This window comes from Salmo salar, chromosome ssa26 (genome assembly GCF_905237065.1).
Source record: "Salmo salar chromosome ssa26, Ssal_v3.1, whole genome shotgun sequence".
NCBI classification, from domain to species: Eukaryota; Metazoa; Chordata; class Actinopteri; order Salmoniformes; family Salmonidae; genus Salmo; species Salmo salar.
This window is the reverse complement of record NC_059467.1, coordinates 11541884-11686062: the sequence shown is the minus strand read 5'-3', so window position 1 is coordinate 11686062 and position 144179 is coordinate 11541884. Positions and strand designations below refer to the sequence as shown.

The 144179-nt window shown below is 43.9% G+C and overlaps 1 protein-coding gene across 6 annotated transcripts; it reads right to left on the bottom strand.

The window, feature by feature from the left end:
- Nucleotides 1-34353: 34353 nt before the first annotated feature.
- LOC106587150 (protein MTSS 2) lies at nucleotides 34354-125828 on the bottom strand. Of its 6 annotated transcripts, none has more exons than XM_014175219.2 (16): nucleotides 125216-125827; nucleotides 114723-114784; nucleotides 114440-114513; nucleotides 53241-53325; nucleotides 51005-51096; nucleotides 50559-50633; nucleotides 49615-49623; nucleotides 48607-48764; nucleotides 48000-48107; nucleotides 44334-44431; nucleotides 42573-42705; nucleotides 42353-42427; nucleotides 41775-41924; nucleotides 41104-41280; nucleotides 40552-40717; nucleotides 34354-40353 (listed from the first exon to the last, which is right to left on the bottom strand). In XM_014175219.2, exons 1-16 carry the CDS (start codon nucleotides 125282-125284, stop codon nucleotides 39578-39580), a joined length of 2307 nt encoding a protein of 768 aa, XP_014030694.1. In that variant the 5' UTR covers nucleotides 125285-125827; the 3' UTR covers nucleotides 34354-39577. The 6 variants fall into 6 exon arrangements, with proteins under 6 accessions (XP_014030694.1, XP_014030692.1, XP_014030695.1 ...); XM_014175217.2 differs by having other exon boundaries at nucleotides 42573-42792; nucleotides 125216-125823; XM_014175220.2 differs by lacking the exon at nucleotides 49615-49623 and having other exon boundaries at nucleotides 125216-125828.
- Between the last annotated feature and the right edge of the window lie 18351 nt (nucleotides 125829-144179).

The following is a 144179-nucleotide window of genomic DNA, read 5'->3' as shown; positions in this document are numbered from 1 at the left end:
AGTAGTTCATGACCCTAGGGTGGCAACACATACGTTGTAAGTGATTTCAATGGGTATATCTCCATTCTGATTGTTTTATACTGTTCAATCCAACTTAAAACAATTGCACCTTTGTTATCATTTCCACACTGTGCCACGCAGGGCTGCATGATATGGGCAAACATCTAGACCTAGCTAATTGTTGAACTGTAGGAATCATGGAAATAGTATGATTATTCTAATTATATAGTTAGAATATAGTGGCATCACCTTGAATACATTGTTGTTTGACATGAAAATTAATGAAAAAGCCAGGGAGGAATTATTGACAGGGTTAGGAACCAAAGTTCACCGATAACTGTGTGGCCGCGCACGACTCCAACACCATCATCAAGTTTCCTAATGACACAACAGTGGTATGACTGATCACCGAAGATGATGAGGCAGCCTATAGGGAGGAGGTCAGAGACCTGGCAGTGTGGTTCCAGGTCAACAACCTCTCCATCAACGTCAGCAAGACAAAGGAGCTGATAGTGGACTACAGGAAACGGAGGGGCGAACACACCACCCATATCGATGGGGCTGTAAGGGAGAGGGTCAAGAGCATGAAGTTCCTCTGTGTCCACATCACTAAGGAATTAACATGGTCCACACACACCCACATAGTTGTGAATAGAGCATGGCAAAATATTTGGCATGGGCCCTCGGATCGTCACAAGTTCTACAGCTGCACCCTTGAGATCATCTTGACTAGCTGCATCACCACTTGGTATGGCAATCGCAAGGCGCTACAGAGGGTGGTGAGTACGGCCTAGTACATCACTGGGGCCGAACTACCTGCCATCCAGGACCTCTAACCAGGCGGGGTCAGAGGAAGTCCCAAAAAATACAGAATCCAGCCACCTAAGCTATAGACTGTTCTATCTGCTATCACATGGTAAGTGGTACCAGTACACCCAAGTCTGGAACCAACAGAAGCCATAAGACTGCTAAACAAGACGGCTAAATAGCTATTCAAAAGTCTACCTGGATTACCTGCATTGGCCGTTTTGTTTTACTAACTATCTTGCACTGACTCTATGCATACTGACGCCACACACACACTTTCACAGTCACCACGCTCATTCTAGTTTGGACACACCTACTCATTCCAGGGTTTTTCTTTATTTTTACTATTTGCTACATTGTAGAATAACATTGAAGACATCAAAAGTATGAAATAACAGATATGGAATCATGTAGTAACCAAAAAAAGTGTTAAACAAATCTAAATATATTTTATATTTGAGATTCTTCAAAGTAGCCACCCTCTGCCTTGATGACAGCTATGTATAGTATTTTACGTATCGTAGACTCGTCAACAGAGATGTTACCATGTTCCAGAGATTTCTGTAAGTCTTTAGCTGACACTCTAGGATTCTTCTTAACCTCATTGAGCAATCTGCGCTGTGCTCTTGCAGTCATCTTTGCAGGGCGGACACTCCTATGGAGAGTAGCAACAGTGCTGAACTTTCTCCATTTACAGACCATTTTTCTTACCGTGGACTGATGAACATCAAGGCATTTAGAGATACTTTTGTAACCCTTTCCAGCTATATGCAGTCAACAATTCTTAATCTTAGGTCTTCTGAGATTACATTTTTACATTTACATTTAAGTCATTTAGCAGACGCTCTTATCCAGAGCGACTTACAAAATGGTGCATTCACCTTATGATATCCAGTGGAACAACCACTTTACAATAGTGCATCTAAATCTTTTAAGGGGGGGGGGGGTTAGAAGGATTATTTTATCCTATCCAAGGTATTCCTTAAAGAGGTGGGGTTTCAGGTGTCTCCGGAAGGTGGTGATTGACTCCGCTGTCCTGGCGTCGTGAGGGAGCTTGTTCCACCATTGGGGTGCCAGAGCAGCGAACAGTTTTGACTGGGCTGAGCGGGAACTGTGCTTCCTCAGAGGTAGGGGGGCCAGCAGGCCAGTGGTGGATGAACGCAGTGCCCTTGTTTGGGTGTAGGGCCTGATCAGAGCCCGAAGGTATACATGTGCCGTTCCCTTCACAGCTCCGTAGGCAATCACCATGGTCTTGTAGCGGATGCGAGCTTCAACTGGAAGCCAGTGGAGAGAGCGGAGGAGCGGGGTGACGTGAGAGAACTTGGGAAGGTTGAACACCAGACGGGCTGCGGCGTTCTGGATGAGTTGTAGGGGTTTAATGGCACAGGCAGGGAGCCCAGCCAACAGCGAGTTGCAGTAATCCAGACGGGAGATGACAAGTGCCTGGATTAGGACCTGCGCCGCTTCCTGTAACGACCGATACAGCAGGGCTTTTGTGGACAGGGTAGCAACACCCTCATGTGGCTGTCAAAGAACATGACCACAGAGAACATGACCCACAGACAGCAAATAGATGCCAATCACTATGCGTCATACACTTATGCAACATGATTGGTCGTTGGTGTAGGGGTAAACCCATGTTTCATCATGTGACGTTGGTCGTATAAATACTTAGAACCTCGCGACATTAACGCAGCCATATTATTATTTTGACGGAAAATGTATCTTCTTCGCACACAGTCTTTCTCCAGAATCGCTTTTAATTCCTTTATCTCTACCGTGCCACGGAAAGATTGTCAATTTATGAGACAGTTTAATAAAAACTGGTCGTGTGTCGGCTGATTTATTTTAGCTCATATTTTCATATATCTGCACGAAAATGCCAAGGTCCAAGAAGAGGAGTTCCAGGGGTAAGTAAATCGCTACAGACCGGGTTGTTTTTGGCCTACTCTCGTGGTTTGAGTTTTATGCATTGTAGGAGTTGTAGTTATGTGCGTTCTTAAAGCGTGTTGAGGTCAACGACAAGTAATGTCTGACAGGACTACAAAAGTGGCATCATTGCCTATGTTGACATCAGGCCAAGAGCTTTCAGACAAAGAACTATCGCTTTCTCTTAAAATAATTGTAATTAACTTCAACGATCAATATCATATTGTTTTCCGACATTATTGTGATTATAGAAATTACACCCGATACCGCGATTACGTTATTTTTAGATGGACTTTTGTTTTTTTTTACTTTTGAGATCTCTTTTGTTTGAGGCATGGTTCACATCAGGCAATGCTTCTTGTGAAGTCATTGGCCTAAGGGTTCACATCCTTTTTCCAACCTACACTGTGAATGTTTAAATGATGTATTCAATATAGACAAGAAAATACAATAATTTGTGTGTTATTAGTTTAAGCACACTATGTTTGTCTATTGTTGTGACTTAGATGAAGATCAGATCAAATTTGATGACCAATCTATACAGAAATCTAGGTAATTCCAAAGGGTTCACATACTTTTTCTTGCCACTGTATATACACTACCGATCAAAAGTTTGTGGTAACTTAGAAATGTCCTTGTTATCCATGAAAACATACCTGAAATGAGTTGCAAAATGAATAGGAAATATAGTCAAGATGTTGAAAAGGTTATAAATAATTATTTTTTATTTAAATAATAACTGTGTCCTTTAAACTTTGCTTTCGTCAAAAAATCCTCCATTTGCAGCAATTACAGCCTTGCAGACCTTTGGCATTCTAGTTTTCAATTTGTTGAGGTAATATGAAGAGATTTCACCCCATGCCTCCTGAAGCATCTCGCACAAGTTGGGTTGGCTTGATGGGAACTTCTTACGTACCATACGGTCAAGCTGCTCCCACAACAGCTCAAAAGGGTTGAGAGCCGGTGACTGTGCTGGCCACTCTATTATAGACAGAATACCAGCTGACTGCTTCTTCCCTAAATAGTTATTGCGTAGTTTGGAGCTGTGCTTTGGGTCATTGTCCTGTTGTAGGAGGAAATTGGCTCCAATTAAGTGCCGTCCACAGGGTATGGCATGGCGTTGCAAAATGGAGTGATGGCCTTCCTTCTTCAAGATCCCTTTCACCCTGCACAAATCTCCCACTTTACCACCACCAAAGCACCCCCAGACGATCACATTGCCTCCACCATGCTTGACAGATGGCATCAAGCACTCCTCCAGCAACTTTTCATTTTTTCTGCATCTCACAAATGTTCTTCTTTGTGATCCAAACACCTAAAACTTAGATTCGTCTGTCCATAACACTTTTTTCCAATCTTCCTTTGTCCAGTGTCTGTGTTCTTTTGCCCATCTTAATCTTTTCTTTTTGTTGGTCAGTCTGAGATATGGCTTTTTCTTTGCAACTCTGCCTAGAAGGCCAGCATCCCGGAGTTGCCTCTTCACTGTTGACGTTGAGACTGGTGATTTGCAGGTACTATTTAATGAAGCTGCCAGATGAGGACTTGTGAGGTGTCTGTTTCTCAAACTAGACACTCTAATGTACTTGTCCTCTGGCTCAGTTGTGAACCGGGGCCTCCCACTCCTCTTTTTATTCTGGTTAGAGACAGTTTGATCTGTTCTGTGAAGGGAGTAGTACACAGAGTTGTAGTAGATCTTCAGTTTCTTGGCAATTTCTCGCATGGGATAACCTTCATTTATCAGGACAAGAATAGACTGACGAGTTTCAGAAGAAAATTCTTTGTTTCTGGCCATTTTGAGCCTGTAATCAAATCCACAAATGCTGATGCTCCAGATACTCAACTAGTCTATAGAAGGCCAGTTTTATTGCTTCTTTAATCAAAACAACAGTTTTCAGCTGTGCTAACATAATTGCAAAAGGGTTTTCTAATGATCAATTAGCCTTTTAAAATGATAAACTTGGACTAGCTAACAAAAGGTGCCATTGGAACATAGGAGTGATGGTTGCTGATAATGGGCCTCTGTACGCATTTGTAGTTATTCCATAAAAAATTGTCCAGCTACAATAGTCATTTACAACATTAACAATGTCTACACTGTCTTTCTGATCAATTTTATGTTATTTTAATGGAACAAAAATGTGCTTTTCTTTCAAAAAGAAGGACATTTCTAAGTGATCCCAAACTTTGAACGATAGTGTAGATAGAGTTATTAAAGTGACTATGCATAGATAATAACAGAGAGTAGCAACAGCGTAGAAGGGGGGAAATGCAAATAGTCTGGGTAGCCATTTGATTAGATGTTCAGGAATCTTATGGCTTGGGGGTAAAAGCTGTTTAGAAGCCTTTTGGACCTAGACTTGGCACTCCAATACCGCTTGCCGTGCGGCAGCAGAGAGAACAGTTTATGACTAGAGTAGCTGGACTCTTTGACAATTTTTAGGGCCTTCCTCTGACACTGCCTGGTATAGAGGTCCTGGGTGGCAGGAAGCTTGGCCCCGGTGATGTACTGGGCCTTAAGCACTACCCTCTGTAGTACCTTGCGGTCAGAGGCCGATCAGTTGCCATACCAGGCAGTGATGCAACCAGTCAAGATGCTCTCAATGGTGCAGCTGTAAAACCTTGTGAGGATCTGAGGACCCAAGCCAAATCTTTTCAGTCTCCTGAGGGGGAATGTCTACACACTGTACTTCTGATCAATTTTATGTTATTTTAATGGACAAACTATTTGCTTTTCTTAAAAAAAACAGGAGATTTCTAAGTGACCCAAAACTTTTGAACGATAGTGTGTATATATATATATATATGTATATATATATATATATATATATATATATATATATATATATATATATATATATACATATACACACACACACACACACACACACACACACACACACACACACACAACACAGGTAAATCATGTTTTTTACAGCGCTGGCCTGTAAAAATGACTGTCAAAAACCAAACACAGAATTGAATTTGATTCATCATAAATAAACTAAAAGCAGCACGCAATATCTTCATAAATAAAATTTAAAAATCATACATAACCTCTCATAATGTACAATGCTGATGAGAAATGGCTACGACACGCAGAACATCAGTACCACAGAATTTGGCTAAACACACATGCATCAAACGTGAGCAAAACTGGGTTCAGTCCTATTAGCGTTATTGTACCCATTTCAACAATTTAGTTTATAATTGATGGTAGTGTACTGCTGTCCAAGTATCTGTAGCCTTTCATGCACTTACAGCATTAGTGGCAAAATTGGTTAATTCAGCCAGGTGTGTCTAACACCTGCAGTATGTCTGATTTTAGAATAAACACACAAACAGATCAGGGAGATTTGAGATATGTAATGAAATGAATGTGATGTCAGCGCTTCAGCAAGCTTGTGTCTGTGTGTGAGTGTGACGGGGGGTGGAGATGGGGGCAGGGGCTTGTGTGTGTAGAATTTGACTTATTGTGATTTACGTGAGTACCAACCCTATCCACGTAATGCTGAATCTCCACTTTTCTCTAATCTTCACTCCTAGTTTCTGCTGAGGTGGTGCGTATGCACATCAATCATCAAACACAAAACACACACGTACGTCTGTGACGCATAGACTCAAAAATAAACAGCTTAAATTAATTATCTCAGTAGAAGGCAGTAGAAGGCACAACTCTCTGTAAACACCCAATGTATTGTATTTTGTATTACAAACCATACTCAATGGAATACATCCAATCCAATATCAATCAGAGGCAAGATAACAAAACCATAATGGAGTATTTGAACTTTATTAACCCAGAGAAAAGCTTTGGCTCGGTTTTTGATTCCTCATTTGACTTCCATCAAAGAGAAATCTCTTTGAACACAGACACGCTTAACTCAAGGGGAGATTTGCACATTTCAAAATTTGCATATTTGAGGTCAGTCTGTTTTTACGTATTTTTCTATAATATTACATTTTTACTTTTCTTTATTTTTTTACATTCCAAAAGCAAAAAATAAAATGTATACTGTACCTGTTAAACAAATTACATATATTTTATATTTGAGATTCTTCGAAGTAGCCACCTTTGCCTTGATGACAGCTTTGCACATTCTTGGCATTCTCTCAACTAGCTTATGAGGTAGTCACCTGGATTGTATTTCAATTAACAGGTGTGCCTTGTTAAAAGTAAATTTTTTGAATTTCTTTCCTTCTTAATGTGTTTGAGGCAATCAGTTGTGTTGTGAAAAGGTAGGGGTGGTGTACAGAAGTTAGCCTTTGAAAGTTACCTCAAGTGCAGTCGTAAAAACCATCAAGCGCTATGATGAAACTGGCTCTCATGAGGACCGCCACAGGAAAGGAAGACCCAGAGTTACCTCTGCTGTAGAGGGTAAGTTCATTAGAGTTACCAGCCTCAGAAATTGCAGCCCAAATAAATGCTTCAAGTAACAGACACATCTCAACATCAATTGTTCAGAGGGGACTATGTGAATCAGGCCTTAATGGTCGAATTGCTGCAAAGAAACCACTACTAAAGGACACCAATAATAAGAAGAGACTTGCTTGGTCCAAGAAACACGAGCAATGGTCATTAGACCGGTGGAAATCTTTCCTTTGGTCTGATGAGTCCAAATTTGAGATTTATGGTTCCAACTACCGTGTCTTTATGAGACGCAAAGTAGGTGAACAGATGATCTCTGCATGTGTGGTTCTCAACGTAAAGCATGGAGGAGGAGGGGTGATGGTGTGGGAGTGCTTTGCTCGTGACACTGTCAGTGATTTATTTAGGATTCAAGGCACACTTAACCAGCATGGCTATCACAGCATTCTGCAGCGATACACCATCCCATCTGGTTTGCGCTTAGTGGACTATCACTTGCTTTTCAACAGGACAACGACCCAACACACCTCCAGGCTGTGTTGGGAGTGAGAGGGAGAAGGAGAGGGATGGAGTGCTGCATCAGATGACCTGGCATCCACAATCACCCGACCCCAACCTAATTGAGATGGTTTGGGATGAGTTTGACCGCAGAGTGAAGGAAAAGCAGCCAACAATTTCTCAGCATATGTGGGAACTCCTTCAAGACTGTTGGAAAAGCATTCCTCATGAAGCTGGTTGAGAGAATGCCAAAACTGTACAAAGCTGTCATCAAGGCAAAGGGTGGCTACTTTGAAGAATCAAATTTGTTTAACAGATTCCATATGTTTTATTTCATAGTTTTGATGTCTTCACTATTATTCTACAAAGTAGAAAATAGAAAAATTAAGAAAAACCCTTGAATGAGTAGGTGTGTCCAAAGTTTTGACTGGTACTGTACATACGAACGACAACTTACAGACACATACAAACAATGTCTACATCTCATCTGCCCAGACCCACATGCTCACAGCCCCATCCCTAGCGCCTGCATTATTGTTTGCCACTTGGTCTTAAATTGTACCAATTTGTTTTTCTCAGTCGCCCATGCTATTTCAACATTCAAATAATAAATAATTTGATTTTTCCATTGTGTCAATGATGGCGTATTGATTAACTTCCAAGTTTTTGGTATAAGTCAGTCTGTTTAATTGGGAAAAACTGTGGAATGTGGTGCTGAGTCTGCTGACAAATGGAAACAGATTCTAAACTTCTGATGAATTGAACATTTTGAATAAATAGACAATTCACAATCTTCTTTTCAATGTCATCCGTGGAACCGTTTCCACTTGATCACGATTTTTTGTTGTTGCATGGATGTAACAGTACTTACTATTTACAGTCGAGGCCGATGTAGCTGAGAGGAGAGTAGACTGGGAAGGAGAAGAAGAGAGCTATTTAGTGGGTATTTTGTTCTCATTGTGTGCCCTGTCAGAAAGAAACCTCATAGACACATCCAATTAAACCCAAGGACGAGGGGACACAGTGAGCCACCGTGATAAAAAGGTCTAGACAAGGTCACCTACCTCAGCTCTGCATAGCAAACTACAGGCATAAACACCAGTGGAGGCTGCTGACGGGAGGACAGCTCATAATAATGGCTGGAATGGAGTCAATGCAAGGGAATCAAATGCATTTTTTGTGTTTGATACCATTCCTTGGACTTTATTCCAGCCGTTATTATGAGCCGTCCTCCTGTCAGCAGCCTCCACTGATAAACACCCATCCCAAATACAGAGGAGAGAGTAAGAGAGATGCACACATCGTGATCTGTGATAAATTGGGGTATTGGGGTGGAGAGTTGGACTGGATGGCTGGATGGCGGTTGAGTATGGGGGTTACTATGGCCAAGGAAGCAACTGGGACCTTTAGTTGGGGTCTCCAGCTCTGGGGAGCATCTGTTCTCTAATTAGCCCAGTTAGGCAGGCCCATGGACCATTAGCATGCTGCCGCTGTAGAGCCTGCCGGAGCCTGCCTGCCGGTTGGAACGGCAAACACACTCAGAGTTCTCCCTCCCTCTAACCTCTTTACCGCTGCTGCCTCCAGTGAGGTTCTGATCCACCGCCGGAGGTCATCATTATCAACCCGGCTCAAACACTGCCAGTAAGCCAGCAAGCAACCACCCTGCATGTCTATTTATCATAGTCATCTATCTCTCTCTGTACCTCTCTCTCTCTCTATCCCTCACTACCCCCCCTCTGTCTCTCTCTTTATCTCTCTTTCTTTCCCTCCCTCCCTCCCTCGCTCTCTCTCTCTCTCTATCCCCTCTCTCTCTCTCTCTCTCGCTCTCTCTCTCTATCCATCTCACTCTCTCCCTCGCTCTGTCTATCTCCCTCACTATAAACAGATTCCCTATTTGCTGACGAGACTATGAGTGAGCATCACATCTGTGCACTGAACATCAAAGCGCACTTGTGATATGTAAATAGTGCAGAACTAAACGTCAGAAGTATTGTTGAATTATTTATTTCATCCATAGGTCTCTCTGAAGATGAGTCTGTATGGATCAAAAGGGAACATAAATAGAGCCGATAAACATACTGTCATATTAATTACTATTATGATAATGCACAGCCTGCTCCTTTATGCAACTTACCACCGACACCTTTAATAACACTCTTTGAAGGAACAAAGTGGGGCATTAGTGCGCTGGACACACACACACACACACACAGTATGTACAAGATTTAGATGTGAGCTGGCGTGTGTTGTGGCTGATGAAGCGTGCTGAGTTAGTGTACTCGCATGGTCTTTGAGACCGACACACACTGACTCACTCTGGAAATGAGCACTGGAATGGCTTCACACGTGTGTGCCTTCAGCCCCTCAGCTCTGTGATCAAGTATAGCCCCGCTCACAGTCCCCATGGTTCCCTTTTAAAGATAGTGTGTGTGTGTGTACAATCTAAAACACACAATAATATGAAACGCAGTATCTGAACTCATCATGAGGGGCTGCAGTGGCTCGCGGGTCTACGTAACCACATCCATACCCACGTATGCAGTCAGAGCCGACCCTAGCCTTCTGGGGGCCCTAAGTGAAACATTTTATTGGTCTCCCCTTGACAGCATAGAGAAAACATTGACATTTTAGAGTTCATTTCCTGCAATTTTTGTATCTGATATCTGAGTGAGAATTAATGGGGGCCACCCAGTCGGTAATTCGACCATGATTGCTATAAATTTAGATAGCTGGCTAGATGAACTTACCAATCTAAAAAATGTTAGCTGACACGGACTAATTGAGTGACTGTCAGTGACTGACCACATTTTGAAATTGCACCTTGTGTATTCTACTATTCTAACTCTCAACTGTAAGTTGAGACCCCGACTGAGTTCTTAAATTGTTTTTAAATAACCAGAGACCTAAAACGGGGGGGGCATGCTTTAAAGGATTATATACACAACACAGCATAAGACAAACAACACAGCCTGCAGGCACACACACACAGATGCCCGTGAGCACACAGACACAGCCCCCCCCCCACTGTTCTCAGTGCTACACTGACTAGTCGACTGCTCCTTTGTGTGACACAATGTCAAATCAGAGAGATTAGACTGTTTAAAAAATGTCCAAGCACTGAGGCATGCTGGAGCCAAACCTCAGAGCTTCACAAAAGCTCTCATACAAATAGAAATACACACAGATGCGGGCTCACACACACACACACACACACACACACACACACACACACACACACACACACACACACACACACACACACACACACACACACACACACACACACACACACACACACACACACAACACAACACACAAGCATAACATTTTCATTCTTCGACATCTGTGTTGAATCCCCCTGTCACCAGGAGTGAAGGAAGCTCTGCCTATAATAACCCAACAATCAAACAGTCTCAGATAGAATGAGGCTACAGAATGAGGCGTTGAATTCCATTTCATCACATCTGACAGAAAATATACCCCCCCTTCCCGCCCTCCCCATCTCTACCATCCTCCCTCCATCCTCACTCCTCCCTCCGCCATTCCATACATCTGTCCTTACTCACTACACTTCCACATTTTGTACTGTCTCTTCTTGCATCTTTCAACCCACCCCATGCTTTGTCGTACCTTTCATATCAGTAGTCTCTCCTTGGTCTTCCTTCCCAGTCTTTCTCCTTGGATTCCCATGTCCCTCTAGTGTGCAGGCTCTGGGAATTGGGCTGCTCTTCCTGCTGTTGAAATTCAAACAGCCTGAAATCCCTTTGGTCAGTACGTATAGAAAGGAAAGAGGAGAATCCCCCCCACCAGGTATTCTCCTCTCTCCAGATCTCTCTTTCATAATGCAGTGTCTCAACCACCAACTCCTCCAGACTACATTCTCAAACCCCTGAGGTCCATATAACACCATAGCTTCAAGTGTTCACGATCAAACATGCAAGACTGAAGCAACAGCAAGTGTAATAATGTATCTTTTTAAATGAATATGTCCATACAGGCACTTTCCTCAAAACCTTGCACATTTCATCATTATCCCATGGCACCATAACTGCAGGCCACAGAATAAAGTAGAGAGTCAATTATCATGCCAATTGGGGTGCACAGCATAGTGAGTTGTGGATGAGCTTCTTCTATTTCTCCAGCCAGTTTGTCATAGGTCTTTGACCTGAACCTTGGCATCACTGTGGATCCAGCTCTGTGTGAATCTGCATGATGTTTCCGCACCACTATACTGTGAGCAGCTAACGGCAGAGGAACGGGGTCCACTGGCTGTGTGACCGAGGCCCGTGTACTTTAAGGGTCACTGGCGTATCAAGGCTCTGTAATCGCCCTCTCATGTGTGTTACGTTCCAGCAGTCTGACTGACCAACATCTGCCAGCAGTAGTGATGTAGTAGTAATAATCCCATGCCTATCTGACTGGGGTGTCCGCTGAGCAGAGGGGAGACAGGAAATGGCTTCTGTCATGTTATCCCTGGGTAATCTCTACATTACAGATTTGACAGGTTATCCCTGTACCATTAACAACAGAGTAATTTGCACTTTAACTGTACAGACTAAGTGTGGCCAGCAGGAAACTTCAATCCTCTTCCCCATAGCATATTCACCATGTTATAAAGTAGTCACTGCAGACCACAGGCTTACTGGTCAGCTACTACACCTACATGAACAAATACTACAGTGAGGGAAAAAAGTACATTATGCTTTGGGGGTGTTTTTCTGCTAAGGGGACAGGACAACTTCACCGCATCAAAGGGACGATGGACGGGGCCATGTACCGTCAAATCTTGGGTGAGAACCTCCTTCCCTCAGCCAGGGCATTAAAAATGGGTCGTGGATGGGTATTCCAGCATGACAATGACCCAAAACACACGGCCAAGGCAACAAAGGAGTGGCTCAAGAAGAAGCACAGGTTAAGGTCCTGGAGTGGCCTAGCCAGTCTCCAGACCTTAATCCCATAGAAAATCTGTGGAGGGAGCTGAAGGTTTGAGTTGCCAAACATCAGCCTCGAAACCTTAATGACTTGGAGAAGATCTGCAAAGAGGAGTGGGACAAAATCCCTCCTGAGATGTGTGCAAACCTGGTGGCCAACTACAAGAAACGTCTGACCTCTGTGATTGCCAACAAGGGTTTTGCCACCAAGTACTAAGTCATGTTTTGCAGAGGGGTCAAATACTTATTTCCCTCATTAAAATGCAAATCATTTTATAACATTTTTGACTTGCGTTTTTATGGATTTTTTTGTTGTTATTCTGTCTCTCACTGTTCAAATAAACCTACCATTAAAATTATAGACTGATAATTTCTTTGTCAGTGGGCAAACGTAAAAAATCAGCAGGGGATCAAATACTTATTTCCCTCACCGTCTATTACTCACAGTAGTGTTTTTGCAGACAGTATTCACTGAAGTCTGCAAAAACACTGCAGTGAATACTGTAGTATTTACTGTAGTATACTGTAATATTTACAGTTAACTATAGTATAAATATTGTAGTAAAAGAAAACTGTATATACATTAGTAATTAATGTAGTGTTTTGCGGACTGTACTATACTGTAATATTTACTGTTGTGTTATTGCGGGCATTACTGTACTATTTACTAAAGTGTTTTCTTTTCTTGTCTTTGACATAGAAGTGGAGGCTTTCTACTTCAGGAAACCTACTGGAGAGATACTAAAAGAGCACATTTTCCATAACCTGTAGGTAGGTAGGTAGCAGGGGAGGCTCCTCAGAGGAGGAAGAGGAGGACCATCCACCTCAGTGAATTTCATAAAATAAAAATTGTAAAACATTTTAAAGTTATTATTTTTAGATAAAACTATACTAAATATAATCACATCACAAAATAATAGATCAAAACACATTATTTTGCAATGAAGGTCTACAGTAGCCTCAACAGCACTCTGTAGGGTAGCACCATGGTGTAGTGGGCTCCCGAGTGGTGCAGCGGTCTAAGCCTCTGCATCTCAGCGCTAGTGGAGTCACTACAGACCCTGGTTTGATTCCAGGCTGTATCACAACCGGCCGTGATTGAGAGTCCCATAGGGCGGTGCACAATTGTCCCAGCGTCGTCCGGGTTAGGGTTTGGCCTGGGTAGGTCGTCATTGTAAATAAGAATTTGTTCTTAACTGACTTGCGTAGTTAAATAAAGGTTCAATAAAAAATACAAAAATACAGCTTTTTTCTGTCCTCCTTTGGGTACATTGACTTCAGTACAAATCTAGGAGGCTCGTGGTTCTCACCCCCTTCCATAGACTTACACAGAAATTATGACAACTGCCGGAGGACATCTTCCAACCTTGCTCTTGCAGCTTGAACTTACATGTTGTCCACCCAATCAAAGGATCAGAGAATAAATCTAGTACTGAAAGCATAAGCTACAGCTAGCTAGCACTGCAGTGCATAAAATGTGGTGAGTAGTTGAATCAAAGGGGGTGAAAGACAATAGTTTAACAGTTTTTTTATTTATTCCAAAAGGAAGGAGAAGCAAGAGAGAGAGTCATTTGTTTTCACTTAGCTAGCAAATGCAGCTAGCTAGTTTAGCCTACTCAAACACCTTGCTCAAACAGAGGGATGCTATGTTAACTAGCTGGCTATGACTATCCAACACAACACTGGAACTCTTCCAAGTCAAGGTAAGCTTTTGGTTTTACTAATGTATTCACACCGGGGCCCATCCGTGTAACTGCTTACTGACTGAACACTGTAACGTTACTGCATGATTGTAGTGGGTTTACTAATGTGTTAGTTCTATTGAGCTATGTTGACTATGACGTTACTTTAGCTAATATGGTGACAGCGGTGTAGGCTGTGTGTTGCAGTTATGGTATGGTTTGTCTTGGAAAGGTTTTTTCTCCTGGTCACATACAGCGAAGGGACAAGGTGAGAGGAGGAATACAATGTGGCTGCTATAAAAGTGAAGTGTTTAAGTGTGATTAGTGGTGTATTCATTCCGCTGATTCTGTTGAAAAATGTTTCTTAAACGAAAGCAAATGGAACAAAACGGGGATGAACATACCTGAGTGCTAGATGCAGGCAAGAGTATGCAAGGCGGTATTGAATGTGTCACTGTCTGTCCATGTGTCTCTGTCTGTCACTTCAAATTTTTCTCTCGACCTGTGTGCACCTATGTAGTAAACTTTCATTCATAGACTAGGTTGTAGCAACCTCATGATGGGTATAGGGAAAATTTGAGTATCATGTAGTAGCCTAAACCTATCGCTGTTACATTGAACTGGGTAAATGGAATATGAATGACAGTCATCCAGTATGTTGTAACAGAAATAATGCCATACTCATGAAAAAAATATTGTCCTCCCTCATCTTAAATGGCACTGACCGCCATTGGTAGGTAGGACTTGGGTCTGAACGGATAGTTCAGAGCTTCTGCTCTTTTTTATAACCAGTAGGGAACACAATATGGGAACTTCCATTTTTAGGTTGCAGGGAGGTTCTGAAAATGTTTTACTATGGTTGCCTAAAGGTTTTCCTGGGAGGTTTTAATAAAACTCTGATAATAAAAATTATAGGTTGTTTTGAGGTTTTTGTATAGCATCCTTAAAAATTTCACTGAATGTTACAAGAATACTTTTAATAACACTGCTAGCTTATTATATTTTTTTCACTCCAAACACAGATAGGACACATGGAAATGTAGTGGGGTAATATTTAAAGTATAAGGGGGCGTTGGTAAATTCAGAGCGTTTCGCTGTCGGAATGTTCAGAGCGCACACTAGACGCTCTGGCCGAGGAGTAGGGTTGATCCATGTGTTCTGGCCTCACAACGGTAGTCAAGCACCCAAGCTAACTGGTTCAAATTAAAATGTTATCTGACTCCATAAAGATAATGAAAATATGCACGCAAGCATTAGACAATGAGTTGACATTGACTAGTAAGAATTGGTCTGAGAATTGTTTATATCAACGGCAGATATTTAATTACATTGTAAAATTTATGAAATCACATACACTGCATAACGTTACAAGACAATGCTGACATTAACAAAGCATCATTCTAGGCATATTCAATGAGTGTACAAAACACTGTGGTGCAAGGACCAAAACCTCTCCCTCAACATGATCAAGACAAAGGAGATGATTGTGGACTGAAGGAAAAGGAGGACCCCGCACATCCCCATTCTCATTGACGGGGCTGTAGTGGAGCAGGTTGAGAGCTTCAAGTTCCTTGGCGGAGACATCACCAACAAACAAACATGGTCCAAGCACACCAAGTCAGTTGTGAAGAGGGCACGACAAAACCTGTTCCCCCTCAGGAGACTGAAAAGATTTGGCATGGGTCCTCAGATCCTCAAAAGGTTTTACAGCTGCACCATCAGAGCATCCTGACGGGTTGCATCACTGCTTGGGATGACGTGCTCTGTCACCTAGAGATGAACGTACTTTGTTGCGAAAAGTGCAAATCAATCCCAGAACAACAGCAAAGGACCTTGTGAAGATGCTGGAGGAAACAGGTACTGACTCAGTTACACCAGTTCTGTCAGGAGGAATGGGCCAAAATTCACCCAACTTATTGTGGGAAGCTTGTGCAAGGCTACCCGAAAAATTTGACCCAAGTTAAACAATATAAAGGCAATGCTACCAAATACTAATTGAGTCTATGTAAACTTCTGACCCACTGGGAATGTGATGAAAGAGATAATAATTCTCTACTGTTATTCTGACATTTCACATTCTTAAAATAAAGTGGTGATCCTAACTGACCTAAGACAGGGAATCTTTACTCAGATTAAATGTAAGGAATTGTGAAAAACTGAGTTTAAATGTATTTGGCTAAGGTGTAGGCAAACATCCGACTTCAACTGTATACCACTTGGATCCTGTTTCAGTAATAATGAAATCAGACCTTCTTGTTGCGTGTCCGATAATCTACCGTTTATTGTGGTTAAAACATGCTAATAATGATCCTCTGAGTATATCAAAAAAAGTTTGGTATACTTCCACTGGTATGACCTCTAAGCCCTGGAGTTTACCTGGACATAAAGGCTTTAATTGCATCAAGAAGTTCCTCCTCTGTAATTCGGCCTTCACATGAGTCTTTCTGTACAGATGTTAATTTTACATTATTAATAGGAAAGAAATCCATACATTTAGCATCGGTTAGTGGAGATGGAGGAGACTGAAATGAAAACATATTCTTAAAGTACTTTACTTCCTCTTTCAAAATATCGTTCTGTGAATCATGCGTGAATCCATAATTTGTAACAAGTTTCAAAACTTTCTTTGGTAGCATTTCTATGTTGAAGATTGAAAAATAATTTTGTGCATTTTTCCCAATATTCCATCCAGTTCGCTTTATTTTTGATAATATACTGCTCAAAAAAATAAAGGGATTAAACAACACAATGTAACTCCAAGTCAATCACACTTCTGTGAAATCAAACTCTCCACTTGGGAAGCAACACTGATTGACAATAAATTTCACATGCTGTTGTGCAAATGGAATAGACAACTGTTGGAAATTATAGGCAATTAGCAAGACACCCCAATAAAGGAGTGGTTCTGCAGGTGGTAACCACAGACCACTTCTCAGTTCCTATGCTTCCTGGCTGATGTTTTGGTCACTTTTGAATGCTGGCGGTGCTTTCACTCTAGTGGTAGCATGAGACGGAGTCTACAACCCACACAAGTGGCTCAGGTAGTGCAGCTCATCCAGGATGGCACATCAATGCGAGCTGTGGCAAGAAGGTTTGCTGTGTCTGTCAGCGAAGTGTCCAGAGCATGGAGGCGCTACCAGGAGACAGGCCAGTACATCAGGAGACGTGGAGGAGGCCGTAGGAGGGCAACAACCCAGCAGCAGGACCGCTACCTCCGCCTTTGTGCAAGGAGGAGCAGGAGGAGCACTGCCAGAGCCCTGCAAAATGACCTCCAGCAGGTCACAAATGTGCATGTGTCTGCTAAAACGGTCAGAAACAGACTCCATGAGGGTGGTATGAGGGCCCGACGTCCACAGGTGGGGGTTGTGCTTACAGCCCAACACCGTGCAGGACGTTTGGCATTTGCCAGAGAACACCAAGATTGGCAAATTCGCCACTGGCGCCCTGTGCTCTTCACAGATGAAAGCAGGTTCACACTGAGCACATGTGACAGACGTGACAGTCTGGAGACGCCGTGGAGAACGTTCTGTTGCCTGCAACATCCTCCAGCATGACCGGTTTAGCAGTGGGTCAGTCATGGTGTGGGGTGGCATTTCTTTGGGGGGCCGCACAGCCCTCCATGTGCTCACCAGAGGTAGCCTGACTGCCATTAGGTACCGAGATGAGATCCTCAGACCCCTTGTGAGACCATATGCTGGTGCGGTTGGCCCTGGGTTCCTCCTAATGCAAGACAATGCTAGACCTCATGTGGCTGGAGTGTGTCAGCAGTTCCTGCAAGAGGAAGGCATTGATGCTATGGACTGGCCGCCCGTTCCCCAGACCTGAATCCAATTCAGCACATCTGGGACATCATGTCTCGCTCCATCCACCAACGCCACGTTGCACCACAGACTGTCCAGGAGTTGGCGGATGCTTTAGTCCAGGTCTGGGAGGAGATCCCTCAGGAGACCATCCGCCAACTCATCAGGAGCATGCCCAGGCGTTGTAGGGAGGTCATACAGGCACGTGGAGGCCACACACACTACTGAGCCTAATTTTGACTTGTTTTAAGGACATTACATCAAAGTTGGATCAGCCTGTAGTGTGGTTTTCCACTTTAATTTTGAGTGTGACTCCAAATCCAGACATCCATGGGTTGATAAATTGGATTTCCATTGATTATTTTAGTGTGATTTTGTTGTCAGCACATTCAACTATGTAAAGAAAAAGTATTTAATAAGATTATTTCATTCATTCAGATCTAGGATGTGTTATTTTAGTGTTCCCTTTATTTTTTTGAGCAGTGTATATTACACTGAATCTTTCTTGAACAAGTTCCTCCATTTCTTTTTGTTTTTCCTCTAACTTATTCTGTGTCACAGGGGTCGTGGAATGGAGACCAAGGCACAGCGTGTAAAGTGCTCATTCTTTTTCTTTAATGAATACACCTCAACAAAAAACAACAAATGACCGATAACAGTCCCGTCAGGTACACAAGAATAAACGGAAACAACTACCCACAAACCCCAAAGGAAAACAGGCAGCCTAAGTATGGCTTCCAATCAGAGACAACGAAAGACACCTGCCTCTGATTGGAAACCATACCCGGCCAAACATGGAAAAACAACACATAGAAATAGAAAACTAGAACACTCCCACATAGAAACAGAAAACCCAAAAACCCACACAAAACAACCCCCTGCCACACCCTGACCATTTTACTGACCTCTTTACCTGGTCAGGACGTTACATTCTGTGCCTCTATGGTACCGTTTTAACCTAACTGTACTGTACTGTTCATCCTTCAATTTCCTTTGTTAATATGGACTCTTTTGACCTAAATTGCTTTTGTTTTATAGATGAGTACTGAATTGCACATTCAAAAGTGTCCCATACAATAAGGGGATCTGCTGTATCTATATGTTATGTTGGAAAAAGTATGTTTTAAATTCTTCTGTCCTAGTTGTAAACAAGTTATCATTCAGTAGGCTTTGATACAATTTCCAATATCCTTGCCCACGTTGAAATTCTGTAAGAGTAATATATATACCAATTATGTGATGATTCGATATCATATCAACACTCTTTAAACTTTTGGTGCCAGAGAGAATGACATAAGAAAGCAATCAAGACGACAAGCTTGATTAATCCGGATCAATTTGATGTTATTTTAATGGACAAAAATGTTTGCTTTTCTTTCAAAAACATGGACATTTCTAAGTGACCCCAAACGTTTGAGCAGTAGTGTACATGTACATATTACCTCAATTACCTTGACACCGGTACCCCCTGTATATAGCCTCGCTATTTTTATTTTACTGCTGCTCTTTAATTATTTGTTACTTTTATCTCTTACATTTTTTTGGTATTTTCTTAAAATTGCATTGTTGGTTAAGGGCTTGTAAGTAAGAATTTCGAGGCATGTGACAAATAAAATTTGATTTGATTTTGATTTGATTCGGAAAGTATTCAGACCCCTTGACTTTTTCTACATTTTGTTACGTTACAGCCTTATTCTAAAATGTATTAAATACATTTTTTCCTCATTAATCTATCCACAATACCCCATAATGACAAAGCCAAAACAGGTTTTTAGAAATGTTTGCAAATGGATTAAAAATAATAAACAGAAATAATACATAAGTATTTACTGTAGTATTCTACAGTATACTACAGCATTATATAGTAAGTACTACACATGATCGAAGGACACTACAGTGTGTGATATTGTATTCTACAGTATACTACAGTATACTATAGAATTCTATAGTAAGTACTGTCGTATTCTATAGTAAACTGTACTATTTGTTCATGTGGGGCACTAGGCCTATACTGTATGATGTGATCCATTCTGGCCTGTCTTATTGAATAAAAATAAATTTTTACTCTATATCATGAATCAAACAGCTTCCTTTACTTAGATGAAAGCTATCTCTTCCATTTAAACTGTAACCTACTCCTCAATCTCTGGTCAAAGACACATCTACCTTGCTTTGGTGAAGATTACTTTTCTTACATGAGGATGTGTAACCAATCACACAAATCAATGAAACTGAGGAGAATTACTAGCTCATCATAACGACAATCCCTTGATCATTCACTCAATAAAGTGAGCCCACGGTGGGAGGGAATGGACTTTATAGGAGAGTTGTGTATCAGGCTAGAAGGTACTGCAGTATTGCTGTGATCTTGGCTATATGAAGGAAGGGTGAGGGGGTGTTGCTGCTATAGATTGGGGTCTCTGATTCAGTGTGAGAGGGTAATGATTGCCTGATAATTCAGCATAGACTTCAAAAGCCAGATGAAGTTTTTCAATCTATGGATACCAGGCGTCACTATGCCATAAAAAGTTCCACCCGTGAAGAGTAAGTAATACAGGATTCAAAGTAAAGGATGAATTACCCCAGTATTAAGCACCGCACTGTGTCAAAGAGCACAAGTCTGATATCGGTTTCCAAAGGCCACGCTTTCTACATAGATATTATTCTCTCTTCTCTCTGTCAGATTCCTTCCCATTTTACTGACATTCTTATCTCAAATAGGTTACAGCACTTTGATTGATTTATCACCTTTATGATTAGCATTATCAAATGAGAGAACACGATTGCAGTCTCTCATTAATTGTGAATGTGACCCCGTTAGAAGTAGAGAGGCAGCGGTCGACAAGGGCTGAAAAGTTTAACTTTTGGTCTGAGATGGGGCTGCACTCTTTTGAACAGACTGATTAATAAAGAGTTGAAAAGTGGGACTCCAGATGTTTCTCTTGTTCCAATGCCTTCTGGCTCCATCTTCCAAGGGCTGGAATCTATTCAATTATATTCATAAATATAATATAATCTCACAGTTGACAAATATAGAATGGATTTGTATTATTTAAATGCAACCTGGGAGAAATGTGTTGAATAAAATTACAGCGAGAATATGCAAATTGGATAAGAAGATTAAAAAGATCAACGGAGGCTGCTCTAAAGTGGCATAGCGGGCTTTACACCAAAGAGAGTAGGCGGAGAGGAAAGGGAAGAGGAAAAGAGAGGGATGAGGTGGGTGGAGCGAAATAAGGCAATCAGGTGAGAGCAGAGAGAAAACAAGGAGGAGAAAAAGAACGAGATGAGAAAAAAGGATAAAGGGGAGGAAAGAAAATAGGAGCAGGATTATTATATGAAGTTTCAGGCTGGGGAAAGAAAGCGTATAAGAATGATAAGACTGTAAAGGGGGATGATTCTGATTGCATCTCTGGCTCCATTGTACACACTTCAACTAAACTTAATGAGGTCTTACCAAGTTGAACTTTCTCCCAATTAATTGTAATTAATCACAAGCTGTCACTCCTCATGAAACAATGAAATACCACAAATAAAACATAGCAAACTGTCAGTGAAAACATGACTCATTCTCTATCAGCTTCTCAATATCATTTCACTATTTCAACAAATTATTTGTGGCCATTTGAGGCTAATAAATATCACATTTTCATGGCAACTGTTAATAAAGTTCCCTATCTTGTCTGAGCATGGCTTCTCATTACCGTGGTAACAATTATCCTAGCAGTCTGCTCCCTATCAGAGTGACAGATCGGATGGGATGATATCTTTTTGAAAGCTTTTCCCAAAACAGAAAAAGAACAGACGATGAGGCAAAGCGCGAAAAAGAAAAAAGATTCATAAAAAAAAGACCAGCAATGATATTTAAAATGAGTTGTTCAAAGCTTAACAGTTGCTATCACAACTATCACAGATACGGGATATTTTACTGAGATTTACATCAAATGGTTGATTTGGGTGCCCTTAAACTTTCTCTAAGTTAAGCATTCAGAGACTTGAGCTGCAGTTTAAATTCAGAGACATATCCTCCATTAACTTTAGGTTCAGGAGATGATACCTTGAAGGTGTTTCGGTGACGCTTAACGGTAAGGAGTCCTTATTACAGTGCAATTACATGTGTAATTACACTGTAACAAGCATTGTAGTTAATCATAATAATTCAGTTACATTGTAATAACAACATGTGGTAATTGCAATATGAAATTACAGAGGTGTAACAACAACCATGTTTGTTACAAATGGGCAAGTTTCCACTAAATTCACCAATTTAGCGTTTCGTTTCTTCTCAGCTGCGTCCGATTCAGTAATAACTATCACAAGGTTGTAATCTCGTGTGGACAGATGCACTGGGTGTCCCAAGATTACCTACCTGTGAATGCACACTTTAAAATGTACACTCAATGTTGTTGCTAGCACCTGCCCCCCAAAAAAGGTACCATCTGGGTTGAGTTTACAAAAAAATATGTGGGTCAACCTCACTGACTGGGTTCTTCTATACGGTGTCCTCCTCAAGTGTGTGTCATGCTCAAGTGGGTGTCATGCTCAAGTGGGAGGTACACCACAGAGTTACATGTAAAATCTGCATAAGTATAATGCAATTACAAGGTGTTACATAGGATTTAGCGAGGTCAAATGATGTGTCTCTTGAGGGGTACATGCTTGTAATTAAAGTATACTTATATAGTACATTACCCATCCTGACAACCTGGCCCTAATTTGAAAGCTTGTAGACCAGTGGTTCCAAAACTTTTTATAGTCCCGTACCCCTTCAAACATTCAAGCTCCAGCTGCGTAGCCCCTCCAGCACCAGGGTCAGCACACTCTCAAATGTTGTTTTTTGCCATCATTGTAAGACTGCCACACACACACTATACGATACATTTATTAAACATAAGAGTGAGTGTGAGTTTTTGTCACAACCCGGCTCGTGGGAAGTGACAAAGAGCTCTTATAGGACCAGGGCACAAATAATAATATAATAATAATCAATAATGTTGGTCTTTATTTAACAGTCTTACAGATAAAACCTTATTTGTTCATTGAAAATTGTGAATAACTCACCACAGGTTAATGAGAATGGTGTGCTTGAAAGGATGCACATAACTCCGCAATGTTGGGTTGTATTGAAGAGAGTCTCAGTCTTATATCATTTTCCACACAGTCTGTGCCTGTATTTAGTTTTCATGCTAGTGAGGGCCGAGAATCCACTCTCACATAGGTACGTGGTTGCAAAGGTCATCAGTGTCTTATCAGCGTGATTTGCCAAGGCAGAATACTCTAAGTGCAGCGCAATCCAGAAATCTGGTAATGGCTTCTGATTAAATAAATTTTTTACAGAACCGCTTGTTGCAATTTCGATGGGGCTCTCTTGTTCACATATCGGTAAGTGGACTGGAGGCAGGGCATGAAAGGGATAACGAATCCAGTTGTTTGTGTCATCTGTTTCGGGAAAAGTACCTGCGTAATTGCTCACCCAACTCACTTAGGTGCTTCACTATATCACATTTGACATTGTCTGTAAACTTCATTTGCACACAAAAAACTCATACCATGATAGAAAAACATGTGTTTTGTGCAGACAGAGAAGAGCTCCAACTTCTTAATCATAGCCTCAATTTTCTCCCGCACACTGAATATAGTTGCGTAGAGTCCCTGTAATCCTAGATTCAGATCATTCAGGTGAGAAAAAACAGCACCCAGATAGGTCAGTCGTGTGAGAAACTCATCATCATGCAACCTGTCAGACAAGTGAAAATGATGGTCAGTAAAGAAAACTTTAAGCTCGTCTCTCAATTAAAAACAAACGTGTCAACACTTTGCCCCTTGATAACCAGCGCACTTCTTTCTGTATGTTGTAAAAGCGTTACATGGTCGCTGCCCATATCATTGCATAGTGCAGAAAGTACACGAGAGTTCAGGGGCCTTGCTTTAATAAAGTTAACCATTTTCACTGTAGTGTCCAAAACATCTTTCAAGCTGTCAGGCATTCCCTTGGCTGCAAGTGCCTCTCGGTGGATGCTGCAGTTTACCCAAGTGGCGTCAGGAGCAACTGATTGCACGCGCATTACCACTCCACTATGTCTCCCTGTCATGGCTTTTGTGCCATCAGTACAGATACCAACACATCTTGACTACCAAATTCCATTTGATTTCACAAATCTGTCCAGTACTTTAAAAATATAATCTCCTCTTGTCCTGTTTCCAGTGGTTTGCAGAAGAGGATGTCTTCCTTAATTGACCCCCCATAAACATAATGGACATATACCATAAACATAATGTCCATGCTAGCTGGGCTAACAACAAATGTAGAATTACTGATGCTAGCATTGGATGTGCGCGTGGAAGCAGAACAACTTGTGTCGTCGACAGGTCTGCACCTGTCGACGACACAAGTTGTTCTGCTGGTAGTAGCAGTACTACCGGTAGAGCTGTTATGTGTCTCTATGGACGTGGGCCTTACTTTTTTTAACCATTTATCAATTTTCGAGCAAACGGAATGAGCAACAGCTACATTTGGCTACATACGGACCGTTAGTGGAGTAACAGTTAATGTGATTGGATGTTAATTATTTGACTAGGCTACCTTTATTTGACATTGTGTTGTTATTTCGCTGAACACTAGATGGTTCAATTTTATTTTTGGCAGTGAAACTGTAACGATGTGCACTGAGAGTCGGGAAGCAAGTTCAGGGAGTGAGTGTTTTAATAAATAAACGTAATATAATACAAAACAAGAAAACACAAACAACGCACAGACATGACACAGAAACAATGGCGCCTGGGTAAGGAACCAAAGGGAGTGACATACTGTATATAGGGCAGGTAATTAAGGAGGTGATGGAGTCCAGGTGAGTGTCATAATGTGCTGATGCGCGTAACGATGGTGACAGGTGTGCGCCATAACGAGCAGCCTGGTGACCTTGAGGCTGGAGAGGGAGCACACTTGACAGAAACGAGGCTACTCAGGCGAAGGAAAAAAACTCACCCAAATGTACAGCCCCTTTGGAAAACATAAATGGACTGTTTGAAAATGTGAATTATTTTTTAACACAAAAAAAATAAATGTGAATCACATTTTTATTTGGCGTACCCCCGTCGGCATTGCACATACCCCTGGGGGAACACCTGTTCTAGAAGCACCATCCAAGTGAGACAATATAAACACACTAGTACACCACAGAGTACTTGTAAGATCTGCATACACACATTGTAATTACTAGGTGTTACACAGGATTTAGCTAGTTAACATTTTTAAGCATATCTTGAGGGGTAGTTACTTGTAATTATTGTGTACCTACAAAGTATGCTTCCCATCCTGACAATCTAATAGTCAGCTTCAGAAAACGCCATCCAAGTGAGTAAATAAACACACTAATATACCACAGAGTACATATCTGTAATGTCTGCATAAGTACAAGGTAGTCGCTAGTTGTAACACAGGATTTAGCTATCTAAAGTCAAGTGTAACTTTGAAGCAACCTGTGATCAATTTCTATATAAGTACTTGCTACTCGTTACCAAGTGAAAATACCTACAAACAAAAGATGAGCTTCTCCCGTCCCGATATTTTCAAACGTTTGATTTTATCGGCACAAAATCTGCAATGCTCTTGTAGTGTGAGATATGCAATGATCCTTTTTGAGTACGGTGATCAGCGATAGCCAATGAGAGCTCGCCAGAGAAGAAGCCAGTGAGATGATGACGTTGTTTCGCATCACCCAGAATGTGTACTCTCCTGCAGGAGCCATGACTACTACTAGTATTATAGTGGCAAAATGACAAACTTTGTTATGCACATGAGCCTTAAAACCTGTACATTTCCACTGTCTGTTTCTCTCACGTAAGAAGAAGCCAGTGTTTTTCATCTTGTTTCTGAGTAACTTGGTCACGCGGCCAAAGACAAAGAGCCTCTGAGAGTGACCACAGCTTTTGGTCCTGTTCTTTTCGTAGCTTTCAAGGGCACAGCTGTGTGGAGATATGAAGAGAACAGAGGCTAGCTTGAGCAACAGCGACAATTCTATCAACAGAAAGGAGTAACAAAACTGTTGATATCACCAGCTATGTTCCCACCATGATCTCACATACCTGCTAAACTGCCACGCAGACAGGTTGTATTTTCCTATAAAGGCTGAGACCCAACTCTTGTTTGTTGGGCTCTTAACTCTTCACTGTTGAGTGGATTGTTAACCAGCTCCAGATTAGTAAATCCAATAATAAAAAGTTGTTGTTTTTAAGTTGTTCTCTTCCCTTCGATTAGAATTTCCACGACAGTATACATTTGTACTTGCTTTTAACCAAAGCATCAAATCGTTACAGCTCTGAAGTTTATAAGCTTTGAATGTTATTCAATGTTATTCAATTCAAAATCTTGGCTAGACATTTTAACTCTGTATGGCAAGCGTGAATGTCTGACTGAAAACATTTATGAGGCTGCTTTGAGCTCGTTTTAGCTACGTTAACAATCTAAAGACATCATCATATCCATGTTTTCGCAAGACAGCGTGGTATCAACAATCCTCACGACCAAGTGAAGAATCTTGTAGTGTGTGACCCCGTCTGTGAAACATCATTTAGTGTGCGCACCACGTTGGCAAGAGAAAGAAACTACAGGAAAGACGATCGTTTAATGTGAGAGGCTCAGCGAGGTTAGGATTTTGAAAGTCAACTTTAAACTGGCTTTAGTCAACTTTATTGCAACATGTAAAAATACCTAATATTTTTTCAAAATTGCAAGAATTTTTATTGTTAGATTTATAATTGGATTAATTGGATTCAACAAATATATAGGCCTACTCAATAACATAAAAATAACTATGCTAGTGGTGGTGAGTAGTCATCTAGATAGTTCAATTAGAAGAACAGGATTGTCCTTATGTTTCGTTTTAACATTACAAGTAATAATGGAAATCGACAACTCTCTGCTTTCATCTGTTTCTTTGTTGTAAGCATTTGCTGCTTCAGTGTCTTTAGATATTTTTGTCAGATGTTACTATGGAATACTGAAGTATAATTACAAGCATTTCATAAGTGTCAAAGGCTTTTATTGACAATTACATGAAGTTGATGCAAAGAGTCAATATTTGCAGTGTTGACCCTTGCATGCTGCCCTGGCATGCTGTCAATTAACTTCTGGGCCACATCCTGACTGATGGCAGCCCATTCTTGCATAATCAATGCTTGGAGTTTGTCAGAATTTGTGGGGTTTTGTTTGTCCACCTGCCTCTTGAGGACTGACCACAAGTTCTCAATGGGATTAAGGTCTGGGGAGTTTCCTGGCCATGGACCCAAAATATCGATGTTTTCTTCCCCGAGCCACTTAGTTATCACTTTTGCCTCATGGCAAGGTGCTCCATCATGCTGAAAAGGCATTGTTCGTCACCAAACTGTTCCTGGATGGTTGGGAGAAGTTGCTCTCGGAGGATGTGTTGGTACCATTCTTTATTCATGGCTGTGTTCTTAGGCAAAATTGTGAGTGAGCCCACTCCCTTGGCTGAGAAGCAACCCCACACATGAATGGTCTCACGATGCTTTACTGTTGGCATGACACAGGACGGTAGCGCTCACCTTGTCTTCTCCGGATAAGCTTTTTTCCGGATGCCCCAAACAATCGGAAAGGGGATTCATCAGAGAAAATGACTTTACCCCAGTCCTCAGCAGTCCAATCCCTGTACCTTTTGCAGAATATCAGTCTGTCCCTGATGTTTTTCCTGGAGAAGTGGCTCCTTTGCTGCCCTTCTTGACACCAGGCCATCCTCCAAAATTCTTTACCTCACTGTGCGTGCAGATGCACTCACACCTGCCTGCTGCCATTCCTGAGCAAGTTCTGTACTGGTGGTGCCCCGGTCACGCAGCTGAATCAACTTTAGGAGACGGTCCTGGCGCTTGCTGGACTTTCTTGGGCGCCCTGAAGCCTTCTTCACAACAATTGAACCGCTCTCCTTGAAGTTCTTGATGATCCAATAAATGGTTGATTTAGGTACAATCTTACTGGCAGCAATATCCTTGCCTGTGAAGCCCTTTTTGTGCAAAGCAATGATGACGGTGCGTGTTTCCTTGCAGGCAAGCATTGTTGACAGAGGAAGAACAATGATTCCAAGCACCGCCCTCCTTTTGAAGCTTACAGTCTGTTATTCGAACTCAATCAGCATGACAGAGTGATCTCCAGCCTTGTCCTCGTCAACGCTCACACCTGTGTTAACGAGAGAATCACTGACATGATGTCAGCTGGTCCTTTTGTGGCAGGGCTGAAATGCAGTGGGAATGTTTTTTGGGGGATTCAGTTCATTTGCATGGCAAAGAGGGACTTTGCAATTAATTGCAATTCATCTGATCACTCTTCATAACACTCTGGAGTATATGCAAATTGCCATCATACAAACTGAGGCAGCAGACTTTGTGAAAATTAATAATTGTGTCATTCTCAAAACTTTTGGCCACGACTGTACTAGTTATTATCAGGGTTTTTGTTCGCAAGCAATTGCCGATAAAAAAAAATGTAAAGCCCGGAAAATAGAACTGTTGTCGGCCAAAATGGCTGGGAGAATAAAAATCCCATTGCAAAATAATGCTTCTTAATCATTGATAGAAATACCAGATGAAATACATTTGACTGTCATGCTTATTGGGCTATAGGTTAATTTGCATAATTTAGTGGAATTAAATTGGCCTGTGTATATTTTCGTTAGTCATCATGTATCTTATTTAGCCAACTGTCACACGCGCACAGTATACAGAGCCTATTTTGAGCGGGATTTCTCCTAAAGCTCCTCAGCTTGTTGCTGCTGGAGTAAAATGTGTGTTTATAAGCCCATTGATTGTGCAACAATTCTAAATGTCTTCTCACTTCGGTTTCAATGGTCATTTTAGTGTTATTATTGCATTTAATTTTATCTCAAGTCTGTAATTGGAGATGGCAACTTTCACACTTCTGAGACTGAAAAACGACACATAATTGCAGTGTACACAACTTAAATATAATTCCAATTAGCCTCGTTACCTACTTGAAAAGTAAACCGTGTCCAAATAAACACTTCTTAAGTACACTCACAGAAAACAAGTCTTGGATAAGTCGCAATTAATAAGAGGCTAATTAAGTCAGTTTTTCATTATGTTCTCCCAGAAAACCAGAACTAAAATAATGACAGGTCCTATCCTTCTGCCAGACAAGAGGTCAGCCTCTGTAGTTGAGTGGGCTTGGCAGTCCTTTCTCCTGTTTTGATAGATATCAGTGGAAAAAAGTAATGTCACTCCAGCAACACCCTACATTCCTCAAGAGTGTAATGAGAGCCCATTGGCCTCAGTCTCCCAGCATTCACTGGTGCCTTGGGAAAACTTTGCTCATCCAATAAGAGGTCTCCCACTGCTCGTCAGCTTTAAAGAGGCTGAGACCTCAGATCTGCTCATCTCATAATCGCACTGTAACAGCAGCTGTGGCTACACTCGGCCATTAACCCCAAGGCTAGGGTGTAGAGCAGAACAGCACTCACAGACAGAGATTACGGCCGGTTGATCAGCTGCTCCCTTGCAGCCTTGGCTCGGTGCTACTGACAGTGGGTTCTCCACGAGGGAGACGGCATCGCATAGCCAATGTAGCGTACTCTATGTGAAATCAATGTTTCAAGGAATATTAAAAGCCCATGTGTAGTCAAAACCAATGCTGAGCCAACCAAACAAAGAAAATAAGCACAGGAATGGAATAGAAGAGTTAAAGAGAAATTTCACCTCATTAGTTGCAGAATCTAATTAAAGGCGCTTGGGTGTCACATCACTGGGGTTTCTCTTCCTCGCTGAGAGGTGAGCTGCGCTAGCTGCATAGTGACCAGGGACACACGGTGTGGTGTGGACAGGACAGGGAGGGAGTATTGATATGCAAATACTGCTACTCATTAGCTGCAATTAATTAGAGGCAGGCTGCTGTGTGCCGCTGTGCTAGCAGTCAGATCGGCCAAGCTGTTTATCTGGAAACAAGAGATGCACATGAAACCATGTAGGCTGGGACTGATGAAGGGAGGGGAAGAAGAACAAACACTGTGGAAGAGAGACGGAATGAAAGGAAGCGAGACGGCAAAGAAAGATAGAGCGAGAGAGATACAGAGAGAGAGAGAGAGACAGAGACGTTGACAAGAAAGGACGGAATTGTGTAGCAAGGCGAGAAAGGGAGGATAAGGTTGAACATGAGTGTATTGCCTGTGGACAATAGGTAGAGGTGAGAAGAGAGATGTTTTGACTGCTCAGTCCTGAGGTGGTGGCAAGTCACACCTGAGAGATCTGACCAGCTGACAATGACTTCCTTCCAAGGCAATGCTCTCGATAAGACAGTGACAAGAGGTCAGTCACACACGCACAGAGAGCGACTTAAAAAGGAGATGTCCACCCTCTCCACACTCACCAGACACAGAGCAAGGGTATCTCAACTATATCCAGTGAGGAGGCCTCTTATTTCCAAAGACACAAAACTGTTTTCTTCCCATTCCGAGCCTCACGACAGCTGGAGCCAGCAAAGCAAAGAGAGGAAGGTGATGATGGGATGTCAACGCACTCATTTCTCTGTCTTCAGACTGGCAGCCGTAGCTTAGCCCCGGGGGCTTCCTCCGCTATCTAACTGAACACAACCTTTCTATACCTCTGCCACTCTCTTTTCTCTCTACTTCCATCCTGGCCTACATTCTCTCCCTATACAATTCAGTTAATCTCCCTGTGATGCACAACCGATGTACACAGTTCACACCATTTCTCCTTGCTCTCTCCCATCTTCTCTTCAAGACTTTCAGTAAGATAAGGCATATTGCTAGTTTCGCAGTGAGCCAATATATTCATTTTTTTCTCTTCTTCTTAATATTTTAAAGACTTGCAGGGCAAACAGCCACCAATCTCTGCTAGCATGACAACTGTGTTGTGACAAACAAAAAAGGCAGAAAAGTATTTTCTGATTTTCACACTCAAGGTTTCCTTTCAACTCTCAACCTTGCTTTCTCTCTCTTTTCTTCCTCAATAATGTGTATGCAACCGTTCAAAAGTTTGGGGCCACTTAGAAATGTCCTTGTTCTTGAAAGAAAAGCATTTTTTTCGTCCATTAAAATTACATCAAATTGATCTGAAATACAGTGTAGACATTGTTAATGTTGTAAATGACTATTATAGCTGGAAACGGCAGATTTTTTATGGAATATGTACATAGGTTTATTATTAGCAACCATCACTCCTGTGTACCAATGGCCCGTTGTGTTAGCTAATCCAAGTTTATAATTCTAAAGGCTAATTGAACATAAGAAAACCCTTTTGCAGTTATGTTAGCACAGCTAAACAATGTTGTCCTGATTAAAGAAGCAATAAAACTGGCCTTCTTTAGACTAGTTGAGTATCTGGATCATCGATTACAGGCTCAAAATGGCCAGAAACAAAGAACTTTCTTCTGAAACTCGTTAGTCCATTTTTGTTCTGAGAAATGAAGGCTATTCCATACGAGAAATTGCCAAGAAACTGAAGATCTTGTACAACACTGTGTACTACTCTCTTCACAGAACAGCACACACTGGCTCTAACCAGAATAGAAAGAGGAGTGGGAGGCCCTGGTGCACAACTGAGCAAGAGGATAAGTACATTAGAGTGTCTAGTTTGAGAAACAGACACCTCACAAGTCCTCAACTGGCAGCTTCATTAAATAGTACCTGCAAAACACCAGTCTCAATGTCAACAGTGAAGAGGCGTTGACATTGAGACATTTCTAGGCAGAGTTGCAAAGAAAAAGCCATATCTCAAACTGGTCAAGAAAAAGAAAAGATTAAGATGGGCAAAGGAACACAGACCTTGGACAGAGGAACTCTGCCTAGTAGGCCAGCATCCCAGAGTCGCCTCTTCACTGTTGACGTTGAGACTGGTGTTTTGCGGGTACTATTTAACGAAGCTGCCATTTGTGGTTGCTGATAATGGGCCTCTGTACGGGCCTCTATGTAGATATTCCATTAAAGATCAGCCGTTTCCAGCTGCAATAGTAATTTACAACATTAACAATGTCTACACTGTATTTCTGATCAGTTTGATGTCATTTTAAATGGACAAAAAAGTTGCTTTTCTTTCAAAAACAAGGAAATTCCTAAGTGACCCCAAACCTTTGAACGGTAGTGCACGTTTATACATGAATTCCTCCTGAATCATTATAATAAGTCCCAAACCACCATGTCATTTTGTGGCCTTGTGGCTGATCCAGTTGGTATTCATTTTATCAGGATGATAAAAGTGTCTGTGTGTGTGTGTGTGTCTCAAATGGGTTGAAATATGAAGTGCTTTAATGGACAATGTGAGAGACTGCCTTCCACATCAGAGAGACAGGCAGGCACTGAAAGAACTGACAACAACTTAAGAGAGCACCGAGAGCCAACCACTAAGAGAAACTGGGAGTTTAATTTTGCCTCTTATCATTCCATAGCCAGAGCCGCCTGTAGGGCAGGGTGTTATTATGAAGAGATACTATATTGTTATCTGGTTTATGACATTGTGAATGTCTGTCTGGAGCTCAGAGACATTATTCACGTTGCAACTGTGTGGAGAGGTTAGGTATGCCTATGCCTACAAGACGAGGCATCTAAACTATCGTCTCAAGTAAGAAACTGTTTTTAGTGCTCTGTACTCACAAGACATTGATCCAAAGTAGGAACTCTATCCGTTGAAGTAAAAAAATAGCCTTTCTCAATGCCGATGCCCTCCCAGTTGGCAAGGTAGCATACGACTTAAGTTCGTCTTCTGCTGTTCTTCTGATTAACAAAATAGGTGAGCAACAAAGTGTCTCGCTTGATCAGGTTTGCTTCTGAAAGACATCAACATGTGACTAGATGTTGTAGATGCGGGATGTGGGGTGTATTAGTGATAAGCATGACACAACGCAGGATTGATTTCACAACTCTGAATTGTTCTGCTAAGTTCCCCAAGTGGTGGACTTGAAGTGGTAGGCTAGACGTAAGTTTGAAGTCTGGTAAAAAAAAAGAAGGCTGTTATCTCAAACTAACTTTAAATGTACAGAAGTTGTAACATTTTAAAACATTTCGGGGCAAATAATCTATTTTCACAAATGCAAGCGTTGATTTCACAACTCTAAATTGCCCTGATACAGCCTTCCCAAATAGACATTAGTTTGGGGTGACGGAGTCTGTAAGATAAAAGGGTGCCTATTGAGAAAGAGGCATCTCAATAGTCCAAAAAGTGGCTTTCTTTCCTCTTCTCCTGTCCTCCATCTCTACCATTCTGAAAGACACGCCCAAGGGAAAGCAAACCCATTGGCAGTCTTCCGTCAAATTTGTTTCACCTATCCTCATGTCTTTCAGGTCATTGCGAAACAGGTAAAGGAGATGAGAAGATACTGCTAGACTATTGAGACGCACCCCAACAGATCATTTTAAAGAGTGTGATGGGATGCTCACATAAACACACTTGAGGGAGGAGTAATATGGGTTCGGATGAGGAAGTAGTCTAGGCCAACTTGCAATAAAGCAACCTACCCTACACCCCACAATTACTACCCCTCTCATGGTCTTCAACTACAACAACGAAATACCTCATTCAATATCTCCTCCACCAGCTTGCTATTAGTGGAGCTCAACTTGTACCTTTAAACATGTAATTAGTTTCAACAAAACGGGAAGCAAAGAACAGCTGAAATGAAAACCCCTGCCTTACCCATACAGTCTCACTCAGGCGGAGTCCCCCAAGTCCCCATGAGTTTCAACGTCAGGCGTTCTCAGCTTAATTGTGCCCCACTTATTTTTAATTAAAGTTTCCTTTGTGTGGTTTAAATTGTGGCTGGGGAGATGACATTAAGTAAGGGAATGCGTCCTTGTTCCGTCAGTGGTTTAATGAAGACAGACAGGTTTTCCGTGTACTGACGTCACTAACCCGTTGTGTGGAGTCCAGGACGGACTTCTGCATGATCTCCTAGCAGTAGCATTAGGGTGACATAAAGACCAAATAAACCAGACAGACCAACACTTCAGTATTCCGTCCCTCTGGCCAATCTGAAATTTCAAGCTACACCGAGCGCGGGGTTGGCACAGGAGGCTAGACTTACTGCTGAACTTAATTGAAGTTTTGGGTGAGATGCACGCATCAATTGGCACTACCGACAGACAATCCCCCTCCTGGAATCAGAATCTGTCTTGCTGAGTTCTTAAGCGTCCTCGGTGTTAGTCCTAGCAGATCTCTGGCGCCCCCTGTCAACCAAACACGGAACAAATGCTTGGCTCTAACTACTGTATCAACTCTCACCCTCTAGCTTAACACTGAGAGCTGTCAATGCCACTAAAACACATTTTAAAACGCCAAATGAAGGACTCTTGTCTCTCAAACCCATGCACAGTTTAAGTACAACTTTTATTAATACTGGAATCATCACAGTGCGTTTTGTTACATTAGCAGTGACTAAAGTTAACAAAATTAAAAGGATTAATATTACAAAAAGAAAAACTTTAATAAATTAAAGAAGAAGAGAAGGAGAGAAAGTAGAGGACAGACAACAGCACCTGTAGCGTTACGTGACTCCATTGGAGGGAGGGGTTTTTGTACAAAAACATATGCACACATCATATCTCTTCACAATACTGTAATGAAAATAATGACCTTCATAAAAACTGTGGCAAGGGTCAAGTTCATAGTCGCAGTGGTTTAGCTTTCATATTGGATTGGGCTTTGGGAAGAGGAAGGGGAAGAGAGAAGAAACCTCAGAGAATCCACAAGTGATAAGACATTCAGTTCTGTTACCATGGCACCTGGAAACGCGAGTCACCTCCTCCCTGCCTGACTACATCTCAGGAGCTGACAGTGTTGAGTTAACGGATGGTGACATCGTTGTGGCGTGACTTTATTGGCCTTTTAAATAGACGGGGACAGGCTGTGTGTGGGTGGGAGAGTGGGCGTGTAGCTACCTTGTGTCGAGAGTCTATGTTCTTCAATCAGTGTCAGAGATCCTCAACATACGTCAGGGCAGACTTCACGAGCACGAAGACACACCGTCGCAACGCCTGTAGACAATGTAAACAAACTACTCCTAGACCACGTACAGTATAACCTCCATGCAGGACCTACACCCCATAGCTGCCCAGCTTGATTCAATCTCTGCCCTCACATATGCTTAAACATAGTAATTATAAGCTAGTTAAAGGAAAAAGGGTTTGGGCTTTTTGGCCATCTTATAACGGCGCAGAGCGATTTGCAAGGTCACAGTACGGCTGTGTGTCTACTGGTGGCACATTAACACCAGCCTAAACTATAAAGGCATACAGTGTTACGGTCTATGTTGGCCAGAATGATTATAGTCCAGAGGTTTTCCTGACAGTCACACACTCTTTCTAAATGTTCTTACAGTAATAAGGCTGATTAACCAAGCTCTTATCCAGGACTAAGAGTGTTGTGTTAGGCAAGGCATCATGGAGATCAATGAGACCCATAGACTGCTGTTACATATCCAGTATCCCACATTATGAATGAGTTCCATCGTTATTTCTACATAGCTTAGCGGGGGGAGAAAGGTATTAAATCGCACACAGTGAAACTCAAAAGGCAATGAAAGCCCATTTTCTCTATTGAAATTGTGAGAGGTCTGTATAAGTGTATTCAAAAAGCTATTTAAAAGAGCGGAATTTGCGACCGAGGCTGTATTGCAGAGACAAAGAAGTGAAAAATACATCTCTACACAGCACTGTGTAACCTTCTCTCAACATGAAAAGAAAAGTATATTATGCTCTAACACTCCCATCAACCCATTTGCTCCATTCCCTACAACGACAGCGCTAACACCATGGACACGCCACCCGTGGCTAGCACAACAGGATACACAGACAAACAACTCACCCGATTTGAGAGAGAGATAAGTCAAATGGGCACTCACTTAGAGTGAAGTTAAGGCTTAATTAAAATGATTTCATTAGCTATAATCCAGCCAGCATGAGTCATCATATCTTTTTCTCAAGGAAGTGTTGTCCTTTTAATGTGAAACTAGCCTTTTATTGTGACGACACAGTTATTCCCTGTCCTTGCATTAGCCCCAGCGGGAAAGTGCTTCAGTCAAAGTCCTGTTGGGGGTTTGGATTAGGCTCTGGTTTAAGAGCTGATGCTGAAGCAGCCTATGGAGTGAGCTGCTAGTGGGAGTTGTGGTGGATGGGGTGGATAAGAGGTTTAAAAGAAACAAGTTCATTCATTGAGTATAAGCGGGGGGTAGCCCACTGGGCAAAATCTAGTCAACGTTGTTTCCACGTCATTTCAACCCATTTCAATCTAAGTGATGACGTTTAATCAACGTGGAAAACTAATTGAATCTGCAAGAAGTCCTCAACGTAAGGGCCTTCCGTCTTTTTTTCGCCCACCTTTTAACCTTAATCCAATGACATCGCAATATTTTGGGGGGATTTCATATTGAATCCTTGTTAGATGTCAACTCAACCAAACGTAAATCAAAACGAGACATTAAACTGACGTCTGTGCCCAGCGGGAGGATGGCGAGAACCAAGTGATAGTGAGGAAAGAGGGAAAGAGAGTCTGGACCCAGAGACAGCCCAGCCGCGGGAGTGTGAGGGAGCGAGGTGACTGCTAGTCATTCACCATGGTGTCTAGGGAGAGTGTCACTTCATCCCAGACAGAGAGATACAACTGAGACTGACATCCCTGTAGTTTCCCATGTAGGGGTCCTCTCTAGTCTCAGCCTAACACACACTCACCAACAGCCCTGCCTCCCTCACCCTGTCTTGTCTCTGTGCCACATCCTGTCTTTCTCTCGCTCTAATGCTCTGATAGAAGTGATGGTTACAGAGTTGGGTTCTCGGGAACGGTAAGGAGCATCACACACAATCAGAATGAAGCAGAGTAATCCAAGCATGACAAGAAATTGGAACAGAATAATTGCCAGAGTTACATCTGCACATTTAAAAAGACAGTAAACATGTTTACCTTTTTGTTAGATAAGAAGTCGTATTATTAAATTGGCTAATAAACACACTCCCATATTGCTGTCATACACTGTACATTTGACATTTGCCTTTTTTAATTCAGTAATGCGAAATAATGTGAGTTGAACTCCTTTTTAAAAATTCTAGCGATTTGACTTGCACAATTAAGTGTTCACCTTCTTATACAATATGTGCATGTATATATGTATATATACATATACATCGTTATGACCTGTGCTTTTCAGAAATTCTCTGGATGAGCATCCTCTAGTCCAGAATGCACTGTGGCAGGGGAGGTCACTTCCACCCTGGGCTGCTGGTCACTTCCACCCACACTGCTGGTCCCTCCCCTTCCTCCGCCACTCCGCCCCACCCCACCCTGTCACACCCACACTCACCTACTCCCACACACATACCCTCTTCAGCCCCCTCGCTGAAGTACTATTTCTGAGTTCATGACAAAAGTTCTCTCCAGCAGAGGAGCGACATTCTACAACAGCGGGTGTTTCTCTCACCTTCTCAAAGCAGATCCTCGCTTTAAAACAGCCACAGGCATTTCTAAAACGGTGCTCTATTTAGGCCAAATAAATAAATAAGCATTGAGATACATTTTGTAATGGCCATTGTTGTCGAGGTGAGGACATCAACAGTCACTGCTAGGGAGCATGGACTAACCCATGAAGTTCATCACTACCCTACAGTACAACGGTCAGAATAATGCTCTCTCTGCCTGCTCAGAACCTATGTCACTGTGATATACTGTTCTCTGAAGAAGATTTTTTTATTTATTTATTGATAAAAGCAAGACTACAGCATAACATTATTGCAAAAATATGGCAACATAATTTTCTGAAAGGTTACTCTATTTTCATACAGTTTCTAGTCTTGACTTCCTCCTGTGCGTCTGACTCTTAACTCGGGCTTACTGTATGAACAGGCAGTGAAATACTCATTCCATCTCTCTCCGCTGCATCAACTCTCTTCCAGCTAACTCTGTAAACATAAATACCCCCCTTCTTCCTCCCAATCTGGCAACCCCTTACATTATCCTCACTGTTTCTCCCTGGCTATAGTCACTCTTTCATTCTTATGTCCTTAGCAAAGCCAGCTCCTGCGTAGGGCTGCACAAGGTTCAAATGAGCTATGGATCTCATGTTTGAGACTCACAACAGGTGATGACAAGGACTGCAGCTTACCATACCCCACTTTACATAAATGTTATGATCTCCATTATAAATCCGTTTTTGGAATTCAAAAATTTTCAGCACGGACCCATTGTACATAATCATTCCCCCAATCCAGTATGCTTCCGTTCCCGTTTCCCACCTTTCTTTATCACTTCCTTTTTCGATCTTCCTATTCTCTCACCAATCGAACTGCTTCGCTCACTGGTCCGTGGCAGGCACTCAGCACACCGCATGGCAACCAACTGTCTCACTCCCCCAGCACCCTCGTCTCATCACATAGCGTGACCACACTGACTCCTAGTGGTCACACTAGAAATTAACCTTCAAAGTGCTTCAGTTTTCTATGATTTTTCTTCTTTTGTTTTTTAAAACACATCAGGCAAGGACTTGAGAAAAGTCCAGGGCCAAAGTTAGACAGCAACTCTCACGTGTACTTGAGCATGCCTGATGATTGCCTGCGAGTTAAAAAAAGAGAACCTAAACCTAAGATAACAGCTTCTGTTTCTCCTCCACTCCGGAGGCAGAAAATAAAACGCATTTATTGCTCCATTTCCTATTAACATGTTCTCTCTGGATTTAGAAAATATATACGCCTGGCTTCATTTTGTCGTTTCTCGTACAGTGGTAACAGGAAATCAAATGTCACAATAAAAACAGTCCACTGGGCACAGGCGTCCATTCAATGTCTATTCCACGTTGGTGCAATGTAATTACATTAAACTTACGCGGAAACAACGTTGATTTAGCTAGTGTGTGCCCAGTGTGAAGGGTTACAACAAAACGACACAGAGGGGAGAAGCCCCACTCTCAAATACAACCAGCTGACCTGCAGCAGAACTCTGCCCGCCTCTTACACGCACACGCGCGCACACATGCACACACACGCACACTGTTAGCCATGGTTTAAAGCTAACAGTGCATTGTCAGAGCCTTGTGGCCTGAGCCAAAGGGAGAGGGAGAGATGGAGCCCCCCATTGACCCCACTTTTCATCTGTCTCTCTGCCACCTGCTTCCCTCTGCTTTACACTAGAATGGGGGGGGTGGGGGGTAAGAGGTTGAGTGAGGAGTGGGGGGTTGTGGGAGGAGGTGGAGAGGGTGCTGGAAGTCCAGGTCCCTATAAACAGTCCCTCTCTCTCTCAGCAGTCAGTCCAGTCCAGACAGAGTCTTTATATACAGTCTGAGGATCCCCTGGTGATGGTGGTGCTAATTAAACAAACATGCGCCCAGACACGATAGAGTTATAGTGGCCAGAGCCTGTCATTATTATTCATGATTTACTTTTTCATTATCAGCATTATTATTGTTATTTATCATTTACTTCTAATTAAACTTTTTTTTTTGTAATCTTCTGTTGTCATATTTACTTCTTTACTACAGAGTCAGTACTGTATGTAGTAGTTGGGGCACCTCGGTGGGTGCAGGCTGCGCTCCCTCCACTCCGTTGTGGGCCATCACAAAATCCTGGGCGCTGACCTGTCGTTGGAGACGGTCTTGCGGAGACGCACGCCCCTGCGGATGGACACCAGCACGTCGGTGCCTGACCCGGGGGCCTGGGGGTCGTGCTGGGGGGCCGGGCCAGGCGGGGGGTCATCAGGGAGGTTGGCGAAGGGGAACTGTCCCTCCCCAAGGGCATGGGCACTGGCCACCAGCTCTCCTATCTTCTCCACCAGGCTGTGGCGGTTAGCGGCAATCATCTGGTCCTCCTCAGAGCCGTGCTGGACATACACACTCATCTCCATCGCTCCCCCAGACCCCCACGCTGTGTTGGGCAGGCTCAGACGCTTGGGAGAGGCCTTCACATACTCCAACGCGTTGGGGGAGGAGTCATCCGCCACGTAGAACACACACTCCTCACTGCCCACACGTACCGGAGGCCCGGGGTACCCCCCAGGAGCATCAGGCACCGTGGGTGTCTTCACTGGCACTATGGGTGGGCGGATGGGGATGGGGCCCGCGTTGGACAGGGTGCGTCTCACACCCGGCTTGGTGGATGGGGTTCGGCGGATGGTGGCAGTCCCAGGGGTCCCAATGCCCCCTCCCCCTCCAGGCACTCCGCCCTGGGCCCCACTGGGCAGACCAGCGGTGCTGGCCGGCCTCTTGGTCTGGATCATACGGCGGTAGTTCTGGCCGATGTTGCTGTGGCGGGGGATGGTGGAGGACTTGTCAAAGTCAGTTGACGCCTCACCTTCGGCATCTCCATTCACAGAGTAGCAGTCATAATCCGACCCTGGGGGAGAGAGAGAGAGATAGAGGGGTGTGGTGTGTTATTCAGAGGAATAGTATTGCATGCATTATGCTGTTGGGGACGGTTTCCTTGAGCGAGGACAGCGAGTGCATTCTCTGTTGGTTAATGTAAGTGAGGTTGACTTCTGTATGTATTGGTGTTTACTCTACGAGCGAAGGAGTGTACTTGTCAGATTGGTACCCTGAGAGGGGATAGTGTCCTCGGAGCAGGAGGGAGTGGTGGTCTGGGTACTGTAACCACTAGAGTACTGCAGGGAGTCCCTGTTGCTCTTCTGCTGCTCCATGCTGAGACCACGGGTCAGGACCATGGCCAGGTCACTGGCTGCTGGAGACACCTCTTCACCGTGCTGGGAGGAAGTGACAACACATTGTTTTTAGTCATTAAGAAGACACTCATATCCAATGCGACTTACGAGTGCATACATTTTAATACTTTTGTCATACTGGTCCCCCGTGGGAATCGAATGCTCTACCAATAGAGCTACATGGGACTAGTGGACTAACACAGGACTAACACATGATTAGGATGATGACTAAGGATCTAACCGTATCGCAATCAATAGCCTTAGCAAACACTTATCACATGGTAGGAGCACAGGACCACTACCAAGCACAACGGACAGACTATAACCACCAAACTCCAATCCGGGGTTAAAATCCAACAGTTGTGTTATAGCAGCATGTGTCTTGTATTCACCACCATTGCGAGGTAAATCTGCATATTCTCTGTTACCTTGGCAGCGATGGTGGCGGGGTTCATTCGGGACCTCTGGACATCGTCTGGGTGAGCACCAGCATATCCCTGGGAGCCCGGGGATGCCTCGCTCTCCTTCAGCCTATCCAGAGGCTCCTTCCTCCGCTGAAGCGTGGCAGCCAATGGCTGCTCATAAGAACCTGCCTTGGACCAATCCTGAAGAGGTGGGTGTGATTAATAAGAAGCAGTGAGAAAAGCGAACTCTCCAATGAGAGAGACCCGTCCACTATCCAGCAGTTTGACGCCTTTCATCTGGGTACAGTGTGGGGGTAGTTTGGGGGGGGGATTCCTCATCGTGTGTGTGTGAGTGTTTGGTATTGGGCCAAGTCGATGAGTGGGTTTATTGGTTTGAAGCCTTTTGAGTTTGTGAGACTTCGAAAGGTGAAATGGGTGCCACCCATGGCCTGCTCAGTTTAGCAAATCACCACACAGGAGATTTGAAACCAGGGATGTGAGACTGATGGCCAACTACAACAGAAAAGGCACACAGGTTAGGGAGCAAAGTAACGAAGTCATGAATGAGTTAAGCAGATGGTGAAATGAAAAGAAAAACCTGGTGAATAAGCGTTAACTCAAGAAGCACAAATGAAAACAAAAACAATTAAAAATAACCAAAAACTGCAAAGAAAAGTGTACAGATGAAAACAAACCTTCCAGCAAGGAACCTTTGATGTGGGAGAGGTAGTGTTGGATCCAGGGGAGTAGTTATAGGGTGGGGACGCAGGAAGTATGACAGAGAGAGGCCTGATGGAGCCAGTGTGAGAGAGAGCAGGGCGGAAGGTAGCGAAGGACGAGCCAAACTGCGGAACGGAGAGACAAGATCGTGATCGTCAGAGCGTCCATCAACGCCAAAGGCTTACGGGAGGAGCCTTTGTGATGCGACCTCTGGGTCACAGAGACATACTGTACATGCACGCAAGTACGTGCACGTGCACTCCCAAACACACGCATACACAAACTGTATGAGTAGCAGAAGAAAAGAGGGCAAAGACAAGAGACCAGCGGCGGCAGAGCAGATGACCACAAGTTGACCTGGACTGATGAAGAACACATACTTAGGGAGACCATCCTGCCGGTCAGTTTTACCAGCTTCTCTCATACACATATACAGTACAACATTACAGTATGCGATACACAGACGACTAAAACGAGCATGGCTATGTGGATCATGTATTCCAATATGGCTGCACACGTTAGGACAGGAGTGCGAGGTAGCTGTTCTACTTACTGTTGTGGGAGAGCTGCACTCACTGACTGGCTGGCAGGTCTCGGATGCCTCGGAGGATGCAGAGCTTGATGACTTCTGCAGTAGGAAACAGAGGTCAAAAAAGAGACGGAATGAACGCAAAACCAAGAGACGTCAGGGCAGAAGAGTCGAGGAAATAAAACCAAGGAGGGGGCGGAGCTGCGTTTCAGCACTGCAGCGACATCTGTGACGGCAGTCATACCTGGCTGGTGATGTCAGAGGGCATGGGCGAGGGAGGCTTGGAGTAGACGTTGGCGTCCTGCGATATGAAGCCTGAGTCGTGGGAGGAGACGCTGCTGAGGCGGTGAGCGTTCCCCGGTGGCGGGTGGGCCAGGCTGCGGTAGCGATAGGACGAACTGGGTGAGTGAGTCTGAGAGCCTCCGGAGGAGCGGGAGGCACTACTGTGGGCGCTGTTCACACTGCTGCAGGGGGGTGGGGCCAGGGTGAGAGGGTGGTGAGGTGGCAGGGAATAGGGTCAGGCAGGGTGAAGGGAAGTATTCAAGGGAGGGTGGAGAAGGTGTGAGATTGAATGAGGATGTGTAGTGATGGTGATGGGAGAGGGTGATGAAGTGAAATGAAAAAGGGTGGCGAGGTACAGTGAAGAATGGGCCAGAGGAGCAGAGGAAGCGATGGGTAGAGTTCATATGAGAGAGACGGGTAGTTTATATGAGGGGCAGAGTTCATATAAGAGAGACGGGTAGTTTGTTCATATGAGACAGACGGGTAGTTTATATGATGGGTAGAGTTCATATAAGAGAGATGGGTAGTTTATATAATGGGTAGAGTTCATGTAAGAGAGATAGGTAGTTTTATATGATGTGTAGAGGTTAAGATGAGGACATTCCCAATTTGGAGTTGAAAGTAGAGAGCAGCAGCAGTGAAAGAGGGGAACCCAACCAGAATAGGGGGGAAACAGGCACAGAGAGTAGAGAAGCCAAACACACAGGAAGAGAAAGAGGCCGTGCAAATACAGAGGAATAGGAATTGATCAAACCACAGGAAATAGAGAAGAGGCCAAACACACAGAACACCAAGGGTAAGTGTGAATGTAGAGTGGAGAGGTTGGGAGACACACACACACATGCAGGGATGGGGATAGACATGTTGAGCGTGGAGGGGGGTCAGAGGTAGAGAGTTGGGGAGGGAGAGGAGGAGGAAACATGGAAAAGACAAGTTAAGAGAGTGTGAGAACATGTGAGAACCAAGCATGGGTAGATTAGACACACAGGGTACAGGGCAGGGTAGCTGGCATGCCCAAAGAGACATGGCCTCCCAGACAGTGACACAAGCGACACACACACACATAAACACACAGACACATAGGCCATGTCACCACATCAGAGCACTGCCGTGACAAGCCTGAGAGACACTTCTTCAGAATAGAGGACACCACTTCAGACCTAACAAATGTCCTACTTCATCACACATGGAAACAGGGATTATTTTGAAAAACACTCCATAACATTGTAATATACATGTCATGTGATATTTGTTATCATCAAACAAGTCTGTTTTAAGTTGAAATAAAGTTGTGATTTTCACCACTAAGTGAAAAAATACAGGAAAAAAAACGTTTAGTGCTCTGAGTGTTGCATGCCATATGGTGCCATCTGTGATAAAACTCTGTGAGGACAGACGACATAACAGACATATGGACCAGCAGACAGACGCTCAGTAGACACGCATACAGACAGACATGCCCAGACATGCAGGGGCGCCTTTTTTTCTAAGATACGACACTTATCTGAACAGCACCTCTCACTGACACACTTTCGCTGTCACTTTTATTGTCAGACATACTTGCATGTTCACACTCACAAAGTCTACAACATATCATCCACACACACCTAGGCTCAAAACAAAAACAAAGAATCCCCCCTTTGTAGATCAAATCAAATGAATCCATGTCAATACAAATGTCTGTATTTCTTGCCCATGTGTCCTGTCTCCCTCTGGTTCGTACCTGCACATGCTGCTCTTCCTGGAGCCAGAACTGCTGGGGGAGGAGGGAGGGGTCTGGTAGGACCAGCTGTAGTCTGAACCCTTCAGGTCTTTAATCACCTGGGAGAGAGAGAGTCAATCCGATTGGCACCATATAAGTGTTATACAGTGGCTCCTCCTTTAAAAGTTGTGTCATACTGCGGCACACCTTGAGGGCTAACGCAGCATTCTGTGGCACTTTATCTATTTGTCAGCCATTTTTTTTCTGTTAATGCAAGTTATTGCTAGTTTGACCACCAGAGGGCATCTTTGAGAAGCATTTTATGGTCTTCTATATTGCAGGCACGTGGGAGACCGTAGGCTGTCCTTGTAAATACGAATTAGTTCTTAACTGATTCCATATGTGCTATTTCATAGTTGTGATGTCTTCACAAGGGCTGATTTCAAGGTTTTACTGCTAACCTACAAAGCATTACATGGGCTTGCTCCTACCTATCTTTCCGATTTGGTCCTGCCGTACATACCTACATGTACGCTACGGTCACAAGACGCAGGCCTCCTTATTGTCCCTAGAATTTCTAAGCAAACAGCTGGAGGCAGAGCTTTCTCCTATAGAGCTCCATTTTAATGGAATGGTCTGCCTACCCATGTGAGAGACGCAGACTCAGTCTCAACCTTTAAGTCTTTATTGAAGACTCATCTCTTCAGTAGGTCCTATGATTGAGTGTAGTCTGGCCCAGGAGTGTGAAGGTGAACGGAAAGGCACTGGAGCAACGAACCGCCCTTGCTGTCTCTGCCTGGCCGGTTCCCCTCTCTCCACTGGGATTCTCTGCCTCAAACCCTATTACAGGGGCTGAGTCACTGGCTTACTGGTGCTCTTCCATGCCATCCCTAGGAGGGGTGCGTCACTTGAGTGGGTTGAGTCACTGACGTGACCTTCCTGTCCGGGTGGTGCCTCCCCAGGGTTGTGCCGTGGGGGAGAACTTTGTGGGCTATACTCGGCCTTGTCTCAGGATGGTAAGTTGGTGGTTGGAGATATCCCTCTAGTGTGGGGGCTGTGCTTTGGCAAAGTGGGTGGGGTTATATCCTGCCTGGTTGGCCCTGTCCGAGGGTATCGTCGGACGGGGCCACAGTGTCTCCCGACGCCTCCTGTCTCAGCCTCCAGTATTTATGATGCAATAGTTTATGTGGGCTAGGGTCAGTCTTTTATATCTGGAGTATTTTGCCTGTATTATCCAGTGTCCTGTGTGAATTTAAGTATGCTCTCTCTAATTCCCTCTCTCTTTCTTTTTCTTTCTTTCTTTCTCTCTCTCGGAGGACCTGAGCCCTAGGACATATGCCTCAGGACTACCTGGCCGATGACTCCTTGCTGTCCCCAGTCCACCTGGTCGTGCTGTTGCTCCAGTTTCAACTGTTCTGCCTGCAGCTATGGAACCCTGACCTGCTCTCTAGAGACAGCAGGAGCGGTAGAGATACTCTGAATGAACAGCTATGAAAAGCCAAGTGACATTTACTCCTGAGGTGCTGACCTGTTGTACCCTCTACAACCACTGTGATTATTATTATTTGACCCTGCTGGTCATCTATGAACATTTGAACATCTTGGCCATGTTCTGTTATAATCTCCACCTGGCACAGCCAGAAGAGGACTGGCCACCCCTCATAACCTGGTTCCTTTCTAGGTTTCTTCCTAGATTCTGGCCTTTCAAGGGAGTTTTTCCTAGCCACCATGCTTCTACACCTGCATTGCTTGCTGTTTGGGGTTTTAGGCTGGGTTTCTGTACAGCACTTTGTGACATCAGCTGATGTAAGAAGGGCTTTATAAATACATTTGATTGAAATTTGATTGATTCACTATTATTCTACAATGTAGAAAATAGTCAAAATATAGAAAAATCCTTTTGACTAGTACTTCATTGACTTCTTCGGGCTAGTGGGCAGTATTTGGAAGTTTGGATGAATGAGGTGCCCAAAGTAAACTGCCTGTTACTCAGGCCCAGAAGCTAGAATATGCATATAATTGGTAGTATTGGATAGTTTCCAAAATGGTAAAAATAATGTCTGTGAGTATAACAGAACTGATATGGCAGGCGAAAACCAGAGGACAATCCATCCAGAATGTATTTTTTTCATCTCACCACTTATTACAATGGCTGGGAATGGGAATATAAAAGGAAGACCTCCCAGATTGCAGTTTGTAGGGCTTCTAGTAGATGTCAACAGTGTTTAGAAAGAGTTTCTGGCTTGTTTTTTGAAAAATTAGTTTGAATTTGTAGTTTTCCAAAGTGGCTCCCATTTTGGCTGTAGTGTTTGCTGCGCGTTCTGGTGAGGGCGTGCACTTCGTTATTTATCTCTGATAATGGTCTCTGGTATTCTCCGTCTTAAATTGTATAGTTTATTTACATATTAGGGTACCTGAGGATTGATTAGGAATGTTGTTTGATATGTTTGGAAGAAGTTTATTGGTAACTTACGGGATTCATTTGTATGCATTTTGAACGAGGGAAACCGGTGGATTACTGAGTCAAGCGCGCCAATGAAACTTACTTTTTTGGGATATAAAGAAGGACTTCATCGAACAAAAGGGACATTTGTTATGTAGCTGGGACCTTTGTGATTGCAACCAGATGAAGATCTTCAAAGGTAAGTGATTTATTTTATCGCTATTTCTGACTTTCCTGTAGCCTCAGCTTGGTTGGAAAATGTATGTAATGCTTTTGGGTGCGGGGCGCTGTCCTTAGATAATCGCATGGTGTGCTTTCGCTGTAAAGCCTTTTTGAAATCTGGCAAAGCGGCTGGATTAACAAGAAGTTAAGGTTTTAAATGATGTATGACACTTGTATTTTCATGAATGTTTAATATTACGATTTCTGTCATTTAAATTTGGCACTCTGTAATTTCACCGGATGTTGTCTTGATCCGTAAGAAGTTAATTAATTTCATTAATATTATGAAGAGGGCTAAACCCTCTGGGTTTCCGTTAGGATGGAATAGAAAAAAATGGCGCTGTACAATGTGACGCTCATAAATTCAGATCATTGTCAGATTGTCAGTGTGTAAATTCAGACCGTTTCGCTCTCGGAGCGCACACTGGACGTTCGGGCCGAGGAGTAGGGTTGATTTGAGCGTTCTGGCCTTACAACAGGAGTCAAGCACCCAAGCTAATATTGGCTAGCTTGCTAGCTGTTTCCAGACACAAATGAGACCCCTCTGACCATTTTACTCTCCCTAGCAGAGCTGGTTAAGCGGTTTTCGTGTTAACCAGAGCGTTGGTGACTGTAACTGTGCTGCTGGAAACAATTCAGTTACGCTTTTTGCCTGAATGGGGGGAAATATGAGAATGATTCATATGGACATGTAGCATTAGCTTCAGTTGTAATGAACGAGCTGGTAAACTGCATGCTTCCCTTATAGGAACTCCTAGGCATTACTAATCAAACTCTGTTCAAATAGACATCAATAGAGCACACTGGTCAAATTATCACATTCGGATAAATGAATAGCATATTGCTTGCTGGTGCACATTATGATGCTATTCTTGTTATGGCACATTTCACTCTATCACACAAGCACTGTTCCATCTAGCATCTAATGACCTCTGTCTAGACGGTGGGACTGAGAGTTGGTGCATTATACTAAAATACTAGACTAAAAATAATACAAATATCTTAGAAGAGAGTGTCGGTACCTGCTCGCTGGCGGGGGGCAGTTTGTGGGGATCAGTGGTCAGCACAGTGAGGTCATCAATAATGGCCTGGAGGTGAGTGATCTCTCCCAGCATGGCAATCTCTCCATTCTGGTCAAAACAACGAGACTCATTTCAGTTAGTTAGTGTTATTATATATGGCAATAGCACTGGCCTTATGTGAATGACTGCAACTGTTCGGCTTTGACTCAACACTAGAGGGCAATGTCAACATATTTTAGCTGGTGGCTTATTGACTCCCCCCCCCTCCAAGTTAGGTTTCAGCCCCTGACAAGTCTCTCCTCCTCCTGTTTCATGTTCACTCTGGCCCGATCCCAAATCATCCCCTAAACCCTTCATCCTGTGCCCTTTTGGAGACTTGATAGGATTTGATTGGTATGAGCAACCTGGTAATAGCTCCACCTCGCCCTCTGATAGGCTAGATGGAAGTTTTACCATATTGCTTATACCAATCAAATCCTCTTAGATCACCACAAGTGCATAAAGCGTAGGGCTTAAGGGACGATTAGTGATTGGCCCCATGTCTCACCCCAGCTCCCTGGTGTTTCCCCTCCCCATACAGCCCCTGCCTCCCCTCCTCCAGTCTTACCACTACAGGCTGCAGGAAGCCGATGAAGGTGCAGAAGCGTCCCCTCTCCTCCACCAGAGCTCTGCGCACCGCCTGCTTCTCTGTCTCCTCCATTAGCAGGTACATGTCATTCACATCATGCATGGCACTATCCAGCTGGGGCTGCAGGTCCCCTCGGCCTGTTGAGCCAGGAGGAAGAGCACAGGGGACAGGGACAAGGAGCAGGGAAAGGGAAACAGAGGGCAAAGGGCATAGTATACAGGGAGTGGGGGATTGGGTATGTAGAGAGAATGCAGGTAGCGAGACAAGGAAGGACAAAAGGAGGAGAAGAGGGTAACAGAGAGGTCACAAGGAAAAACCAAAGCGTGACACAAAAGAGAGAGGAGAAGGAGAGAAAGAAAAGATTAGAAATGTATGGTGTGTCTGGGCTTGAAGGGACAAATCTCACCCCTCCCTTCCTCTCATCCCTCCCTTCTCGGTCCCCCAAGCCAATGACAGACACCATGAACACAGGACAGAATGATCTACAAACTCTATACTGGTACTGTATCTACATGAGCTAAACAGAAATGCATACAGACACTAAACAGACTGACATCTACAGAAGTAATAATGGAAAATGAACAAAAAGAGTACGTCTACAAAATGTCTTGTAATGTTAAGTCATGAGTCAGAGACGGCCATGATAGAGAAGATAGGGGGGAACCTTAGTCAACAGCAACCAGTGCTGTGAGCAGAAAGAGCTTTAGAACAACAAGTCATGCAGGAGTCACAAAGGTCACAGGACAGCATTCCAGAGGCCTCAGAAAGAAGACGGTTACAGCTAGTAGGTTACAGCTAGTAGGCCTAACTAGCTGAAGATGAGTGAATCAGGCCAAATGTATTAGAGTGATGTAAATCACTTAGCTTTTTACTATCTCCCAATAGTAATTGTTTTGGGCATGGGAAAACCCCTCTACACAGAATACATGTGAAGAAGAAGATGTAGCATAGCATAGCAGTGTTGTGGGACGAGAAGCACATACTTACCCTGGATTTCTACAGAAGGGAAATCAACCACAGACAGAGAGAGAGAGAGAGAGAGAGAGAGAGCGAGAGAGAGAGGGGAGGGGAGAGAAAAATAGAAAGGAAGGGACAACAAAGATGGGTTGAGAGGAGGATTTGGGGGACATACAGGGGGTCAGAGGGGTGACAGAGGTAAAGGAGAGAGAGCAGAGATCGTTGAGCTCATCGTTAGGGTTAGTACAAGGAAGCCATCACAGCTCAGTTCACGGCCAAAGTGCGCACGGTTAGAGCAAAAACACTGTTGCCAAAATCAAAGGCAATTCAACCTGGTAAAGCAACCCAAGCATCAATGTTCCACCGGTTCTAAGATGAAATACACCTCAGTTCATCATTTTAGGTTCTTGCATCTGCCTGGCAACTGTCTAGAAATAGCCTTAAATAGACAACGGTATTTATTGGCTGCTGGATCAGAGTGAACTGCATCATCGCGAATGAGGGAAGGCCTGTCATTATCATCCTGACCACCAGGGGAGAGTGTTGCACTATAACCTCAGTCGTCACTAACAGGGAGTGGAGCTATGTTCTCCCTCACTGCGGCTTCCCTCATTTCACCCCCTCACTCAAGTGATTTGAGGCAATAGCCCTTTTAAAGACCAAACTGTAATCGTCAACCAGCTACAATGCCTTGGCAAAGGATCTCACCTTGAGGATTTGACCTTGACATTTTCAGCACTACTACTACTACTACTACTGTAATATCATGCTGAAGGGGAGACGCAGCTGAGACTGTTACATTACAGAGAATGTCCGGGTTAACCTATAGTTATACAGCCCAAACAAAATGCAAAACCTGCTGTGATTTCAGAGCGCTGGATAGCCGGAGAGGGCAGTTTAGAAGTATTCAGCCATGCTAGCTGTCAGTCGGAGAGAGAGAGAGAGAGAGAGAGAGAGAGAGAGAAGCAGCCTACCTTTCCGGGCCTTCTTCTGCAGTTTCATGGTGTCTGAGGACTTCTTCTTGATCTCATGACGAGATCTCTTGTACTCTGGAGGAGAGAGCGGGGACAGAACGTCATCCATATTGGCCCAGGAGACAGAGGGGAATATGATTGAGGTACCCTGTGTGTGTCTCAGCCCCATCATGATGTCTTCATCATGGCCACCTAGTCATCCCCCTCATTCCTACTTGGCATATATCACTCCTCACCTCTCCACCATGCTCGCTGGTGTGTGGTGAGCGTTCTGGCACAACAATGGTTGCCGTGCATCACCCAGGTGGGTGCCACACATTGGTGGTGGATGAGGTGAGTTTCCCGCTTACTATGCAAAGCACTTTGAGTATCTCAGCTGGTAGAAAGGCACTATGGAAATCCAATCCAATATTGTTATTATTATTATTATTATTATTATTATTCACCTTTGGCATGGTCCTTGTCCAGCTGGTTGGCTGTCTTCTTCCAATCCTCAATCCTGTCCTGGAGAGGAGTGATCAAGCTCTCCATCAGGGCACTGGGAGGACAGAGGGAAAGAGAAAGAGCAGGATACAATGGGTGTGTTAATTAATGGTTATAATAATGATTTACTATATATTTTTTGTTGTTGTTGTATTTAACCTGCTTTTTCTCCCCAATTTCGTGATATCCAATTGTGATCCAATTACAATCTTGTCTCATCGCTGCAACTCCCAAACAGGCTCGGGAGACGCGAAGGTCGAGTCATGAGTCGTTCGAAACATGACACACCAAACAGCGCAACTTTACACCTGCCTGCTTAACAAGGAAGCCAGCTGCACCAATGTGTCGGAGGAAACACTGTTCAACTGATGACCGAAATCAGCCTGCAGGCGTCCAGCCCGCCACAAGGAGTCGCTAGAGCGCAATGAGCCAAGTAAAGCCCCACCCAGCCAAATCCTCCCCTAACCCGGACGGCGCTGGGCCAATTGTGCGCCGCCCTTTGGGACTCCCGGTCACAGCCGGGTTGTGACACAGCCCGGGATCGAACCCAGGTCTGTAGTGACGCCTCAAGCACTGTGATGCAGTGCCTTAGACCGCTGCGTCACTCGGGAGGCTACAATGATCTTCTTTTCCATTTAAATGTAACAATTTGGCTTCATCAGGTATACATCATATGTAACACGTGGACAACATGAGTCTTTGCCATGATGAACTCAAAAAATTATATGGTTTCTTATGAAACCATGGAAAGTATAAGCTCTAAGATAGAAGATCTTGGGAAAGGGAAAGCGGTTATATAAATTTGCCTTTGTGGTTCGTCCCACTTCACTATTTGTGGTATGTTGCACATCTGCACACCCCTGTCACTACAGGACAAGCTGGGAGCTGGGAGTCCCATGGTGGAGTGTGGAAACTGCAGCCTCCCAGGTCGACCACTCACAGACTGACAGCACAGTGCTGATGTGTGCTTCATCCCTGTTTATAATGTGGCGCAATGTAAACGGGTTAGGAGACCGGTGTTGATGTGCCACCACAGGGTGAGGAAACTTTTGTTCCCAGAAATGCTTTGTAAGGAAAGTAAACACCCCAACAAGACACCACCATCATCATCATCACAGACACCATCATCATCATCATCATCATCATCATCATCATGGTCATCATCATCCTCATCACCACAGACACCACCATCATCATTATCATCATCATGGTAATAGCCTCTGATTTGGAAAAGTCATTAGAGACTACAAACCAAATAGAATGGATTCCTTTCTTTAAGTTTACTGTGTGGTCTAGAACAGAGCAGGCTGCTGCCGGTGGTGCCATTCATTTAGCCTAAGTGTCTGAGAGAATAGTCTACAGATGTCCTATAATGAGGTGCTTGGGATTTGGGGAGAGGGGAGGGAGGGAGGGAGGGAGGGAGGGAGGGAGGGAGGGAAGATGGAGGAGTGGAGCAGAGGGAGAAATGGAGCGTGTTCGTCCTCACATTCTGTTTTCCCCTCCCTCCGTCTCCTGTCTGCATCATACATTTTAGGGAGAGAATGTTCCAGTCTAGATAGTGTGTGGAATAACCCGTCTGAGGTGATCTTGTGTCTAAATCCCACATGCACAAGTGTTCTGCCCTGCTATTTCCACATTACCACAGACCCGACCCAAACACTGGGATAGACTTACATGGAAAACCCATGACTGGTACCTCACTCAGTGGAGGATGACACGTGTGAATTCACTCTTCTAGCATAAAGAGAGTCTGGGCAGCAGGTAACATAGTGGTTAAGAGTGTTGGCCCAGTAACCGAAAGGTCGCCGATTCAAATCACAGAGCCGACTAGGTGAAAAATCTACTGATGTGCCCTTGAGCAAGGCACTTAACCCTAATTGCTCCTGTTAGTCGCTCTGGATAAGTGAAATGACTTAAATGTAAGCCTACCACCTATTCTCATGTCCCTACTGTTGTAGCCTCTGAACAAAATCAAGGGTCACAGTGTGTCCAAAGCTTACCACAGACTTTCAGAAGGTCAGCCAAGGAGCATGGATGGGATGACAGCTACTACTCATTACTGTTGGCTACCATCGTCAAAGATATGGTTTACACAGAGCAGTGACTGACAGTTCATGGGACCAATCCCCACTAATGGAGTGATGGCAGGGACAGAGCTAGGCCTATAGGAGGATGCCTGCGTAAGAGAGCGGGACTTACTTGGTGAAATGGCGCAGTTTGGCCTCGATGCTGCGATGCCGCATGCACATCCTGGTAAGAGCTGATCCAATGTCTCTGGTGGCGCCTGAAAGAGATCACAATACAGAGGTGGTTAGGGAAACATTTGGAAAACGTCCAGTCAGCGTAATGTATACTGCAGACCGACAAGCCAGACAGACCACCAAACCGACTGCCCACTGAGGTCTGTTTAATATTCACTCCAACAGACAGCAGCAACCTGGAGGTAATATACACACTCCTGCCCTAGTCCAAATAAAGATATTAAGGAGATCCTTTTTAGAGGCCTACGCAGTGTGTGTGTGTGTGTGTAGTGTACAGTATGTGTACAGTGTGCGTGAGACTGTGAGTGAGTAACCTGTAACTCTGATAAACATCAGGCTATTTATAGCCGAGAAAGTTCATTTGGGGAAAAAGCTGACCTGTGAATCTGAGTGTGTCACTTCACTTGCTCCCAAAGAAGGTGAGCCAAGCGACCCTAGAGTTCTACACCACTGGTGTTACTGGCTTAAAAAGAGCCTCAGAGAGTATATTAAGGACAAATATTATTTGTCACATGCTTCCTAAACAACTAGACTAACTGTGAAAGGCTTACTTACGGGTCATCTTCCAACAACGCAGAGTTAAAGATAAAGCTAAAAAAAATATATATATATATATATATATAAAAACAATGAGTAGGGCAGGAGTGTGGCTATATACAGGGAATAGCAGTACCGAGTCGATGTGCAGGGGTACGAGGTAATTGAGACAGCTATGTACATTTAGTAAGGGTAAAGTGACTAGGCAACAGGATCGGTATTATGTTAATATGTGAGTGGGAAGAGACACAGCTGGAGTTTTAGTATCTAATACACACAATCTCTTAGTCTGATAACCTCTTACATCAGGGTTAAATCTCACCAGTGGTGACAGAGGTATGACCCTGTCATGATCAGAATGGGAGAGAGACAAAGACAGACAGGGTATTAGGGGTTTAACAGGGACGATCAACAGGGGGCGATGTAGAGGATTACAACCAGCCTCCTTCTCCTGAGCCCAGCTACTTTCCACTCTGCTGACTGGTAACTAAAAATTAGGGACTCTAGAGCGCTGAATGCAGGTTTCTGGACACGACACAAGGGGTTTACACCACCCTATCCACACCCCTCTCTCTCTCTCTACCTGGGGGTGGCTCGGACTACACCCCTATCCCTACTCATGCCCCAGTGAGAGTGGGAGGGCAGGGAGAGGGATTACCCCAACTACGTCTGATTACTCCTGTTGGACAAGCAGACCCTTCCACATCAGATAAGTGCAGAGAAGCCAGCTCCTTCACCTGAACCTAATATCATCATATTACTACTTCCTGTCTCCCAGTGGCTCATTGACACTGTGTGTGGGTGTGACCTGAGCTGTGAGACAGCAGGGTCCGATCCGAGTCAATCTGAGCATCCTGGCTCCGAGTCCACCCCATCGTTACAGCCATCAACCTGACACATTTCATAATGAGAGATCTGGGGCTCCTGTCACCCTGTCCTAATCTTGGTGAAGTCATACCTATAGGACTGATGAGAGAGACAGGCTCCTAGTATATAAATGTAGACACATTGATTACACACAGAGAGTGTTAAATGAGAAGGGGGGGGGTACTTGTTCGTGACAGTCATTTTTGACTAGTAATGGTCATTGCTGGCACAGTAAGGACAGGTCTTATTATTGGCAATGCTGGTGAAGCAGTCAGCCTTCTGTATTGCATGGCCCATCCTTCACTTGGATGCCTAAAGTCAAATCAGTGACTACTGCACAGTAACACACACAAAGAGACAGAGAGACAGAGAGACAGAGAGAGAGACAGAGACAGAGAGAGACTAAAATGCCAGTCTCCGTGAACACACACTGTTAAGATACAGAGAAGCTGTATTCATAATTACCCAGCAACCATTCATTAATCCAGGGCAACACCCCCTACCCCTACACCACAGCTACCCTCTACCCTCCCCCCACACACCCCAACACACAACACGCACACACACATACGGAATGAGAGGGGGCGTTTTCTAACCTCACTTTGAAATAGTGTCTAATGTCATGCCAATAAAGTACCTTGAAATTGAAAATTGAGAGAGCGCAGGAGAGAGAGAAAGAGACTGGGGGAGAGAGGTGCATACATAGTGACAAAAAGAGAGAGGGGAGCAAGTGAGAGACAGTGAAAGAGGGAGAGAAAGAGAGAGAGAGAGAGAAAGAGAGAGACAGGGAAAAGGGAAAGTGAGAGAAGAGAGAGAGAGAGAGAGAGAGAGAGAGAGAGAGAGAGACAATGCTGAGAGGGATCTCCTCACACATTCTAATGAGCTGACTGCTGGGGGAGAGTGTAACAGCCTGTGTGTGTGTGTGTGTGTGTGTGTGTGTGTGTGTGTGTGTGTGTGTGTGTGTGTGTGTGTGTGTGTGTGTGTGTGTGTGTGTGTGTGTGTGTGTGTGTGTGTGTGTTCGCTCCTTTTAATATATTCCCTTCCTGTTTTATATTCTTATTAACTTCCTCCCTCGCTCTCCTAACAACATCCGCAAGAGATCAACAACAAGATGAGGAGGGAGAAAAAAACTCCAGGCTCACATCTGGGCAACAAATTAGGCCAGCGTATGTCTAGCTATGTGTGTAGCTATTTGTGTGTGTACCTATGTCTGTGTGTGCTTGTCTTAGAAGGGTGAGGAACTTGAGTAAAATGAAGCAAGTTTAATCTGACAGTCTGTGAGGATTAAAGTCACCCTCCTCCCCAGCACACACTGTATTTGTAAAGTATGGGCAACCTATAGCTCAGTCACTATACCCTGTTCAGCTATAGGTCATCCCCTCATAGAGAGACAGCCAGTGAACTAATCCTGAAAGGAGCTCCTCTCCTCTGTGTAGTCTGCTGTCGTCCCCATCTGCTCCTGCCCAAGCCCCAGCACAGCACAGCCAGTCTGTGTTTACTGTTAGCCTCCCTGCCCGTAACCCTCCTCCCCGCAACACTCCCCTCCCACAAGGAACCCACAGGAAGCCAGCACATATTGATTTTTCCCATGACATTTAGTCACCAACACCATGGTGAGGGAACAGGCTGATATGATAGCGAGAAAGGGGGAGGGAGAGAAAGAGAAAGAGAGAGCAAGGAGTGGGTGCATTGGGTGGATGTGAGAGGGAGTGGGAGAGAGAGGGAGGCACAGGGAAAGGGAAAGAGCGATAGAGCGGGGTGACAGAGAAGGTAACATGGAGAATGACAGGCAGGGATGGAGTGATCAGTCATTAGTGTTCCCTCCATCTCTTGCTCCCTACCCGATTTCCTCAGCCGTACATCCTGTCAGGCTGCAGGCACCTTTAGGGTGCTAATACAATTCAGCCTGTTCCCTCACTACCCCCCTGTTCCCTCACTACCCCCCCCCCCCCTCAATCTAACTGTAGAAGTAGAGGATGTGACTTTTTTTTCTTCTTTACTGATTTATCAAAGCGGGAAAGTCGGGGTCATGACAGCCTTGAGCATTTCCTTGCAGATAAGAGAGAATAGGCCAAGTCTCCACTGAGATGGAGTGGAGTGGCAGCTGTTCAAACACACACACACAGTGGTGCTAACAGCTAACATCCACACGCCCCTGCAGACTCTGACCTATGGAATCAACACTAGGGCCTAAACAAACAGCAATAGGACTCAACAGGATCGAATACTACACAGACAACCACACATCAGACCTCCAGCCACGTGTTCTCCGTAGCAGTAGGAAAGTGTGTGAATGTGAAATCCCAGTCGCTAATCGTACAGGCTGATTCCTGACCCTGTCTTTTCATCTGTTCTGTGGGACAGCTGCTAGTGGTTTCCAAGATCTCCTCAAGTGTATTTCCTGGAGATAAGGCCTGTGTGCCGACCGCGGAAGCAGACAACCAACCCAGCCACTGTTGCTAGTCTCTGCCCAACCCACCGCCCCAACACACACAGACAGCCCCCCCCACATTCACAGCTTCCTGTAAAATACTGCAGTATGCAACCACTCCAAACATACCACACACACAGACACACACACACACACCATCTGATAGAATACACCACTGCCAGTCCAAAACACTCACTAACGCAGACATATCTCAGGTCTGATAAACACTATAACCTTTCCCCATGGTAGGTGAAGCACAGAGCAACACAGCACGAGACGGGGAGAGGAGGCCAAGCCAGTCTGCGCTGCATATTTATGGATCTTTATTAATGCCCTGATGAAGTCACTGGGTGGAGAGCAGTAGATCAAAACACACACGGACAGGGCTGAGTGGCGGCGTGGAGAATGATTCATGAATTGAGCAGGTCCATATCCCACTGCCATAAAGCATGCAGCCGACTAAGTTCCTAATGCATCTATTTCACATGCCAGCCTTAACACGCACCCAAAAGATACAAAGATGAAAAGTAGTTTGTGTGTGTGCGTGAGTGTGTGTGTGTGTGGACAGTAAAGGTGTCATTAATACAGCCCCTGTGGGGGCGCCCCACCCTCCTCCACCCTCCTCTTCTCTCTCCTGAAGGGAAAAGGAGGGGATGCCCCATGTGATATTCCTCTATTTACTCTCATCCCTCCCTCGCTCTGCCTTTCTGCCATTCTTCCACTCTGGGACACGGGAGGGGTCACTGACCTGCCTAGGAGGCTGCATTATAGGTGGTGCCAGTTTTGTCTGAGTGTGCCCACTAGTAAAACACCCAAACACATTGACGTGTTAGCTATACACACTATCCTGTCCGCTGTGTGAAATGTTCCTATTCATCAGTCTTTGAGAGACGGTGAGTGAACAAGTGAGAAAACAAATGAAAAACTGTAGAGAGACCCTCATTTTCATTTCGGTCTGCACTGTTGATGAACTTTAGGAAATAACCTAAGTGGATAAACTCTGCCAGTTGCCCGGCGAGATCCTAATACTGTTCACTAGCTAAAGCCCAATTAGGCCTTTCTGGCAGGTGGGTTCAGTGTGAGGACGGCAATGCAGATAGGAGTGTGTGGTTAATGCACAAGGACAGTGTTTTTCCCATTCCTCTCATTGGAGAGACACAGAGAAGTAGAGCTTTGACTAGAACCCACAGACCCCTCGTTCCCTGCCTTCGTTCCCTTTCCAAATCAATCACCACCCCTCAGACTGACAGTGCTGCTGGTTGCCGTGACAGCGCAGACCTGGCGCTCCTCGTGACTGCGGTGGGTGTGTCTGTTGCTAAGGTCACACTGGCAGAACATTCTTTTAACTTCCACTCCTCTCTACATAATATAATGGTACCTATCGAACACTAGTCACTATAAAGAGTATACTGTATGAGGATAATCCTACATTCACATCCGTATCAGAGTATCAGTTTGGCAAAGGATTAATAGACTGTTGCTTATCAGTGCTGGATTGTTTATTTCTTCCTCGATCACTGGGTGTCTCTCTTTCACCTCTTCCTCCCCCTCCCTTCCTCTATTTCCTCAGTCACAACATCATCCAGCCATTTTCTGCTCTGTCACAAGGTGGACGGCTGTGGTTTCACATGCTATCCCATGACTCTTTATGGGGCTCCCGGAAATTAATAGCTGTCAAGGAGGCTTTCGGGCGCAGCAGTAGGCCCACAGCTAATATTGAACTTGAGCATACCTCCACCACAGTATTCCTTCATCGTCACTTCACATGCAAGTCACAACACTCAGAGCATCTGACCAGAATATAGCTTCAAGCGTTCCATTGGGAAAAGGACACTGGGACTGTGCCGAGAAGAAAAGCACCTCTAGGACAACTGATAGCACACACTGAACATTATAGTGCCTTAGCAGAGACTTAAAGTGGAACTGACAGCATTTTAGCCACATCAACTCTTATTAAAATCTGTTCATATATAGTGCATTCAGAAAGTATTCAGACCCCTTCACCTTTTAGATTTTTTTTGCAAATGTACTAAAAACAGAAAAAACGGAAATATCAAATTTACATAAGTATTCAGACCCTTTACTTAGTACTGTGTCGAAGCTCCTTTGGCAGCGATCACAGCCTCGAGTCTTCTTGGGTATGACACTAAAAGCTTGGCACACCTGTATTTGGAGAGTTTCTCCCATTTTTCTCTGCAGATCCTCTCAAGCTCCGTCAGGTTGGAAGGGGATCGTCGCTGCACAGCTATTTTCAGGTCTCTCCAGAGATGCTCAATCGGTGTTCAATGCCACTCAAGGACATTCAGTGACTTGTCCCGAAGCCACTCCTACATTGTCTTGGCTATGTGTTTAGGGTCATTGTCCTATATGAAGGTGAACCTTCGGCCCAGTCTGAGGTCCTGAGTGCTCTGGAGCAGGTTTTCATCAAGGATATCTCTGTACTTTGCTCCGCTCATCTTTGCCTCAATCCCGACTAGTCTTCCAGTCCCTCCCGCTGAAGGAAATCCCCACAGCATGATGCTGCCACCACCATGCCTAGGGATGGTGCCAGGTTTCCTCCAGACTTGACACTTGACATTCAGGCCAAAGAGTTCAATCTTGGTTTCATCAGACCAGAGAATCTTGTTTCTCATGGTCTGAGAGCCCTTTAGGTCCCTTTTGGAAAATTTCAAGCGGGCTGTCATGTGCCTTTTACTGAGGAGAGGCATCCGTCTGGCCACTCTACCATAAAGGCCTGATTGGTGGAGTGCTGCAGAGATAGTTGTCCTTCTGGAAGGTTCTCCCATCTCCACAGGGGAACTCTGGAGCTATGTCAGTGACCATCGGGCCCTTCTCCCCCGATTGCTCAGTTTGGCCAGCTCTAGGAAGAGTCTTGGTGGTTCCAAACTTCTTCTATTTAAGAATGATGGAGGCCATTGTGTTCTTGGGGACCTTAAATGCTGCAGACATTTATTGCTACCCTTCCCCAGATCGTTGCCTCAACACAATCCTGTCTCAGAGCTCTACGGTCAATTCCTTCGACCTCATGACTTGGTTTTTGCTCTGACATGCACTGTCAACTATGGGACCTTATATAGACAGGTGTGTGCCTTTCCAAATCATGTCAAATCAATTGAATTCACCACAGATGGACTCCAATCAAGTTGCAGAAACATCTCCAGGATGATCAATGGAAACAGGATGCACCTGAGCTCAATTTAGAGTCTCATAGCAAAGGGTCTGAATACTTATGCACATTTCTATTTTTAATACGTTTGCATACAATTCTAAATACCTGTTATCGCTTTGTCATTATGGTGTATTGTGCGTAGATTGATGAGGAAAACAAATTATTTAATCAATTTTAGAATAAGGCTGTAACGTAACAAAATGTGGAAAAGTAAAGTGGTCTGAATACTTTCCGAACGCACTGTATACCCCCAGGAAGAATGACACTTTATTTTTTATTTTTGATGATAAGTTGTCATTGTCATGTTTTCATAAATTCTTAGAATGTTTGGAAATTACATACAGTTGAAGTCGGAAGTTTACATACACTTAGGTTGGAGTCATTAAAACTTGTTTTTCAACCACTCCACAAATATCTTGTTTACAAACTATAGTTTTGGCAAGTCGGTTAGGACATCTACTTTGTGCATGACACAAGTCATTTTTCCAACAATTGCTTACAGACAGATTATTTCACTTATAATTCACTGTATCACAATTCCAGTGGGTCAAAAGGTTACATACACTAAGTTGACTGTGCCTTTAAACAGCTTGGAAAATAACAGAAAATGATGTCATGGCTTTAGAAGCTTCTGTTAGGCTGATTGACATCATTTGAATCAATTGGAGGTGTACCTGTGGATGTATTTCAAGGCCTACCTTCAAACTCAGTGCCTCTTTGCTTGACATCATGGGAAAATCAAAAGAAATCAGCCAAGACCTCAGAAAACAAATTATAGACCTCCACAAGTCTGGTTCATCCTTGGGAGCAATTTCCAAATGCCTGAAAGAACCATGTTCATCTGTCTCCTAGAGATTAACGTACTTTGGTGCGAAAAGTGCAAATCAATCCCAGAACAACAGCAAAAGGACCTTGTGAAAATGCTGGAGGAAACAGGTACAAAACGATCTATATCCACAGTAAAACGAGTCCTATATCGACATAACCTGAAAGGCCGCTCAGCAAGGAAGAAGCCACTGCTCCAAAACCGCCATAAAAATGCCAGACTATGGTTTGCAACTGCACATGGGGACAAAGATCGTACTTTTTGGAGAAATGTCCTCTGGTCTGATGAAACAAAAATAGAACTGTTTGGCCATAATGACCATAGTTATGTTTGGAGGAAAAAGGGGGACGCTTGCAAGCCGAAGAACACCATCCCAACCGTGAAGCACGGGGGTGGCAGCATCATGTTCTGGGGGTGGTTTGCTGCAGGAGGGACTGGTGCACTTCACAAAATAGATGGCATCATGAGGAAGTACAATTATGTGGATATATTGAAGCAACATCTCAAGACGTCAGTCAGGAAGTTAAAGCATGGTCGCAAATGGGTCTTCCAAATGGACAATGACCCCAAGCAAACTTCCAAAGTTGTGGCAAAATGGCTTAAGGACAACAAAGTAAAGTTATTGGAGTGGCCATCACAAAGCCCTGACCTCAATCCCAGTTACACCAGCTCTGTCAGGAGGAATGGGCGAAAATTCACCCAACTTATTGTGGGAAGCTAGTGGAAGGTTACCCGAAACGTTTGACCCAAGTTAAACAATTTAAAGGCAATGCTACCAATTACTAATTAAGTGTATGTAAACTTCTGACCCACTGGGAATGGGATCAAAGAAATAAAAGCTGAAATAAATCATTCGCTCTACTATTATTCCGACATTCCACATTCTTAAAATAAAGTGGTGATCCTAACTGACCTAAGACAGGGAATTCTTACTAGGATTAAATGTCAGGAATTGTGAAAAACGAAGTTTAAATGTATTTGGCTAAGGTGTATGTAAACTTCCGACTTCAACTGTATTCTAAGGCATTTGTGACAAATCTATAGCAATTAAGAGTGGGAAAGCGGACGTGCATTTGGACAGTTAATAGACACCGCAGCAAAACAAAAACAAATAAAAACATCTGTCTCGTCCAGGATCATAGTCTACGTAAACCGGTGATCCATAGTAGAGGTCGACCGATTAATCGGAATGGCCAATTAATTAGGGCTGATTTTAAGTTTTCATAACGATCGGTAATCGGCATTTTTGGACACCGATTATGGCCGATTACAGTGCACTCCACGAGGAGACTGCGTTGCAGGCTGACTACCTTTTATGTGAGTGCAGCAAGAGCCAAGGTAAGTTGCTAGCTAGCATTAAATGTATCTTAGAAAAAACAATCAATCTTAACATAATCACTAGTTAACTACACATGGTTGATGATATTACTAGTTTATCTAGCTTGTCCTGCGTTGCATATAATCGATGCGGTACCTGTTAATTTATCATCGAATCACAGCCTACTTTGCCAAATGGGTGATGATTTAACAAGCGCATTCACGAAAAAAGCACTGTCGTTGCACCAATGTGTACTTAACCATAAACATCAATGCCTTTCTTAAAATCAATACACATGTATATATTTTTAAACCTGCATATTTTGTTAATATTGCCTGCTAGCATGAATTTCTTTTAACTAGGGAAATTGTGTCACTTCTCTTGCGTTCTGTGCAAGCAGAGTCAGGGTATATGCAGCAGTTTGGGCTGCCTGGCTCGTAGCGAACTGTAGCGAACTACAACCTAAAACGTACCTGGGAATATTGAAAACTCATGTTAAAAGGAACTACCGGCTTTCATATGTTCTCATGTTCTGAGCAAGGAACTTAAACATTAGCTTTTTTTACATGGCAAATATTGCACTTTTACTTTCTTCTCCAACACTTTGTTTTTGCATTATTTAAACCAAATTGAACATGTTTGATTATTTATTTGAGACTAAATAGATTTTATTGATGTATTAAGTTAAAATAAAAGTGTTCATTCAGAATTGTTGTAATTGTCATTATTACAAATATATATAAGAAATCAGCCGATTAATCGGTATCGGATATTTTCAGTCCTCCAATAATCGGTACCGCGTTGAAAAATCATAATTGGTCAACCTCTAATCCATAGCCATTTAGAGCTACCGTAGGCCTATATGCAAACATCCATTTGCCACAAGGGCCAGCTTCCCTGCCAATGTTTGCTTATCCCAACAAAGCCCCAAGCTAACTGACTAAAGTTGGCTAGCTTGCTAGCTACTTCCAGATACAAATGAGAGAACACCTCACTGACCATTTTACTCTGCTTAGCAGAGCTGTTTAGGTCGTTATCATGTTATATAGCAAGTCCATGATTAACTATTACTTTGTTTGCCTACGTATACTGACACTGGTCATATTCAACGGGTATTGTGCATTAGTAAATTCTACACTTAGACAAGAGTGCTCTAAAATCGTAGTAGATAGCTAGCCAGAGTGAATTTACGAACACAAGAGATGTACTAACTGTATAACAGTGGTTTAGCATAGCTAGCTAGCTAACAAGGTCATTCACAACTCCTTGCTAGCTAACCAAATGACACCTGCATCTCTGGTTGTGTAGGGACCGAAAAGTGATACGAGGGGAAAAAGTCAGTCACCCACTCTTCCATCGACGTCCTCCTAGCAGCTAGCTAGCTATCTATCTAGCTAACGTTAGGCTCTGTGTTTTTAGCTTGCTACATAAATAGATATGCTAGCATATTAGCCACGTTGTGACTGACTTGTGATCATTGCCCTTGCTACTTTGATTGTATTGACATTCCCAGCCTTAGTCCATTTTTGTCCAAAATATTGAGTCATTGGAACTGAAACAGGGCATCCTGAAAAGAGGCAGCAAACAATGTACCAGGCCAGCTGTGATTTTCAACCTGATATTTTTTGGACTACCAAGAAATGTATTCATCATGCATTGAACTGCATCCATCTATTCAGCCAACAATGCCTTAGTGTACGTCAAGGAATGCTGAGTCAAATAGAACCTATTTTTAAAACCTCTTGTGAAGTTGGTTTTGTAGCATAAACTGGGAATTAAATATTCTTGACTGGTATTATGATTGTCTGTTTGTTTCATATTTGCAAAGTAGTTCAAATGCTGTCAATTCCACTTTCAATCCCTGGATATGATGCAGAGTCTTATTTCAGGCTCTATCTTTATCCCATCAAGGGGAAGTGTGTGTGACAGATCAGATCAGAGAGGATGGCCCAGCCTGTCATTGTGACTGACCCTTCCCTTGTGTCAGCCCTCCTCCCCTCGTTTGCACACTAACCCAGTCAACGTCTGCACAGCTCTATAGGGACACACACACACACTGCTGCTGACAATACACCCCAATAGGCCTTTCCGGGTATGAGAGAGAGAGAGATGGAGAAAATAGGTCACACACACAAATACATGCCAGGCGCACACACCAACATATAAACATACGTAACACACACAGACTGCATGAGCGCTCACTCACAGCACACATCCAGCTTACCCCCCAACACACACACACACACACACACACACACACACCTGCCGTGACTGCAGCATACTGTATCATAAACTCAACATTCATAATTTAGTGATTACCGCATGGGCAGAAAATAGCTCTTTAGCGCACACATCTGGGCCAGACTCACAGGCCCTAAGCATTTTCACCCAGCCCATCTCTCCCTCCACTGGGCTAAGACTTCACTGAGTAGGAAGGCTTTCACACATACGGTCATGGGAGAGTTATACACAGCCTATTTCCTCTCCCATATAGTCCTATCAATTCACACTAGGGCTGTCCAGACGTGAAGGAGGGAGTGATGTGGTTTCAGGTGTTTATTTCGATATTTACAGGGTTGGTTGTCCAATGATTATGGGGAGCAGGTAAAGAGGGTGAAATTGGAGAGGAATGGCTGATTTCCCCAGAATGAGGGGCCAGTGCAGCGGGGTGGAGAGCGGTGTGCATGTCCCATCACCCCCAAACAAACCCCTTCACTCAGAGAGAGGGAGAGAGAAAAAACAAGTGTTTGAGTGAGAGAGGAGAGAGAGAGAGAGACAGAGAGAGGGAGGGAAAGAGAGAGAGAGAGAAAGAGGGGCAGACAGACAGATGGACTGACTGACAGAGGATAGACAGAGCTCCTCTAGCAGGCCTGTTTACCACGAACACACCCAGCAAGGGCTGCTTTCCTTTCCCAGAGAATATCAATGAGCCTCTTTAGACTTTCTGCTCAGTAATAATAGTCCACCATCACCACTTCCTCTCTCTCTCTCTCTCGCCCTCTTCCTCTCTCTCTCGCTCTCTTCCTCTCTCTCTCTCTCTCTCTCGCTCTTCTCTCTCTCTCTCTCTCTCTCTCGCCCTCTTCCTCTCTCTCTCGCTCTCTCTCTCTCTCTCTCTCTCTCGCTCTCTTCCTCTCTCTCTCTCTCGCTCTCTTCCTCTCTCTCTGACTCACACGAGCATTCCCCTTTTCTCTGTGCCTCAGGCTTTGTGGCCTTCCTACCAGAGCATCTCCATGGCAACGGGGCGATGAAATCTGCAGGGGGATCCGCCAGCCCCTTTCCCTCTCTCTACTGCACCCTTCACACACACAATTAGAAAACAGATCACACCTGTGATCTCCCCAGAGGAATCAGCTGACGGACTCGTTCACTGTACCTCCTTTTACTTCCTGTATCTAAGGAGCGAGTGTGTGTGTTTCGTGTGTGTGTTTCGTGTGTGTGTGTGTGTGTGTGTGTGTGTGTGTGTGTGTGAGAGAGAGAGAGAGAGAGAGAGAGAGAGAGAGAGAGAGAGAGAGAGAGAGAGAGAGAGAGAGAGAGAGAGAGAGAGACAGTCGTTTGGTAAATACCATTTGGAGGGTATTAATGAATGAGAGAGTTGGGGCGCTCTGCTCTGGTACTAATTATACCCAGCCTGCCTCTGGAGGATTAGGAGACTTTTAATAGTTCTGTTTTATGAGTTACAATCATGCTGGGAATTACACTGGTACTGAGAGACCCTACACACGCACACACGCACGCACGCACGCACGCACACACACACACACACGCATGCACAGACACATACAGACAAGCAGTGGTGCAAAGTACTTAAGTAAAAATACTTTAAAGTAGTACTTAAGTCTTTTTTGACTTAAGTCATCTGTAGTTTACCTTAGTGTATATATTTTTGATTACTTTTACTTCACTACATTCCTTAATAAAATATTGTACTTTTTACTCCATACATTTTCCTTGACAGCCAAAAGTACTCGTTATATTTTGAATGCTTAGCAGGACAGGAAAATAGTCAAATTCAAGCACTTATCAACCGAACATCCCTGGTCATCCCTACTGCCTATGATCTGGCGGACTCACTAAATACACACGCTTTGTTTGTAAATGATGTCTGAACGTTGGAGTGTGTCCGTGGCTTCCATAAATAAAATTTAAAAAAAGAAAATGGCGCCATCTGGTTTGTTTAATACAAGGAATTTGAAATGTTTTATACTTCTACTTTTGATACTTAAGTATATTTTAAACCAAATACTTTAAGACTTTAACTCAAGTAGAATTTTACTGGGTGACTTTTACTTTTACTTGAGTCATTTTCTATTAAGGTATTTTTTAGTTTTACTCAAGTATGACAGTTGGGTACTTTTTCCACCCCTGCACACATGCATGCACGGAAGTACGCACACCAGATACATTACACGCATGCTTGTACACACTGACAGATTTAGAAATGCAGACAGCTGCCTCATAATGTTTACATTACTAAATGCATTATGAATCTCTAAACCCTCAACGTGGGAATAAGGAAATCACAGGAATTATGACCCAGCTGCCGAGGCAATCTAAACTATCTCTGCCCTTTCATCACCTAGTTTGTGTGTGTGTTTTTGTGTATTTGTGTTTGTGTGTATTTGTGTGGGGTCTCAGTCAGACAAAGTGCATCTCTGTCCCTTATTGTTGGCTAGGCATGTCCCAGTGGAATATCTGTCAATAACAGTCTGGCCTAGTTCACAGGCAGGCAGGCCCAGAATATCCCACAATACCCCTCTGAGGCCCACACGGCTTCATCAGGGCTTCACCAAGACTCACATCAGCCTTAACGCGAGTGACTGAGCATCCCGGATGCCCTGCCAGCATAACCTCAAAACACACACACACACACACACACACACACACACACACACACACACACACACACACACACACACACACACACACACACACACACACACACACACACACACACACACACACACACACACACACAAGCACACACGAGGACCAATACAGACACACACACCACATTGTACCCACATGCATGGATGTGCGCAGCAGCGGACTTACGCACTTTGATCCGGACATTGAAATTTGACAATGGTGGTTGGGTCAGACAAAGCACTGTCCCACTTTCAGCAGTCCAAACATAGCACCAAGGCAGGGCAGAGCAGACCGGCCACTCCCTGTTTAAACAATCACAACGCTGACATGACTGGCCCACGGACTGGAGCCAACTCACCCGCAAGGGGATAGTGAGCGCACATAAACACACACACACACAAACATGTGACGCACACTCATATGTTCAAATCAAATCAAATGTTATTAGTCACATGCGCCGAATACAACAGTGAAATGCTTACTTACGAGCCCCTAACCAACAATGCAGCTTAAAAAAATACAGATAACAATAAGAAATAAAAGTAACAAGTAACTAAAGAGCAACAGTAAAATACATTTTTTTTTGTTATTTTTGTGAGACTATATACAGGGGGGTACCGGTACAGATTCAATGTGCAGAGGCACCGGTTAGTTGAGGTAATATGTACATGTAGGTAGAGTTATTAAAGTGACTATGCATAGATGAAAACAACAGAGAGTAGCAGCGGTGTAAAATAGGGGGGGGGGGGAGAGAACAGTCTATGACTAGGGTGGCTGGAGTCTTTGACAAATTTTAGGGCCTTCCTCTGACACCGCCTGGTATAGAGGTCCAGGATGGCAGGAAGCTTGGGCCCAGTGATGTACTGGGCCGTTCGCACTACCCTCTGTAGTGCCTTGCGGTCGGAGGCTGAGCAGTTGCCATACCAGGCAGTGATGCAACCAGTCAGGATGCTCTCGATGGTGCAGCTGAAGAGTCTTGCAATACACAGACAGATACATATTTCCATAAAACTGCTTACACATACAATAAACTAATCATCCACCATACTGTTCTGTATAGCCTTTTAATCCCTGGTCAATCTGAGCTAAAATGTACACAAACACACACAGATCATGATCTGTAATACCCACAATGGCCCACATATAAAAAGTCCATAGTCTTGAGGCATTGGCCCAGATCAAAGAGATGGACAGATGAGGAGACGAGATGTGTAAACATAGGATTAGAACATACACTACATGACCATAAGTGTGTGCTCGTCGAACATTTCATACCAAAATCATGGGCATTAATGTGGAGTTAGTCCCCCCTTTGCTGCTATAACAACCTCCACTCTTCTGGGAAGCCTTTCCACTAGATGTGGGAACATTGCTGCAGTGACGCTTCCATTCAGCCAAGAGCATTAGTGAGGTTGGGCACTGATTTTGGGCGATTAGGTCTGGCTCGCAATCAGCGTTCCAATTCATCCCAAAGTTGTTCGATGGGGTTGAGGTCAGGACTCTGTGTAGGCCAGTCAAGGTCTTCCACATCGATCTCGAAGAAAAAAAAATTCTGTACGGACCTCACTTTGTGCACAGGGGCATTGTCATGCTGAAACAGGAAAGGGCATTCCCTAAACTGTTGCCACAAAATTGGAAGCACAGAATTGTGTAGAATGTCATCGTATGCTGTAGGGTTAAGATTTCCCCTTCACTGGAACTAAGGGGAGTAGCCCAAACCCTGAAAAACAGCCCCAGACCGTTATTCCTCCTCTACCAACTTTACAGTTGCCACTATCCATTGGTGCAGGTAGCGTTCTCATGGCATCCGCCAAACACAGATTCGTCCGTTGGACTGCCAGATTGTGAGGTGTGATTCATCAGTCCAGAGAACGTGTTTCCACTGCTCCAGAGTCCAATGGCGGCGAGCTTTACACCACTCCAGCCGACACTTGGCAAGGCACATGGTGATCTTAGGCTTGTGTGTGCGGCTGCTCGACCATGGAAACATATATCATTAACTTTTTAGTGACATTCGGAAATTCAGATGAATGATATGCCCAAATTAAACTGCCTGCTACTCGGGCCCAGAAGGTAGGATATGCATATTATTAGTAGATTTGGATAGAAAACACTCTGAAGTTTCTAAAGCTGTTTGAATGATGTCTGTGAGTATAACAGAACTCATATGGCAGGCAAAAACCTGAGAAAAAATCCAACCAGGAAGTGGTTTGTAGTTTTTCAAGTGATTGCCTATCCAAACTACAGTGTCTGTGGGGTCATTTTGCACTTCCTAAGGCTTCCACTAGATGTCAACAGTCTTTAGAACCTTGTTTCATGCTTCTACTGTTACTGGGGTGAAAATAAGAGCTGACTCAAGCCTGAGACCTATGAGTTGTTTACTGCGCAGGCGCGCAGGCATGCAGGCGCGCCGTTCCTTCTTTTTCCTCTGTAATGAATACGCTATTGTCCCTGTTGGAATATTATCGAAGATTTATGTTAAAAAGACCCTAAGGATTGATTGTAAACATCGTTTGACATGTTTCTACGAACGGTAATGGAACTTTTTGACTTTTCGTCTCAGGTTTTGCGCTCGCGCATTATGCCTTTGGAATAGTGATCTGAACGTGCGAACAAAACGGAGGTATTTGGACATAAATATGGAGTTTATCGAACAAAGCAAACATTTTTTTGTGGCAGTGGGAGTCCTGGGAGTGCATTCCGACGAAGATCAGCAAAGGTAAGTGAAGATTTATAATACTATTTCTGAGTTTTGTTGACTCCAGAACTTGGCGGGTAACTGTATAGCTCGCTTTGATGGCTGAGCTCTGTACTCAGAATATTGAACAATGTGCTTTCGCCGCAAAGCTATTTTGAAATCTGACACAGCGGTTGCATTAAGGAGAAGTGTATCTATAATTCTTTCAATAACTGTTGTAAATTTTATCAACGTTTATGATGAGAATTTTTGCAAATTGATGTGCTCATACACCGGAAGTTTTGGGAGGCAAAACATTTCTGAACATCACGCGCCAATGTAAAATGGGTTTTTTGGATATAAATATGAACTTTATCGAACAAAACATACATGTATTGTGTAACACTGAGTCCTGGGAGTGTCATCTGATGAAGATCATCAAAGGTTAGTGGTTAATTTTAGCTGTATTTCTGGTTTTTGTGACACCTCTCCTTGCTTGGAAAATGGCTGTGTGGTTTTTGTTGTTTAGGCGCTGTCCTAACATAATCTAATATTATGCTTTCGCCGTAAAGCCTTTTTGAAATTGGACAATGTGGTTGGATTAACGAGAAGTGTATCTTTAAAATGGGATTTAATAGTTGTATGTTTGAGAAATTTGAATTTTGAGATTTCTGTTGTTTTGAATTTGCCGCCCTGCTATTTCACTGGCTGTTGGCAGTGTGTCCCACGGTTGCTAGCTAGCTCCCACATGTCCCAGAGAGGTTAAGCTCCCGACGAACAGTTACTGTGCTGATGTTACTTCTAGTTTGGAACTCGGTAGTGAGTGTTGCAACCGAGGACAGACGATTTTTACCTGCCACGTGCTTAGTGGCGGTTCTAGCTTGTATGGTTCCCTGGGCGAACCCTCCCTTCAGCAGCCCACCCGCAACAACAAAAAAAGCACCATTTTGCACTAACTGTCATTTTATTCAGACATTTGGAACAGCACAAATAAATAATCATAACAATTAAAACTATATAAATATAAAAAACATATACAAAAAGAAGTAACAAAGACAAATAGAAACAAAGTTGTGTTGATTTGGAACTCGAGCATCAATATATTACCCTTCCACCAACACTGTCAAGCAAGAGTCAAGACTAAACCAATGCAGCTTGGTGGTGTGCAGACTGGTTATAAATTACTCTTAACGATTTCGCACAAACCAGAAAAAAAATGCAACAATATGTATGTGAAACTATATATTCACAGTATTATGAATGAATTGTGGTTATTTGGTAGCATTTCGTATTGTGACTGATTTTACAAATTGCATTCGTACTGTACAAAGTTAGAGGTGCGCTATTTGATAGATTCCCCCACCCCCCTACCTCGGGCTTCCAGTGGGGAGACCTGAGGTCAACCTACCCCTGCCCCCCTCCCCATCTTGTACTTCTGAGTGGGAGACCTTCCCAGGCAGTAGCCTGCCTAGCTCACAAACTAGAATCAGGGCGCCCACTCTGACAAGGTTAATTGACCCACAGTCCCACACGATGACATGATATCATTGACGGGATGTGCAAATGAGCAATAGAAAACCGATCGCGCAAATGTCACCATTTTAAATTGTTTTGTGTGGGCGCCCCGTGCCGCCCCCATGTCGCCTATACCTAAATATGCCACTGCGTGACGCGTTTCATCACTCGGCGGTCCTGTTCTGTGAGCTTGTGTGGCCTACCACTTCGCAGTTGAGCCGTTGTTGCTCCTAGACGTTTCCACTTCACAATAACAGCACTTACAGTTGACCGGGGCAGCTCTAGCAGGGCAGATATTTGATGAACTGACTTGTTGGAAGGGTGGCATCCTATGACAGTGCCACATTGAAAGTCACTGAGCTCTTCATTGCCATTCTACTGTCAATGTTTGTCTATGGTGATTGCATGGCTGTGTGCTCGATATTATACAGCTGTCAGCAATGAAGGGGTGTCCACATACCTTCGTATATATACAGTGTATCTGTGCCATAAATCGCACACTGCCTGCCCCTGCAGAGACAGGTCCCTGCACTTCCATACTACTGTACTACAGCATTCCTTGGGTCATGTTTCAAATGGGCACAATGTTGTTTAGATAGTCAGTCTCCCATAGAGAAGACAGAGACACGGGCATGGCATGTCTTGCTAGTGGCTGGCCCTTGTGTGTCTTACATATGGACACCCCTCCCATCCAGAGAGGCAGAGTAGGGCACAAAGGGAAATGAAGAAGATAAGAAAGGGGTGAAGGGAAGTGGAGGAGGAGGGGAGACAGAGAGGAGGGATGACAGAGCTTTTGGGCTTGAGTGGGATAATGAGGAGAGGAGGGTATCGCCATGGCAGGTGCGACTGTGGTTGCCAGGGTTACAGCCGTCTGCGGCAGAGAGAGATCAGCCCACGACATAGCAACAATGTGAGAGGGAAGAGAAAAAGAGAGAGGGGGGAGTAGACAGATAAATAAATAGAGATAAAGTGAGAGAGACAGAGAACACGAGACAGAGAGAGCAAGACCGAAAAAGCGAGCGAGAGAGACTGCAGCAGCAAAACATAAAACAGAATTATTTATGAAGGCCTGGATTCCTATCCCAGCGTGTGTCCATGCCTTTGAGCCGCCTGTGAGCCTCGGCCCAAAAACACAGTACCACCGTCATTACACACCAGACTGGATTCATGCATACTGCGACGCAAGATACTGAAACATGGATAACATGTTCCTGTACTGCAGTCGATAGAATACAGCCTGAACCACACACAATGCAGCAGAAAATGGAGGATCGACAAAATGCAGAAATCACTAGTAGCACCGCAGCGTGGAAATAAAAGAATGATTGACACTGCAGCAGACATTACACAGACCTGCACAACTTGCACAGGGAACACAGACTCACTGCATACATGCAGTAGCCTTGAAGCCTAAATAATAGAGTATGAATGCAATCAGTACAATGATGAGAGAGTTTCACAGTACCCAGCTAGCTCATAATGTTCTGAGAACCATATGTTTCTTAAAGCTTGGTGAGAGCGTATTAGTCCTATAGTTATTTTGTATACAACCTTCCCACAACTTTTTGGGAATGGTGCCGGATAGCTGCTTGGCTTTGGAACATTCTCAGAACATTTAAGGAACCTGACAAAAAAAACTATTTGTTGCTATTTCATTACTTTAACAGAAGGTTTCCTAAAAGTTTAAACATGGCTACATTTAATTAAAATGTTGGTCATGTTCTAGGAATGTTCTCTAACCGGTTTGATATTAGGAATGCTCTCAAAGAGTTAAGAAACTTCAGAAACAACGTTCTTCTTTGGGAATTTCAGTACTTCAGCATAACGTTTCCCACAGGTTTCCTCATGGTTCTTTTTAAAGTAAAGTTATCAAATTGTTCTGACAATGTTAAGAAAACATTCTATAAAAAACACCAGAAAACGTTAGTAATTAAATACATTTATACACTGGGTGGGTCTAATCCTGAATGCTGATTGGTTAAAACTACATTCCAGCTGGTGTCTTTTCCACAAGTTACCACCGGTTAAATCTGTGACATTAAAATGCCTATTTACTCTGTTCCATCTGACAGCGCAATCCACTGTCTCATCAGCCCAGCCAGGCAATATATAAACTTCATTTCCACTATAAAACGAATCTAGACATTATCTCACATTTCTTTTAGACTAACATTTAGTTTTTAACAGCGGAGATTTGTCTAAACCTTGCTGTCTGTCTCTCCAACATTTGCAACATTGTTTCAATATTCTACAGCTGTCCCATAGTAATGAATGTGTTGGGAGTCGGGACGAGACAGGCAGGCAACGTTTCTCAGCCAGTCGAAATCATGAATCAGCTGGCATCGTTTTTATGGATATATACAAAGAAATGTAAATTGAAAAAAGGTCAAACTAAATGAAATGCAGCTAGTTTGCAGTCTTTCCGGCTTCAGTTTGAAGTGATTGTGTTAGCTGTGTTGTTGGCTAGCTCCTCTGAACAATAGTGTCCTGATGAGAGAGCACATTTTCTATGCTAGGTGAAATCGTGCCTCATTAGCTCATTGTTATGCATGTATCCAAATAAATGTCACTAGAGAACAGCTTAAACAAATGCAACTACTGTTGTTATCCTGGCTTCACTGTTTTACATAACTGTAAGTTAGGCGTAGTTGGCTAGCTAGCAAGCAAGGGATAAGATCGTTGCCACCCAGTATGGCAATAGAACATTTAGAAGAAACGACTGGGTCGCGTCCATAGATTGAGAACAAAAAGACTGAATGACCGTGTCACATCTCTGGCAACCGAACCGATAGAACGAACGATCAGCCGGCTTGGGTAGCAACCCTATATTTGTGCCGGGACTATATCCTCTTTTGGAAGGATGAAATAGTATGAATAAATTCATCAAAATAAAGTTTATGAAAATATGTCAATCCTTAATTGAATATGTTGGTAACCCGCTGTATAACACTGATAATGCCCTCGAAGCCGGTGTTTGGAGGATATATTGGCAAGGTTAAACAACACCCGTGCCAATATATCCTCCAAACACCGGCTTCGAGGGCATTATCACTTACATACATTATTTTCTCAGCATCAACAAAACTCTATCATCTATCTTGTTAAATGTGTTCAGGTGTGTTGGCCGCACCCACTAATTGGCCACACCTGATCTTAATGAGAGCTTTTTTCCTTTGAAATGGAGTCTGTTCAAATAGACTAAAATAAACAACTTTGTATGTGTAAAACAAAACATGCTAGCTCCATCCTGGAGGCGCATTAGACTAATTCCAGGGACAGAGAAGCCAAGCCAAGCAACTATCTGGCACCATTCCCAAAAAGTTGTGGGACAGTTGTATGCAAAATAACCATAGGACAACCACACCAAGCTCTAAGAAACTTATGATTCTCAGAACGTTATGTGCTAAATGGGTGGGTAATGTCTAACTTCACTGATAGAGAACTTAAAGTTAGATTGAATACACAGCACCAGTAGTGGACTACCAAGGCCAGGTCTGTCTGTGCTGAATAGCAGGCCAGCAAGTCCTACCCTCTGATCTGCACTATTCAATTATTAAAAGCCAGTGGAGATCTGGGAATGTGCACTCTATTTAAATGGAGATGGAATGGCATGGCATGGAATGGAATGGGCTGTATTCTAGGAATGGAGAGCAGGCTGAGAACATAGTCAGGGTGACATGGGACACCCAGAATGTTAAGCTTCTGCTACTGACCCTAGGTCAATCAGTAGCTGAAGAATGAGCAGAGAACAGGAGGAGCCTCTGTCTTAGCATCTGGTCCTAGGTCAGTTCACACAGCCATGACTGGTTACTCATGTAAATTTGAATATATATAGACTGGCGTCTCCAAGGCTTCCTCCTGTGTGTCGGGGTTCATTTTCCATTCTGGGTGTACCGCCACAATAGCCTGGAGGACTTCAAGTTAGGTGTCAGCCAGACTACCGTGACAGGACATCTCTGAGCCATGTAGAGGTCATGAGTTTAAACTGTACACACTGTACACTAAAAGCATATCCTTAGGTGTTATTCTACTCACCACTTTCATGAACTATGACCTTTCTTGTCATCCATAGCAGAAGGCGGTTTCCGTTTTCCAGTTAAGCTTTGTTTACAATGGAGCCAGGAGATAGCTAGCTGTAGTAGCTAGCAGGTAAAAGTTCAGATTAATTTGCACAAAAAAATATTATTTAACAAGCAATGACAACCGTTTTGTGACAGATCCACATCCGTCTAAGCTAACAGAATGGGTAGATGACATGACAGCGATGGCTTGACATTAGCTACACAGACATTGTTAACTACTTCGTTGTCTCCGAGGGAGTTGACGGCAAAGATCTAAGAAATCATAAAGCACAGAAGCCTGTGTAATAAAACCGGCAAAGTTTTGTGCAAGAGACATGCAGAGAGAGCAGAGGTTGGTTGAGCCGTTCAGAGTGTTAACAGACCAAAACAGACAGCTTGGGTAATCGTGAGAGGCAGTGGCATCGTCAAAACAGTTGGTTGCTCGTGTTTTGCAGGGTTAGGGAAGTCCTGTAGCCATGCAGCAGCTATCTTGTGGAAGGTATTAGAGTGTCTAGCAATTGTATTTACAACCATAAAAGCAGAGATGCAATTGCAAAAAAATCTATTTGAGACATTTTGCATGTGTTGTTTTCATGAACTTGTGTAACGTTACTTGTCCAGGCTTTTTATGACGTAAAGTTACCCTGAGTTTGAGATAAGGTGCTAAAATAAACATTATTATTATTAGCAGGGACATCCAAGAACCTTGAGCCTAAATGTCTAAGTCAGATAAACTTCAGGCAGTACAAGGCAGAGGATGAGTATGAGAGCAGTTCCAGGGCTGTTGGTAGTCCATCACTTCCAAAAACACCACATCATCTGTCTCAAGCCTTTAGAGTGTGGTCAAGGCTCCTACTAAACCTCTCTTTCTCCTCAAAAACACTTTACTGGAGAAGTGTTACAATGCCTCTCCATCAGCAGAACAGAGCAGGGGAAATAGTGCAGTTGATCGTAGGATCTCTCAGCCACAACAAAACCATGATGATGATCTATCTGTGTTGTGAAAAATACAAGGAATTCTACCAGGCTTACATTGAGATTCATGGTGAACAAGCTGGCAGACTAGAGGGGTTTTTAACAAACACTTCATATCTGCTGGTTCAGTTTTTGATAATGGTGGGGCCCAGGCCTCTAATGTAAGCTCTGTTACAGTCAACTATGATATAGGCCCTCGTGAACAATTTTAACTTTGAGCCTGTTTCTTAAACTGAGGTCTATAAAGCACTAAAGGCAATAGACACTAAAAAGTCTGCAGGTCCAGACAACCTGGACCCCTACCTCTTAACTCTTTAAAGGAATAAAATGGCGCCGGAGGAGATGGCCGCCGTTTTACGGTCTCCTAACCAATTGTGCTATTATGTGGGGGTTTTTTCGCAATATTTGTAAATTATTTTGTACATAATGTTTCTGCAACCATATCTTACGGCAGAAAAGACCTTCTAGATAACGAGACAGCGATCACTCACCTCAGATTAGATGAAGATTTTTTCAACAACAACAGCAGCAAGCAGGACTCACACGATATTCTCCAAACACCCCACAGGGCAGACATCCCAATTAGTCGCAAAAGGAAGCGACGCAGAGGAAGAAGAGCCGGATGCCTCATCCGGACCCGCAGAAGGCAACTAGGAAAGCTGCCGTTACCGTCAATATTACTCACCAACGTGCAATCATTGGACAATAAACTAGACGAGGTACGATCATATCCTACCAACGGGACATCAAAAACTGTAATATCCTATGTTTCATGGAATCGTGGCTGAATGATGACATGGATATTCAGCTAGCGGGATACACGCTGCACCGGCAGGATAGAACTGCACACTCCGGTAAGACGAGGGGGGGCGGTCTGTGCATATTTGTAAACAACAGCTGGTGCACGGAATCTAAGGAAGTCTCTAGATTTTGCTCGCCTGAAGTAGAGTATATTGTGATAAATTGCAGGCCACACTACTTGCCTTGAGAGTTCTCAGCTATACTTTTCGTGGCTGTTTATTTACCACCACAGACAGATGCCGGCACTAAGACCGCACTCAGCCAGCTGTATAAGGAAATAAGCAAACAGGAGACAACTCACCCAGAGGCGGCGCTCCTAGTGGCCGGAGACTTTAATGCAGGGAAACTTAAATCAGTTCTACCAAATCACTATCAACACGTTAAATGTGCAACCAGAGGGAAAAATTTTTTAGATCACCTGTACTCCACACACAGAGACGCATACAAAGCTCTCCCTCACCCTCCATTTGGTAAATCCGACCACAACTCTATCCTCCTGATTCCTGCTTACAAGCAAAAATTAAAGCAGGAAGCATCAGTGACTCGGTCTATAAAAAAATGGTCAGATGAAGCAGATGCTAAACTACAGGACTGTTTTGCTATCACAGACTGAAACATGTTCCGGGATTCTTCCGATGACATTGAGGAATACACCACATCAGTCACTGGCTTTATCAATAAGTGCATTGAGGACGACGCCCCCACAGTGACTGTACATACATACCCCCAACCAGAAGCCATGGATTACAGGCAACAATCGCACTGAGCTAAAGGGTAGAGCTGCCGCTTTCAAGGTGCAGGACTCTAACCCGGAAGCTTACAAGAAATCCCGCTATGCCCTGCGACGAACCATCAAACAGGCAAAGCGTCAATACAGGGCTAAGATTGAATCATACTACACTGTCTCCGACATTCGTCGGATGTGGCAGGGCTTGCAAACTATTACAGACTACAAAGGGAAGCACAGCCGCGAGCTGCCCATTGACACGAGCCTACCAGACGAGCTAAATCACTTCTATGCTTGCTTTGAGGCAAGCAACACTGAAGCATGCATGAGAGCATCAGCTGTTCCAGACGACTGTGTGATCACGCTCTCCATAGCCGACGTGAGTAAGACCTTTAAACAGGTCAACATTCACAAGGCTGCGGGGCCAGATGGATTACCAGGACGTGTGCTCCGGGCATGTGCTGACCAACTGGCATGTGTCTTCACTGACATTTTCAACATGTCCCTGATTGAGTCTTTAATACCAACATGCTTCAAGCAGACCACCATAGTCTCTGTGCCCAAGAACACAAAGGCAACCTGCCTAAATGACTACAGACCCGTAGCACTCACGTCCGTAGCCATGAAGTGCTTTGAAAGCCTGGTAATGGCTCACATCAACACCATTATCCCAGAAACCCTAGACCCACTCCAATTTGCATACCGCCCAAACAGATCCACAGATGATGCAATCTCTATTGCACTCCACACTGCCCTTTCCCACCTGGACAAAAGGAAAACCTATGTGAGAATGCTATTCATTGACTACAGCTCAGCGTTCAACACCATAGTACCCTCAAAGCTCATCACTAAGCTAAGGAACCTGGGACTAAACACCTCCTTCTGCAACTGGATCCTGGACTTCCTGACAGGCCGCTCCCAGGTGGTGAGGGTAGGTAGCAACACATCTGCCACACTGATCCTCAAACTGGAGCTCCCCAGTGGTGCGTGCTCAGTCCCCTCCTGTACTCCCTGTTCACCCACGACTGCATTGCCAGGCACGACTCCAACACCATAATTAAGTTTGCTGATGACACAACAGTGGTAGGCCTGATCACCGACAACGACAAGACAACCTATAGGGAGGAGGTCAGAGACCTGGCCGGGTGGTGCCAGAATAACAACCTATCCCTCAACGTAACCAAGACTAAGGAGATGATTGTGGACTACAGGAAAAGGAGCACCGAGCACGTCTCCATTCTCAGCGATGGGGCTGTAGTGGAGCAGGTTGAGAGCTTCAAATTCCTTGGTGTCCACATCAACAACAAATTGTCCAAACACACCAAGACAGTCGTGAGGAGGGCACAACAAAGCCTATTCCCCCTCAGGAAACGAAAAAGATTTGGCATGGGTCCTGAGATCCTCAAAAGGTTCTACAGCTGCAACATCGAGAGCATCCTGACCGTCTTTAGAAGTTGTTCCTGGCTTCTATTGTGAAAGGGGAGCGAATAAGAGTACTCTAAGCAGATGGCCCAGGTGAAAGCCTTTAGTGTAGTCACGCGCGTGGCCGTGAGCGCGAGCTCCGTTCCCTTTCCTTTCTAATGAAAACAGTATTGTCGCTATTGTCCCTGTTGAAACATTATTGAATATTTAAGATAAAAACACCCTAAGGATTGATTAGAAACATCATTTGACATGTTTCTATGAACTCAAATGGAACTTTTTTGACTTTTCGTCTAGACTTATTGCCCGCGCTTTGTGTATTTGGATTACTGGACTAAACGCGCGAACAAAAAGGAGGTATTTGGACATAAAGATGAACTTTATCGAACAAAACAAACATTTATTGTCTAACATGGAGACCTGGGAGTGCCATCAGATGAAGATCATCAAAGGTAAGTGATTAATTTTAATGCTATTTCTGACTTTTGTGACACCTCTACTTGGTTGGAAAATGGCTGTATGGTTTTTGTGGCTAGGCGCTGACCTAACATAATCGCATGGTGTGCTTTCACCGTAAAGCCTTTTTGAAATCAGACACAGCGGCTGGATTAACAAGAAGTGTATCTTTAGTCGTATGTATAACACTTGTATCTTATCAATGTTTATGATGAGTATTTCTGTAATTTGATGTGGCTCTCTGCATTTTCACCGGATGTTTGTTTGAGACAATGCATTTCTGAACATAACACGGCAATTTCAAAATGAGGTTTTTGGACATAAAGATTAACTTTATCGAACAAAACAAACATTTATTGTCTAACATGGAGTCCTGGGAGTGCCATCAGATGAAGACCATCAAAGGTTAGTGATTCATTTTAACGCTATTTCTGACTTTTGTGACACCTCTCCTTCTTTGGAAAATGGCTGTATGGTTTTTTGTGGCTAAGCGCTGACCTAACATAATCGCATGGTGTGCTTTCACCGTAAAGCCTTTTTGAAATCGGACACTGTGGTTGGATTAAAGAGAAGTTTATCTTTAAAATGGTGTATAATACTTGTATGTTTGAGGAATTTTAATTATGAGATTTCTGTTGTTTGAATTTGGCAGCCTGCAATTTCACTGGCTGTAGGCCAGGTGTTCCACTAGCGGAACCCCCTTCCCAGAAAGGTTAAAGATAGCAGCTGGTATTATTACTGAACCTGTGGCTCACATTTTCAACTTGAGTCTCTTGACCAATTCCATACCCAGCATTTGGAAATCAGCTTATGTCCTCCAACTACTAAAGGGTGGAGATCCCTCAGATGCTAATAACTATCGTCCTCTCTCTAAACTCCCTATCCTGGCCAAAGTCTATGAATCCCTAGTGAACTCACAGTTAAAAAACATCTTAATTGAAAAGAACATACTGAGTGGGGTTCAGTCTGGCTTTCGATCAGGGTGCAGCACCACATCTGCAGCTATGGCAGTGGCAAACGACATCATTAATGCACTTGATAAAAAGAAACATTGTGCTGCTCTGTTTGTGGATTTATCAAAGGCCAGTTGACCATGAATTGTTGCTAGCTAGACTCAGAAACATTAGTCTCAGGGAAGGGGCACTAAATTGGTTCAGGAACTATCTTTCTGACAGAACACAATGTATATATACTGGCAATCACAAGTCTAGCTTTCTTGAGATTAATAGAGGTGTGCCCCAGGGTTCCATTTTAGCTCCTGTGTTGTTCTCAATTTGTATTAATGATTTGGGAAATAGGATGCAACCAGCAGTTACATCTATACGCAGATGATACAGTTATATATACATGTGCTCCTTCTCTGGTTCTGGCTGTTGAAGAGCTCCAGACTGCTTTTCAGTCACTGCAGGCCTCCCTTTATGGGCTCAAACTGGTCTTGAATATGCAAAAAACTAAATTCATGACATTTACCAGAGCTAGAACTCTGCCAGAGAACGTTAGCATTGTCACATCTGGTGGCTTATCCATGGAAAAAGTGTCATCCCACAAATACCTAGGAATTTGGTTGGATGAAAAGTTGTACTTTAAAGTTCATGTGGATAATATTGTGACAAAGCTTAAATTGAAATTGGGTTTTTATTTTCGTAATAAGGCTTGCTTCCCGCTTATGGCTAAAAAGAAGATTGTTCAGGCCACTTTTCTCTCTGTAATTGATTACGGTGACTTGTTGTATATGCATGCAACCTCCTCCGTCTTACAGAGACTGGACTCTGTTTATCATGCATCCTTGTGCTTTATTACAAATGCCAAGTCACTCACCCACCATTTCACATTGTACCAAATGGTAGGTCGGACCTCACTTTATATGCTCAGAAAGATACATTTGTATGTGTTCATCTACAAAGCCCTTTTGGGTAAACTCCCTCTTTACCTCTGTAGTCTGGTCTCCTTCACCACCCGCAGTTACCATACCCGGTCTGCTAGGTGGTTGCTACTTAAAGTCCCCAGGACATTCACAGTATTAGGCAAGACTGCCTTCTCTTCTTGTGCACAAGACGCATGGAATAATCTACAATCCATGCTTCATCTAGATATGTTAGTGCCACTGAATGAATTTAAAATATTGATGGGAGAGACTGTTACGGAGGAGTGTAAATGCTTTTTTTAGGCTGGATCATGTTGTTGTATGTTTTAATTCTGTAATGAATTGATTGTTGCTGCCTTCTTGGCTAGGTCTCCCTTGAAAAAGAGAGTCGGGGTCTAAAGGGGCTTTTCCTGGTTAAATAAAGGTTAAATAAAATAAATAATTGAAGACAAGGAAGCAAAGTGCATCTGATTTGTGGCACAGTTCAAGGAAGATTAGAATTACAGTAAGCTCAACAAAAAAGGTGCCTGTACGTGCAGACACAAATAGTGACAAATTCTTGTGTGAGGACCAACTATGCCACCAACTATGGAAAAGAAAAAGAGCTGACAGCCTGCAATCAACTCAAAAAGCAGAGAATAAACATTACACACAAGGGTACAGTTGTAAGTGTTCAAGAAACTTGGCTATCAGCCAGTCCAGGTCGAATCATTGACTCTAGCGAGTTCCTAGATATAAATAGCCCTGTCCGAAACAAAAAACACCACTCACTCAACGACCGGTTGTCTTAGAAATTCAATGATATCAAAGTAGTGGATGGACAGATTAAGCTGCAGAAAAATGGTAGCAAAGGGTATTACATGCTGATTGAACTTCACATGTTTTGTACAGGTCTGAAGACAGCCAGATTGATGATCTGGACACCAGATGAGAACGTGGTACTTATTGTGCCGTTTGATGAGATATTTGTAAGGGAGCAGGTGAATCGGTTGAGAGTTTTTTACTTTTCATGCATGTTGCCTCAACTTCTTGATGAATTCATTGGGGGGGCGGCTTAACGCGCAATGACAGATATGCTGAGATTGTGAAGAAAGTGTAGAGCATGTGTTGGTATTAACACAGACTGTAAAGACATGAACAAGTTCGTTGTGCATCAGAGCTATAGGCAACTTCTCTAGATGGCAAAGAGCTGAGCAAATTACAGATTTTCTGCTAAATTGATTAAAGGTCAAATGTGAACAGTCATACAACATAAGGTAAGAACAATACATACAAAGAGCTATTGTCAGTGTGTGTTGTGTTCAAGTAGTGAATTGACATGTACAAAGTCCATAAAAAAATTCTAGATCTTGCTAGGAGATAGTAAGTTTACATGTATATACAGGTTACAATTCCCATGTTTTGTTAATGGATTTAAATCAATAACAATGAACTGTCTCAAAGTTTAATAAAATGCATAACAATTGCCAATATCACATGTTTGTTTTCATTCCTTTTCATCACACTCTTCATAACCCCCCGAACAGTATCATCAATATCAGTTTGTTGTAGGATCTCATTGAACCCGCTTGGTTGTCATGCATTTCATGTTATATCCTGCATTTAATTACTGGTCAGCCACAAATGAGCTCACCCCTCAAATTTACAAGAGCAGTACATATTCTTAGAATCTTGCCTACTTTTGGAACAAGAGTTATTGGCACCACTTGTGATAAGATTTTGAAAACGTTTAAGTGTCTAATAGCTCTTTCTACGTGGACTCACATTTGCAATTCTTCTATTGGAAGTAAACTGTTCCTCACTAAGTTGTGCACCCTTTTTTGTAAACAAGGGTATTACTAAATACATTTTCCTCTGACACAAGTGTCTTATTAACCTCTTCTCCTGGAAGTAAGTAGTCCAAGATCCCAGAGTCCATCGTGATAAACGTATAGCTGCATCGTCCACCATATGCAGCAGATATAAACATTATTAGTCCACATGGGGCTATACCTACAAGGTATTTGATAGTGTTATGTGAGTAGTAGTGGCTAAAAGACTAACCTTTTGAAAATCAGCATGTCACGTATCATGGAGAAACCGATTATTTTATTTTTTGGGGGAAAATTGTGAATTGAAAGCAGAAGTAGTGATACAGAGAAGTAGAGTCCCATAACTGAGTGTTGACTGGTTGTGTACTATGTTCCTGCTGGGCTGTGAGGCTGTGAGGTCAGCCTCGGAGTCAGGCGTGACTCATGGTGTGACTCATGAGTCACAACACCATCCATACTGTGTGGTGGCCGACTACGCCACGGACCCCACGCTAAGTCTGCTAAATGACTCAAATGTAAATGTAAACACAGAGGCCAAGGCTAGGGAAATGTCACTTCCTGTCACCAGTCAACACTGGTGAAAAAGCTTATCACAGCATTCCCATGGAGACAGTGGAAGAGGGTGACGCCATTGGCTACCTGGGATCACATGCTGTGTGTGAATGGTGGACGGTAGGCAGTGGGTGAGAGTGTATTTAGCTGAGCAGCAGCACATCGTTTTTTTCTTCTTATCATCCACTTGATTTATCATATGGAGATGACACGCTGACATCACATATGCACTCATACTTGCATACTCACATACATACTCACATGAACACAATAGTAGTAGGGGTGTAACAGAAACCGAACCGAAACGGTTCACCAAACCCACGGTTCGGTACATATTGTGATTTTTGGGGTCACGGTTCGGTTCGGTTACGGTATAGCGGGAAAATGAAATGCCAACAGTTACTTTAGTACATTTTTTGTTTATTTGGCAAAAGACGCAAAACTAAAAAGCACCCTATTTGTGGCCCAAGTCCAGCTTCTGTGACAGCATTCACAATGTTCCTGGAATTGTCTGTTGTGACAGGGATTGTTATGTTGAGCCTCTCAAGTAGAGATCTTCACGGGTCCTTTTGAAATGGACCTGGGGCTTTCCCAACCTAACCCGATATGCATAAATGTATTTCTAAATATAGAGACCCATTCCGAAAAGATCCAAGGACATCTAGACTAGTTACGTATAGACCAGGTCGGATCCAGACCCGGCCTGATCCGAGTGAGAGAAGCAGCAGAAAAGTCCATTTGTAAGCTACTTTATTAACCAGAGCTGATAAAACACGGACGAGAGACACTCTACCAGGTGGAGGAGGGGTCTTGCAGTGTGTGTACTGTGAGTGAGTGACACGGGGAGCAAGGAGGAGGGAGGGCAAGACAGACAGATAGCAACCAACCATCCAAGCCAACTCACGCTAGTAGACTAACTTCTAGGTTGTCATAGCTAGTAGCTTGGTTATTTATCATCCAATATGATTACGTAGTACCTGTCTTGACTGCATCAAACAAAGAGAAGCTTGTTAACTAAACTAGCTATATTAGCTAGCTAGCTAGGCTAATTGAGGCTGCATGCGGTTTCTCCCTGTCCTACAGTTACAAATAGCAACACCTCCATTCAGATTATTAAGTACAGTGGTTCCTCCTTTAAAAGCTGCGTCATACTGCGGCACACTTTGTGCGCTGCCGCAGAATTATGTGGCACGTCATTAAATTGTCATTTTTTCTGTTACTGCAAGTTATTGCTAGTTTGACCACCAGAGGGCATATTTGAGAAGCATTTGATAGTATTCCGTATTGGCATTACCAGAGAATTGAAAACCTTTTTTGTAATAACAGTGTTTTTGGGGTTGATTTTAAGAAATTTGGCTTAATTAATTTGCTTAATATTATGGTGTTTCTATTCAGAGAAAATGAGAAACGAAACCCTCAGGGTTTCCGTTAGGATGGAATGGAAAATATGGCGCTGTACAACGTGACGGTCGGGAGTAGGCTACAGGATTGGAGGATTCTAAATTGTTTGCCTTCATTAGACAACTTTGTTCCAATATTTCTGTAAATCAGTGATATTTATTACCATAGTAATTTGTTATGGATCCATAACTAAATCAACATCTGCAATTTGAAAGAGTATTTTTGTATCATTATTGTATTAACGAAATGTGTTTATTTGTTTATTAGGCTACTGTGCACTCTACAATACATATTGTAGTAAACATGGGAAAGAGCCTAATTCCTTACATAAGGGAGAGCAGGCCATGTCTGTACTACAGAATGCAGGGCACGTGGGAGACCGGTGTTATTTCATAGTTGTGATGTTTTCACTATTATTCTACAATGTAGAAAATAGTAAAAATAAAGAACAATCCTGGAATGAGTAGGTGTGTCCACACTTTTGACTGGTACTTGCTTAATTAATTTGATTAAAATTATGGTTTTTCTATTCCATGAAAAATGAAAAACCCTCTGAGTTTCTGTTAGGATGGAACAGAAAATATGGTGCTGTACAACGTGACACTCATAAATTCAGAGCATTGTCAGATTGTCAGTTCGTAAATTCAGACCGTTTTGCTCTCGGAGCGCACACTGGACGTTCGGGACAAGGAGTAGGGTTGATTTGAGCATTCTGGCCTTACAATGGCAGTCAAGCACCCAAGCTAACGTTGGCTAGCTTGCTAGCTACTTCCAGACAAATGAGACCACTCTGACCATTTTATTCGCCCTAGCAGAGCTGGTTAGGCAGTTTTCGTGTTAAGCAGAGCGTTGGTGACTGTAACTGTGCTGTTGTAAACAATTTAATTACGCTTTTTTGCCGATGTTTACTGACACCGGCCATATTCAACGTGTTAAGCGCTTGTAAACGTATTATTCTGCACTCTGGTACACTCAGACGAGAGTGCTCTGCAATCGGTGTAGATAGCCAGAGCAAATTTACGAAAGCACCCAAATGTCCATTGAGAACACACAACGACTATACCATTTAGCTAAGCTAAGAATGACTGGAATGATCAAGTCAATAAACATTGAGTAGTTAGATAGCCTATAGTTAATATACTGGCAAGTTTGATGTATAACTACTAATGTTAAGTAGCTAGCTAACATACCGGTACATACTGCTGTAATGATATGCTATGTGGTTCGTCAGGACAGCGTAGCTAACAAATTGTTAGCCAGGTAACTTAATTGAAAAGTCATTACTTTATTACATTGAGTAGCAAGCTACCCCTTGGTTGTTAGGGCAAATCTGATCTGTGATAGGAGGGGGGATTTTCACACCTAGCTCGGCTATTAGACTATTCTTTAGTAAAGGTTGAATAGTCTATTGTTCAGCTATTAGCCCCCCTCCCCAACTTGCAACAAATTGTTGTTGTTCCAATCTCGTTCCTTTCCCTCTTCCACGCGTCATCATTCTGCACCTGACTGGCTCGCTTGTGGGAGTGCTGGCAGGATATGGCAGCATCTTCGGTTGTGCGTCAATAATTCTGCACGTTTGTATGAAGGTGTGGTTATTCACAGGCAAATTGTTATATGCTACGGAGTTACATTTGTGTCTTTTTGTCAAACTTTTTTTTTATTCAAAAATAATTGTTCTGAAAGGAACTTTTTTTCGACACAAAGGAAGTCAGAGCGGACACCTACGAAGGACTGCGTGATGATGGCACCTCAGGTAAGCAGCAATGGGCGTTCTTTTGTCCAACTTTTACATAGCTAGTAATTAGCTCCTACGATTCAGTGTCGGTTCATAACATTCTACTATATTAGTTCATAACATTCTACTATATTACATACATACATACATACCATAGAATGATAAATCATGCAATTATTATTCTCAAGCTAACCAAAAGCATTTAGCTACGAACGCCTGTTCTCATTTTCAGTAAAATTAATCTAACTTTCTTTCATGGCAACCCATGTCATATTTGTTTCATAGTCGATATATAATCATATTTCATGACAGTAACGGTTAGCTTTTTTTACAGAAGGATGAAAGAACACAATATGTCTGTCACAAATATTTAGGGAGTCTTTGCAGCTTGTAGATGGTGCAGGTATCATTGCATATTTCCCTTCACCTAATGAACAACCACAATACCAGTCTGATGTTAAGCTTTCTGTGCTGTATTGCCGTATCCTGAAAATGACATCTGCTGCTTTAGATTGAACGGTGATATCGGTCCGTTGTTTTCATATCTACCAAAAATAAGCTATTTTCTTTACTTTCAGAGAGCGAGCTGATCAAGGGGTCGAAAATGTAGATATTGCCAGATGTATGTTCACTGTCCGAGGAACAGGCCGTGGAAGCTTTATTGCTGGCAAAAGTGTCCATTACCAGAGGTAATTAAACTGTTCTGTGTTCTTTATCTCTTCATCTATGCATGTCTTGTTGTACATGGAACCTGTCTCACATGCATTAACCTGTTGGGGGTAGGGGGCAGTATTGACACGGCCGCATAAAAAATGTGCCCGATTTAATCTGGTTACTACTCCTGCCCAGTAACTAGAATATGCATATAATTATTGGCTTTGGATAGAAAACACCCTAAAGTTTCTAAAACTGTTTGAATGGTGTCTGTGAGTATAACAGAACTCATATGGCAGGCAAAAACCTGAGAGGCTTCTATATGGGAAGTGGCCTGTCTGACAAGTTGTTGTTCATCTTGGCTCTTTTTATTGAAGACTGAGGATCTTTGCTGTAACGTGACACTTCCTTCGGCTCCCATAGGCTCTCAGAGCCCGGGAAAAAGCTGAATGATATCGAGGCAGCCTCTGGCTGAAACACATTATCGCTTTTGGCAAGTGGCCGATCAGAGGACAATGGGCTTAGGCGCGTGCCCGAGTCGACCCCATGCTTTATTTTCTTTCGTCTGTTTACCTAAATGCAGATTCCCGGTCGCAATATTATCGCTTTTTTACGAGAAAAATGGCATAAAAATGGATTTTAAACAGCGGTTGACATGCTTCGAAGTACGGTAATGGAATATTTAGAATTTTTTGTCACGAATTGCGCCATGCTCGTCACCCTTCTTTACCCTTTCGGATAGTGTCTTGAACGCACGAACAAAACGCCGCTATTTGGATATAACAATGGATTATTTGGGACCAAACCAACATTTGTTATTGAAGTAGAAGTCCTGGGAGTGCATTCTGATGAAGAACACCAAAGGTAATAACATTTTTCTTATAGTAAATCTGACTTTGGTGAGTGCTAAACTTGCTGGGTGTCTAAATAGCTAGCCCTGTGATGCCGGGCTATCTACTTAGAATATTGCAAAATGTGCTTTCACCGAAAAGCTATTTTAAAATCGGACATATCGAGTGCATAGAGGAGTTCTGTATCTATAATTCTTAAAATAATTGTAATGCTTTTTGTGAACGTTTATCGTGAGTAATTTAGTAAATTCACCGGAAAAGCTTTGCGGGGGTATGCTAGTTCTGAACGTCACATGCTAATGTAAAAAGCTGGTTTTTGATATAAATATGAACTTGATTGAACAAAACATGCATGTATTATATAACATAATGTCCTAGGTGTGTCATCTGATGAAGATCAAAGGTTAGTGCTGCATTTAGCTGTCTTCTGGGTTTTTGTGACATTATATGCTAGCTTGAAAAATGGGTGTCTGATTATTTCTGGCTGGGTACTCTGCTGACATAATCTAATGTTTTGCTTTCGTTGTAAAGCCTTTTTGAAATCGGACAGTGTGGTTAGATTAACGAGAGTCTTGTCTTTAAAATGGTGTAAAATAGTCATATGTTTGAGAAATTGAAGTAATAGCATTTCTAAGGTATTTGAATAACGCGCCACAGGATTCCACTGGCTGTTACGTATGTGGGACGATTTCGTCCCGCCGGCCCTAGAGAAGATAATTAAAAAAACGTTAAGATATCAGCTGCTAATTTTCAGATTTACACCACATAAACACAGCCATTTTCACTGGACTATCTGTTGCTGCCAAGTCATGATTTCCCTGGGGGTTAGCCTTGCAATAACCAAGTGGTGAGACACATAGCCCTCTATATGTAAATGTTTCAGGTACACTCCAATAGTTGTCTGCGTCACATACAGTATCTTCTGTTGACATTATCTTCTATTGTTTGTCCTCACGTGTCTGTTTTTCAGCATAAAGTTCTCTGTAGCCACTTAGTGTGGACACCAGGTGAGACCACACACACACAATAACAGTCTCTCTTCTTCACTTCATCCCTCTCCCCCTTCTCCCTAAATCCTCTAGGTTATATCAGCTGTTTTGGTGAACTGGCTGACACAGAGGGCACAGCATGATTGATCATAGGTGAGAGGTCACTTGGTCGGGTCAACAGGAAGTATTATTAAAGAGATGCTTTACATTGAAATACAGACAGAGATGTAGTAGTCCCAGAGTTAATGATCCAAGGTCAGTTTTGCATTTCACCTCGTGATGATTATGATGACTGACGGTGTTAGAATAAAAAAAACAAGGCTTAATCATGCTCTCTCTCTATCCATCTGTCTCTCGTCTGCAGGAATGTTTTGATGTGAGAGAGGGAGTCAGTCCCGTCATCGCCACCTCACCCGCTCTTAACATAACCTTCAGGCCAACTGGGGGCCCAAGGCTGGTTAGGAGACACCGCAATTGTGATGAACTGAGAGAATATTAGGGTAGCACTGTAATTCATTATTGATATGCTGTCTGCAGTTCTAACCTCTTTCCCTTTCTGTCTTCTACACCTCTCTCTCCACCTCGTCTTTCTTCCTCGTTTTATAATGCACACCATATATGCATTGAAGTACAGATTGAACTTGTATTTATAATATTACAATTATCATAATTATAATGCATGTATTATGTATTTATAACACCTGGATAATGAACTTCTTTCAATAAAGCGTTTCACATTCTCTGCTGGTTGAAACTAAGTATAAACTTAATTTCAACCAGCGGAGAATCCTCAGATTAATAATGCAGATGAAGGGAGTTAGATATGCATAGTTTTCATTCTGTATATATGAATTACAAATCAGCCTTTACTTAAATCATGTTTCTAGTCTATTGCATAGTTACAATACGTAATCATTAATGTCCCAGGAGCAGGAGTGGTAAACAATATAGAAGTGTATAATTGTAATACATACATGCAGACACAGCATTATTAAAATAATGGAGTTTGATATGACTGAAAAAGAATGTCTCAGAGATTCATACCTGAACCGCACCTTTATTTGCCAAGGAAGAGTACATGATCAGTGAATATATTCAATGTACAGGCTACAATGTAGGAATCTAATGCGTGGTAATAACTACAGTACATGTATATAGGACTTGCATCCTTGGCACAATAAAGTTATTATATTCTACTCTATCCATAGGCTTCATTAATGCCATTCAGACTTAAAGTTGATACAACAACTACAATAGCTGAGGTTCATAGATTGGTATGAATATTAGTTCAGAACCTAACGTTTTAGGGTCCATACACAGATTGGCTACACATCCATAGGTATACAGTTATTTTTATCCTCCACTACACAATAAGAAAGTAAATAGTTAGCTAGCTATGTTTCTTCAGCTGCATTGCAAGGCAAGCTTAGACAATTGTACATTCAATTTGCAGTAAATGCTTTAGCCAGCCAGATTCTTAACATCCACTGTTTCACAAGACGACAGCCTGGTTTGCTGGTTTTGTCAGGAGTAACTAAAACATTAACCAACACGAATTACAAATTAATTCTCCTGTGGTAAATGCAATTGATTGGACATGATTTGGAAAGGCACACACCTGTCTATATAAAGGTCTCACCATTAACAGTGAATGTCAGAGCAAAAACCAAGCCATGAGGTCGAAGGAATTGTCCGTAGAGCTCCGAGACAGGATTGTGTCGAGGCACAGATCTGAATGCCAAGCGTCACGTCTGGAGGAAACCTGGCACCATCCCTACGGTGAAGAATGGTGGTGGCAGCATCATGCTGTGGGGATGTTTTTCAGCAGCAAGGACTGGGAGACTAGTCAGGAACGAGGGAAAGCTGAACGGAGCAAAGTACAGAGAGATCGTTGATGAAATCCGTCTCCAGAGCGCTCAGGACCTCTGACTGGGGCGAAGGTTCACCTTTCAACAGGACAACGACCCTAAGCACACAGTCAAGACAACTTAGGAGTGGCTTCAGGACAGGTCTCTGAATTTCCTTGAGTGGCCCAGCCAGAGCCTGGACTTGAACCCGATCCAACATCTCTGGAGAGACCTGAAAATAGCTGTGCAGCAACGCTCCCCATCCAACCTGACAGAGCTTGAGAGGTTCTGCAGAGAAGAATGGGAGAAACTCCCCAAATACAGGGAAAGGGAGATACCTAGTCAGTTGTACAACTGAATGCCTTCAAATGAAATGTGTCTTCCACATTTAACCCAACCCCCCTGAACCAGGGAGGTGCGACCGGGGCAACAATGGGTTAACTGCCTTGCTCAGGGCCAGAATGACAGATTTTTACCTTGTGAGCTCGGGGATTCGATCCAGCAACCTTTCGGTTACTGGCCCTTCACTGTAGCTCAGTTGGTAGAGCATGGTGTTTGCAACGCCAGGGTTGTGGGTTCGATTCCCACGGGGGGCCAGCACAGAAAAAAAATGTATGAAATGAAATGTATGCATTCACTAAATGACTAAAATGTAAAATGTATAACACTAGCTAGCTAGCTGGCTAATGGTAGCTAGTCAGATACATTGCTAAATAGCGATTTTTGTAAATTAACTTTAGGACCAAAAAAAATATGCACAAACTTTTGTTTCTACATTAACGAACATATTCCTGACAATTGCAATTTTTGTTGCTTGACTCGTTATGACGTTATAACTACTTACATTTGGTTCCACCGTAATGTTTTGTCAGCCATCTTCACCGAGGAACGGGTGGCTGGCGTCAAATTCATCATTGGAACCACTCAATATGATTGGTTATATAAAAACCTTGTGGTCTGGAGCAATGAAGCCGTGACGCTAGCAACTTTTAAAGGAGGAACCACTGTAGCAGCCTACCAGTTGGCTCTTGGTAATTGTAACATATATTTCTAATTTAACTTTTAATTCCATAATTGAATTCCATCTTCCATTTAGTAGATCATCTCCTAACTTGCTTTGCCACACACGGAGGCTCTATGACTGTAGTACCGCGTTGATGACTTGTGATTGGCCGACAACAACAAGCTACAAGCGCCTGCATTGGCTATTCTCGTTAAGCAGTGGCGACATACTGTTAATGGTTTATCCACAACTCTCTGTCCATCGCCATTGTAATCTACTGTGAAGTCAAAATCTCCAGCCAAACTGGAGATTTGAACGATGATGGAGGATCCTCCAATTCTGGTTTATCAACCCTACCACTCAACATCGTACAGAACAAGTTCACAAAAGGATAGCATGAAATGCGGCAGTTAAGATTCTAATTTTGATTACAACGTGCGCATAGGCTCGAGTTGTTTTAACGGAATAGCCTACAACATTTTTTTCAACTCAGATTTACTCAAGAGGCAATGGCATACAACTCAGCATGTTTATTTATGTAAAGATTTTTTTTTAAGGTATTCAATTGGGTTCACAGTGCGGACCGAACTGAGGTGTAGCATTACACCCCTATCTAGTAGTCCCACGTACCACCCTGCGTGATGAGGACAGTGGCCTAGATGCCTGTCCTGAGATCACTATCAATTGAGATGCTGGGCCCCAGCTCCACCCACACAGTCCAATTACCAGAACACGGACCATCAGTCCCTCACAAAACAGACATCATTAACAGGACAGGAATCTACAGTGGGGATACAACACGTGTTGTCAACCCCCCCACCCAGCCAGAGGACTCAGTAAGGGGGAAGAGGTAGGGCTACATCCCCTGTTGACCACCCACCCAAAAGGCCCCAAACCTTGGGATGAAATAGCTGCCAGGCCTGGCTGGAGAGAGCAGAGTCTCTACCAGGGACCAGGCTGTAAGTGGGTCAGAGCCCTACTCTCTCTGAATCACTCACTGAGCCAAAACCATCTCACACATGAAATATTGATAGGTGAAGGGGAAGAGAACAGGGCTAGACATGGCCAACCAATACTACATACAAGTCCAAGATGGGTTGACATACATAGCCTGCTCACTAACAACGTGATAGGCCTACACTCCACTATCATGCCGCAAGTACTTGTGTATTCACAGGTCCTAATTAGGATTCTTTACGGGATGAAGTGTATTTCACTGAATTATGGTTCCAACATGAGATCATTTCATTAGAGGGTCAGCTCAGAGATGGCCTAATGGATGCCAGTTCATTGAAAGGCCATTTCCACGGAGGCAAAACAAATGCTCCCCAAAAGCTCATCTCACCCAAACCAAAACTGTGGAAGCAGAATGCTGATTAGAGCATGGTTTCTCTTAGGAGAAAGCCGGTCAATGGGAAACAGGTTATAGTCACTGTAGAGTCAGACCCTTGTTTCCTAACCAAGCTGTACCCTCACCCCGGAGAGATGATTGCCTCAGTGTTTTTTATTTCTCTAGCTGACAGAGAGGAAGACACAACATGACTGACACTGTGGGGTCAGGGGTTAAGGGTCAGACGATGATCTGGTTACACCGTGGCTTAAGGAAGGCTGACTAATGAAGACACATCATTGGCTCCCTGACCAAACATGCTGTGTGACTGGCTGGCCCTGTTCACACGTCCAGAGCAGCACAGCTCCCCACAGTTCCCCTGAAGTGTGTCAGAGAGGATACCTGCCGGGCAGCTGAACACAATCCGGAGGGCAGTGGAGGCCGCTTGGCTGGCGGCCATCACTTCAAAGAGCTAGCGTAACAACGTTAAAAAACCAAGAGCAGAGGAAGTACATTGGTGCATTGCCAACATCCTTCGATCCGTAGCCCAATCAGCAGGGAGGATAATAAGAAAGCATGACATTCTCTGGGTTTGATTAGAGCATTTAAAGCGTCTCCTGGGTCTGAGGGAGGATTGTGAGAAGACTGGGCTAAATACCCTCCATATTTACTCTAAAAGGAAGTTCCTGGCAGGGGACAGTATTACTGCTAAAAATACCCCAATACTGCCACTGACCAACCAAGTGGGCTATTCATTACAACCAGAAAAGAAGAAGGATAAAGAAAAGAAAGCGAGAGGAAAGCTATCCCCTTACAGCGACTACAGAACAATCAACGGGACTCTGCCTCACTAGCTCACTCCCTCGCATTCTCTCTCTCTCTGCGTCTCTCGTCACGGATGGTTGCCACGGTATTTATGGAAAGCCGCTGACTTCATGGCTAGAGCCCTGTCCGTGTACAGTAGGCTACATAAACAAGGCCCACAGGACGTGATCTCACTATCTCCATCCCAAAGAAAGCACCAAACTCACAGGCTGCTGATCCTATCGCCTCCACAATGCTGCTGAAATGTTTCCCAAACAATACTTCCCCTGGAACTCACCCACTCCCATGCTAGGGGGGGGACTTTACTGTTTTCCGCCACCTTTTATGTCAAAGAAATAATCAAATAAATACTGATTCATTTCAATCTCTCTTACCACAGCATACTTCTTTCTCCCCCTTTTATTCTCACTTTTCATCATTCCAAACTAATTCCACATCAGTAAAGCACTCTTAACAACGCTGAAATGATTTTAAAACCTTGTTTTTCCCCTTAACTAGTCCCTTTTTACATCTCTGATGTCAGTTTATTTTTATTTAATCTTTATTTAACTAGGCAAGTAAGTTAAGAACAAATTCTTATTTACAATGACGGCATAGGAACAGTGAACTGAACTGCCTTGTTCAGGGGCAGAACGACATTTTTACCTTGTCAGCCCGGGGATTCGATCGTGCAACCTTTCGGTTACTAATCCAAAGCTCTAACCACTAGGCTACCTGCCGCCCCAAGTGAGCACCGTGAACACAGTTCAATGTGAGCGTTGGCCCCAGGACACTGTGTAATGATTGAACTGTACGCTCCGCTCTGGCTTCAGACAACACATGATCTCTAAGCAACACTGAGACACTCACTGCCGTGACAAGTACACTAAGTGATTCGCCAGTGTCTAACAGTGTGTGGGCTAGATATGTGATCAACTGCGTTTATACACTCCACTCGGAGTGTGTATATAGTTTGTGAATGTGTATGTTTGAGTGTGTGTGTGCCTGCTATGTACGGTAACTACATTGCTGTGACTAAGCACACACTCAACACACACCTTCCGGATTTACAAGCTGAGAAGGTCACTCCACAACTGTGAAGGCCACTGGGTCCGCCACCACTTAGTTAGTGGGGTACACAAGTCAGTACCGGGATCTATAGTCAGCACCAACTCCTTAAAGACCACTGTTACCGCTACCCAACTCAAATAGTATCTTACTTCATGTGTTTACTATGCCAACCATTCCTGCGCACATGTTTTCTGATCAATTAGACCTATATTACCAGGAAGGTATATTTTGACACCAAGGAACATGCCAATGTTAGTAAGACCTGGTCTGATGGGTTTGGTCTCAGTATCCATACTGCAATGCCACACAAGATAAGAGACAGTCCAGACACATGAGCCGCTCTGCTCTGCTCTGAGTGGAAGCTGATGGGACTGATTATTAGCCTGTCCTCGTCCTGTACAGATCAGCAGTTCTAGTCCTGCTACTTTGATGCATCTCCAACCATCACTGCCCCACCTCCTACTCCCCTCTTCTATTCTCTTCCCCTCTCCTCTCTACTCCTTTCCTCTCCCCTCTTCTCCTCTCCTATCTTCTCCTCTCCTATCTTCTCCTCCTCCTCTCCTCTCCTGTCAAGGTCCCCGAGGTTGGGTGGGTGGGGGAGAAAACCCTCCAACAGGAAGAGGGGGGCTGCTTTCCTGCTTTCCTCTCTCCAGATAATCCAGGCCTTGAACTTGATTTACACTAGGATTCCCAGGTTGCTGCTCAGGGGGGGAAGTGTGGAAACGTCAATCTGCGACCAGACCACCTGGACAAGAGAAGTGCTGACCGTGTGGAAAAGAATGACAACCCGCTGGTCCCATAAGAATGGCTCTGAAATAGTCAGACCTATTGAGAAGAGACTTCCCACTGGGCACAGACGTCAGTTCAACGTCTAGTTTTGATTGACATTTGGTTGAGTTATCAACTAACCTGAAATCAACAAGACATTTCACCATGTCATTGGATTTAGGTTAAAAGTTGGGTGGGAAAAAAAGACGAAATGCCCTTATGTTGATGATATAAGTTCTCCACGTTGACTCAGCATCATAACATAGATTTTTGGGGTTGAAATGACTTGGAAACAACGTTGATTTAACCAGTTTGTATCCAGTGGGGTGGTTCTGTATGGGCTGAGCAGAGCCAATATGAGCCAATCTAGCCATATGTAGGGTCTCAAATCAGCTAACTCAAAGTTACTTAATAAAGGATAACGGGTACATCAAGTTCAAACAGTGGTCATTCACCCTAAAAGCTAACATCTACATTCCATAAACAGCCCCCCCCTCCCTCCCCTGAGTTTTAACACATGCTTCCAAGGTGACATTCTGCAGGCAAGTATTAAATATGTAGACAGCTCAGAGTAGAGTGTCAAAACTGTTCTCTATGGCCCTTCACAGAGAGAGACACAAGCCTCTGGCGGTGCAAGAGGGAGAGAACACATGTATTACCTGGCTAATGCCACTCAGTCAATGCTAACCTAGTCTGTTGTGTGAAGCCAGGGCTAGATCTCTGTAGGAGCAGAAATGGGGCTGGGGACAAACATGCTGCATATCACACTCTCATGGTGCGTTATGCAACAGGACAGGGACAGAAGTGCAAAACGTTTTAGAAATGAAATGTTGGGTGGGAAACAAAAACAGACACAGGCAGAAAGCTGTAGCCTAAGGCATGTTCAACGAGGGGAATAGTTCGCGGATGTCTACCAACGTTAGCTTACGCTCGAGACAACATAATAACAAAAAAATACAGTTTGTGGCAGACCTTCGCTCTCTCTGCATGTTAAATACAGGTAGCGTGTTGCATTCATGGATGGCAGAACGTACGCGTTTATCTACATCACATCCACATGCTTGCACACACACACACACACACACACACACACACACACACACACACACACACACACACACACACACACACACACACCAACTACGCCCTGTACAGATGGTTCCTACGGTAACATGCCATCTGCCCAGCAGGAGCACGAGAGCAGCTCACAGGCGTGATGCCCCGCCCTCTCCACACACACACACACACACACGTTTATTTAACTATCCTTGTGGGGACCGAAAAATGTATCCCTTTTCAAAATCATATTTTCCCTAACCCTACACCTTAACCTAACCTTAACCCTAACCCCAAACCCTAAAACTAAACCTAACCTTAACTCCTAACCCTATCCTTAAATCTAACCCTAATTGTAACCCAAACTTAACCCTAACCCCAAAGCCTAAAATAACCTTTTTCCTTGTGTGGACCGTCCAAATTTAACTTGTTTTACTATCCCTGTGAGGACTTCTGGTCCCCACAAGGATAGTAAAATCAGACCACACACACACACACACACACACACACACACACACACACACACACACACACACACACACACACACACACACACACACACACACACACACAAGGAAACTCGGAAAGAGGATTACACACAAACAATACACACTTACACACACTCTTCACTACAACTACCACCCTAGCGCTATGGTAAATCCCACCATTAACCCTCTCATAATCTGCCATAAACCTTGTGTAATCGTTCCATGACCCAAACACCCAAACAACACCTGAATACCTCATGGATTCACACATGTTCATGACTGGTACACACAAACACAAACTCGCACGAACAGGGTGATGCAGGGAGTGGCAGTACTGTAGGCGGGTGGGTGTTTAGCTGACCCGGCCCAGAGCCCAGGGCCCAGACACTCTGGGATAACACAGTAGCATAATACAGGATGTAAGCCTGGCCAAGGACAGTCTCAGCCGGAGTCTAAGGAAGCTCTTACATGGGGCACCGTGCCAAGGAGCAATACTAACATTGTCGGTCCAACTTTCCATTCGCTTCCACACTCACTGGCACATCTTTGACACATCACTTCCACTGTAGACGCACACAAGCCGCATCTCGTTTCACCATCACAGCGTAAGGCTGGATTACAGAGCTTGATCATAGACTGCATTGAGACCTCATTGCACTTTTTCCTCTGTATCATAGACACATTTTTGCAGAGAGAATGGGTAGGGAGTGCATTATCAAAACAATCAAAACCTGGACTATACTATGAGCAAAACACATAAACAAAGCTATGCTGTATCATCTACGGCAGAGCTAATAATTGCTGGTTTCCTGGATAGTTTCTTCATCCTGTGTCCTCTGTGTAGGTCTCTGTAGGCCCATGACCTCACGACCCTTGGTGTCACCTCAGGCATCCAGCATGCGTCATGCCACACTGTGGCAGGGGCACTGGGGAATTATGGGAAGATGACGGACGTTTGGGTTAGGGTCTCCAGCACTCTTCCTGTCACACATGGACAAGGAGCAGAGAGCGGCTGTTCTTGGCAGAGCAGAGATGAGAGAGAAAGAGAGAGAGAGAGAGAGAGAGAAAGAGGAATGAGAAAATGAACTAGAAAATTGTAGACAGAGGAACTTTAAGTCAAGCAGGAGCAGATCCCAGCTAACCCCTCAGAGAGAGAGAGAGAGAGAGAGAGAGAGAGAGAGAGAGCAGGCGCTTTAGTAACAGTTCTCACCAGAACATCCAGCAGTCAGAGAGAAAGGCCCCAAAACATCATCCCAAACAAGCAGAATAGAACCCTTAGCTCCACCCCCTCACAGCTCCCCTGTGATAGGTCAGGGGGCCAGGCAGCTTCCCTGAGAACAGATCTGCTTAAAGCAGCCCCTGGCTGGCTGCCCTCCAGAGTCTTTCTACAGGCTGTGGGAAACAGCTTAACACTCCAGACCAGTCTAATCATTTCATCAGGCCTGAAGAACTGCAGCTCCCTCTGACCTTTCGTGTTCTGCGTTTAAAGCACTGCGGGACAATGGCAACACACCAGGAGTGAGAAAAGAGGGCCTTTCCGGGCCTCCTCACCCCCCTGGAGGAAGAATCTGTATCGCATCCCAACTCCTCCACATCTCCACTTCAGGAGCTCCCTGACTCCACTGAAGCCCTGAGGGTGTGAGAGGGGTTACCAACACCCACAGCTAAGTTAAAATCTCTCTCCCAAACAACCAGCACATATCAAACAGTCCCCTGTAAGAGCAAAGCCCCCACACTGTGAGTCTGCTTCGCTCTCTTTCCACACAGACCAGCGAGGACAGACTGGACTAGAGCATGAAGAGCAGGAAGACTGCAATTAGCCCTCTGCAATGAAGACTAAGGACTGGTATGCAGAGCTTAGAAAGGACACGAGAGACAAGAGAACAAGACAGGCCTACTGCTATATTTGGTTAAATCGGTAAGAACAAAAAAAACACAGTGCCAAAATGAATCACAGTGCACACAAAATAAAAGAGCAAATGCATATTATGACAAATGCTGTGTCACAAATGGAAACAAAGGTTCCCAGAAAGACGTCAGAAAGACGTAAGAGACAGAGCGTACCCAGCCACTACATCTGCATCATAAAATACAGCCACGGTTGCTATGTCAACACACCCAGAGGAATAGCTACATAGACGTGAGCCCACGCTGTCTTTAAAACGAGCAGAGGGGAGGAGGGAGGAAGGGAGGGAGAGAGAGAAGCGGAGAGAAGGGTGGATAAGAAAGGGAAACAGAGGGGAAGAACGATAGGGTGAAAACAGCAGGAGTGGAGACCAAGATGGAGTGTTGGTTGACATAAAAAAAAAGAAGAGGGAGGAGAGAAAAACAGACAGCCACTTGGGAGATCAAGCAGCTATAAACATTGTCCTTAGGGACGGAGAAGAGAGCCGGGACTGAGACAGAGCTATAGAAGGAGATACTGTGTAACAGGCGGTACCCCCGTCTAAACACTTACGTCATCTTTCATACTGTATGTATACCCACCAACTAATCCCTTCACTCCCCAAAATACAGCCCTCTTACAGAAACCATTTCCTCTCTCTGTGGCCACCTAAGAGAAACCCCTGATGCCATAAACGTATATGTCTGGCATGGGGCATCGCTCAGACTGTTTATAGTATATTCAGACGTTTATGGACAGCGCTCTGTACTAGTGTGGTCTGGTCCCCCTTCCCTTTCCCCAGAGGCCTCAGGGACTGCCTGGGCTGAAGGACGATAGGCACAACTGGCCTTCATCTCTAAAATCTCCCTTTATGGGCAGAGAGGAGCGCATCTGAACCAACGCCCAGCCTCTGTGTGTAAAACATGGAATAGAGAAAAACGAGAGGGCGTAAACAGTGTATGTGTGTTACAGACGTGGTTCATCGTCGAGGGAACAGGAGGTAAGGAGCAGGGGTGAAAGGCAGAGGGGGAGAAAGGAGCGGAGTGAGTGTGGCAGGCAGGCAGGCAGTCAGACAGACAGACAGACAGACAGACAGACAGACAGACAGACAGACAGACAGACAGACAGACAGACAGACAGACAGACAGACAGACAGACAGACAGACAGACAGACAGACAGACAGACAGACAGACAGACAGACAGACAGACAGAGTGTGCAGGCAGCCAGAGAGAGCAGGGTTAATGAAATGTGTGATGATAGCACCAGCTGAGCCAGCAGCAGCAGCAGCAGTTGGGAGATCACGCCTGATTGCTAACACTTAATACCCTGGATTACCCTGGTCCTGGCCTGGCCTGTCTGATCCTTCACACAGACACGCACGTACACATGGACGCATGTACACGCACACACACACACACACAAGCATGCACACACACCCTACTCCTACCCCCTCCCTGTCCAGCCAGCCACCATAACCCACATAGGCTGGGAAGCTGCCGCTTGGCTAGCCTGGTCTGGTCTGGTATGTCCTAGCCAGGGCTGGGCTAGAGCACCCTCAGGCATGACTGAACACTGAACACTTTATATTCCACTGATCAAGCTGATCTGGATGTATGACAGATTGATGAGGCAATGTTCATGCCTCACAAACACAATAGATACAGTCTCTCTCTGCAATGACCTCATTGGCTTGATCCGAAACACAATTCAAGGTTATTTTTCTTCAAATGATGTTTTTTTGGCATTATTCAGCATAAAGGTTCTGGGAGCCCACAAAAAATAAGTGGTTGTCAATCAATTTAAAGAGGTCGAGATTGATAATAAACATGGCCTGAGTATCGTTGTTGCCTTTGACCCTTTCAGCCCTGTATTAACTGTGGATCTGAGAGGAGCTAACAGCACCAACCATATAAAACCAGACAGGGTAACAACCTCCATCAACCTGGGATCACAACCAATCACGCCCTGCCTAAAGGCTGCTCAACCTGGGTAACCTTGTCAGGGACAAGGGGCTGTGCTTTATAACACACACTGTCACATGGGGAGACAAAAACACAGCATCAAACAGACCTCACACACAACAACTCTTTCTTTCTCGCTGTGTCTTCTCTCTCTCCCCATACTAATTAGGCCATCTCCACCTTACTGAGATTGCCTTTTGTTTTGGAGAGAGTGGTACAAAAACAACATTATTGTCTTTAATTAAGCCACAGTCACAATGGTCATCTATTTCTCCCTCTCTCCCTCCCTCCCTCTCTCCCTCCCACCCCTGTGCCTTTGGCCGCTCTGTGAGGACACTTCCGGGTGTCACAGTCCTCCTTTGTCCCTCAGGCGGCCAGCACAAGGCCAGCTCTATGTATGTGGGAAACAGAGAACACTGAGTCTCCATGCCAAGGCCAAGTCTCCTCTTAATGAGAAGAGACTGCTGCTGAGAGAGAGAGAGAGAGAGAGAGAGAGAGAGAGAGAGAGAGAGAGAGAGAGAGGGATAGGAGAGGGCAGGAGAGAGACAGAGAGCTGTTTGGGGACAAGCCACACGTCCTCCTCCCACATCTCCCCTCACCAGCCCCCAGGCTCAGCCTCAGCCTGCCTTTCTCTTCTTAGGCAACGGACAATCAGAAAGGCACTAAAACAAAGCCTATGACTAAAAAAAGGGTGCTATATGCAGGTTGTACACACTTAGGATGGAGCCTTGGAGGTTACTATCCATAAACACCCAGTAATCAAGAACCTTGTATTCAGACCGACCATCATAATCCTAATTCCATATCGCTTTAGAATTCTACAATTCACCACGGCCGACCTATTCTTTCTAAAATACTGTATGTCATCTCTCAAATTACTCCTCTCACTTGGCAACACAGCTATTTTTCTGCCATTACTCTCAGGCTTTGTTGCTTGGCAACTGGGCCTGCGATCCACCTCTTCTCTGGTTGGTTGATTGAAAGCAGAAAGAGAGAGAGAGAGAGAGAGAGAGAGAGAGAGAGAGAGAGAGGGGAGAAGAGAGGAGAGAGAGTAAGAATTGGCCATGCATGTTTCAGTTGCCATTGCCAAGTCCTCGCCCCGCCTCCCTCATCCGACAGGGATGAATGTATTATGACAAGCATGCTGGCCATATTGTGCTGTCAAAATCGTTCAGCAAGATAGAATTAGATATAGAGGGTGGGAAACAGACAGTGAAGTAGATGAAGAGAGAGAAAGATGGGGAATGAGACAGACAGAGATGGGGGGCGGGGGGGGTGGTCAGAGAGAGAGAGAGAGAGAGAGACAGAGAGAGAGAGACAGACTCAGTGAGCATAGCCTTGCTATTGACCGTAAGGTGCTACAGAGGGTAGTGCGAATGGCCCAGTGCATCACTGGGGCCAAGCTTCCTGCCATCCAGGACCTATATAATAGGCGGTGTCAGAGGAAAGCCCATAAAATTGCCAGAGACTCCAGTCACCCAAGTTATAGACTATTTTCTAATGCTAGCGCACGGCAAGCGGTATCTGAGCGCCAAGTCTAGGACCAAAAGTCTCATTAACAGCTTCTACCCCCAAGCCATAAGACTGCTGAACAATTCTTAATAAAATCGCTACCGGACAATTTACATTGACCCGCACCTCCCTTTTGTACACTGCTGCTACTCGCTGTTTACTATCTATGCATAGTCATTTCACCCCCACCTACATGTACAAATTACCTCAACTAACCTGTACCCCCACACACTGACTCAGTACCTGCGCCCCCTGGGGTGGCAGGTTGCCTAGTGGTTAGCGCGTTGGGCTAGTAACCGAAAGGTTACTAGATCGAATCCCAGAGCTGACAAGGTAAAAATCTGTCGTTCTGCCCCTGAACAAGACAGTTAACCCACTGTTCCTAGACCGTCATTGTAAATAAGAATTTGTTCTTAACTGACTTGCCTAGTTAAATAAAGGTTAAATAAATATAAATAAATATATATCCTCGTTATTCTTAATGTGCTACTTTTTATTATAACTTTTTATTTTAGTGTACTTGGTAAATATTTTCTTAACTCTTCTTGAACTGCACTGTTGGTTAAGGGCTTGTAAGTAAGCCTACACAAGTCTACACTCCCTGTATTCGGCGCATGTGACAAATAAAGTTTGACTTGAATTGAGAAAGGCCGCCGATGGCAGACCTGGCTCTCAAGAGAAGACAGGCTATGTGCACACTACCCACAAAATGAGGTGGAAACTGAGCTGCACTTCCTAACCTCCTGCCAAATGTATGACCATATTAGAGACACATATTTCCCTCAGATTACACAGAGCCACGAAGAATTCAAAAACCAAATCCAATTTTGGGTGAAATACCACAGTGTGCAATCACAGAAGCAATATTTGTGACCTGTCGCGACAAGAAAAGGGCAACCAGTGAAGAACAAACACCATTGTAAATACAACCTATATTTATGTTTATTTATTTTCCCTTTTGTACTTTAACTATTTGCACTTCATTACAACACTGTATATATGCATAATATGACATCTGAAATGTCTTTATTCTTTTGGAACTTTTGGAAGTGTAATGTTTCCTGTAAATTTTTTATTTCACTTTTGTTTTCCGCTACAAGACCATGGTGATTGCCTACGGAGCTGTGAAGGGAACGGCACCTCCATACCTTCAGGCTCTGATCAGGCCCTACACCCAAACAAGGGCACTGCGTTCATCCACCACTGGCCTGCTGGCCCCCTTACCTCTGAGGAAGCACAGTTCCCGCTCAGCCCAGTCAAAACTGTTCGCTGCTCTGGCACCCCAATGGTGGAACAAGCTCCCTCACGACGCCAGGACAGCGGAGTCAATCACCACCTTCCGGAGACACCTGAAACCCCACCTCTTTAAGGAATACCTAGGATAGGATAAAGTAATCCTTCTAACCCCCCCCTCCTTGTTCGGGCCGAACACCGCCCGAACAAGGAGAGGGACCGACTTCGGCGGAAGTCGTGACAGCTCACATTAAATGAGAGTCGGTGACAGTAGGCAACGACATTGGGATTTAGTCTCCGATATCAAAAACTTGTCTGGGACAGCTAAATCAGTCCCAAAATCGTGTGGTGTACACCCATCTTAAAATCACACGTTGTTCTCCCCCACATTTAACACACATCGGCACATTCACGGCAGCTAACGTTACATCATTCCTAACAAAAGCCAGGAACCACAGTCAATCAACCTATGGGGATAGGACAGTGGTCTTTCCTTATAATCCTGTGATTCTTGCTAATTCCTCTACTGCCCTCTGCCATTTCCAGAGGCTGGGGGGGGGATCTTAGCATGTCTATTAAAACAATATTTTCTATGAACCATATTCTGTCGTGTAATGCTAATCAGAAGTATACATTTGCCATGGAAAGAGGACTACTCCAGGTAAAAGAGTGCCGACGGTATGGAGGGGCAGCTAGCCCCCCAGGCGAGGCAACGCCCACCCAAGGCAAACAGACACAAGGCACTATGGGATTATGTGTTAGATCAAGGACATGTCTGGTCTGACCCACGTGGACTCAAAGGTCGTCGTGAGGCCATAAAGGTCATCACGAGGTCATCATGGCCTCTAAAGAATATCCACATCCCCTCCCGTCCCGCCCCCTCCTCTCCTCAACATGGCACTCACTATCCTCTGAGTTGCTAACCAGTGGAGGCTGCTGAGGGGAGGACGGCTCATAATAATGGCTGGAACGGAGGAAATGGAATGGTATCAGACACATGGAAACCATTTGTTTGATGTATTTGATACCGTTCCACCGATTCCGCTCCAGCCATTACCACGAGCCCGTCCTCCCCAATTAAGGTGCCACCAACCTCCTGTCTTGCTAACATAGTGTGAGAAAGAGTGCAAAGTATAGCTACAACGTGTCCGAAAAGAGTCAAATAACGAGCTGAAAGAAATGTGTTTTTGCTTTGACAGCAGTACTACACAGTGCACTAATACACTACCAATCTACGACAAAGGGCTTATTTAGTCTGTATGAGAGAGCTGTCTCACCCAGAGTGCACAATGTTGTTTCTTCTTTACCCGGGCGCTGCGACAATAAACCCTGGTGGGTTCATGACAAGGTTGTGTTTAGTCTCCGTCTTAATTGTGTTGTGTTAATAGGGTGAGCTGCCCAGGGAGATGTCTCAGACTGCTGATCCCAGCATCAACTCCCTCTCACAGGGGAGCGAGTGTTCCCTAGAGGGGCGTGCCATGGAGGAGCTGAGTCAGGACAACTGTGATCATGTCAGTGGTATTAACTGGTCCTAGTGTAGCCCACATGAAGAACAAACACCCGCCCAGCCCTCCACTGGCTAATGAGGGAGTGTTGAAGGAACAGGCCACCAGGGCTCTAACATGGCCTGATAGCACACACACACACTCCATGCCCCGGTCAACACACACACACAGGCTAACAACCTCCAGGGTCGCCTCTTGACCTTGACTCCAGCCAATAGAATGTTCTCGTTCTCTCCCAGAAACAATTACCCAACATCCTTCTCTGTCTTGATCTGAGGCAGCAGCAACAGCAGCAGACAAATGCCTTCTCCCTTCAAATCAAATTGCACAGACCCAGTCTGTGCCTTTTGTAATCATCCCTTTCTTTGCAAATGAATGTGTTCATTTTCATGTCAGTCTAAGTGTATTCCAGTCATAAAGCCGCTATTGAAAGATATAATGGTGCCTAGCTACACTGGGACTCAGCTTCGGACATTGAAATGTTTGGGGATTAGATATGTCTAACTGCTAAAGCAATCAGAAACACAACCTGTTCCAATTGTATGGGATGTCTTTGACTACATACTCACGAGTTGAGTGACTGTCCAATGTCAGCCTGCATTTAGCGTGCAAGCCAATGTTAGAACAGGAGAGACAAATAAAAACAAATAACAATCTTTAGAGGTCACACACACACACAGGCACACACCGTTTTGCTCCTCATTCCCTCCATTAGGCTCCATGCTACCATTTGCTGAGCTGGCAGCCATGTTTTTTCTGCCTTCTAGAGGGAGTCATTTTGCCCCCTAGTGTATGAATCAGATTTATGATGTTCATTATAGGCCCTCCCATTCAACTCATGCAAGCAGGCCGTAAAACACCCAGATGAAGTCGTGTACAAGCTCATCTTGCACTGAGCACATCTGACTGGACTCTTTATGACCAGGCTACTTTGCCAATCTTTGTGGGTAGCGAGGCTTTTGGGATAGCCCCAGGTTTTAGTGCTTCTACTGTGGGGGCCAAGAATAAATAAATAGAGAGAGAGAGAGAGAGAGAGAGAGAGAGAGAGAGAGAGAGAGAGAGAGAGAGAGAGAGAGAGAGAGAGAGAGAGAGAGAGAGAGAGAGAGAGAGAGAGAGAGAAAGAGACCCAAAATGAAGGAAAGCTTTGACTATCTACAGATTCAGTGAGCATAGCCTTGCTATTGAGAGAGGCCGCCGTAGGCAGACCTGGCTCTCAAGAGAAGACAGGCTATGTTCATATTGCCCACAAAATAAGGTGGAAACTGAGCTACACTTCCTAACATCCTGCCAAATCAAAGTGTATTAGTCACATGTGCCGAATACAACAGCTGTAGACCTTACAGTGAAATGCTTACTTACGAGCCCCTAACCAACAATGCAGTTTAATAAAAATAAATAATATGAATAAGAAATAAAAGTAACAAGTAATTAAAGAGCAGCAGTAAAATAAGGATAGCGAGACTATATACAGGGGGGTTACCGGTACAGAGTCAATGTGCGGGGGTAATATGTACATGTAGGTAGAGTTATTAAGTGACAATGCATAAATGATAACAACAGAGAGTAGCAGCGGTGTAAAAGAGTCCGGAAAGCCATTTGATTCAATGTTCAGAAGTCTTATAGCTTGGAGGTAGAAGCTGTTTAGAAGCCTCTTGGACCTAGACTTGGCTCTCCGGTACAGCTTGCCGTGCGGTAGCAGAGATAACAGTCTATGACTAGGGTGGCTGGAGTCGTTGACAATTTTTAGGGCCTTCCTCTGACACCGTCTGGTATAGAGGTCCTGGATGGCAGGACGCTTGGCCCCAGTGATGTACTGGGCCATACACACTACCCTGTGTAGTGCCTTGCAGTCTGAGGCCGAGTAGTTGCCATACCAGGGAGTAATGCAACCAGTCAAGATGCTCTCGATGGTGCAGCTGTAGAACCTTTTGAGGATCTGATTACCAATGCCATATCTTTTCAGTCTCCTGAGGGGGAATAGTTTTTGTCGTGCCCTCTTCACGACTGTCTTGGTGTGCTTGGACCATGTTAGTTTGTTGGTGATGTGGACACCAAGGAACTTGAAGCTCTCAGACTTCTGCTCCACTACAGTCCTGTCGATGAGAATGGGGGCGTGCTTGGTCCTCCTTTTTCCTGTAGCCCACAATCATCTATTTTGTCTTGATCACGTTGAAGGAGAGGTTGTTGTCCTGGCACCACACGGCCAGGTCTCTGACCTCCTCCCTATAGGCTGTTTCATCGTTGTTGGTGATCAGGCCAATCACTGTTGTGTCATCGGAAAACTTAATGATGGTGTTGGAGTCGTGGCTGGCCGTCCAGTCATGAGTGAACAGGGAGTACAGGAGGGGACTGAGCACACACCCCTGAGGGGCCCCTGTGTTGAAGCTCAGTGTGGCGGATGTGTTGTTACCTACACTTACCACCTGGGGACGGCCCGTCACAAAGTCCAGGATCCAGTTGCAGAGGGAGGTGTTTAGTTCCAGGGTCCTTATCTTATTGATGAGCTTTGAGGGCACTATGGTGTTGAACGCTGAGTAGTAGTCAATGAATAGCATTCTCACATAGGTTTTCCTTTTGTCCAGGTGGGAGAGGGCAGTGTGGAGTGCAATAGAGATTGCATCATCTGTGGATCTGTTAGGGTGGTATGCAAATTGGAGTGGGTCTAGGGTTTCTGGGATAATGGTGTTGATGTGAGTCATGACAGACCTTTCAAAGCACTTGGCTATAGACGTGAGTGCTATTGGTCGATAGTCATTTAGGCAGGTTACCTTAGTGTTCTTGGGCACAGGGACTATGCTGGTCTGCTTGAAACATGTTGGTATTACAGACTCAGACAGGGAGAGGTTGAAAATGTCAGTGAAGACCCTTGCCAGTTGGTCAGCGCATGCTCACAGTACACGTCCTGGTAATCCGTCTGGCCCTGAGGCCTTGTGAACGGTGACCTGTTTAAAGGTATTACTCACATCGGCTGTGGAGAGTGTGATCACACAGTCTTCTGGAACAGCTGGTGCTACCATGCATGTTTCAGTGTTATTTGCCTCGAAGCAAGCATAGAAGTAGTTTAGCTTGTCTGGTAGGCTCGTGTCACTGGGCAGCTCTCAGCTGTGCTTCCCTTTGTAGTCTGTATTGGTTTGCAAACCCAGCTACACCCAACAAGCACCAGAACCGGTGTAGTTCGATTCAATGTTAGTCCTGTATTGACGCTTTGCCTCTTTGATGGTTCGTCGGAGGACATAGCAGGATTTCTTATAAGTCCTTGAAAGCGGCAGCTCTAGCCTTTAGCTCAGTGCGGATGTTGCTTGTAATCCATGGCTTCTGGTTGGGGTATGTGCTTACGGTTACTGTGGGGATGACATCATCGATGCACTTATTGATGAAGCCAATGACTGATGTGGTGTACTCCTCAATGCCATCGGAAGAATCCCGGAACATATTCCTGTCTGTGCTAGCAAAACAGTCCTGTAGCTTAGCATCTGCTTCATCTGACCACTTTTTTATTGATCAAGTCACTGCTTTAATTTTTGCTTGTAAGCAGGAATCAGGAGGATAGAATTATGGTCAGATTTGCCAAATGGAGGGGAGGGAGAGCTTTGTATGTGTCTCTGTGTGTGAAGTAAAGGTGGTCCAGAGGTTTTTTCCCTTGGGTTGCAAATTTAACATGCTGATAGAAATTTGGTAAGACTGATTTAAATTTCCCTGCATTAAAGTCCCCGGCCACTTGGAGCGCCACCTCTGGGTGAGTGTTTTCCTGTTTGCTTATGGCGGAATACAGCTCATTCAGTGCGGTCTTAGTGCCAGCATCAGTCTGTGGTGTTATGTAGACAGCTACGAAAGAGAGAGGAAAACTCTCTAGGTAGATAGTGTGGTCTACAGCTTATCATGAGATACTCTACCTCAGGCGAGCAATACCTCAAGACTTCCTTAGATATCGTGCACCTGCTGTTATTTACAAAAATACATAGTCCGTCGCCCCTTGTCTTACCAGATGCCGCTGTTCTGTCCTACCGATACAGCGTATAACCAGCCAGCCGTATGTTGATAATGTCGTCGTTCAGCCACGACTCCGTGAAGCATGAGATATTACAGTTTTGAATGTCCTGTTGGTAGTTTAATCTTCCGCGTAGGTCATCTATTTTATTTTTATTATCCCGGGAAAGCAGTATATCATTCACGTCAGGCTCGTTGGACTCGTTAAAGGAAAATAATTATTCTGCCAGTGAGAAATCGCAGTTCTGATGTCCAGAAGTTATTTTCAGACAGTAGCAGCAACATTATGTACAAAATAAGTAAAAAAATAAGTTACAAACAATGCAAAGAAAAAAACTCAATTGGTTAGGAATACGTAAAACGTCAGCCTTGCTCTCCGGCGCCATCTTCCCATGTATGTATGATCATATTAGAGACACATATTTCCCTCAAATTACACAGACCCACAAAGATTTCGATAATAAATCCAATTTGGAAAAACTCCCATATCTATTAGGTGAAATACCACAGTGTGCCATCACAGCAGCAAGATTTATGACCTGTTGCCAGAAGAAAAGGGCAACCAGTGAAGAACAAACACCATTGTAAATACAACCCATTTTTATGTTTATTTATTTTCCCTTCTGTACTTTAACTATTTGCATATTGTTACAACACTGTATATAGCCATAATATGAAATGTCTCTATTCCTTTGGAACTTTTGTAAGTGTAACGTTTACTGTTAATTCTTTATTTCACTTTTCTTTTATTATCCATTTCAATTGCTTTGGCAATGTAAACATATGTTTCCCATGCCAATAAAACCCATTGAAATGAATTTAAGAGAGAGAGAGAGAGAGAGAGAGAGATGTGTACACAGAGAGCACAGAATATGAGCCAAAAAAGCTTTTGTCATTTGTATTCTCTGAAATGAATTCACTTTTTATCCGACAGAAAAAGGCTATCAGCTTCGAACAGGGCCATACACACTGGTTCCAATATCAGTGGTGGCCATTGTTAATTCAGCCTTTCAGTGTTCATGTCTCTCACCCTGGCACGTATTATAGCTCTCAATAACTATCATTCCACGAGAGGGTTTGGCAAATTAAATTTGTTTTGAAAAAAAGAAAGAGAATGTGCAGTCAAAATAATTAGTAATTCCTGTGTGGGTGAGAGAGAGAAGAAAAGTAACAGTAAAAGTGCAAAGGGAAAGCATCTGTGTGGAGGAAGAGGAGGAGGAAGATGAGTAGTAAAAGGCTGCTCAATGAGAGGCAGAGGACAGGTTATTAGAGAGAGGAAGCATGCCCCACCCTACCCCAAACCACCAACCCCAGACCACAGCGCCCCCCCACCAGCAAGATGAAAGCCTGTTTGTGTTTGTGTGTGTTTTCCCCCCTCCCACCTCCAATGTTTGCTCCGGGGAAAGTGTGTGGTAAGTGAGGGCAGAGGGGCACATCTGAACACACATACAAGCTCCTCTCCGCAACTTTGCCCTTTGTCAGGGAGTTGACACTCACGTTTTCGTTCACTCATAGCTCCCTCTCTCGCTCCATATCTCCGCTCTCTACTGTCAACATTCAGACACGCACCCCTGTCTCATTCCATACCTCCCTCTAGGTCCTGTCTGCGGTCCAGTCTAGCCTGTTTGATCCTGCAGTCTGTTAGTTGACAGTCAGTCTCCTCAGAGAAGAGGCCTACATAGGGCCCCTGACCAATGGGCAACCTCTGTTAGCCCCTGCTCGGTCCAGCACCATCCCCACACAACAGCTGTATGTGTTCTACAGAAAATCTAGATGTGTTACAGCTGGACCTGTGGGGATCCAGATCAGGTTTAGCATAGCATCTTCCTCTACGCCACAAGCTGGGCCAAGAGCATGGCCATGGAGCAGGGAACTGGGCTCAGCAGCTCCACATGGACCTGAGGCTTGTTTCTTTAGTTGTATTTGTTCTAGAACAGAAAACCACAGAACATCACCACTCCTTGAAAGAAGAGGCTGGTGTTCTGTAGCACGGAACTAGAACCAACTATTTCTATGTTCTGTACTGTATGTCTGAGAACAGAGCACGGGAGAGAGAGAGAGCGTCTTCGCCCTGTGGGGCTGGGACAGACAGACAGACGAAGCTCTCTCTCACACACACATACACACAGAGAGACATTCATATTCTAAATGGCCAGAAGGGACAATTACTTACGAGACACCATTGAACTGGCTTCGTTCATGGGAAAGGTCTATTAGAATACACGAGGCAGTCAGAGGGATAATTGTGCGTTCGTATTGAGTCACTGCACTGAGAACGGTTACCCTACTGTATGTTGTGGTTACCACATATCTCTTCCATTACCGGGAGAACATCTCATGCAGCGTGTTGGAATGCGCGGCAGATAAACATACTGCACAGATGTGCCTGTCTGCTGATGCTGTGCGCGCGTGTGTGTGTGTGTGTGTGCGTGCGTGCGTGCGTGCGTGTGTGTGTGTGTGTGGTCATGGATGAGCCATATGGAGCCCACACACACAGGTCTGTGACCTACATTCGATGGGGCAGCAGTGCCCCCACGGTCCCCACCACAAATCTCCAATAATCACAGCTAGCATCTGCCACAGTCACGGCCACAACTGGACTGTGGCAGGAATAACAGACACACACGCACGCACGCACGCACACACACACACACACACACACACGCACACGCACACGCACACGCACACTGGAGATTTCTAAACTCTATACATTACTGCGGAATCCTCACACTCTTCTACTACAGCAAAAAGAGAGAGAGGAAAAAAGGACATTATCTTCAATCTCCTTCCTCTTTTGTCTCTGACATAATACCTGGTTCCATCTCGTTGTGTCCTTGAAGCACCTCCTATCTCTCTCTCTCTCTCCTTTCCTACACTATAGTGTATTTCCTCCCTCTGTCCCCGGCGGTGTGTGTCTGTGTGTGTGTCCTGCCCTAGGTGGGCCCCTGTGGTCTAAGGAGGATGTAGGATCACTAGGATGTGCCCCTCACTGCTTTTACAGGCCAGACAGGAAGCAACCAACCCTGTCAGCTCATTAAAAATGTCAACGCCTGGTGGGGTCACACACACACACACACACACACACACACACACACACACACACACACACACACAAAATGCACACACACACACACACACACACACACACACACACACACACACACACACACACACACACACACACACACACACACAGGCACACACCCATAAACACACACACACACACACACTGTACACACAGAGTACAAGAGCCACACCAAATAGGGCCTAGTATTCCATATCCCTAGAAAATGTAGCTTCATTATAAGGCCTACAGTCTGTATTGTCCCTCTGCTCATGCCATAAAACAAGGCTGAGTGTTCCCCCTAGTAAGGCTTCTGAAAGGAGCTCAGCACAGTCTCCTAACAATGCCCAGAGCCCCCAGCCAAAAAGAACCCTGCTGCCCAGCCGCCTGCCACATCTTCTCTCTCTTGTATCATAAACCAAGCCTTTGTTCTCCCCTCCTCACATTATCCGCTGGGATGATGCTCCATTCATCTCCATTCATCTCCATCTCTGCTCCCTAAACACAGCTAATACAGGGATGAAAACTCTTCAAAGTTCACAGAGAATGTAACTTCACGCACGGTATCAAGCAACTTTTGAAACAGTAAACAAATGTATTAAAGCTGATAACATCTTATCAAGGGACTGTCAATAAAATCACATCCCTGTTGGCACGGAGTGTGACCTAAGAGGATCTGTTCCCTTAACTCGTATCCAAGTATAACTGATGTTCTTCACTCACCTAAAGGAACACGTACACACAGGCACACACACACACACACACTTCACTCTGTGGATTCTTTAACTGGATGCGTGCATGACAATCTGTCCACACAACAACAGGAGGAGTGATCCCCTAATCACAAATCTGTCTCCTTATCCTCCTCTGGAAAGGCTGCCCTCCAAAGATGAACCCAAATCAGCTGGGATACCCCCATCCCCACACTCACAGACGCATTCAAAACGTACACCACACACACACACACACACATATCAACTCCCGTGTCCTCAGAGCTCGCTCGCTCGCTCACACACACACACACACACACACACACACACACACACACACACACACACACACACACACACACACACACACACACACACACACACACATATCTGGAAGCTCACATACCTCTGGTGTTGGTGGCCATGTCCGCCACCTTCTGAAAGGCATCCAGGAAGGCCACTGCTGCCAGCACTGTGGTCCTGAGAGCAGAGCGGGACAGAGCAGACAGGACAGACACATGATTGGCACCAGTTCACAACCACAGTCATTTCAACATAAACAGACATAGTCAGCAGATCTGGCGCCTCAGAACAGACAGAGGGGGATTACATTGTTGTCAATGGCACTGGCTGGGATTCTCATTGACGGGCACAGCTCTAGTAGACACAGGACAGTGGCTGGGGCTTACCTGAGCTGGGAGTGCAGTTTGGTGGCCTTGGCACTGAAGTCTTCCCATACTGGGTATGAACACTGGGAATAAATAAATAAAAAGGGACACGTTAGAAGGACATTAATGATCTGTACAAATATCTGACAGGACCTTTGACCGTTTTCACTCACAACTCACATACAACACAAGTCAACATTGTATGCTCTAGATCTGTATTTGCGCACTACACTCTTAGAAAAATAAGGCGCTATCTAGAACCTGAAAGGGTTCTTCGGCTGTCCCCATAGGAGAACTCTTTGAAGAACCATTTTTGGTTCCAAGTAGAATCATTTCAGTTCCAGGTGGAACCCTTTTGGGTTCCGTGTAGATGGTTCTTCAAAGGGTTCTCCTATGGGGACAGCCAAAGAACCCCCTTTTTTCAAAGCGTGCAATATAAAATAAGCACTTTACGTGCAGCATTGCACCTCCCGTGAGGAGCAGAATATTCTGGCTAAAATGTCTGTGTTCCCTGGTCTGAGTCATCACTGTCTGTGATTGGGCAACACATCCTCTGTTTCCACCAGCCCCCGGCACCGGCAGATATCAAAGGAAGCAATGAATGGCAACGCAAATAAAACACGATATTTGCACCCCAAAATGACCGTGTGAAGTTCTCTTCTTTTTTTCCCCCTATATAGGTGTCATTTCCTCTTTGTTCACACCCATTATCACACACAAATGATCCACAAGGTAAATAGTAGTAAATGCAGTGGAGGCTGCTGAAGGGAGGACAGCTCATAATAATGGCTGAAACGGAGTGAATGGAATGGCATCCATCAAACACATGGAAACCATGTGTTTGATACCATTCCGCTCCAGCCATTACCACGGACACGTCCTCCCCAATTAAGCTGCCACCAACCTCCTGTGAGTACATGGTGTTACATGTTGACAATAACATCTCTTCTACCTGCAGGGCAGAGTGTGTTTCGAGCCCTCCGCGCCTCTCTGCCTTTGTTGTCAGACGCTACGGCCCGGATTTGAGAGCAGCAGATCAGACCGCTGTGTGTCCAAGGCTGAAATAAGCCTCACTCCACTGCACAGCTGGGGGTTGGAGATCTACATGAGCAAGTACCCCCAAGTCCCCCCGCCGTCTCCAAACCCCCAGCATGCAGGGAGAGAGAGGGGGAGAGGGGATAAGAACCAGGGAGATAGCGGGAGGGAAAGACAAAAGAGACCGGAGAGAAGGGAAAGGGGGATATGGTGGAAAGGGAAAGAGAATGGATGAGAGGGAGACAGGAAAGAGAGAGGATGAAGAGGAGCATTCAAGGGACAGGACCCGACCGGAGCAGAGGAGCAGGGATGTCACGGGGGCTACAGCGGGCGTCTCGCCCTTTGATCTGACGTCTCATTCCTGGTGTTTGACGTCAGTTAATTTGGTCCGAAATCAGAGCAGCATTTCCCTGCGGTCCCCCGTCTGTGTTTGAAGTGCTCTAATCTTGCAATGTTGCAAGCCTGACGTCTGTCAGGAGAGGCCTTCTGGATAGGAGATACGGAGCGGGCGACGCCTCCTCTCCATTACAATCACACCAGCCCATCCCTCATTACCATATTAGGCCATTTTAATCCAATTGAGGGGATCCTGGCGGTGCCTGATAGTGTAACGATTGTTTATTAGGTTCATTGTAGGCCTGGGGATATTTTATTTCCCATCCTCCTCAATGAATCACTCACTCACTCCTACTCGACTTGCAACATGACCCACAAACAATGGGATAAGTACCTCTCTCCATCCATCCAGCCGCCTGGATGGTTCCCAGGTAAAGAGAGCAGGCTATTTTTCCTTTAGCTTAACCAAGTGGAAAAACAGCCATTAAAGGTGCATTCTAATCAGAAAAAAAAGAAAACAATCCAGAGGCAGAGGAAGACTGACGATGCAGAGTAAAGACAACAAAAAGGAAGAAGAAACAAATCTTTCTGCATTGTTTTTTTATTTTACCTTTATTTAACTAGGCAAGTCAGTTAAAAGAACAAATTCTTATTTACAATGACAGCCTACCCCAGCCATACCCTCCCATAACCAGTACGACGCTGGGCCAAATTGTGCGCCCCCCTATGGGCCTCCCGATCACGGCCGGTTGTGATACAGCCGGGTCTGTAGTGACGGGTCTGTAGTGACGCCTCTAGCACTGCGATGCAGTGCCTTAGACCGCTGCGCCACTCTGGGTTCACATTACGGCATTGACATTGCATTGCTGTTTGCGTCGCTGGAAGTCAAGGCATACAAACAGTAGCATCACATAACTGCAAAGTTGATAGAACCTTTAGAGTGAGTGACAGTGTTCTGCCAGGGCAGGCTGGCTGCCACTCCTCAAAAGGACCCTCAGCCACTGATAACATGCTATTGCATCACCACTTCCTCTTCTGCACATAAAGACATCCTCACAGTAGTGACAGCACCCAGAAAACTCCATAGTAACACATCTCATGCCTGACTACCCCTAGACATGCAGCGCATTAACTCTCCCTTCCACCAGCTCTCGCTAACTCCTCAAAAAGGTTAAAGGTGGTAGGTTGCATGATGGGCTAGCTGGACTCTGTGGAACTCTCCGGGGAGTTTACAGTCCAGTGGCCTATATCTGTGCTCAGCGGACTTGAATTCTGTTCTGTTGTTTTAGCGAACCCACCATATTTACTTGAGCAAATGAAAAGCTCACAGCTTCATCTCTTTGTTCCTTTGTTCTCTGGAGGATGACATAAACCATGGATTAGCCCAATTCCAGCTCTTTAAAATCGGGCCAATTCAGACTTTTAAAGAGATATAAACCATCCACACAATAGAGGCTAATTTCACAGTTCTTTATGCTAATATAATAGATCCCATTTTGGATGTGCTGGAAAGGATACAGTCGACATTCCCTCTATAGCAACTGTATGAGACAAGGAACCAATGGTGATTCCCTAGCTTACTAAGAAGCCCCTTTACAGGCTGTCGGAACAAGGACAGGGCACAGACAGGGAAGGGAAGGGCTAATAGACGCATACGGCTAAGCTTCATTAAGTAATTGGAAGCAGAGCTACGCGTACAAACGCGAGCAACCACAACGTCTACTACCTCACGTTGCGTAATCTCCAGATCAGGGGAGCTCCTGCTACTTAGATCCAGGAAAGTAGACTCCTCCAAGGGCTTTACCGTATCAGCAGACCAAATGTGTTCAGCTGGAGTGCTGGACGAAGGCAATGCACATGACACCTTTGATTGAACAGAAATGTTCACTAAGTCACAGGAGGTTGGTGGCACCTGAATTGGGGAGGACGGGCTTGTGGTAGTAGCTGAAGCGGGAATCAGTGGAATGGTGTCAAACACATCAAACACTTGGGTTCCATGTGTTTGATGCCATTCCATTAGCTCCTTTCCAGACATTATCATGAGTCGTCCTCCCCTCAGTAGCCTCCACTGCACTAAGTGTTATGTCAAGTTTCAGGACAAAAGATAGAATGTCTCCGCTACTGATATGAACAGCGCAAACACTGGATTGGAGTTTTCTCAGTAACTTTTACATTGCCCGAGGATAGACACCGTGACGAATCTCAAAGTGCCTGTGAGCTACAATTGCGTGCCTCTGCTCTTACGAGAAATTGATCGCCTTCTGTAACTTTAAGAAACATTGCCTTGTGCCTTGTAATTCCATTACCAAAAACCTGCATATCTTTAAGATATTTTCTCTCTTTTCTCTCCCTCATGAGGGAGGATAATAAAGTTCACAGAAGTAACAAGTAAAGGTAGACCTACGAATTAGTTATAGTGTTTTTACTGATACCAATTTTGTTTATTAATTAGTACATTTTGTTTTGTTTATGGATTATTAAGTAATTAAAAAAGTAACAAAATTACACAAACCACAGTTGGGTCATCTGCTACTGTCCTCCCTTCCACTGGCATACTTTTATATTCAGCTCATAACTGTTGGTTTTTCCCCGCTTTCTGACATCTGGTACTCAAAGCAAAACTGTGAAAACAGTCTGGACAACCACTCCCTCTCACTTTCCCTGTCTCCAACTCTTTCTTTCTCTCTCTCTCTGCCGCTCCCTCTCTCTCTCTCTTTCTTCTCCCTCTCTCTCCAGCTAATGTCACCTCTCGCCGCTCTTACTGACACCTACCATGACACATACTACCACCTGCCCTCTTTACATTTACTGTAACAAGCATCCTCGCCCACTGAACACCGACTGACACCGGATGTCCACGGACGTTGAAACGTAGTTGAACTTTGGTCAGTCCGCCCTGGCAGGACCAAATCTGAACCAGTCATAGATGTCTATGTTTCACAAGTTTGGAGAGTACAGTTCAGTACAGTAGAGCACAGTACAGTACAGTAACTAAAAGTACATTACAGTAGAGTACAGTACAATAATAGCTAGACTGTAGAATAATATCCAAATATGCAAAAGAAGGATATTGCATATTTCTACCTTTCTATACCTATTCAGGATACATCACCAGGAAGCGAATGCTATTCATATCCATAATTATGCATTTCTGTACATTACACATCAGGGACCCATGATGTAATTGAGTTACCATAATTCTGTTCCTGGATGCAAATCCACTTCACCTACTGTAGTTCAATAACTCAAGGTGTCATGTCATGGCTAACACTCCATTCTTTCCGCAGACATGTTTGAATTGTAATCTTTGAAAATGTAAACATTTTTATGTCAATAACAAATGACTTCTGGGTAACAATTAAAATGGTCAAAAATAAACAAAAATGACCAAAAATGACTTCTTAGCATAGACCAATGTGTCAAGCAAGAATTTTGCTAGGACGGTCTGGGAGTGGGGAGGGTATAACTGAAAACGAGTTGTTATTGGCAGAGGTTTAGAACAATATTTCTTATTGGTCAATTAACAAACGTACTGTCTGGTGATGTCACCAGGTAGGCCAAAACTCCAACCCACCAAAACAGGAAATTTCAGGTGGTCTTTTCAAACAGCTCTTACATTTAAAGGGAAATATCATCATTTTCACAATATTATTCAAAACCTCATAGTGTGGAAATATACATATAAAACACAGTAAAAATCTAATGTTTGACTGCCCTGGGTTTTTAACAGAGTTTTTGGAAAATGTGGTCACATAAAAAACTAAAGTTGAACTTTGCTTCTGCACTGTTCTTCCAGTAAATGTGTTTTTGTGAAATGTTCTGTGTAAATTGTTCAAAGTAGTCCTGGTGCATAGAGTGGCATGGTCTGTTAAACTTTCAAATCGATGGTTTTTGTTTGGCTTACATTTTAAAGTGAAAAATCTGAGTCAAAGCATAATTCTGTAACTGCGAAATGGCCTAAATATAACCTCTGGATCCAGTCTTCTCCATCCCCCTGCACTGTACGTGAATACTATTGACTCTGTCCCCACCGTTGTTGCTCCACACCGACTAAATACACTGCTGGGTTCTTACCTGACGATAGATACACAAATAGGCGCCTTAGGTTACCTTTACATCATGTTGGCAAATCATTGCTCTCAAATGACATCGGGATACAAGCAGCAAGTTGTTGTCAGATGAAACAGAACGATTGCGTGTTGCATAATTTATGAGGGAGACGATCTTACCAATCTAAACATAGTAATAAAAACCAAACTATCCTGCCCGGCCTTTCTACCGTGGGACAAGGTTAATCATAGTCTCTGTTGATGTCTTTAGAATTTTGAAATATGTGAATGCATTTGCTACATTCTCCCGAGCTTGACCTTATACTTCCCAGATATCACAAACAGATAAGGCGAGACCCAATGCTCCCACTAATTTCTCGTTACTTTTTGTTTCTTCAGCCATGAAAAAAAAAAAACGGGAGATGAGGATGGAGGTGAGTTGAGCTACCCAGAGAGATGGAGGGATGGCCGGTGGAGGTTGATGACTATGGGTGTCTCTGGCTGAGGCCTGGGCTGCTCAGTGTGTCTCAGTAGTGTCAAGCACTGCCAGGCGCTTGATAAAAATAGCAGGTTTGGTTCAATCTCATAACCCCCACCCACGCAATACATCGCACTCGCTGGTGTAAATGAATGATGGGGGGGGGGAATAATCTCCCTCTTCACCATTTACCACAGCAGCCTGCAGCCTTGCAGAAATGAATAATGGAAATCGCTTAATATGAAAAGGCACAGCTTCTTCCTCCATGTCTGTCTCTCTCTCTCTCTCTCTCTCTCTCTCCATCCCGGTCTCGCTCTCAATCTATATCTGTCTCTTTCTGTATCACGTTGGGCCTTTCGTTCTCTCTCATATGTTCTCTCGTCCTTTCTTACCATCATCTCCCTTCTTTCTTCTAGTTGTCCATCTTAGCTCCCTAACTCACCATCTCCCTCTCCATCCCAGGTCTAGTTGTCCCAGGTCTCCAATGTTGCATGTGTGTAGTGGCTGTGGGTGCGACACTCAGCCTAATTGAAATGGGAGTCTTCACTGAGGTCCACTCTGAGATACTGCCACCACTCTGAGATACTGTATATTGTGGCATTAAAATACATGACAGGTCTGTGATGGAAAAGCAGGTAGCATTTTGTAGCACTCTCATTGGTGCGGACGGTCGCCGACGGCTGTCCATCATGCAGAGACAGTGAGGAACGCAGATGTGTCCTGTTGGAGGTCGGGGTGTACTTGAGGATATGGGTCAGCATCATCCTCCTTTTTGCCTGGACCCAAACATTGTCAGTAAGCCCCATAGTAACATCTAGGGGTATAGTGAATGGAAAACCACACTAAATACTTTTGCATGAGAGAACAGTGGAGACTGGATTTTGTTCCTCCAGTAGGTAGATTTAATTTCTTACAGTGCAAAATATTTGATTTGAAACCATTTCTTTCCCCCGTTCTTTACTTATCAATGCGCTGAGTGGTTTTACAGTCAACAAATGAATGTGATGAGATGAGTCTGACAGGCCCGACAAAGCCTGCGCTGAGAACCACTGGCACTGTCCCAATGTGATTTCTCAATCTGAAACCAGTCGATTCATCTCTAACGAGCCTAACGAGAGACAGAGAACACATGCTCATTTACAGACCCAGGGCCCTGCACGTTGTCATGGCATCATTGGCCCCTACAAAGGGATGATCATTTGGGGGAGCACGGACACATGAGTCACGAGGATGGCTGTCCTCTCTGGTCCTCTGCCTCTCGGCCCAAAGGCAGTGTCCAGAAATGGGTCATACGTGCAGCAGTTAACACGCATTCTGAGAAATGCTGTGGGATCTCCCCAGGTTAGCCAGACACACACACACACACACACACACACACACACACACACACACACACACACACACACACACACACACACACACACACACACACACACACACGCAGCACCTGTATGGGGTTGTTTCAATTCTTTAAGTCATGGGAAGAAACTGTCAAGACTTTGCATGTATTTTGGAAAGCACAAGCTTTGTGGTTCATCCCACATTCATCTGTTTGTTAACGTTGTTGCCACTCTGACACAAAGACGAGACGACACAACAGTATACATAGACAAACACTCACAAGCCACGCTACAAAGAAGACAATCAGAGGAAAAATAAACATCTGACTACCACATGACCAATAACACACACACACACACACACACACACAAACTAGGAATCGTCAAAAAGACACAGAACTTGACAAGGCAATCATTCCAGAATAGTCTGGTGCACAAACACACACACACACACACACACACACATAAACACTCTTGAGCCAGATGGTCGGGTCTTGTTGTGTGAAGGCAGCATGCCTGTCTGAGACAGACTGGTATGCACACCTTGGAAAGAAGTGTGGCAGAGCCTGAGAATGTAAACAGACGATGAATCCAGCTGGCAAACAGACCATGTCATGGACTTCTCCTGCCTCCCGTCTTCACTCTAGTCCCAGGTACCCCCCCCCGACTCTGTCTGTCTCTACTGGCACTGCACTGAGCGTGTGGTCAGCACACACTGGGCCAGCCTATAGAGAGACAAGCTGACCATGAATGTGACACCCTGTGCTTTCAAATCAAAATCCCCTCCATCCTTGCTCTGTCACCACACATAATAACCATGTAATAACTAGACATAGCCCTGAGGGCTGTAGCCTACACTGCCAGACAGCCAGCCCCCTCGCACACATATATTCCCGCCTCTGTCTCCTTAAAACGGGCACACACACACACCCCACCTATACAGTCATGAAGTAAGATGTGCAAACAAAGGACTACTCACTCTCGCTTCCACATTATACCATACGGCGGGGGGGGGGGGTTGTAACGCGCATCCCTTTTCAGTGAAACATCTGACTCGTGTACCGTATATGCTAATTTCAGAGAGGCCTCCGGTTCACTCGTGGCGGCACGGTGCTGTGTCGCGCCGTACCGTACAATTAAGAGGTGTCCTACATGCAGCCGACTGTGTCCTCAGCGCAGTTGTGTTGCCGGCTATTGCACCGGGCATGTCTGCTGCAGTGTGAACAAAGAGAAAGCCTGGTAAACAGCCAGTGATTCTAGGAGAGGAGACACATATGAGAAGTGACTGGGCATGCCCTATGGGGGTGTCAATTCCCCCTGCAACAAAGGGATAGTGAGGGACAGAGGGAGGGAAAAACCTCCTCCGGGTTGAAACACTTTACCCGGGACATGGATCAATCGCACGCATATGTAAACGTGACCTGTCACACGTAAGGAATGCATTCCCCAAGGTGTTAAGTCTATAGCGCATCATTCAATGTATTTGCATTTCATTGCTCAGCGAAGAGATGTTTTGTCTTGAGCCGTCATGGGGGCACACATCAGCTGGAGAGGATAATATTTGTTCAGAGACGGCATGACAGCACTGTTATGCCACTGTTAAACTCAGCGCAAATAACATCTTAAGCATAGCCAGCCATAAAGACACAAGTAGTTGAGGACCTCCTCTCGCATGACAATCCCTGTCCAACAACAGGGTATCCTCGGGTCTCCGTGTGTGTGTGTGTGTGTTTTCCTCTCTTCTGCCACCAACAACAGCAGTCCTTTGAGAGGTGGGTCATTAGTGACAACATGAGGTTGTCATGAGGTTGTCATGAGGTTGTCTGGGGTTACATGAGAGCACAGCAGTCAGCCAGTGGCTTCGAGATATTACCATGTGGCATCTCACTCTGCTGTGGGGACACCCACTAAAGACTACTGCAATGGCCAACCTGAGACGCCAAGTGACCAATGGAGGAGGATGGATGCTGCGGAAGTTACTACTTGACCCATGTGTTAGTGTCCTCCATCATGGTGTAAGAGATCAGATGAAGACCATGGGAAATGTTTTTTTTTAAATGAATGAGATGAGTGTGTCAGAGAGAGAATAGCGGAGAGAGAGAGAGAGCGAGAGAATGGTGGATGTGGGGGAGAGAGATGTAACCATGAGAGCGGGGGTCACCGGTTCTTCCTTTAGGATGTTGTTAATCTGAGGCTGCAGTCTGACGTGTCCCTAGCTCCTTCAAAACCCCTATGATGTTCACAGATATAGATGGTCAGTGCAGGAATAATAACCATTCAGAACACCAGCTTTACTCCATCCTTATTCACATGAGACTGGGACCCGGATGGCATAGAAATCCCTTGACGCAGCTTCAAACCCACGATTTCTCACACAGTGGAAAGCAAAGGCACGGATGATGAGATGGAAACAACAGTAGTCATGTTACTGGTCCCAAGTCTGCACTATGATTTCCTGTTCAAAGAGTAAGACTGTCCACATACTAAGTGTGCCAAATAATCTGTTGGTTAGTCACAGTGGGTGTGGCTAGGAGTCTGGCTCGCTGTCTTCTCATCTGGATCATCGCTGCTCTACCCAGAGAAGAAGGCCAGAACATACTGCAGGCTAGGTCTACACCATGGGCCATTCAGACAGACACAGTGGTGTGCACTACTGGACGCGTGATGGCTTTCGAGGTGCTCATGCTTGTCTCACACGGTCTCTTTAAAAAAAAAAATCAGCTTGGCAGAAAATCAATGGTGCTGCTTTCTACAAAATGGGAGAGCTCATAACAGCGGTTTTTATTACCGGCACGCAACAAAAAAAAAGCATGGGACGTGAAGATGGCATGGTTAAATCTGAGAGTTTAACATTCATTTCTTTGTGTTATTAAAAGCTGAATACATGCACATTTATTCAATCATACGTTTTCCATATGGTTATAATCCATATCGTGTTCGAATACACATGCTTACCCTAACACACACGGAGTCATTGCCTACACGATGACGAGGTTTAACCTGATCTATGCAGAGTAAACCAACGCTCTGACACACACATAGCACATGCAATGGTGATCGAGCAATTGGATTCAATTATAGTAGCTGTCAAAACAACATTTCCAAAGCAGTGACGCGACAAATGCGCAAACCTTGCTGGGGAAAGTCACTATCAGGTGGCCTATCGCCGCACTGTGACAGAATAACGGTTCAATGTCCTCGAGGGTGAAAACAAGCAGCTCACAAATGCAGGCAAAAAAAATAATAATGTTGCGAGCATAATTATGCCCGACATACCTTCATATCATTGACAATCGCCTGGAATAGTCCACCTAACGCCCCGCACTCCTTCTCCACCGTCTCCATGTTCACTAAATCCAGGGTTCACCAAATACTGACAGGGCACAAAACCCCACCAAATGTATTTCCACGGTAGAAATAGCGATTGCGGAGCCTTGTTCTTCTCTCCTTCCCTGTCTGTGCCCAGCGTGAAAGACAGGATGAGGACGTGTGTTTAAAAGAGAAAGGATACACAAATACGGTACAATTATTGTTGTCGACTGTCGGCTCGCTCCCCGTGTCCGTAGAACACCAAGCGAGTGATGATGAGAGAAGAGAGAGGTCACTCTCTCTCTGCGGGTCTTGAGCCCGAGTTAGGAGGTAAAGCATGCAGAGGGCACCGCGATGTACACTCTCATCTTCGGATAGCAAGGAAAAATCGAGTTGGGTTGATGAGAGGTAATAGCTCCGGAGTGATGTATCAAAATGTGAGACAGTAGGTTGGTGAATAGGCCTACCCGGGGAGCACGAGGCTACCGGTGATTGGAGAAGAGGCAGTGGGGCTGTGCGGCGGATTGAGCAGATCCAGTAATTCGATCTATGGGAATCGAAAGGGGCCGGACAGCTCTCTTGTCACATGGAGGTGGTGTTTGGAGGGAGGGGTTAACCGCGGGGGTGCATGCGCGCACACACACACACACACAGACAGACAGACAGACTAGCCCATCAAACATTTCAATGCGATAGCGGAGAAACGTCAAATAGATGTAGCTACCAGCAAACAATGGCATGGGGACGCATGGCGAATGCGCCTGTGCGCAGGGGAAATTCTTTGTGATGCCTCAATTGTGGTTCAATTCATTAGAGCGTTTCACACATTGTGGCTATTACACAACACTACAGGATCAACAAACATGCTTTCTATTATGTTTGATATAAAAACCAATGGGGCCTTGAATAGCCTTTTGAATTATTAAACCTAAACAAACAAAAATATGCTGTCTGATACAAACCCGTTTGTAGACTGGTCGTTAAACCTTGATTAATTAGTCTACAGTGTAATATCTGAGTTAATATGCAGTCCACTGCGTAACTATATTATAATCATCTCATCCGTTCTTGGATAGAGAACTTTTTTCTGCATATTCACACAGTCAATCCTCCTCTGTATTATAAATAATGTTCCACTCATTCCCTGTGCCTCATTCATTGACATTGTGGTAATGGATTTGGTCTCTTGCTTACCTTTATGACATTTAAAATCAAATACAATTTTATTTGTCACAGGTGCCGAATACAACAGTGAAATGCTTACTTATAAGCCCTTAACCAACAATGCATTTTTTTTTTCAAGTAAGGCAATTTGGGGTAAAAAAAAAAAAGAAAGTCATGTATAAAAAAAGGAACAAAATAATAATGAAGCTATATACAGGGGGTAACTGTAAGGAGTCAATGTGTGGGGGTACAGGATAGTCAAGGTCATTTAGGTAATATGTACATGTAGGCAGGGGTAAAGTGACTTTGCATAGATAATAAACAGCGAGTAGCAGCAGCGTAAAAAAGGGGGTCAATGCAAATAGTACAGGTAGCCATTTGATTAACTGTTTAGCAGGTGTTCCTTTTGTCCAGTGAGAAAGGGCAGTGTGGAGTGCAATAGAGATTGTGTCGTCTGTGGATCTGTTGGGGTTGTATGTGAATTGTAGTGGGTGTAGGGTTTCTTGGATGATGGTGTTGATGTGAGCCATGACCAGCCTACAGACATGAGTGCTACCGGGCAGTATCCATTTAGGCAGGTTACCTTGGTGTTTTTGGGCACAGGGTCTGCTTGTAACATGTAGGTAGGTATTACAGACTTGGTCAGGGAGAAGTTGAAAATGTCAGACAATTGCCTGTTGGTCAGCACATGCTCTGAGTACGTGTCCTGGTAATCTGTCTGAACCTGCGGCCTTGGGAATGTTGACCTGTTGAAAGGTCTTACCCACATCGGCTACAGAAAGTAGCATAGCGGGATTTCTTAAGCATCTGGATTAGTGTCCCACTCCTTGAAAGCTGCATCTCTAGCCTTTAGCTCAGTGTTCATGTTGCCTGTAATCCATGGCTTCTGGTTGGGATATGTACGTACAGTCATCTGTGGGGACGACGTTGCCAATGCACTTATTGATGAAGCCAGTAACTGATGTGGTATACTCCTCAATGCCATCAGATGAATCCCAGAACATATTCCAGTCTGTGCTACAGTAGCAAAACAGTCCTGTAGCTTAGCATTTGTGTCATCTGACCACTTCCGTATTGAGCAAGTCACTGGTAGTTCCTGCTTGAGTTTTTGTTTGCAAGCAGGAATCAGGAGGATAGAATAATGGTCAAATTTGCCAATGGAGGGCAAGCTTTGTACGCATCTCTGTGTGTGGAGTAAAAGTGGTCTAGAGTTTTTGTTCCTCTGGTTGCACATGTGACATGCTGGTAGAAATTAGATCAAATGGATTTAAGTTTCCCTGCATTAAAGTCCCTGCCCACTAGGAGCGTCACTTCTACTTGAGCATTCTCTTGTTCGCCTATGACAGCTCGTTGAGTGTGATCTTAGTGCCTGCATTGGTTAGTGATGGTAAATAGACAGCAACGAAAAATAGATTAAAACTCTTGGTAAATAGAATGGTCTACAGCTTATCATGAGGTACTTTACCTCAGGTGAGAAAAACCTTGAGACTTCCTTAATATTAGAGATTGCACTGTTACTGACAAATCGACACAGACCACCACCCTTCGTCTTACCGGAGGTTGCTGTTCTGTCTTGCCAATGCACGAAAAACCCAGCCAACTCTATATTATCTATGTCCTCATTCAGCCACGACTCAGTGAAACATAAGATATTATAGTTAATGTTCCATTGGTAGGATAGTCTCGAACGGAGCTCATCCAGTTTATTCTCCAGTGATTGCGCATTCACCATGGGGACTTGACTTTAACATTAATCTGAAGACTGTTATCTAATTACCTAACTATGTTTAATTGTTACCCAATTAAATTAATCATGTAACTCATTAGGATCAGGGACACCACGAGAGCGGTTCTTTAAAGAGTTACCATCTCCTGAATTAAACTCTAAAATGTCTTTACCTATCACATCTATAAACAGTCAACTTATTAATCATAACCTCTTATCATGTCATCATTCTGAACTGTCGTAACCTCCTTGCATCTGCAAAAACCAGAGCCTTACTTATCATTCAGTACCTGTAACGTATACGCTGGGAGTTGGAAAGCAAGTGCAGGTGGTGAGTTTATAACAATATAACACACACGAGTAGTGTATACACAAGAAACACAAACAATACTGACTGGGGAAAGAACCTAAGGGAGGGGGGGATTTGCCTCAATCCAAATCCTCCCCTCCAGCAGGGAAATGCCTTTCCCTTCCCATGCCTCAGCGTCCCTGGTCCCATTTGTCCATTTATCCATTGACTTTGTTATTAATAAAGTTGAAGTCGGAAGTTTACATACACTTAGGTCGGAGTCATTAAAACTCGTTTTTCAACCACTCCCCAAATTTCTTGTTAAAAAACCATAGTTTTGGCAAGTCAGTTAGGACATCCACTTTGTGCATGACACAAGTAACTTTTCCAACAATTGTTTACAGACAGATTATTTCACTTATAATTCACTGTATCACAATTCCAATGGGTCAGAAGTTTACATACACTAAGTTGACTGGGCCTTTAAACAGCTTGGAAAATTCCAGAAAATGATGTCATGGTTTTAGAAGCTTCTGATAGGCTAATTGACACTATTTGACTCAATTGGAGGTGTACATGTCGATGTATTTCAAGGCCTACCTTCAAACTTAGTGTTTCTTTGCTTGACATCATGGGAAAATCAAAAGAAATCAGAAAAAAATTGTAGACCTCCACAAGTCTGGTTCATCCTTGGGAGCAATTTCCAAACACCTGAAGGTACCACGTTCATCTGTACAAACAATAGTACGCAAGTATAAACACCATGGGACCACGCAGCCATCATACTGCTCAGGAAGGAGACGCGTTCTGTCTCCTAGAGAAGAACGTTCTTTTGTGCGAAAAGTGCAAATCAATCCCAGAACAGCAAAGGACCTTGTGAAGATGCTGGAGAAAACCGGTACAAACATATCTATATCCACAGTAAAAAGAGTCCTATATCGACATAACCTGAAAGGCCGCTCAGCAAGGAAGAAGCCACTGCTCCAAAACCGCCATAAAAAATACAGACTACGGTTTGCAAATGCACATGGGGACAAAGATCGTACTTTTTGGAGAAATGTCCTCTGGCTGATGAAACAAAAATAGAACTGTTTGACCATAATGACCATCATCATGTTTGGAGGAAAAAAGGGGAGGCTTGCAAGCCGAAGAACACCATCCCAACCGTGAAGCACGGGGGTGGCAGCTCCTGTTGTGGGGGTGCTTTGCTGCAGGAGGGACTGGTGTACTTCACAAAATAGATGGCATCATGAGGCAGAAAATTATGTGAAGCACCATCTCAAGAGATCAGTCAGGAAGTTAAAGCTTGGTCACAAATGGGTCTTGCAAATGGACAATGACCCCAAGCATACTTCCAAAGTTGTGGCAAAATGGCTTAAGGACAACAAAGTCAAGGTATTGGAGTGGCCATCACAAAGCCCTGACCTCAATCCTATAGATAATTTGTAAGCAGAACTGAAAAAGCGTGTGCAAGCAAGGAGGCCTACAAACCTGACTCAGTTACACAGCTCTGTCAGGAGGAATGGGCCAAAATTCACCCAACTTGTTGTGGGAAGCTTGTGGAAGGCAACCCAAAACGTTTGACCTAAGTTAAACAATTTAAAGCCAATGCTACCAAATACGAATTGAGTGTATGTAAACTTCTGACCCACTGGGAATGTGATGAAAGAAATAAAAGCTGAAATAAATCATTCTCTCTACTATTATTCTGACATTTCACATTCTTAAAAGAAAGTGGTGATCCTAACTGGTCTAAGACAGGGATTTTTTACTAGGATTAAATGTAGCCACACTTTGCCTTGATGACAACTTTGCACACTCTTGGCATTCTCTCAACAAGCTTCACCTGGAATGCTTTTCCAACAGTCTTGAAGGAGTTCCCACATATGCTGAACAATTGTTAGCTGCTTTTCCTTCACTCTGCCATCCAACTCATCCCAAACCATCTCAAATGGGTTGAGGTCGGGTGATTGTGGAGGCCAGGTCATCTGATGCGACACTCCATCACTCTCCTTCTTGATCAAATATCCCTTACACAGTCTGGAGGTGTGTTGGGTCATTGTCCTGTTGAAAAACAAATGGTAGTCCCACTAAGCGCAAACCAGAAGGGTTGGAGTATCGCTGCAGAATGCTGTGGTATCCATGCTGGTTAAGTGTGCCTCTAAATAAATCACTTACAGTGTCACCAGAAAAGCACCCCACACCATCACACCTCCTCCTCAATGCTTCATGGTGGGAACCACACATGCGGAGATAATTCATTCACCTACTCTGCATCTCACAAAAACGCAGTCTTCTCTGAACATTTTATGTTGAGATGTGTCTGTTATTTGAACTCTGTGAAGCATTTATGTGGGCTGCAATTTCTGAGACTGGTAACTCTAATGAACTTATCGTCTGCAGCAGAGGTAACTCTGGGTCTTCCTTTCCTGTGGCGGTTCTCGTGAGAGCCAGTTTCATCATAGCGCTTGATGGTTTTTGTGACTGCACAACTTTCAAAGTTCTTGAAATGTCCCGTATTGACTGACCTTCATGTCTTAAAGTAATGAGGGACTGTCATTTCTCTTCGCTTATTTGAGCTGTTCTTGCCATAATATGTACTTGGTCTTTTACCAAATTGGGCTATCTTCTGTATACCACCACTACCTTGTCACAACACAGCTGACTGGCTAAAATGCATTAAGAAGGAAAGAAATAACACAAATTAACTTTTAAGAAGGCACACCTGTTAATTGAAATGTTTTCCAGGTGACTACCTCATGAAGCTGGTTGAGAGAATGCCAAGAGTGTGCAAAGCTGTCATCAAGGCAAAGGGTTGCTACTTTGAAGAATCTCAAGTATATTTTGATTTGTTTAACACTTTTTTGGTTACTACATAATTACATATATGTTATTTCATAGTTTTGATGTCTTCACTATTATTCTACAATGTAGAAAATAGTCAAATAAGAAAAACCCTTGAATGACTACGTGTGTCCAAACTTTTGATTTGTACTGTATAAGTATTGTTTTTATCTAGTCGGATAAACACTCCAAACAGCCTACCCGACAATCGGAGGCGTACGCATGGTCCTAAAGCACATGTTGCCTCGTTTTCTATCACATTCCAATGGTAAAACTGGGGGGAGGGACAAAAATGCCATTTCAGAATATGGGGGGGCATGTACCCTCCATCCCCAGTGAAACTTGCGCCCCTGTCCATTTCTATTCTCAGAATTGATAAACAGGACTATGACTCACAGGTGTAGCTTACGCATTAAAGATTAGGACAATCAGGAAAGCAGAAAACAGGAAAGGATGTAGGTACTTCAGACTCAGAGAACAACAGCTAGATGGTGTAGTTGATGCAAAGAAAAAGGTGTAATAAGAAATGAGTGAAGAAGGAGAGAGTTTATCTGTCCAATTGTCCCAGGGGACTAGCAGGATGAAGGTGACTCTGCCTCCTGTCCTGTAGAGGGTGTTGTGTCTGTCACCCCCTGGGCTGAGCAAATCTGTTCATTCTTCCTAGTACTCCTCTCCTTGTGAGTCCCTGCCAACCCAGCCCACGACAGGATGGAACCCATAGCGCCACATCTCCTCCGGTGATGTCACTTCCTGTCAGAGATTATCACATGTTATCTTAGGGGTCAGATGGACAGATGGTCAGCCATAGCATCTTACTTCAGCCCCTTTCGGTGTGTTTAGAGTACCACTTCCATCGCTTTTAGATGTGTCAAATCATGTAATATCTTCCCCTCAGAGGAATTGTTAAGTCATGGGTTTTGGGGTCAGCTGGCCTCTGACCTTTCAACCTCAGTATCTTCACTTGCTGTTTGTCTCGCTCTATAAGGTAACTCTGATGTGAGTTACAGATGTCAACACTGGGTCAGAGGTCAGAGAGTTAATGTAGAGATCAAGGTGGCAAAGGTGGTGAATTATTCTAACTGGCCAAGTAGGAGCCCTTCAAGGTCAATGAGGGGTTTTGTTGCTTGTCTGATTTCAGATTTTTAACTTCAGGTTCAAATATAATGAATGACATTCACTTTCACAATCTTCTGGTACAGACAGATCGTTTGAAGAGCTTTTGAACCTGACCGTCATCTCAAATCCATCATGTTCAATACATTACTGAATAATTAATTTTGTTGACAACAGCATGATAACAAAGGAAAGAGCCTGTGTCCTCATTAAGGAAATCCAAAGTGCTTACTTATCCAAAATAAAAAGTAAACTAAATGATTCAGGGTTCCTGGCTGGCAGAGGGAAAGTGGGGGGCTATATTTTCACAAAACATGTTTTGCTCCCATTTCGCAGAAAGACTTAATCCTTTTAGTGCCTTTTATCGTTCACTCTGTGGGACTAGCAGTGGTACTTGTTGAAACAGATATAGTACATCTCATAAGGTGTTATGACACACAAAATGAATTAGAAAATACACTCAAACAATTACATAAGGAATCTTTGACATACTGTATCATTTCACTCACAGTGTCGGCATAGGCCTGCACTTTCTGATGCATACAGTGCAGCTGAGACATGCTGGTTGAGGGACTGACTGAGTTGTTAGAATAAGTCATTGTCTTTATTCAATGGATGTTTTTCCATAGCTGCCTAGTGTTGAGGAATAGGAAACCACTGGTTGTGGGCTTTGGTCTAGTGAGACATAAACATTTGGTGTACAGGCTGTAAATCTGCATTTCTGGTGATGGCTTCTGTATTGCTCCTGTTTTAACCCCCGCCATCACTACCACCACCTTCAAACAGGGTTCTGAGGCCATACAGGTCTGAGTTTGATATGGCTAATGTACTGCAATTGTTGGAATTTGGGTGCTAGGAGTAAGGTAATATGGATGCAGTAGTGAAATAGTAATACCACTATTGTCATCACTTATTTTGAACCATAGGATTTACATGAGGTTGAGCATCCCCTGCTGATTTCTATGTATACCTAAGACACTATACTTTATGCATTTTGCTGATCGATTCCATTAGACAGGAAACATAGTGACTGTCTCAATAGAGTGGCCCCTCTGTTGTGGGTTTTACTTGCCACTGAGCCAGGGGGCTGTGGGTTGGTGTGTGTTGGCTGGCTGGCTCTCTAATGCTGCCTCCTCCAGGGATCCACCAAGCCTTAGAGAGAGGAAAGGAGATGGGAGGGGAGAGGAGAGGGTTGGTTGGTTGGGTGACTCATCCTGACCCACTTAAAATGGTGAGGTGGGTAAGCTGGGATAATGCTGAAATATGGTAATACAGCCTGTTTCCTACTCATACAGATAGAAGGGAAAAGGAGTTTCCATTCTTCTAAAGTACACGTTTTGAGGTGCAACTGACTCACAACCATTCTCTTTTACAACCATTTTCTTCTAAATGGGTGAATGGTTCGAATTTGAAGCCGTTCCTTCTCACCATTGGTTTTGCACATGACAGTGTATGTCAGTGTATATCTGAAGCATTCTTAAAGTTCCTAGAGGACCCTTGCTGATTTGGCCTGTCACTTCACTCTCCAAAAATAGGAATTCAAATGTAAACAGAAGAGAGACACGAAGGCAAGAGCAGAGCAAAGACCCTGTCAAAGTGCCATCTTACTGCTCTCGTCACTCGTCCAGAACCACTAATAGGGTTGTGGTAAAACCAGAGAGCAAAAACCATTACATTATAACACATAAACTGCCTCATGAGCACAATAACAATATAATACAGTGCATTCGGCAAATGTATTCAGACGCCTTGACTTTTCCCAATTTTATTACATTACAGCCTTATTCTAAAATAGATTTTTAAAAATCCTCATCAATCTACCCCACAATGACAAAGCGAAAACAGGTTTTCAGAAATGTTTGCAAATTTATACAAAAAAAAAACAGATACCTTATTTACATAAGTGTTCAGACCCTTTGCTATGAGACTCGAAATTGAGCTCAGGTGCATCCTGTTTCCATTGATCATCCTTGAGATGTTTTTACAACTTGATTGGAGACCACCTGTGGTAAATTCAGCTCCGAGACAGGATTGTGTCGAAGCACAGGGTACCAAAACATTTCTGCAGCATTGAAGGTCCCCAAGAACAAAGTGGCCTCCGTCATTCTTAAATGGAAGAAGTTTGGAACCACCCAGACTCTTCCTAGAGCTAGCCGCCCGGCCAAACTGAGCAATCGGGGAGAAGGGCCTTGGTCAGGGAGGTGACTAAGAAGCCGATGGTCACTCTGACAGAGCTCCAGAGTTCCTCTGTGGAGATGGGAGAATCTTCCAGAAGGACGACCGTCTCTGCAGCACTCCACCAATCTGGCCTTTATGGTAGAGTGGCCAGACGGATGCCACTCCTCAGCAAAAGGCACATGACCGCCTGCTTGGAGTTTGCTAAAAGGCACCTAAAGGACTCAGACCATGAGAAACAAGATTATCTGGTCTGATGAAACCAAGGCCTGAATGCCAAGCATCACTTCTGGAGGAAACCTGGCACCATCCTTACGGTGAAGCATGGTGGTGGCAGCATCATGCTATGGGGATGTTTTTCAGCGGCAGGGACTGGGAGACTAATCAGGATTGAGGGAAAGATGAACAGAGCAAAATACAGTGAGATTCTCGATGAAAACCTGCTCTGGAGTGCTCAGGACCTCAGACTGGGGCGAAAGTTCACCTTCCAACAGGACAACGACCCTAAGCACACAGCCAAGAGGATGCAGTATTGGCTTCAGGACAAGTCTCTGAATGTACTTGAGGGGACCAGCCAGAGCCTGGACTTGAACCCGATCAAACATCTTTGGAGAGACCTGAAAATAGCTGTGCAATGACGATGCACATCCATCCAACCTAACAGAGAATGAGAGGATCTGCAGAGAAGAATGGGAGAAACTCCCCAAATACAGGTGTGCCAAGCTTGTAGTGTCATACCCAAGGAGACTCGAGGCTGTAATCGCTACCAAAGGTGCTTCAACATAGTACTGACTAAACGGTCTGAATACTTATGTAAATGTGATATATTTGTTGCAAAAAATTATTTAAAATAGTTTTTGCTTTGTCATTATGGGGTATTGTGTGTAGAGTGATGAGGGTATCATATTCCATAAATAGTCTGCTTGCTAGAAGCCAGTCTGTGACCTGTCTGTGTAGTGTCACACAGACTGTGGTAACAACCCTCAAAATGAGACTGAGGTTTGCTTTGGCTCGCTCACATTGAACCGTTTCCCAGAAATACTTGACATATTAAATCGTTTTTCTATTACTTTTCCCCATCCTTTTAATGCGGTCTTTTAACGGGTTAGGGACATAGGAATGTTCTGGACATGGTGTTTTAAGCAGTCAGAATTGATCTGACTCAACTCTGAAAACTCTGTTTGTGTGTAAGTGAATATGCGTGATCGATGTGTATGAAAAAGAGACGAGGAGTTCAGTGGATTCTCATGGGATTTAATGAGATAAGTAGATTTCGTGAAGTGATTGGTTATTTGATAGATTCTTGGGAAGACGCTTCAAGCAGTCTGTAGATCAGTGTTTCATAATCCTGGTCCTGGGGACTCAAAGGGGTGCACGTTTGTTTTGTTTTTTACCTAGCACTAGACAGCTGGTTTAAATGATCATCTCATCATCAAGGAAAGATGGTGGATAAATGCTATTTAACATTGGAAAAAAAATCACAGTTCCAGTCTGCTTAAGTTGCGGCTCACTCAGGCACCAATGCCATAGAAGCTGGGTCTGGTCTGCTTAGTTCTTTTTCCATCAGAAAAAAAGAGCGAGCGAGATGTCTGGCTTCCTCTTCCGTCTCTGCATCAAGCTTGATTATTTGAATCAGGTGTGCAGTGGTAAGGCAACATAACAATTGTGCACCCCTTTGGGTCCCAGGACCAGGATTTAAAAACACTGCTCTGGAAAATTGTCAAACACACATGCGCATATGCACAAACACACACACACATCTTTTTACAAGATAGTGTGGTCATACATATACACGAAGTTTAGGTCTGAAACCTAAGCCTGCCTTCTGACCTGTGATATTCTAGACACATCTAAATGAAGTGATCACTATTTAAGACGCAGACAATTTTGGCTAAACCATGTTCAAAAAGTGTTTTAAATTGACTGTCTTCATGCCGACAATATCAGTAAAATGTTGATAATTTGATGGATGGAAAACATACAGTACAATGCTGCTGTGTTGTAGTGCATTTTCCCTTCTTAAATCTAATTAGCATGTGATTCATAGTCACAAGTATTTCACTATTGATATAAAGGTTAGGAGTCAGTTCCTGCCTGTTCCAGCACATTCCAACATATTTCTACCACTTGATTAAACATCCATTTAACATCTAGTCCAAATTCATTAGTCAAGAGCTCTCATATTCACCCAGAGCTGAGAGGAACTGGCCTTTCAGGAACTCCCCTTGAAGAAGCCAATTCACTGTAAAGGAATTCAGAGAGACCTGTGAATATTGATTTATCAAGGTGGGATATTGAGTGTGATACCTGAAGTCTACTTCAACCCTCAAAGTGCTGGTGTTACATTTGGGGGAAAAGAATCCAGATGATGTGTGTTGTTGGCAATTTCCACCTATCATCTACAAGACATGTTCAGACCAGCAGAACAGCTGGCTGGAGTGTTTACGGACATATTCAATCTCTCCCTATCCCAGTATTTTGTATGTTGTCCCCGCTTTAAAATGTCCACCGTTTTTCCTGTACCCAAGAAAGCGAAGGGACCTGAACTAAATGACTATCGCCCCATAGCACTCACTTCTTTCATCATGAAGTGATTTGAGAGGGTAGTTAAGGATCATATCACCTCCACCTTACCCGACACCCTAGACTCAATAAAATTTGCATACCGCCCCAACAGATCCACAGATTACGCAATCCCCATTGCTCTGCACACTGCCTTGGCGGAGTGGTGCCAGGAAAATAAACTCTACCTCAACCATCAAAACGAAGGAGCTGATCGTGGGCTACAGGAGATAGCAGAGACTACAGGAGACAGCTGAGAGCGCACACACCTATCCACATTGACGGGGCCACATTGGAGAAGGTTAAAAGCTTCAAGTTCCGTGGCGTGCACATCATTGAAGACCTGAAATGGTCCCTCCATACCTTCAGTGTGGTGAAGAACCTCAGGAGGCTGAAGAAATTCGGCTTGGTCCATAAGACCCTCACAAACTTCTACAGATGCACCATCGAGAACATTCTGTCATGCTGTATCACCGCCTGGTACGACAACCGCAGGGCTCTCCAGAGGGTGGTGCAGTCAGCCCAACAAATCTATGGCGTCACACTGCCTGCCCTCCAGGACATATAAAGCAACTGATGTCACAGGAAGTCCAAAAAGATCATCAAGTACCTCAGCCATCCAATCCACAACCTGGTCACCCCACTACCATCTAGAAGGAAAACACAATACAGGGGCATCAATGCATGGTCATAAAATCGATTGAAACGTTATGAATCGTAGGTTCACAAATGTTTTTTTGCTCAAATGACTTTCTTTCTACCTTCTGAAAATACCCCTCATGTAAGCATGTAGTTATATACATTTTGCATGCCTAATAAACCCAGGCAATATCAGTAGCCTAGTCATACTGCACGCTGTGTGCAGCTATTCCTATTCCTGATCTGGCACATCTGTGTGTCACCTTCAGCATTCAAATGTTTGTAAAAATGGCTTGCACAATATTAAGCTTTATTAGTTGAGAGGCAACCAATGTTGCCTCTCAATGGTGTTTTACTGGAATGAAAGTAGCCTAAACTACAGCTGGAGACACAACTCTAATCTGGCTATATAGGTAGGCTACATGCTACATTAGATTTTATTTTGATTGTTCAGCTTCACCATCAGCAAAAGTTTTGATAGTTTTGCTTGAAACAATCAGTATATATAATGGGAAACAATCAGTATGTATTATGGTCATTTTTAGATATGCAGTACATGGTAAAGTTGATCATTTCATAACAAGGATGGAAATCACTTTTGCTACGGGCATTGCATGTTTGAAGCGAAAGGAGAAGAGAAGCTCACTCCAATTCCATCAACTTCCAAAATGGTCTAAACCATTCAACACACACACACACACGCGCGCACACACACACACACACATACACACACACAGAAGTCAACTCAGAGAGATCCAGCTGAGAGAGGCCCAGCTCATGAGCTCCATCAGCAGCAGATTGTAATTTACAATGGAAAAGGAATGTGTTTATGCAACAAATGTTAGTGAAACGAATTGTATCGCATCGTACCAAATCGCATTGATTCGTTCCTCTTATCAAACCGAATCGCACCGAATCGTTTCAAACTAAAATGTATCGTTCCTGTATCGTATTGGAGCCCATGTATCTAGATACGTATAGAATATTCTTGAAAGGGAAAGATGCACGTCCCTACTGTCCATACTGTCTATACACACTATTTACATATACTCCATAATTTTGGATTATGTGTGTATTGTTATTGTATTGCTAGATATTACTGCACTGTTGGTTAGAAACATAAGCATTTCGCTGCACCTGCGATAACATCTGCAAATCTGTGTAAGCGACCAATAAACTTCGATTCGATTTTCAGACAGGCGTAAGTTACTACTATTCTCCCTCTGAATCCCCTGAAGTCTCTATTTGGAGTATGTGACAGTTTTGTCGAAGTGTGCTCATGTTAGTCCTGTTCCTGATTGTGTAATGTCCCAGTGCTCGTGTCATCATTTGCTCAAAGGAACAGACATGAGGAAGGACACTTCCTCTTACTCACAGTTTACTGTGACACTGCATGATATCACAGGAACACTCTCCTTTCCTGTGTCGTTCACCAGCTGCTCTGTTGGACTCCTCTATCGCTCTTTAGTTCAATATTATTTTTTACTCTTTAAAGCTACAATAGTTGATTAAGTTTAAACATGTTTACCTGCAGGTATCACCATCGTACATGCCACAAATGAATGTGTATACACTGTAATTACCCTATGAACCTGTTACTGTCATAGATTAAGCTGACTAACCTGTCATCCTACCTCTCCTTAAAGACATGCTCCAGAACTTTGGCAACTACTAAGTATTTTTTAAACCTCCCGCTTTGGGCTGGATGTGTCAATGTGTAGTTCGTACAGTTGAAGTCGGAAGTTTACATACACTTATGTCGGAGTCATTAAAACTCATTTTTCAACCACTCCACGAATTTCTTGTTAAAACCTGTTAGGGCTAGGGGGCAGCATTTGCACGTCTGGATAAAAAAAATGTACCCGATTTAATCTGGTTACTAATCCTACCCAGTAACTAGAATATGCATATACTTATTATATATGGATAGAAAACACTCTAAAGTTTCTAAAACTGTTTGAATGGTGTCTGTGAGTATAACAGAACTCATTTGGCAGGCAAAACCCTGAGACATTTTCTGACAGGAAGTGGATACCTGATGTGTTGTATTGACTTTAAACCTATCCCATTGAAAAACACAGGGGCTGAGGAATATTTTGGCACTTCCTATTGCTTCCACTAGATGTCACCAGCCTTTACAAAGTGTTTTGAGTCTTCTGGAGGGAGATCTGACCGAACAAGAGCCATGGAACGATGATGTCCCATTAGACACCTGGCGCGCGAGTTCATGTTGGGTACCCTCGTTCCAATACGTTATAAAAGAGTATGCATTCGTCCACCTTGAATATTATTCATGTTCTGGTTAAAAAAGGCCCTAATGATTTATGCTATACAACGTTTGACATGTTTGAACGAACGTAAATATATTTTTTCCCCTCGTTCATGACGAGAAGTCCGGCTGGCTTAGATCATGTGCTAACAAGACGGAGATTTTTGGACATAAATGATGAGCTTTTTTGAACAAAACTACATTCGTTATGGACCTGTGATACCTGGAAGTGACATCTGATGAAGAGAATCAAAGGTAATGGATTATTTACATAGTATTTTCGATTTTAGATCTCCCCAACATGACGTCTAGTCTGTATCGCAACGCGTATTTTTCTGGGCGCAGTGCTCAGATTATTGCAAAGTGTGATTTCCCAGTAAGGTTATTTTTAAATCTGGCAAGTTGATTGCGTTCAAGAGATGTAAATCTATAATTCTTTAAATGACAATATAATATTTTACCAATGTTTTCTAATTTTAATTATTTAATTTGTGACGCTGACTTGACTGCCGGTTATTGGAGGGAAACGATTTCCTCAACATCAATGCCATAGTAAAACGCTGTTTTTGGATATAAATATGAACTTGATAGAACTAAAAATGCATGCATTGTCTAACATAATGTCCTAGGAGTGTCATCTGATGGAGATTGTAAAAGGTTAGTGCATCATTTTAGCTGGTTTTATGGTTTTGGTGACCCTGTCTTTGACTTGACAGAACATTACACACAACTCTTGTAAATGTACTGTCCTAACATACTCTAAATTTATGCTTTCGCCGTAAAACCTTTTTGAAATCGTAAAACGTGGTTAGATTAAGGAGATGTTTATCTTTCAAAGGGTGTAAAATAGTTTGTATGTTTGAAAAATTTGAATTTTGACATTTATTTGGATTCAAATTTGCCGCTCTTGAAATGCACCTGCTGTTGATGGAGTGCACCACGGGTGGCACGCTAGCGTCCCACCTAGCCCATAGAGGTTAACAAACTATAGTTTCGGCAAGTCGGTTAGGACGTCTACTTTGTGCATGACACAAGCAAATTTTCCAACAATTGTTTACAGACAGATTATTTCACTTATAATTCACTGTATCACAATTCCAGTGGGTCAGAAGTTTACATACACTAAGTTGACTGGGCCTTTAAACAGCTTGGAAAATTCCATAAAATGATGTCATGGCTTTAGGAGCTTCTGATAGGCTAATTGACATCATTTGAGTCACTTGGAGGTGTTCCTGTGGATGTATTTCAAGGACTACCTTCAAACTCAGTGCCTCTTTGCTTGACATCACGGGAAAATCTAAAGAAATCAGCCAAGACCTCAGAAAAAAAATTGTAGACCTCCACAAGTCTGGTTCATCCTTGGGAGCAATTTCCAAACACCTGAAGGTACCACGTTCATCTGTACAAACAATAGTACGCAAGTATAAACACCATGGGACCACGCAGCCGTCATACCGCTCAGGAAGGAGACGCGTTCTGTCTCCTAGAGATGAACGTACTTTGGTGCGAAAAGTGCAAATCAATCCCAGAACAGCAAAGGACCTTGTGAAGATGCTGGAGAAAACAGGTACAAAGTATCTAAATCCACAGTAAAACGAGTCCTATATCGAAATAACCTGAAAGGCCTCTCAGCAAGAAAGAAGCCACTGCTCCAAAACTGCCATAAAAAAAGCCAGACTACGGTTTGCAACTGCACATGGGACAAAGATTGTACTTTTTGCAGAAATGTCCTCTGGCTGATGAAACAAAAATAGAATTGTTTGACCATGATGACCATCATTATGTTTGGAGGAAAAAGGGGGAAGCTTGCAAGCTGAAGAACACCATCCCAACCGTGAAACACAGGAGTGACAGCATCATGTTGTGGGGGTGCTTTGCTGCAGGAGGGACTGGTGCACTTCACAAAATAGATGGCATTATGAGGAAGAAAAGTATGTGTATATATTGAAGCAACATCTCGACATCAGTCAGGAAGTTAAAGCTTGGTCGCAAATGGGTCTTCCAAATGGACAATGACCCCAAGCATACTTCCAAAGTTGTGGCAAAATGACTTAAGGACAACAAAGTCAAGGTATTGGAGTGGCCATCACAAAGCCCTGACCTCAATCCCATAGAAAATTTGTGGGCAGAACTGAATAAGGGTGTGCGAGCAAGGAGGCCTACAAACCTGACTCAGTTACACAGCTCTGTCAGGAGGAATGGGCCAAAATTCACCCAACTTATTGTGGGAAGCTTGTGGAAGGCTATCTAAAACGTTTGACCTAAGTTAAACAATTTAAAGGCAATGCTACCAAATACTAATTGAGTGTATGTAAATGTCTGACCCACTAGGAATGTGATGAAAGAATTAAAAGCTGAAATAAATCATTCTCTCTACCGTTATTCTGACATTTTACATTCTTAAAAGAAAGTGGTGATCCTAACTGACCTAAGACAGGGAATTTTAACTAGGACTAAATGTCAGGAATTGTGAAAAACTGAGTTTAAATGTATTTGGCTAAGGTGTATGTAAACTTCCGACTTCAACTGTACATGCATAATCTATGAGCAGAAATATCGTTTTACCTCAAAAAGTCCCTTGCTTTTCTGGAAGCTGTGCTGCGCCATTTTCCCTACATTTCCCCCCATGTGGGCCAGACCCCTAGCAAGTCAAGTTCTAGCCAATGAGCTTCGGCCCCTGCCATTTGAGTGACAGCTAGCAAGATGCACACACAGCAGAGCTAGAGAGCATTGACGTAGTGTACATATCTGCACATGTGTCCTAGTAGCAATTTTCAGAGACCACTTTTGGCTCGTGAGTGCTACTTTCAGAACTACTGGCTAAAAGGTATACAAAAGTACTGGAGAATATTTTTCATCTTAGGAGACAGCCTCCTCATACTTACAACAGACTGTGCCCAGGCGGCCTGTGACAAGCCTTTACTCATAATTGTCACTTCCTTTCTCTCTCTCTCTCTCTCTCTCTCTCTCTCTCTCTCTCTCTCTCTCTCTGCCTGTCTTTTTCACTGTCTTGGACCCCTGGTGTGTTATCTGTTAGAAATTTCAATGGAATGTGCAGAATATGTTATCACTTTACCCTCCTCCCTGGCCCTGTCTTTTTCCCTCTGTCCATCTGCTCCCCATAAACATACAGAGAGGAGCAGCACAATGGAAGACTGAAGAGAAAAATAGACTTGGAAAAATGAGAATAAGTGAAGGGTCAAATACATAAGAGACTAAATAGAAACAATAAGAAGTGAAGTAAGGACATGAGACAGGCTTGAGCTGCTGTATGGAGATGTGGATGTTGGATGCTGAAGCTTGTGTTTTTAGGGCATGCTGAGTAATGTGGCAGAGAGAGGAGAGAGCAGGAGGCAGAGAGAGAGATACCCTGCCAGCTCAGAGGAGAAGGGAGTTCTGTTGGCTCTCAGTGGACATCAGGACGGCCCTACCATCCCTGACTCCTGTCTGTCATTCAGAGTGAGGGCACTCAGTAGTCATGACCCTGTCCTTTAACACTGTATCAGGTTACCCAGCTTCTGCATACCATGGCTTTACATCTTGACTGGTCATGGCCAGATCTCATAATGGCGTATCACATTACAATTTTGACACTGAAATTAAAAATATGGGTCATAGACATAGTAGTAACTCTGAATTCACGGAACTGTTATAGCTTTGTGCTGTGTTGTTTAAAAGGCCTTCGACAACCTAGTATACTACTTACTATACCTTTAAACAAATATTTACTGTTCAATTAAATGGCAAAATGATGGCTTAAATACCATGTATTTAAAATGTATGTTATTACATCTATTTTTATCACACCAATATATTTTCATATAATGGTGTCGGAGGGGATGGCTGCTGTTTTAAGGGCTGTGTTAACTGTGTTATTCTGTGTGTTTTTTCCCATTGTTTGTACATAATGTTTCTGCCACAGTCTCTTATGAACGGAAAGAGTTTCTGGACATCAGAACAGCAATTACTCACCTCGGACTGGACACTTTTTTTTTGTAAATGAATCAGAGGCAAAAGATTTACGGCTCCTCCCGGACCAGGCCCAAATCCCTGTCATTCGCATGAAGAGGAGACGCTGATACATTGGCCGCAGATCCGGGTGCTTGGTGAGAATTCGTCAGTGAGTGGATAATCCGCCTTTACAATCCAT

Coding starts and splice junctions, on each gene's coding strand:
- LOC106587150 (XM_014175217.2), bottom strand. CDS start 125,284: ATGGAGACGGTGGAGAAGGAGTGCGGGGCGTTAGGTGGACTATTCCAG. Junction 44,432..47,999: donor TGCCCCCCGCCAGCGAGCAG/GTACCGACACTC, acceptor TCTCTCTCCCAG/GTGATTAAAGACCTGAAGGG. Junction 41,281..41,774: donor CAAAGGTTCCTTGCTGGAAG/GTTTGTTTTCAT, acceptor CCACCTCTTCAG/GATTGGTCCAAGGCAGGTTC.